Source organism: Sus scrofa, chromosome 3 (genome assembly GCF_000003025.6).
Source record: "Sus scrofa isolate TJ Tabasco breed Duroc chromosome 3, Sscrofa11.1, whole genome shotgun sequence".
In the NCBI taxonomy this organism is placed as follows: Eukaryota; Metazoa; Chordata; class Mammalia; order Artiodactyla; family Suidae; genus Sus; species Sus scrofa.
This window is the reverse complement of record NC_010445.4, coordinates 125,720,503-125,855,464: the sequence shown is the minus strand read 5'-3', so window position 1 is coordinate 125,855,464 and position 134,962 is coordinate 125,720,503. Positions and strand designations below refer to the sequence as shown.

Here is a 134,962-nt window from a genome sequence, read left to right as displayed (position 1 = left end):
GAGAAGGTAGTCTGAGCAGAAAGAAGGACCTTCTGGAGTTCCCACTGTGGCGCAGTGGGTGAAGAATCTCACTGCAGCGGCTTGCACCGCTATGGAGGTGCAGGTTCAATCCCCACCCAGGTGCAGGGGGGTTAAAGGATCTAGAGTTGCTGCAACTGTGGCTTGGGATTCAGTCCCGGCCCGGGGAACTTCCATATGCCATGGGTGTGGCCATAAAAAAAATAAAAAAGGATGTCCTTCCAAGTGGGGTGGCGGTGGGGTGCATGAAAAGTTAGCTATTTGGGGCTGTTCTTCCCTCACGACCGCTTCAGGGCTTCTCTGTGCTCAGCCCACCCTTCTTGGAGGGGAGGGGGGCAACACTGGCTGGTTAACAGGTGACAGCAAGAGCTGTCCCCTGATCCCTGGGGCTTTGGTTTAAAAAGATACACATGTACTTATACACACAGGGGTTTGGAAATCTGAGTTGGCTGGTCACTTGAGCATGTTACTGACGAGGGGGTATTGGGGTTATTTTCCGGTGGCACCAGCATGTCCCTAAAGCAGGTCTTTTGCTATATTAAAAAAAAATGTTTTTAAAGCAAAACAGAAGTTTAGATTTTAATCATATTTGTAGGGTTTCTAAGTCTTTGTTTTCCAGAATGGCTTGTTTGCTCCAGCCGTCTCCTTCCTCTCTGCTCTTGGGGGAAGTGGGTCTTGAAGAGAGGCCACACACTTGTAATTTTGTATTCTGGAGTCTATTCTCTTTGAGCATGAAGTACTCCCTTCCTTTGCTAAAATTCCTGAGGAGTTGGTTTTTTTTTTTTTTTTCCTTTTATGCTAAAACCCCCACCGTTGGTCCCTATATTTTCACTGCTGTTTCTGCCTGTTTTTGTGTTGGCTGCGGCAGGTGGGCTGTGGTTTTCTCTTAACTGCGACGACTTTTAATTGCCAGACTTCTGGTTGCCACATTCGGTGTGTTCAGAGTTAGATAACTCCTCATTGTACACAAACTGTGTTAACTGCCTGGAGCTGCTCTTATAAATCAACCTAACATTTAAAAATAAATAAATAAATACAAGAGCCCTTTTTTTTTTTTTTTTTTAAAGATTAAGCCAGCATTGAGTCTGTGATTTCTTTTCCATTTTCATGGCTGAACAGTATTCAATGCTCAAGAACACTGTCTATTATTGTAATGTTTTATGTACTTACCCATTTGTCCATAGATTTCCAAACTGCAAGATATCATATCAAATCCCCGATGCCTTGAAAGTAGAAAGTATCTCATCCTCAAAAAAAAAAGAAAAGAAAAAAAAAAAAAAGGGAGTTCCTGTTGTGGTGCAGGGAAATGAATCCGACTAGTATCCATGAGGATGTGGGTTCAATCCCTGGCGTCGCTCAGTGGGTTAAAGGATGCAGCATTTTCATGAGCTGTGGTGCAGGTCGCAGATGCGGCTTGCATCCCTCCTTGCCGTGGCTGTGGTGTAGGCCGGCAGCTGTAGCTCTGATTCAACGCCTCGCCTAGGAACTTCCCTATGTGCAGCTCTAAAAAGACAAAAAAAAAAAAGAAAGAAAGAAAGTATCTCATCCTATGTCAATGCTCCAGAAGTGTATGTTGGGAGAATTAGTAAAAACAAACCCACCAAAGTTCACTGAATGCACTGCAAGCATTCTAAGTTAAATTATTATTATTATTGTTATCATTATTATTGCTTTTTAGAGCTGCACCTGTGGCCTATGGAAGTTCCCAGGCTAGGGGTCAAATCAGAACTACAGCTGTCGGCCTACACCACAGCCACAGCAACTCGGGATCCGAGCCGCGTCTGCGACCTACACCACAGCTCATGGCAGCAATGGATCCTTAACCCACTGAGCGAGGCCAGGGATCGAACCCATGTCCTCATGGAGACTAGTCAGGTTTGTTACCACTGAGCCACAACGGGAACTCCCTCTAGGCTAAATTTTTTTCCATGCGTTACCCCTTTTAATCTTCACCAAAACTTTATGATGGAGTTAGTGTTAATTCATTAATTAATTCATTACAAATGAAGAAAATGAAACTTAGGGTCACAAAACAAGAAACTTGCAGAGATGTTAATAATTGTCCAATCTATGTAAGGGGCATGGGAGTTGTCGAAAATATAGGCCTCTCAACTTTTCTGTAGTTTCGAAAGTTTAAAAAGAAAAGCAAACAAATTTGTCCCAGGATGAGAGTTCCCATGGTGGCACAGCAGAGACGAATCTGACTAGTATCCCTATGGATCCCTGGCCTCGCTCTGTGGGTTTAGAATCCAGCGTTGTGGTGAGCTGTGTGTGGTGTAGGTTGCAAACCCGGCTCAGAGCCACCGTTGCTGTGGCTGTGGCGTAGGCCAGCAGCTACAGCTCTGACTTGACTCCCAGCCTGGAAACCTCCATATGCTGTGGGTTCCGCCCTAAAAAGACCAAAAAAAAAAAAAAAAAAAAAAAAAAAAAAAAAAAAAAAAATTTGCCCCAGGATGCATGAGAGGGGCAGGCTGCAAACCCTACCACTTCCTCTTACACCTCCTTCCCCCTCCCCTTTTCCCCTCCTCCTCTTCCCCCTCCTTCTCTCTCTCTCCCCCTCCTTCTGCCCCCTCCTCTCCCCCCACCCCAGTCTTCATCCCTTTGCCTTTTCCCTTGTTCTGTGGTTTCATCTCATGTCTGTCAGGGTTCTCAGTTGCAAACAACTGTCACAGATTTGCACCAATTTTTTTCTCTTTGGGGCTCACCCGTGGCACATGGAAGTTCCTGAGACTGAATCCCAGCCACAGCTGCAGCAACACCAGGTCGTTAACCCACTGCGCCAGGCTGGAGATCGAACCTGTGCCACTGCAGAGACAATGCCGCATCTTTGCTGCTCTACTCCCCACCCCCGCTAGGCCACAGCAGGAACACCAAAAAGAAAGGGAATTTATAGGGAGCAGTAGAGAGACACAGAGTCCTCTAGAACCAAGGAATCCAACCCAGAAACCACGCAGGAATAAGGGAAGCTGGACCTTCCCTCGTGAGGACACTGCTGTCATTGCCAGTGAAACTCCATAATGTGCACCCCCTGAAACCTCAACATTTCTGCTGCCACACAGCCACCAGCTCAAGGAGGGGTGCTGCCCTTCCTCCTCCTCCTCTTCCCTCTCCTCCTTCTTCCTCTTTTTCTTCTTTTAGATTTTAGGACCATACCCACGGCATATGGAAGTTCCCAGGCTAGGGGCTGAATAGGAGCTGCAGGGCCGGCTTACACCACAGCTCACAGCCAGGCTAGATCTTTAGTCCATGGAGCGAGGCCAGGGATCGAACCTGCATCTTCATGGATCCTAGTCGAGTTCTTACTGCGGAGCCACAACGGGAACTCCTCATTCTTTCGTCCTGACACCACTTCCTCCCATTTCAGACCCCATCTACATCTGACCAGAACACCTAGGTCCTGGTCCATGCTCAAGGTCAATGCGAGGCTGAAAGGAGATACCTCGTGTTCTCAGCTTCTGCACCAAGATGGATTCTGCTTACCTTGGAAGGTAGGTCAAATGCTGGGCAGTCAGTGATGACACGTGTCCATCACGCATGCATTCCAGGCCTCTGGTCAACGTGAATTCTCTTAACACCTTTCCCCTAGGTGAGTCCACTGTAGGCCCTCCTAGTTCAGCTAACCGACCTGGGGGCCCCTTGGCTGGGAGTCCATGGATGGGTTTCAGGGGTTCTAAGACCCCCAAACGGATGCAGAGAAGATCTGTAGGTGTGCGCTTCCCTATGGAACAGGCACGTCTCATCAGATTCCTAGAGGGCTTGGGCCTGAAGAAGGCTGGGAGCAGCTGTCCGGTCTGGGCCTTGAGAAGGACTCGCCAGAGCCGCACACCTGACCGATCGTGCTCTCCACAGGGAAGCCAGGTGTCCGGTGGCTCTGCTGCCAGGCCTCTGGAGGTCTCTGTTTCTTCTACAAGCTGCTTCCTTGTCTTCCTTCCATGAAGACTCACAGCAGGCTCGTGAATAGCCCCAGCTTCACCTGGAAAACCAGAACCCTTGACGCCCCTCACCCATAGCCACGCCCCTCTCAAGAACAGGCTTATAGGCACCAAATTGTTCACTCTCCAAATCAGAGCCACCAGAAAGTCCCATCTGCTTTGTCTCCAAAGAAGGTTTTTTGGATTTCTCCATTGCCACTGGTCACCCGCTGGCCCAAACCACTGCCACCTACTGCCTGGTTGCCCAGAGCCGTCGGTGGGTCTCGAAGCTCTCATCCCCCCCTGACCCTCAGCCCCAGAGCGATCTTTTGAAAGCAGTACATCTGATGGTTTCGCTCCCCTGCTCAGGACCCAGCGCACTCACGTCTTCCAAACTCCTTCCTGAGCCGACAAGATGCTCCAGCCTACCTCCCTCTCGCCAGTGACTTGAGCAACACTGTTTTCTGGGTTTTCTGGCCTCAGGCTCTTCGGACTCGCTGTGCTCTCTGTCCAGAATGTTCTGACCTCAGCATTGTCAGAGCTGGCTGCTTTGCACCGTCCAGGTCTCACTTGAAATGCCACCCCCACCCCCACCCCCACCTCCACCCCGATGGCTTCTCAGAGCCACAGCAGCCCCGCCCCCACCCGGCAGCCTCCATCGCATCCTTGGGCTTCCTTGTCTTTCTCGCATTTACGACCTCAAGTGACTTTGCTCTGTCACACTTCAAGTGTCCCCTCCTCTGGTTCCTCTGTGTGTGCCAGGATGCGAGCCCCGTGAGGACTATCAGTCTGACTGCTAGCGGTATATGGAATTATATGCAACACGGAGAACAGGGCAAATGTGAGTATTCGTTGCATGAGGGAAAGAGGAAGATGCTGCTGAAAGTGACGCCCAGAGATCAGGTTTCTGTCTTCCAGGCTTTTGCACACCTCGGGGTCTTCCTCTCGCCCGTCGGGCCCCACATTAGAACATCCAGATGCCTGTCAAGGAGCTGCTCCCTTTCCAGCCCAGGATACCAAGCCCACCCATTTCCACACGTCTCTGAATCATCGCTCGGGTTTCCCCGTAAAGTTTCTGCACCTTAAAAATGCGATAAACAACCAGATTAGTTTTCTTTTTCTATATAGCAAATTACCAGGCACTTCCTGGCTTAAGACAACGTAACTATTGGTTCTGCAGGTCAGAATTCGGGCATGGCATGGCTGGCTTCTCTGGCAGAAATCAAGGTGTCGTCGGGCAAGCTGGCTGCTCTGGAGGCTCTGGGGAGAGGTTTCCAGATCATTCTTGTCATCGGCAGAATTTCCAGTCTTCTGCAGTTGTTAGACTGAGATCCCTTGTTTCTTTGCTAGCTGTCACGTGGGGCCACTCCCAGCTCCTGAAACCATTCTCAGGTCCTTCCTTTGTGACCTCATGGAAAGCCCACAGCGTGGATGCCTGGGTCCTTTCAGGCCTGTCTGGGTGTGTGTCTCTGACTGCCCTTCTTTATCCAGCAGAGATTTTTTTTTTTAGGGCCACACCCACAGCCTATGGAAGTTCCCAGGCTAGGGGTTGAATTGCAGCTGCGGCTGCCAGCGTATGCCACAGCCACGGCAATGCCGGGTCCCAGCCACATCTGCAACCTGTACCACAGTTTATGGCAACATCAGATCCTGAACACATTGATCGAGGCCAGGGATCAAACCCACATTCTCGTGGGTGGATGACTTTGGAACCTCATAGTCAGGTTCTTAACTGCTGAGCCACAATGGGAAGCCCAGCAGGGAAGATTCTTCCAAAGGGTTCACGTGAGTAGGTGGACCTGACCTTGAGATCGAGTGGTTAGTAACCTTAATTATTATTACTATTATTATTATTATTTTGTCTTTTTAGGGCCACACCCTCAGCATATGGAGGTTCCTAGGCTAGGGGTCAAACCAGAGCTCTAGCCACTGGCCTACACCACAGCCGCACAATGCAGGATCCGAGCCACATCTGCAACCTACACCACAGCTCACGGCAACACAGATCCTTAACCCACTGAGCGAGGCCAGGGATCGAACCCGCATCCTTGTGGATCCTAGTCGGGGTCGTTAACCGCTGAGCCACGAAGGGAGCTCCTGTTTTGGAATATTTTAATACAGCTTTACTCTCACATGTCCTGTAACCATATCCATTCATACACTCAGTCCACGAATAGCTACTGAGTTACTACTGCAGGTAGTTCAGACATTTGCCAATATGTCTGCTTTAAGTTAAGTTTCTAGAAGGCAGGTTTCAAGTGAGATGACACGTAAAAAAAGCTTTGCAGATGACATTGTTGTAGAAAAATAAGACGTTACCTGGAAGTCTTTCTCTTGGGCTGAGCTGGCACACAGGTTGCAGAGCATATATTGGATAATTTTAACATTTGCAGGGATGCACCTGCAGTTTGCACACTGGTGCTGTCCTCTATTTTTTTTTTTAATTTTATGGCCACCCCTTAGCATATGGAGGTCACGGCCAGGGATCAGATTCAAGCCTGTTTCGACCTATGCCACAGCTGCGGCAATACTAGATCCTTTAAATCCTGGGCTGAGGACCAAAACCTGTGACCTGGAGCTGTTGATCCTGTTGTACCACAGCAGGAACTCCTGCCTTTTTTTCTTTTTCTTTTTTCTTTTTTTTTTTTTTGCTTTTTAGAGCTGTGGCTTATGGAATTTCCCAAGCTAAGTGTTGAATCAGAGCTACAGCAGCCGGCCTACACCACTGCTACAGCTGCTGTCCTACACCACAGCACAGCAAGGCCACATCGTCAACCTACACCACACCTTGGCAACAACAATCCTTAACCCACTGAGTGAGGCCAGGGATCAAACCCGCATCCTCATGGATACTAGTGGAGTTTGTTACCGCTCAGCCACAATAGGAACTCCCCCCTGCCCTCTCCTTTTGCATGGCCTTACGTTGTGCCTTTTGTCCATTTTATGTGACTTGGGTAAGAAAGAGAAAGAAATAGTTAATATTTTCACTGTTTACAAATGGCCAATAGCAAGATAAACTATAGAATTTTGGGGGGTGGGGAGGGTGGGGCCTGGCATGTAACAGCTTGATGTAGGATCTCTATTCCGAGACCAGGGATTGAATTCTGGCCACAGTGGTGAAAGCACAAAATCCTAACCACTAGGCCACCAGGGAACTCCCAACCATGGAATGCTTGGTTATAGAAATCTCTCCCTCATTACGATATATGATAGCACTCAGTGACTGTTGAATAAATAAATAAATGAATAATTAAATTAAAAATGATTAGGAGTTCCCATTGTGGCTCAGCGGGTTAAGAACATGATTAGTATCCATGAGGACGTGGGTTCAATCCCCGGCCTTGCTCAGTGGGTTAAGGATCCGGCATTGCTGTGAGCCGTTGTGCAGGTCACAAATGTGGCTCGGATCTGGCGTTGCTGTGGCTGTGGTGTATCCTGGCAGGTGCAGCTCCAATTCAACCCCTAGCCTAAGAACTTCCATATGCAGCAGATATAGCCCTAAAAAGCAAAAAAAAAAAAAAAAGCTATTTGTATGTTATTAAGAAAATAGCATTGCATCACTGTTACTGTGTTATTGATAGAAATTTATTATTGTTTTCATTAGTATTATTAATACGGGCATTTAACTGTTTTAAACAAACCAGAATGAGTTATCTATATTAGGGACAAAGTTAAGCTGAACTCCAGAAGAAGTAAGACTGGTTTGGTTTGCTTGCCTGTTCTAGGCTGCGGGGGGCGGGAGATAATATGAGTTATCTTAATTCCACAAAATAATATCATCCAACCCGGAAATTTCCCTTTGTTTCCTTCCCTCTTTTTTTCTCCCTTTGTCTTCCATTCATCAGCCAAACATTTATAGGACCTATCGCCAGACCTTGCCCATCTCAGGAATAAGGGCTACGGGGGAAGAATCCACACCGCCCAAGGGCTCCGGGGCCAGCGATCAAGCCAGGAGAGCTGACGGGAAGGCAGACTGCAAGGCTTCTTAGGCTTGACCGTGAAGGTCCCCAACCAGACCTGGGTCCCAAGCCAGATCACATTCAAGACCCCACACCTTCTCCAGGCAGTGCGACCCTGCACTATTCCCCCTGTAATCACATACTTACATACACACCGTATAAATAACACCAAAGACACCTGGGCATGCATTTCTGGTCTATTCGAAGGAGCTATTCTGTAGCGTTTAATGCATGGAATCATTTGAATAAGAACAGCAGTTCACCGAGAATGACCACAGGCTAATTATACCCCCCAGAAACTGGGGACTCCCTTGCTGGGAAGCTTATCACCACCTCCGTCTTTGCAATGGGATTGCGGGCTGACCTGTGCACCCCAAGCAAGTTCATTCCATCAGAGCTTGTCACACCCTGATCACCGTGAGCCTCCCTGAATGTCAGCGTTTAGTGACTCCGTTTTCAGAACTGAGCAGCTGGACTGTAGCAGGGGTCAATGTGCTACCTTCTAAGAGCTTTTTCAGAAGGATCAGGTTACAACAAAAGACAAAAGCCATCGATTTTGGAAGAAAGCAACTCACTTCATGGATGTCTGGCGTGGGCCCTTCAAAACGCCGGGGCTTCCTGCTCCGTGGAAACAGGGACAGTGACAAGTGCGGGGTGTGCAAAGGCAGCCACACAGGGTCTCGTGCACAGAAGACCCACACACCTGCTTCACGAATCTGCGGGTACCACCTTGACATTCTTTTGGGGGGGGGAGGGCTGGACCTGAGGCAGGTGGAAGTTCCCAGGCCAGGGATCCAACCTGTGCCACAGGAGCGATCAGAGCCACAGCAGTAACAATGCTGGACTCTTAACCTGCTGGGCCACAAGGGAGCTCCACTAGCTTGACATTCTTAATCATTTTTGAGCAAAGGCCCCTGCGTTAGGTACCCAGTCCTGTGTACAGGGCCTGATGGGTGCGTCTAGGTGGGGCTTCAACTCATGGAGGAAGGAGGGAGGCTTTCAGAAAGAAGAAGGGATAGCAAATGACAGGAAGCCCAGCTGAAAAGGCGAGAAGGACAGATCATGCACTGGCGCATTTCAAGTTCAGGCCTCTGGACTTCATCCTGGAGCTCACAGGGTTCCAGCCAGGGTGGCAAAGTCAGATTTGCAAAAGCGTTCTTTCTTAGGCTGATCTATATTTTCAGGGTCCAGCTGGTGAAGTAGCAATGGCCATTTTCCAGGTGATGGCTGAGGACGGCCTGCACTAGCATGGTAGGACTGGAGACAAGGAGGAGAAAATTCAGCAGGCCTTAATGATTGCTCTGAGGGCTAAGGGAGAGGGCAGAGGGAAGGGCGCCCCCCAGCTTCGGGGTCGGGCATGACAGCAGATAGCCTAGGAGCAGGTCTTGGAGGGGGAGGGGGAGGGGAAGAATGGGGCGATAAAGACGTAATGCAACGAGTTCCCGTTGTGGCTCAGGGGAAACGCATCTGACTAGGATCCATGAGGACGCAGGTCCATCCCTGGCCTCATCAGTGGGTTAAGGATCCGGTGTTGCCGTGAGCTGTGGTGTAGGTCACAGATGTGGCTTGGATCCATGTTGCCGTGGCTGTGGCGTAGGCCGGCTGCTGTAGCTCTGATTGGACCCCTAGCCTGGGAACCTCCATATGCTGCAGGTGCAGCCCTAAAAAGACAAAAAAAAAAAAGAAAACCCCCCAAACCAAAAAAAAAAAAAAGCACCATGAGCTGTCCTTATGCAAATCTACGTGGCAAAACTTAAAAATTCTGACAACAGCAAGTGTTGAGGAGGATGGGAAAGGCAGGAACGTTGGCACATTGCTGGTGGGGGTGTGACTCATGCCACCTCTTTGGAAAACTACAATTATCTACATAAGGTAAATATATGAAAGTCCCAGGCCCCAGCAATTTCCCTCCTAGATACAGAGTCAACAGCAGTGTGTACCACATGTTCACCCAAAGACACATGCCAGGATGTTCGCAGCAGCGTTATCCCTAAAAACGCCCAAATTGAAACCGAAGTCCACCAAACTACCCTGGGGTATGCACACCAATTAGAATGAACGAATCATCGCTACGCCCCAGAATCTGGACGCTCACGAGCATAACGCAGGACCTGAGACGCCAGACCTGAAGCGTAGGTAGCGTGATTCTATTAACAGCAGGAAAAGCTCGTCACTGGTGCTGGAGGGGAGGCTGGTAGTTTCATTTGGGAAGGGGAGGGATCCCGAATGGAGAGGGCAAAGGGGGCTTTCTGGTACAGTTCTTTCCTTTCCTTTTCTTTTTTCTTTTTCTTTCTTTTTTTAGGGCCGCACCTGCGGCATGTGGAGGTTCCCAGACTAGGGGTCGAATCAGAGCTACAGCTGCCGGCCTCCGCCAAAGCCACAGCATCGCAGGATCCGAGCCACGTCTGCGACCTACAGCACAGCTCACAGCAACTTCAGATCCCCGACCCAGGGATCAAACCTGCATCCTCATGGATACTCGTCGGATTCGTTTCTGCTGCGCCACAACAGGAACTCCCGTTTGGCACCTTCTAATAATCCCTTGGAATCACCCAGCATCTTTCTCCAACAGCCCAAAGTACTTTGACCATAAGGACAGTGTCCTGATAATGGTCATTTTTTGCTTTTTTTTGTTTGTTTGTTTGTTTGTTTTTTGAGAAAATAAGGCCGGGGTATTCTCAAAATTCATTCGCTCAAGTTTACAGAGATGAGAAGTCTTCTCTGTTCATTTCATGTAACAAGTTCATGTGTGAGGGGGGTGAGTTCCCGGGTGGTCTAATGGTTAGGACTTCGCACTTTCACCACTGAGGCCTGGGGGTCAATCCCTGGTCTGGGAACTGACATTCCATGTCACAGATCAGAAAAAAAAAAAAAAAAGCTGGTGTTTGTTTTTTTGTTTTTTTCCAGTATCTGCAAGGCACTATGAGGTTTGCAAAAATAAATCAGTTTTCAGACCCGTGGTAGAGCCAAGCAAGCACTGTAAACAGAATTTTGAGAAGGCCTAATGCCCTAAGGTACCAATACAAAACAATGAGCAGGAAGTGATTCCTGCATAAACATGAGCTATGAACATTCAAGAAATGCCATGATCCTCATTTCACAGATGAGGAAACAGGCCCGAGGAGATTAAGGGAGCTGATCAAGAGCAAAGTGAATGGTAGGCCTGGGGTTTGAACTTCATTCTTCTGCATATTGCACAACAATATCTAACCCACTCTTCTGCCACCGGGTCCAAAGAACCAGCTACCAGCCCATGATCTGCTGAAATTCCTGGCTCTTCCACCCATTAGCAGAACTCACCCAGTTACTTCTTGAGTTCAGCAGGTTTTAACATGGGGAAGATAACAGTTCCTGTCTTAGAAGGTTTTTCTGGACATTTAATGATATGACCCGGCGACTGGTCCCTATAAGTCATCAGTCAAGGTCTGCTCTGAGTATCAGCCACCTTAGAAACGCTCCATTCCTCTCTTGTTTTTCTCCTTTGGTCCCTCATGTCCAAGTTCATTTCCCCTCCCAGGATTCTTCTGGAAGATACTGATTCTGCCCTGTTATAAAACATGACCTGTCCGTCACTCATGCGTTCAGTCTCTTCAAACTTGTCTTTGACATAGCTCACCTGGGAGGAAGGAGAGGGCAATGACACTTGGAGGAGAGTCTTTGGGCTCCAGCAAGACCCCCACAGGGAGGTCCCATCATGGCTCAGCACTAAGAAACCCGACTAGGATCCATGAGGATGCAGGTTCAATTTCTGGCCTCGCTCAGTGGGTTAAGGATCCAGCCTTGCCCTGAGCTGTGCTGTAGGTCACAGATGTGGCTCAGATCCCATGTTGCTGTGGCTGTGGTGTAGACCCGTTGTGGCTCAGCTCTGATTTCACCCCTCACCTGGGAACCTCCCTGGACTCTGGATGTGACCCTAAAAAGCAAAAAAAAAAAAAAAAAAAAAAAAACCACAAAAATTTAGATATTGAGTTAAGCAAATATTTGCTGCAATCAAAAAGGGCTCTCGTAGCTTTATCACACTCCGTCAAGAGCGTGGAGTAGAAGGTTCCCTGTGTCCCTCCTGTTCTTCAGTCCTTCGTCGCAGTAGCTTCCTGGTAGCCCATCCGGAGTATATGCCCCACAGATTCTTCCCACAGAGGGTATTTTGAACCTGCCCCCTCTTCCTTTTTTCGTTTTCTCTTATGACCACCTCGCTACCAGTGATTAGATCCGGGCTGCAGTTGCCAAGTGCTGGATCCTTGAACCCACGGAGCCAGGCCCGGGGCTGGAGTCTGTGAACCGACCCTGCAGAGATGCTGCACATCCCCTCGCGCCACAGCAGGGACTCCGCTTCTTTCTTTTGACTCTTCTAAGCTATTATCTTCGTTCCTCTCATCTCCTGTGGTGAATGGAATAGTGTTTTCCTGGGGTCGATCCAGGACCCCGAACAGACCTTATTTGGAAGAAGGGTCTTTGCAGCTATAGTTAGCCAAGGGTGCTGAGGTCTTGTCACACTGGATTTATCAGGAGAGGAGAAGTGACAGAGACACACGTGACGATCAGGTGGAGACAGGCAGAGACGGAGCCATGCAGCTGCAAGACGAGACACGTGGAGGATGCTGGGAGCCATGGCAAGCGAGGAGGAGGCCAGGAAGGATTCCTTGCTAGAACTTTCTGGGGCGCGTGGCCCCGCTGATACCTTGCTTTTGAACTTCTAGGTTCCAGAGCTGTGAGAGAGCAGACCCAGGTGGAAGCCTCCCAGTCTGTGCAGCTGACGAACGCAGCCCTTGATGTGACACGGAGGTCGCTGCTCCACCTCAGACCCTGCAGGCCCTTCCCACTGCTCTTAACAGAAGCCCCAAAGCCCACATCCTGGCCTGCAGATGGCTGCGACGGGTCCTAACTTCAATCAGCTCAGGCACCCCCCCCCCCACTGCCCTGCTCTTTAGAGTGACCTACAGACCCCGAGCCACACCCTCTCATTCCTCAAAGGGGTTTTTTGGTGTGTTTTTGTTTGTTTGTTTCAGAGCTGCCCCTGTGGCATACGGAAGTTCCCAGGTTAGGGGTTAAATCAGAGCCATGGCTGCCAGCCAGAGCCACAGCCACAGCAGTGCCAGATCCCTAACCCAATGAAGCGGGGCTAGGGATTGAACCCACATCCTCATGGGTACTAGTCAGGTTCGTTACCACCGAGCCACAACGGGAGCTCGATCGCAGAGGTTTTAGTTCCTCACTCACTCACTGTCACTCTCTCCATCCTTACTCATGACTTTTTTCTTGTTTTGGCTGCACCTGCAGCCTATGGAAGTTCCGGAGCCAGGGACTGAACCCGAGCTACAGCTGATACCCAAGACGATGCAGTGACAACATCAGATCTTTAACCCACAGCACTGCAAGACAACTCCCTATTCGTGTCCTAATGCTTGGCGACACTGCCATCTACCAAAATGATTCTGGCCACCCACTGGGCTCTCGTTTCCTGGAACCCTTCTTCTCTGGTGATGGTGTCCATCTGCCCTTTACTCCCCGGTCTCACCTGGACCCTGCCGTGACCGCTGACTGTGACCCCTCGCTGGTCCCAACGCCCTGCAGCCCACCCTTGGACCACTGTAAGGGTAAATGATAAAAAGATTTGGAGTTCCCGTTGTGGCTCGGGGTTATGAATCCAACTGGTATCCATGTGGACACAGGTTCAGTCCCTGGCCTCGCTCAGTGTGGGTTAAGGATCCGGTGTTGCCGTGAGCTGTGGTGTAGGTCGCAGATGCAGCTCAGATCCTGCATTGCTGTGGCTGGAGGGTAGGCCAGCAGCTGCAGCTCCAAATCGACCCCTAGCTTGGGAACTTCCATATGCCACGGGTGTGGCCCTAAAAAGACAAATAATAATAAAAAGATTGAACTTTTCCTGTTGCCCAAAGAGAAAAAGACCTTTCTCTCCTTCCTTTTCTTTTGTATTTTTGTTTGTTTGTTTGTTTGTTTTCATTTGGAGGTTCTTAGGCTAGGGGGCTAATTGAAGCTACAGCTGCCGTCCTACACCACAGCCATAGCCACTCGGGATCCGAGCTGCATCTGCAGGCTCCATCACAGCTTGTGGCAACGCCAGATCCTTAAGCCACTGAGCGAGGCCAGGGATCAAACCCGCGTTCTCATGGATACTAGTCGGTTCATTAAGCACTGAGCCATGGCGGGAACTCTGCTCCCTTCCCTTTTATTAGAGCATTTGCTAGAGAGAAGAATACGTGTAAACCCTACTTCTGTCCCTCTGATACGCAAGTAAATCTTTTAAAGAGCTCTGGCCAACATTACAAGCTGGAGATGTTTTTCTTAAAGGCCTAGGAGCCTTTGAAATGTAAACTTCGAGGAAGGTGCCTTCCTGTTACTACTCGTCATAGATATTTGAGCGGTTTTCTTTTTTCCTCTCGATAAAGGCAGGTTACCAGCACAGGAGCCTACCCCAATGTCTAGGTGAATTATTTTTCCCCAACATGGCCACTCCCATTTCTCCACCTTATTTCCCTGGTCCCCACCTGTCTACACCACCAGGACCAAAATCCACTGATCCTGCCAGTGTCTGTCTGGCCGTCACCCTGCTGTGCCCTCACTTCTCTCCTTAAACACCATGGCCAGTCATTCTGTCCACTTCTTTGCCCGGTTTGGACCTCTGGTCCTTTCCTTGCTTCCTTTTATTTATTTTTTATTTTTTATTCTTTGTCTTTTTGCCATTTCTAGGGCCGCTCCTGCAGCATATGGAGGTTCCCAGGCTAGGGGTCCAATCGGAGCTGTAGCCACCAGCCTACGCCAGAGCCACAGCAACTCGGGATCGGAGCCGCGTCTGCAACCTACACCACAGCTCACGGCCACGCTGGATCGTTAACCCACTGAGCAAGGGCAGGGACCAAACCCGCAACCTCATGGTTCCTAGTCGGATTCATTAACCACTGCGCCACGACGGGAACTCCTATACTGATTATTTTGGGCTTGTTTTCATTTTTAAAATCTGATGGAAGGATAGCTGACTTACAGTATCGTGATCACTGCTGCTGTGCAGCAGAGGGATGCAGTGATACGTGTGCACACATCCGTCCTCTTTCAGATGCTTTGCCCACGTAGGTTTATCAGAGAACTTTGGGCAGAGTCCTCTGTGCTCTACAGCAGGTCCCCGTGGACCATCCATTCCGTGTACAAGAGTGTGCCTTTGCAATCCCCAACCCCCAATCCATCTCTCCCTGCCAGCTTTGTTGTTTGCTTGGGGTTTTTACGTCTTTGCCTTTTTTTTTTTTTTTAAGGGCCACACCCACAGCATATGGAGGTTCCCAAGCTAGGGGGTGAATCGGAGCTAGGGCTCCAATATGTATACATTTGTCTTTTAAGGGCCACACCTGTGGCATATGGACGTTCCCAGGCTTGGGTTCAAATTGGAGCCGTAGCCGCCGGCCTACACCACAGCCACTGCAACTCAGGATCCAAGTCGCCTCTGCAACCTACATGGCGTCTCAGCAATGCTGGATCCTTAACCCACTGAGTGGGGCCAGGGATGGAACCTGAATCCTCATGGATACTAGTCAGGTTCATTACCACCAAGCCACAACGGGAACTCCCACCAGTATCATTTTTTCGGATTCCACCTATAAGAGATATCACATGATGTTTGTCTTTATCTGCCTTCCTTCACCTAGTATGAGGCTCTCCAGGCCCATGCATGCCGCGGCAGAAGGCATTCATTCATCCTTCTTTAAGGCTGAGGGACATGGGTCATTGGAATGACAGACACTCAAGGAAGATCAGCAGCAAGAAGGACACTGACTCCGTTTTTCTTCCTGAAAGCAGATGAAGCTGCCCTGTGAAAGCTGCCCTCCCTGTACCGGGAGGAAGGAAGACCCTTCCTCACCAGCGACGGGGGCAGGGGGCTGAGAAATCTGAACCCACAGCCTCATTAAACTAACCCCTGTCTTCCCAGTTATTTTGTCACCATTTACTACCCTTCTTCCAAACCCCTTTGTCTTGTCAATTCATCACACATTTACTGTGCATCTTTATGTGGAAGATATAAAGCCTTCCTGCTCTGGTCAAAAAACCGTATGCTTTTCTCCTGTCCTTTGTCACTTTATTATCTTTTTTCTTTTTAGGGCCGCACCTGTGTCATATGGAGGTTCCCAGGCTAGGGGTCCAATTGGAGCTGCAGCTGCCGGCCTCCACCACAGCCACAACAACATGGGATCCGAGCCACAACTTTGACCTACACCACAGCTCATGGCAGTACTGGATCCTTAACCCACTGAGAGAGGCCAGGGATGGAACCTGTATCCTCATGGATACTAGACGGGTTTGTTACCACTGAGCCACCACAGGAACTCCTGTCGGTTTAACTCTTAGGCCCAGCTAGACACAGAAATAGCGTGGGAGTTCCCGTCATGGGCGTGGTGCAGTGGTTAACGAATCCGACTAGAAACCATGAGGCTGCAGGTTCGATCCCTGGCCTTGCTCAGTGAGTTAAGGATCTGGCATTGCCATGAGCATGTGGTGTAGGTCACAAGCTTGGCTCGGATCCTGCATTGCTGTGGCTGTGGTGTAGGCCGGCGGCTACAGCTCCGATTTGACCCCTAGCCTGGGAATCTCCATATGCTTCAGGTGCTGCCCTACAAAAGGCAAAAAGACAAAAAAAGAAAAAAGAAAAAGAAATAGTGCGAAGAAGAGCGGTTCCTCTGCTATGACTTCGCTTTAAATTTGTGACCAGGAACCTAAGCCAAGCCCCGATACAATACAGTAATTTACTTTCTTTCCCGAATCCGTTCTCTGTTCTGCTCTCCCAGACAATGGTTTCAAATGCTCGGCTCTCCTTGAATGTCTCTTTCTTCTTGTTCCATCTCCATCCTCAGCAAAAGACTTACTAATTGTCTGAGAAAACGAAAACAAACAAAACCCACCCTAAGCCCCCATCGTCATATACAAAAAATAACTTAAAATGGATTATAGACTTCAATAAAAGAGGCCCAACTATAAAATCCTTAGAAGAAAACCGGAGTTCCCATTGTGGTGCAGTGGAAACGAATCCGGCTAGTACCATGAGGACGTGGGTTCAATCCCTGGCCCTGCTCAGTGGGTTAAAGACACAGCGTTATCTTAAGCTGCAGCATAGGTCACAGATTCGGCTTGGATCCTGAGTTGCTATAGCTGTGGCTGGGTAGGCTGGCAGCTGCAGCTCCGATTCAACCCCTAGCCTGGGAACTTCCACATGCTGCAAGTGTAGCTGCAAAAAAAGCAAAAATAAATAAATAAATAAATTTTTAAAAAGAGTCCATGGGTTACTATGGAGGCACAGGTTCGATCCCCTGATCCTCATGTTGGGTTAAAGGATCTGGCATTACTACAGCTGCAGCTCAGATTTGATCCCTGGCCTGGGAATTAGTGCAAGTGCTGCCATTAGGCCATTAAAAAAAAAAAAAAAGAGGTATTGATACATACAATGTTGATGAATCTCAAGAAAGAAAGAGATAAATACCATATGATATCACTTATATGTGGACTCCCAAATATGGCACAGGAGTTCCCTTGTGGCTCAGCAGGTTAAGGATCTGGGATTATCGCTGCTACGGCTCAGGTTGATGCTGGGCCAGGAACTTCCTTCTGCTAAATAAATAAATAAAATATGGCACAAATGAACATGCATCTACAAAACAGAAACAGACTCACAGACAGACAGAGAACTGGCTTGTGGTTGCCGAGGGGCAGTGGGGTGTGGGGTGTGGGGTGGACGGGGAGTTTGGGGTTAGCAGATGCAAATGATTGTACTTAGAATGGACTCGCCGTGAGCTCCTCCTGTACAGCACAGGGGCCCATATCCAGCCTCTCAGGATAGACCATGAGGGAAGATAATATAAGAAAAAGAATGTAAATGTATGTATGACTGAGTCACTTTGCTGGACAGCCGAAATTGACACAATATTGTAAATCAACTAGACTTTAATTAAAAAATGAAAAAAAAAGTCATAAAAAATCACGTTGTCAAGAAAGGAAGGAAGAAAGGGAGGGCGGAAGAAAAAAGGAAGGAAGAACAAAAATATACGCTACCTTAGAAACAGACCACGTTACTCCCAAGCTTGTCGCTCTAGGGGAATCGGCTGAACAAGCCTCCGATTTTTTGGTATGTGTTGGCAGCCACTTGGACTTTGTATCAAAGTGCCGTAAGAGTCATGAGATAAAGTTAAGAAATGGTTCATTTGCAAACAGAGATGAAAGGAAATACAGCTCTAATAATGGAGAGTCTTGCTGCCCTTGACCTGTCCTTTCATGGATTAAAATGCCATTAATTTGGGACTCTACAGGGTTGGAAAAGTCACCTGCTGCTATTCCACAAAGAGCATGAGATAGAATTTTCATCAGAGCCAGCCAACGGGAAAAGATTGGTTTCAGCCTATTAGCTTCGCAATCAACTTGCCAAGACCCTGGTTTCAGATGCCGTCAGCGTGGCTGACAGTAAGCGGGGCAGAGCTGAGAGAGCAGCGGAGACAGCAAATTAAAGAGAAGTGTCTACAGGCTCTACGCAACTTGGTCCAAGAGGTGTCTTTGGGTGTGGCTGTTCCACCTGGAACTGCCTAGAAACAAACAGACAAAAACCCTGCTAACGTTTCTGGGTTTTTGGTTCCAGTTTTCTTGAGATACGACTGACATACATGACTGTATAAGTTTAAGGTGCACAGCCGCATGGGTTCACTGACAGATACTGGGAAATCTTTACTGCAGTGCTTAGCACCCATCACCTCATGTAGTTTCAATAAAAAGAGAGAGCACGTGTTCCCACCCTGGTGCAGCGGTAGAGAACTCGACTTAGTGTCCATGAGGGTGCGGGTTCGATCCCTGGCCTCGCTCAGTGGGTTAAGGGTCTGGCATTGCCCTGAGCTGTGGTGTAGGTTGCAGATGTGACTGGGATCCCCAGTTGCTGTGGCTGTGGTGTAGACTGGCAGCTGTAGCTCTGATTCGACGCCTAGCCTGGGAACCTCCATATGCCTTGGGTGTGACCCTCAAAAACCAAAATCAAAAACAAAACAAAACAGAGCAAGAGAGAGAGAGAGCGAGAGAGCGCAAAAAGAAGAAAGAAAGAAAGAAAAGAAAAGCCCTCCATCACAGCTCTCAGTGGGAGGCTGCGGTCGGCCTGTCCTCACACAGGTCCGGGAGCCACGAGAGGGCAAGAGTCCTACCTCACTCCTCCCTGCACTGCCAGCGCCCAGCACGCACCTGGCACAAAGTAGGCTGCCAGTAAATGTTGGTTTAATAAGTAAATTATTGTAATTACCTTGACGAACATGGTGACATTTAATAAACATATCAATCAGACATGGAATTATTCGATAAATAAATACTGTTCATGGCCACAAACCCTTGATTCATCAACATCTGATACCACAGCCGAAACTAAGATTCTGAGAACCACGCTGTGCTCAGTAACCTCAGCGGTATTAAGTTAGAATCTGACATCAAGAATGCCAGCTTCTCCGAATGCTTGACCTCCATTCTGATCCCAGCACTGCGCAGCCAGCATTTTGGGGAACAGGCCCCTCCGTGGGTGGCTGGAGTGGCCAGGCTTTACCCTGAACCCCCCAGCTCAGGTGCGCACCCACCCCACACCAGCTAAGCCTGCAGTCGGCTCTGGAGATGATCCGGGTCCCTAGAACCTGTGCCTTTTCTTTTTTTTTTTTCTTTTTCTTTTTTTTTAAGGGCCGCACCTGTGGCATACAGAAGTGCCCAGGCTAGGGGCCGAATGGGAGCTGGAGCTGCCGGCCTACACCACAGCCACAGGAACCCCAGATCCGAGCTGCACCTGTGACCTACGCCACAGCTCATGGCAACGCCGGATCCTGAACCCACTGAAGCTGCATCCTCATGGATGCTAGTCAGATTCATTATGGAGCCGCAACGGGAACTCCCTCGAGACCTTGTTTCTGAGCCATCTCTGTGGGTCCGCAGGCAAGCGTGTGCTCTGGAATGTTCCTTCCTCAGCCTGATCCTGAGGGCCTGCAAATAGCTGGCAGCCCTAGGGTAGACATTTGCAGGCAGAGGCAGAAAAGCGCAGGTGACAGCGTGGAGGAAGTGGCTGGTCATGTCATCCTGTCCTTTCACTCCACTGAGAGCCTGCAGCCAGCGGAGGGAGCATCCACGCCCCTTGGCCACTGCACACAGCGGGAGGGACAGAGGTGTCTCCCTACACTGCAAATGAGGCTCCTGCACAGCATTTTCTTAAGGAGGTTTTTAAGGTCCTTTTTGTTTTTTATTTTATTTTATTTTATTTTATTTTATTTTATTTTATTTTATTTTATTTTATTTTATTTTAATTTAATTTTTATTTTGGCTGCTCCTGTGGCATGCGAAGTTTCCTGGGCCAGGGATCGAACCTACGCCACCAGCAGCCACCCCAGCCGCTGGATGGACCATGCTGGATCCTTAACCCACTACACCTCAAGGGGACTCCTAAAGGTCCCTTTTAGAAGGGCAGGTAGGTAGCACGGTAGCAAATGGACTGATCTGTTCAAGCTGCTTCTCTCTCGGTGGATTCCTTTGGCAAGAGGGACGCAGTGATGGTGCCCACGTGGAGGCTGGGCATGCCATCCGAGATCCTAGGGAATTTCAAGGAATGTTATAGGAGTGCCCGTGGTGGCTCAGGGGTTACAAACCCAACTAGTATCCATGAGGACTCGGGTTCCATCCCTGGCCCCGCTCAGTGAGTTAAGGAGCTGGAGTGGCTGTGGCTGTGGCTGTGGTGTAGGCCAGCAGCTGCAGCTCGGATTCGACCCCTAGCCTGGGAACCTCCGTGTGCCGCAGGTGTGGCCCTAAAAAGACAAAAACGAACAAGCAAACAAAAAAAACAAAGTGGGGCTTTCCAGCCAGCCCAGCCCAGCCCACACGGCGCTCTCCCTCCTCTTCTGGGCCCCGGTCTCCCTCACGCCTCTTCTTCCAGGGAGCTCTGGTTCTCCCCACCCCCGACCCCAGAGCCTCAGGGCTCCCTGGAGCCAACATCGAGGGCAAACTTGCTCCCTGGGGTCACCTTCCTTCTTCCTGCCCAGCCCTCCACTGAGAACATCCGAGGGGAAGCCTGGGTACCAGACCAGATGCTTCCATGTAGTGGTGAAGCCCCTGCCCCCGAGGCTCCAGCAGACCCCTGCCCAAGCCCCTCCTGGGCAGAGACACCGGAAAGCAGAGACCGACAGGCGTGGTGACAGGTCCTTAGGGGTGTCAGAGCCCCTCAGGGAAAGACCCCCATGGCCAGTTCACGGGGAAGGCGGAGCAAATCAGTGATAGGTATTCCCGGGATGAATGGAGATGCGAGAGGGAAATTCCTCGTCTGGTCCCTCCCCTTCCTGCTGAGGACTCCTACGTCCGGCTTCGCTGCAGTGTTTTTCCCCAGCCCGAACGGGGTGGCCCGAGTGTCCCCATGGGCAGCGTCCATCCCTGGCCACAAGGCTCCTCCGCTCCAAGGACCTTCCCTTCTGTCCTTGCAGCCGCCCACTCCTGTGGCCGCACCCTGCATCTTGTCATCACCTGAAACCGCCCCACCTCTGACAGCTTAACTGCCAGTATCCCATGCCCAACTCCCACGGCACTGCACACGTGGACACACACACCCACACACACACACACACACACACACACTCACACCTCTGCTTTCCCAGCTGTTGCCTCCCCCCACCTGGCCTCTTCACCTGCAGGCCCGACTGCCTGAACTTCTGTCCGTCAGCACCTTGGCTTCTCCTGCCCGACTCTTTCCTTAAATCGTCCCCGCCTCATTCCTGCGCAGCCCTGGCTGCCCCCAGCTTGATGCTGAGTCGTCCCCACCTACCTCTGGTTCTCGGCAGGGCTGAGAGGGCCCCGCAGTGCCGCCCACTGGCTGCCCCCTTCCCTCCCGTCCCTCACCCGCTCGGGCGCGTGCTTTCAACACCCATGCACTGAGCCCCAAGCCTGGGCCAAGACTGCTCCCAGCACTGGGGACAGAGGAGTCGAAGCCAGCCCCGGCCCCTGCTCTCAGAGGCCTTCCTCACTAGCGGGGGATGCAGTACATACGGATAAACAGTCACCGCGGTGGGTTTGCACCTGCTCTTCTGTTGGAGCTTCCTCCTGGGCCTGGCAGTCTTCAGTCTGAACATGCATGACCTTGCCTCCGACCTCAAGGAAAGCTACCTTCGGATGTCATGTGGCTTCTAATTCTGCCAGTTGGTGAATTGACCCCCCTACGCACCCCTCACCCCCTACCTCCTTGTTCTTCCTGGTCGGAGGAGAAGGAGGTGATGTGTCCTGTTTGAGGCCAGCCCACCCCCTGTGCTCACCCGAGACCTCCCTATGTCCCCCACGCGTTATCTCCAGGCTTTTTGTCTTGGTAAAAATTTTTAAAATAATAATAAAATTAAACTTTAAAAAATTTTAAGAAGACATATATATACATATATATATATATGTATATATATATATATATGCTGGAATTTGTGTGTGCTCGCATCAAGAAGCCCCAGAAATTTATCCAAGCAACTCTTACAAGTAGCTTCCTAAGTGGGGTTGGGGAGGGGGTTGACTGGGGGAGCAAAAGGGGAGACTTCTCCATGTACAGCCTTTGATGTTGTTTTTATCTGTGATGCATGGGAATATATTACCTGCCCAGGAAAAAAAAAAAAATTTGTTATAAGCTTTTTTTTTTTATCAGATCCGAACCTGCGGCATATGGAAGTTTCCAGGCTAGCAGTCGAATCAGAGCTACAGCTGGCAGCATACGGCCACGGCCACAGCAACACCAGATCAGAGCTGCACCTGTGACCTAAGCCACAGCTCACGGCAACGCCGGATCCTTAACCCACTGAGGGATGGAACCCATGTCCTCTTGAACGCTAGTCGGATTCTTTTTGTTGTTGTTGTTCTTTTATCTTTATTTGCAAAAGGAAATAAGCAGTCTTCTCAGCCATCTTAAAGGAATATAGAAATTCACAGTACAAGTGTTATAAGCCAATGACAGGCACAAATGCTATTCTATGGTGTTCTTTGGTGTGCGTCTCCCAAGAGCAGAGCTGATAGACCCAATCTTTGTACTACATTTGCTTTTTAATTTTATAATGATTTTTATTTTTTCCATCATAGCTGGTTTACAGTGTTCTGTCAATTTTGTACTATACAGCCAGGTGAGCCAGTCACACATGCATATATGCCTTCTTTTTGTCACATGATCAGGCTCCATCATAGGTGACTAGACATAGCTCCCAAGGCTACACAGCAGGATCTCTTTGCTTACCCACTCCAAAGACAATAGTTGGCATCTATTAGCCCCAAGTCCCCAGTCCATCCCACTCCCTCCCTGCCCCTTGGCAATCACACGTCTGCTCTCCATGTCCATGAGTTTCTGTTCTGTGGAAAGGTTCATTTGTGCTGTATGTTAGATTCCAGATCGAAGTGAAATCATACGGTATTTGTCTTTCTCTTTCTGACTTATTTATTTTTTACTTTTTTGTCTTTTTGCCTTTTTCTAGGGCCACACCTGTGGCATATGGACATTCCCAGGCTAGGGGTCGAATCGGAGCTGTAGCCGCCAGCCTACACCACAGCCACAGCAATGGGGGATCCGAGCCACGTCTGTGACCCACACCACAGCTCATGGCAATGCCAGATCCTTAACCCACTGAACGAGGCCAGGGATGGAACCCGCAACCTCGTGGTTCCTAGTCGGATTCGTTAACCACTGCGCCACGACGGGAACTCCTCTTTCTGACTTATGTAACCCACAGAGCCACAAGGGGAATGCCTCTTCAGGCTTTTCCTTATCTTCGCACTGGCGCTCTGGGTCCTTCCCCTCAGCAGGCCAACAAGCCCCCATCACCTTCTATCCTTGGTTCTGAACCCAGCTCCACCCCCACCTCCCCGCCCCTCCCCTTCCTTCCAAACCCCCTGCGCTGTGTTCCCGTCCTGACCGTGTACACACGAGCTCCCCTGACCGTGGGGCACCCACCGTGTGCTTGAGCCTTGCTCATCTCAGGGGGTCACCACAGGCAAGGCCCCGGCCTCAGGCAGCTCTCCTTCTGGTGGGGAGGGCAGGTCATAGGCAAGGAAGCTGGTAAATAAGAATGAGAAATCCACATTTTTTTTTTTGTCTTTTTGCCTTTTCTAGGGCTTCTCCCCCAGCATACCGAGATTCCCAGGCTAGGGGTTCAATCAGAGCTGTAGCCGCTGGCCTACACCACAGCCGCAGCAACATGGGATACGAGCCGCGTCTGCAACCTACACCACAGTTCACGACAACGCCAGATCCTTAACCCACTGAGCGAGGCCAGGGATCGAACGCACAACCTCATGGTTCCTAGTCAGATTCATTTCCACTGAGCCACCACAGGAACTCTGAAATTCACATATGTTTAAAGTTCCATGAAGAAGGTAAGAAGGGGTCATGAGATTGAGAGTAACTGGGAAAACCCACTACAAGTAGGGTTCTCCCGGAGAAATGAGGGGCCTGAAATTTTAGCATCGCCCAGATTCCGGAGGACAGGAGGGAAGAGCTGGGGGTGGGGGGGACTCCGGCTTCGTCGGGCCCCGTGTGTGCAGGTGGGAGCAGTTGTCGCCTGAACCCACGGCCACCCGGCTGGTCCCTCACCTCTTCCTCCCAAATGGTCCCCCCCCCATAAGCCCAGGGGCTGCCTGCCCCAGGTAACCTCCTCAACGCTCTCCTCTGGAATCACCCCTTCTCGGGGCTTGCAGGACCCTCAATTCCAGGCTCCTTCCGCGGGTCCTTTCTCAGACCTCCCTTCTTTTTTGTTGTCTGCAAGACTCCATTCTGGGCCCGATCCTTCCTCGCCCTACACCGGAGGTTTATGACCTGGGACGGGGCTGGGGGAGCTGTCACAGGTCCCTTGGTTCTCTGTTGATTTCTCCTCCCAGAAAAAATACATGCACCTTACACGTAGGCAGGATTCTTTCTTTGCAAATAATACTATCAAGGGGCTTCTGAGTCCCCCCTGCTGCCAGAGACTCCAGATTAAGAAGCCTCATCTGGGAGTTCCCCTCGTGGCTCAGCAGAATCGAATCCGACCACCGTCCATGAGGACATGGATTCGATCCCTGGCCTTGCTCGGTGGGTTAAGAATCCAGTGATACCGTGAGCTGTGGTGTAGGTTGAAGACACACCTCGGATGGGGTGTTGCTGTGGTGTTGGCTGGTAGCTGCAGCTCCGATTCTTTCAACCCCTAGCCTGGGAACCTCCATGTGCCCCAGGCCCTAAAAAGGGCAAGAAAAGAAAAAAAAAAAAAAAGAAGGCTCATCTTTTTCTTTCTTTCCTTTTCTTTTTTTCTTTTCTTTTCTTTTTTTTTCTCGCAGCTGCGCCCATGGCATATGGAAGTACCCAGGCCAGGGACCCAACAACCCACACCGCACCAGTGATCCGAGCCACAGTCAGTGACAGTGCAGATTGGTAACCTGCTGAGCCACAAAGGAATTCAGGAATCGGTATAACACAATTATAATAATAGATACACATCAGTATATATTTCATCCATCCCTGTACTTAGGATACGCAATACCAAGGATGAGCCCCTAATGTAAACTGCGACCTCGGGTGACAATGATGTGTCAGTGCAGGTTCAGGGACAGTAACAAATACGGCCTCCTGGTGGGGGATGGGGATAATGGGGGGGCATGCACATGTGGAGGCAGGAGATATATGGGAATCCTGCACTTTCCTTTCAGTTTCGTTGTGAATCTAAAACTGCTCTAGGGAGTTCCCGTTGCGGCACAGTAGAAACAAATCCGACTAGGAACCATGAGGTTGCGGGTTCCATCCCTGGCCTCGCTCTGTGGGTTAAGGATCCACCGTGTCAGTGAGCTGTGGTATAGGTCACAGATGCGACTCAGATTCTGCGTTGCTGGGGCTGTGGTGTAGGCTGGCAACCGTAGCTCCAATTAGACCCCTAGCCTGGGAACCTCCACATGCTGCGGGTGTGGCCCTAAAAAGCAAATAAATAAATAAATGAAATAAAATGCAAAAAAAAAAAAAAAAAAAGAGGTGCAGAACATAACACATGAAACCCCAAAGACCAGCTAAGAAAGGGGGGTGGGGGCTGAAAGGAAGGCTGGCTGAGCAGTTCCTGGGTGTCTTTGGTGCCTCAGCTGCTATTCTCTCATCCTCAGAACACGCCTGAAAGGCACACAATTGCCCTCTTTTCTCCGGTGGGAACCCTGCAGCTCAGCGAGGCTAAGCAGCTTACCTGATTAATCGGATTCCAGAGCCTAATCCGTTTCTACAACACCACACTGACACTCAAGGGGCAATTCGGTTTACATTTTTCTCCGCCTGAGAGCTGTCCCTCTCACAAAACTTCCCTGGGTGTTTCTCAGCCGCGCCTAGAAAAATCCACCTGAGCCAACTGGAGGCGGAATTATGCGTCTTCTGGAAAGAGCATCTTTGGAAAGAGCTGTCTCCATGCAGGAAGAAAGAGACCCCAAAAGGGCACCGTCTGGGAGAGGCGGGGAGACAACAGACCAAAGAGGCCAGCCTTACCCTTCTGGTTCCCGAACCTGACGGGACTGTTCCGTTTTGCACAGACTTTGGCCCTGTGTATAACCAGTGCCGCTGCAGAAATATTTCTGGAATACTTAGCCAAAGCCAAATTCATAATCAGCTAGAGATGATTCAAGCCTGATGGCATTTCCTCCCCTGCCTCGATTCCCAGGAAGAGATTTGCATTATTCAGGCGCTAGGTTCTTTCAGGATTGTAGCTCTGAGCCCTTTTTCATTACCTGGGGGTATTTTAAAAGTGGTGGTGGTCAAGGCACTTAAACTTTCGGTCCTTCAGCTGCAGCTTTCAGAGAATTTGCAAATGGGGTGGGGGGTGGGGGGGGCGGGGGTGGAGAAATGGAATATGGGTGTTAAATGCTTTTTCAGGTTGATGATTGGTTTTCCTCTGAGATAGAGCAGGAATGCTGTTCTACATTCTCCTAGTACCCCAAGGATCGGGCTCCACAACTTTTAAAAAGTCTATATTTTCTTTTGCATTATTTTATTTTTGGCCACGCCTGGGCAGGCGGAAGTTCCCAGGCCAGGGCTTCAACGGCTCTACTGCAGGAACCCAAGACACAGCAGTGACAACGCTGGGTCCTTAACCCGCTGAGCCACCAGGGAACTCCATCCACAACTTTTGGTTGATGTTGCCCTGTTTCTCTGTGTTAAGAACTGATCTCCCTTTACAGGGAAACTTAGGAAATGACACGCGTTCATTCAAAACTGACAAGTATGCTCTCTTTGAAAACTGCAAATTAAAAAGCCCTTGGGCAAGACAGTGTTGTTTTTGCCTCTCCCTCCCTCCCTCTCTTTTTTTTTCAAGATGTAAGTTGTCCAACAAGATCTCTTTATTTGCCTTTGAAATCAAATGCAAAATCTGACTCAAGTTCTGAGCTGCAGTAAACTGGTAATGACATTTGGTTATCCTTTACTGGTAAGACAGAATGATCTTTTTTTTTTTAATCTTTAAAAAAACAATCTATGGAGTTCCCGTCGTGGCGCAGTGGGTAACGAATCCGACTAGGAACCATGAGGTTGCGGGTTTGATCCCTGCCCTTGCTCAGTGGGTTAACGATCTGGCGTGGCCGTGAGCTGTGGTGTAGCTTGCAGACGCAGCTCAGATCCCGCGTTGCTGTGGCTCTGGCGTAGGGCGTTGGCCACAGCTCCGATTCCACCCCTAGCCTGGGAACCTCCATATGCCACGGGAGCGGCCCAAGAAATAGCAAAAAGACAAAATAAATAAATAAATAAATAAATAAAAATAAAAAAACAATCCATGGAAGGATGCCAGACTTTAGGCATAACACGAAGTCTCAATCATGCCTTAGAGTCCAGATTTGTGTATATGAATATACATTTAGAAAAGGCAAAGAGAATTTGAATATTAACAGTGGTTATTTTCAGATCATGGAAATGCATGTGATTTTTTTTTACTTTTCTTTATACTTTTATCTGTTCCCCAAATTCTTTTTTTTTTTTTTCTTTTTCTTTTTATGGCCGCACCCACGGCATATGGAGGTTCCCAGGCTAGGGGTCTAATCGGAGCTGTAGCTGCCGGCCTACACCACAGCCATAGCAACGTCAGATCCAAGCCGTGTCTGCGATCTACACCACAGCTCACCACAACGCCAGATCGTTAACCCACTGAGTGAGGCCAGGGATTGAACCCACAACCTCATGGTTCCTAGTTGGGTTCGTTTCCACGGCGCCACGATGGGAACACCCCCAAATTCTTTATAAAAAATATAGTATTGCCTTTATAAGTGGGGAAAAAAATTTCTTTGAAAAAAAAGTCAAGCAACCCCTGAAGCAGTAGATACCAACTATTGTAAATTCCAGTCCTTAACCAGAAACTTAAGATGTGAAAAACCAGAAAGATTGTAGATTTCAAGTCAGACAAGGAACACGGAGTCCTCGTTCTTTTCTTCATCAGATGTTCAGGAGTTTTTTGGTGTTGGACTCTTATTTCATGAAATAAGCTTATCAGAGGAAACTAAAGAAAGAGGAAGGTCATAAGAGAAGTTGGGGGCGTTCCCGTTGTGGCTCAAGGGAAATAATTCGACTAGGAACCTTGAGGTTATGGGTTCGTCCCTGGCCTTGCTCAGTGGGTTAAGGATCCAGCATTACCGTGAGCTGTGGTGTAGGTCGCAGACACGGCTTGGATCTGGTGTGGCTGTGGCTGTGGCTGTGATGTTGGCCGGCAGCTTTAGCTCCAATTTACTCGCCCCCAAGCCTGGGAACCTCCATATACCATGGGTGCAGCCCTAAAAAAGGCAAAAAAAAAAAAAAAAAAAGGAAGAAAAAGAAGTGAAAAGCCAATCTCTGAAAAGCCAGGTCACCGCATGTGAATTCAGGTTCTGAATGTGGAAGGCTGGAAAAATGCGCACTGAAGCAGAAAGCATGGGCTCTCTCTCTCGAGGTAGGACCCAGGCCTGCAGGCTTGCTGGGAGCGGTGGGAAGGACATGGGGCTGGGATCAGAGGCCTGAGTTCCAAACATAGCTCTGCCTTTTATCACTTGCGTGTCGCCTGGCAATTCAGCCACATCCGAGGTCACGGCCATGCTGGTGCCTACGTGAGGTCCACTCCCAGCTCTAGGAGTCTATTTTTCCTGGCTGGGCAGAATGGCATTCCCAAGTAAAGTCCAACATCGGAGACCCTGCGTCAATGCCTGACCAGGCCACTCCTTCCCTGGAATTGCCACTTCATCTTCCTGGACACACCGGGTTTCCTCATGCCTGGGTTTCAGGTGTCCTCCCCCAGGAAGATGTTGCAAGGACTGACTAATGCACCCGAGTGTCCCAATCTCCATGATGTGCAGCGCAGGTGCGGGAAGTTCCAATCTGCCAACCCCAAATCCACAACTGGATTGCAGCGCCATCCTGCCGAGACCTTAAAAGTCACCTTTCCGGCCTGCATCTGGGGCTTTCCATCCCAGCACCTCACTCCTCTTCCGGAGGATTCTAAAGCCTTTCTCAACAGCAGGTGGCCAGTCTCGTTGGTTTCATAAAGGGGGAGACCAACTTCTTCTTCAATAACCCCCCCCCAAGAATAATTCTGAGAGTTTGATCTTTCCAGATAGTGCTGAAGCTATGTCCACGGAGAAGGCTGCATGGCAGTTTCCTCTTTGACTCCAGAGAGAAGGAATTTTTAGAGCTATCATTTTTAAAAAACACTCACACATCCGTGTCTGGGGTTTCCCTCTCTCTTTCAAACAGCAAGAATCCTGACCTCCCAGTGGTGCTGCTTAAATCCCTCCTGTACACAGGGCGTTTCGGCCCGGGGGTGGGAGGGGAGATGGGCGTGTCGGGCAGTGGGGCGTTTCCTTGGCAACCAAGGGCAAGCTCACGCCCACGTCGAAGATTTGTTCCTTTGCCCAGGTGTGTGTTCCAAAACATACGTGAACCTGTAGCGTCGCTTGCCAAAGGTTAGTTCTGTCGCTCGCTGATTCTCTGCGAGACCCTGTCCCCTGTCACTCTCTGGGATGGGGTGGGGGTGGAGAGACACGGGACGGCAGCCGCGGAGGGCGGATGCCCCAGTCCCCAGTGCTTCGCCGCACCTACGCCGGCACCTCTCTGATGTCCGCTCTGCTACCCGGTGAGGTTGGGGACCCCAGTCCGATGCTCCCCAGAACCCTGCCGGTACCCAGCCCGGCGGGTCGGGGCTCGGGGATCTTGGCGAGGACCCGAAGCGCTGGATCCGCCGCCCGCTCGCGCCGCGCGGTGGCCGCAGCGGCCCCGGGTCCCCGGCCCGGGGGCAGCAGGAGGCGGGGGGCCGGGCATGCAAATGTCCCGCGGGGCGGGGACGCCTCTCGCCGGGATAAAAGCTCGGAGCGGGGCGCCCCGCCGAAGCCGCTGCCTCCCGGGAGCCGGCCTGTGCGCTCCGGCCCCGAGCCCGCCCGCTCCTCGCGGGCTCCCGGTAAGGACGCGCGGCGGGTCGGGGACCCGAGGAGGCGGGGGGAGAGGGCGCGCGTCGCGATTCCGGGGCCAGTGCGAGCCGCCCGCGTCCCCTTGGTCCCCGCGTCGCCTCGGCCCACGGACGCCGTCCAGAGCCCACCACCTTTCTCCGTGGGAACCAGGGAACCAGAGCACCAGAGCCTCTGCTGTGCCCTCCCAGGGACCGGGCAGGTGGCATCTCCCCAGGTTGTGCCAGTTTGTCCCCAGGCCATCAGCCGACCAGAGCGAAAGGAAGTGCGTTCGTTCGGTGTGCCGGAGGTTAGGAGGGACTTAGATTGTCTTGGGGGTGGGGTCGACGGGGGTTAACAAGAAACGCTTGCACGAGGGTCTCTGGCTGTTATCCTAGTTTTTTCATAGCCTTCTGGAGACGCTTTGGGAGGGGGTGAAAGGGAGAAACAGGCCGAGGGGGAAAGGTGTGGGTGTGTACACGTTTGGATGAGCAGAACTAATCGATTTTAGAGGCGCAGGCGCTGGGCAGAAACTCCCAGCCAGACCCAGCGAGGGACCCACCTCTGCAGAGTAGACACTTAGTCGCCTGGAAAGACGACTTTACCAGCCTCCCTCTGCCCCACCCCCGCCTCCGACCTCCTCTCCTCTGAAGTCCTTTTTAAAGCTAGCACCAACCTCAGGGATGGCCCCTTAAGGTCTGGGTTTGCCAAGGACAACTCGTATGGACGTGCCTGGTTCTGCCCTCCCTTCCTGCATCCCAGCAGGTGCAGCAGGGAAGACGATCCAGAAGACTCCCAGGTCCAGCTTACCGTCCCCCCGTTTTATGGTGTCCTCGGTGGGGTTTGTGCTGGTGGAGAATAGGTCCTCCGCTGTGCAAAACCCGGCAGAACCGCCCCAGGGAAGGAGGATCCCTTGGGAATCACTTTGAAGACCCGAGGGCTTTCCAAGTGGAGATAAGGCAGATTGCCGTCCTTGGACCTACAGATCCTGAGCTGGACGGTGGAATGAGAAATGGGAAAAAAGGAGAGGATTCCTTCTGAGGGAAGGGAGTGGTGAAGAGATAAGAGACATTTGACACTTGTCTCCTCCTGTTTCTGTTGGGGTGTGTTGCTGGGGCTCTTCTGGTCAGTAACAGGATAAAAGAAGACTGGAAACATGTCGGAGTTTTGGTTAATTTCTGCCCCTGGCGATAAGGAAAATTTACAAGCGCTGGAGAGGATGCACACGGTCACCTCCAAGTCCAACCTGTCTTATAACACCAAATTCACCATTCCCGAATTCAAGGTAAAATTCCCGGGAAGGAGAAAGGAGGGGATGAGCTGGGGTGGGGCCAGTGTCATCTGGGAGGCCAAGGGGAAGAGCAGGTAGAGCTGCCGAGCATCAGCCCGGGAGTAAGCCTTCACCCATAGCCTCGCATTAACTGGGGTGCCTGTGACCTAGAGCCACAGGACAGAATGAGTGGGAGAGGAGGGTCTATCTGGCTAGCATTGTCTTCCAAAGGTGGAGGATTGGAGTGCCCGCTGTGGCTCAGTGGGTTAAGAACCAGACTAGTATCCATAAGGATGCTGTTCAGATCCCTGGCCTCGCTCAGTGGGTTAAGGATCCAGCATTACCGTGCGCTGTGGTGTAGGTCGCAGAGGCGGCTCGGATCTGGTGTGGCTGTGGCTGTGGCAGAGGCCAGCAGCTGCAGCTCTGATTTGACTCCTAGCCTGGCAACTTCCATTCGCAGCAGGTGCAGCCCTAAAAAGACCAGGAAAAAAAAAAAAAAAAAAGTAGGATCATCACACTTGGATCCTCGTAAATTGTTCTCCCAGATCCTCAGATTCTTCCTGTTTTGTCTTCAACATCTAAGAAGACTACAGCAATGGTTTGAATGTGTAGGCTTGGCGTTTCAAGCAGAGTGGAGAATTCAGCTGTAGCGGCGGGGGTCACTGTGGAGGCTCAGGTTCAATCCCCGTCCCAGGGCAGTGGGTTAAAGGATCCAGCGTTGCCTCAAGTGCTCGGATTCAGTCTCTGACTGGAGAATTTCCATATGCTGCAGGTGTGGCCATAATATATATATATATATATATATATATATATATATATATATATATATATATATATAAAGAAAAATGAAGAAGTAAATGTTCAGGCGTGGAGAGGTACAGACTTGATCGTGCTCTCGAGTGAGGAGCAGGGCAGGAAATCTGGCATCCCCCTGGTTCTGATAGAAAGGGGGGGGAGTGATAACTGGGCAGATGGCAGAGAGATTTTAAAATGAAACAAACATGAAAGAGGAGCAAGAGACCTACAGTCTTCTTATGTCAAAAAGAGTGGACTTTTTGCCGCGCTTCCCAGGGGAGGAAGCCTAAGGCAGTCTTTGTGCCCTACGGATACCCCATGGGTTCTGGAGGGTGCTGCTAGCTGCCCAGAGGTGGCTCTTGTCGTAAATGTATGTATAATAGAATCCTCTTTCAAACCCGTCTGGCAAACTGTCACTGCAAACTGCACCTGTCACTATCATAACTGTTGATTGAAGCGTCTACGATTGCTAGCATTTATGGAGCCCTATGCAGGGCCAGGCCCTTTAAGTGTGTTTTCTCGAATCTTCACAACTCCCACTCATAGATCAGGACAGACCGAGAAAGGAGACCAGGGTGGTAGAGCTGCTAAGTGGCCGTGCGGGGTTCTGAAGCCATATCTTGCTGGCTTTTCAAACGGCCGCTATTTTTCCAGGGTCAGATAATGTGGAGCTCAGTAAATTAAGCATCCATTTCTTACTTAGTATGTTTGAGGCGCTGTGCTGGATCCTCAGGTACAAAGATTAAAGTAAGACAGGACTCCTGCCAAAAGTCGCTTAAAATCAGGAGTTCCTGCTGTGGCGCAGTGGGATCAGAGTCTTCTTGGAAGTGCTGGGATGCAGATTCACTTCCTGGCCCAGCACAGTGGGTTAAGGATCCGATGTTGCCACAGCTATGGCTTAGGTTGCACCTGCAGCTTGGATCTGATCCCTGGCCTGGGAACTGCATATGCCGCCGGGTGGCCGAGAAGGGGGCAAAAAAGAAAGTTGCTTAAAATCAAGTTGCTCGAGAAAAAGAAACTACTTCACTTCCTAGAGATATCCAGTCTTCATAGTTTCCTAATTACTTTTCAACATCTGATGGGTGGTTGATCACGTGGTAACAAAACTTTCCCCTTCTGACTCTGCGAGGAGATCTTAAATACAGTTTTGCACACCAAGTAACTCGCACACCAAGAAACAGATTGTGATAGTAATTTGAAAAGAAAAAGACTTCCATGAATGGGAAGCGGAGGAAAAGCCCTACCAAGGTCATTGTTAATGACGGCGAAAGGTATCAGAGCAAGAATTGGTCGGCCCTTCTTGGAGAAGAAAGGCTTTCAGGAATGATCATTCCTTTAACTTGCTTTGTCACATCCTTCCTTGGTTGTGGAATGAATCCCCTGAAGAACAGACGGTCCTTTATTTTTTTCCTTCTTTTTAAGGCCTTACCTATTGCGTATGGACATTCCCAGTCTAGGGGTCGAATTGGAGCTGCCTCTGAGGCCTACACCACAGCCACGGCAACACGGGATCTGAGCTGCACATGTGACCTACACCACAGCTCATGGCAACACCGGATCCTTAACCCACTGAGCGAGGCCAGGGATCGAACCCATGTCCTCACAGGACACTATGTTGGGTTCTTAACCCATGGAGCCACAGATCCGAGCTATGCATGTGACCTACACCACAGCTCATGGCAACACCAAATCCTTAACCCACTGAGCGAGGCCGGGGATCGAACCCATGTCCTCACAGGACACTGTGGAGCCACAGTGGGAACTGCCATTTTTAGAGGAGGATGCACTGAGGGCAGACGGCAACACGTAGCCACACCTTCCTCTGGCAGAAATGACAGTGTGTCCTGTTCGCCAAAATAATAATAAGTAACAGTAATCCGACATCCACTGATTTCCCTTGAGAGCTCTTCCCAGTTTCCAGTGTGACCACTGAGCAGAGACCACGAAGTCAAGGTGAAAGTTACAGAATCCCCTGCACCGTCTTTGAAGTCCCCCGCCCCCTTCTCTGCTGCAAAGCACGAGCTTCTAACTTCTCTCTGATCTTTCTAGGTGGGGACCTTGGATTCCCTTGTTGGTCTCTCTGATGAGTTGGGGAAACTCGATGCCTTTGCTGAAAGGTAAAATATTCCTTATTTACTACACACAAGGGAGAATGTGACATTGTCGTCAGAGGACACAGGGCCCTGGCTTTGGCTGAGGCCATACTTGACTAAACGCAGTCCTCATGGGTCCCAGGATTCGCAGAAGAGCCAGGGCAGGTGTGCGCAAGGGTGCGGGGTCCACGGCAGCACCGGAGGTCCCTCGCCAGGTTTTGTTTGCTGAGCAGCCTTTGTTTAGGGGGTGCCTTCCAGGTGAAGACGACGAGGGCATAAGGTACTAAACACTTAGAAAAATAGTTGGTACAGCTTCTCCCCCGAGGCTTTTTCAGTGTTTTTTGTTTTGTTTTGTTTGTTTTGGTTTGGTTTGGTTTTTGTAATAACATATGCATGTAGTGAAAAATTCAGAGTACAAAGGAAGCCTGTCCAGTGGAAACTGTTTGCTTCTCACCTGTTTTCCAATTTCCTGTTCCCTCATGTCTCCTCTTTTAAGGCCATGCTATTATACTTTTTAGGAGAACCTTCCAGAGACAGCCTATGCATGTACGTACCCATAAGTATGAACACATTCTTAAGAATAATTTCATGCAAATGATAGCGTGTATTCTGCACCTTGCTTTTTTCACTTAATCACATTTCCTAGAGATACTTTCATGTCAGTCCATAATTGCATTTTAAAAAAACATACTGGCTGCATTACCTTGAATAAATATAACCTAATTCATTTGACTTTCCCTCCTGGGGGACATTTAAGCTTTCTAGTGGTTCACTGTCACAAACAAAACTGTACTTCTTTGTGTCCTTATAAGAGTGGGATAATTAAAAGTTGAAATGCTGGCTCAAGTTATACAGCTTGGCCCCTATCACCCCGCCAGGAAGTTGTTCCTACGCATACTCCCACCAAAGTGTATGAAGATATTTTAGAATATTAAAATCATTATTATTATTATTATTTTGGTCTTTTTGCCTTTTCTAGGGCCTCTCCCACGGCATATGGAGGTTCCCAGGCTAGGGGTCTAATTGGAGCTGTAGCCGCTGGCCTACGCCAGAGCCACAGCCACACGGGATCTTAGCCGCGTCTGCAACCTACACCACAGCTCATGGCAACGCCGGATCCTTCACCCACTGAGCAAGGCCAGGGATCGAACCTGCAACCTCATGGTTCCTAGTCGGATTCGTTAACCACTGAGCCATGACGGGAACTCTGTAAAATCATTAATTTTTTAAAAAAATTATTACGAACCTGGTACATAATCACTGGAAAAATATTTACACATCATAGAAAAGCATAAAAAAGGAATATATGGGGGTTCCCTGGCGGCTTAGCAGTTAAGAATTCAGCGTTGTCACTTCTGTGGCTCAGGTTCGATCCTTGGCAGAGGAGCTTCTGCATGCCATGGGCATGGCCAAAAAACCTCAAAACTGCAGAGCACTTATAAATATGCCAGAGATAAGCACTGTTATATTTGCATATGTACATCCAATTTTTTCTACATGTAAGTATTATTTATGCATGCATATATTAATACAGATAAACATATTACATATTTTGTAATTTGCTTTTTCCTTCATATCTTGTTCTTTTGTTCTCATCATTAACTAGTCCACTGTAATGTTATGTCATATGGATTTGCCGTAATTTACCTTTTACGTAGGCTTTCTTTTCTTTTCTTTTTTGCATTTACTTTTTGGCTGTGGTGTGCAGCAGCTTGATGTGGGAGCTCGGTTCCCCGACCAGGGATTGAACCCGGCTACAGCAGTGAAAGCACCAAATCCTAATTACTAGACCACCAGGGAGCTCCCCTGGGTAGATTTTATTTATTTATTTTTTTTTTTGTCTTTTTGCCTTTTCTAGGGCCACCCCCGAGGCATATGGAGGTTCCCAGGCTAGGGGTCGAATCGGAGCTGTAGCCACCGGCCTACACAACGCGGGATCCAACATACACCAGCTCACAGCAACGCCGGATCTTTAACACACTGAGCAAGGCCAGGGGTCGAACCCGCAACCTCATGGTTCCTAGTCAGATTCGTTAACCACTGAGCCACGATGGGAACTCCCATCCCCGAGGTAGATTTTAAATAATAATCATTCCTTGTCATGGTGAAGATGAAAGGCTATTGTTTAACAAGTGTTTTCACTTGGTTTTAAGAAACGTATAGATGAGCTAGATGAGGAAAGAGTCTTTCAGGGCCAGGGCATACATGGCCAGGAGAGACCAGGGTTTGATCCTCTGGAGAGGGTTTCAGATTTTCAGGGCTGTGGACAAGTGCTTTTGACCATCTCAGTGGAATGGTGCCCTTTCTGGAGTTCCCTTCGTGGTGTAGTAGAAACGAACCTGACTAGGAACCGTGAGGTTGTGGGTTTGATCCCTGGCCTCACTCAGTGGGTTAAGGATCCGGCGTTGCCGTGAGCTGCAGTGTAAGTTGCAGCCGTGACTTGGATCCTGAGTTGCTGTGGCTGTGGTGTAGGCCGGCAGCTGTAGCTCTGATTCGACTCCTAGCCCAGGAACCTCCATGTGCCATGGATGCGGCCCTAAAAATCAAAAAAAAAAAAAAAAAAGAATGATCAAATGCCAGGACATTGTCTGCGATAACCTAACATGCAAGAAAAAGTGGGTTGATTCCTAAATATCAGCTTCTTTCTTAGGCTGTACTGCCCCATGGGAAGGTGGGTCAGACAGGTGCAATGGAGGTCAGCCTACTGCCCTGGGCAGGCAATTGCCTTGTTTTCTTAGCAGCCCTGACAAACCACAGCACGAGGCTGGGCAGTGAGGTGCAGCAATGTTGGCTTAAGAAGTGTGACTTGTTTAAAAAAAGAGAGTGCGAATTGTTCTCAGGCCTGCTGTAGAAATGACAGCTAGTCAATATTTTTAACTTTCTAGAACTTTCTTTGCTATCGGTTCTTTCCTAGTGCAAGTCCTTAACCTCTTTCTTAGTTACCAAAGCCCCCTCTAGCTCTCAAATTCTGTGACTCTGAATTATTGCTTCAATTTAACTTGTTTGTTTGTTTGTTTCAGTAAGCATTAGTGTTTTGTCCTGCTCTTATTGGTTGTACGAGGTGCTTGTTTTTAAGAAATAACGTGAAAATGCGTGAGCAAGCTCAGGCTGTCACTCTGACACAGATACCCCCTGTATGAATTGAAGAGCTGTGTTTGTTTTGTTTTGTTTTTTAAGCAGGGCGCGGCGTGGTAAGAATGAAAACCACTGTGCATTGTTTTATTTTGTTCCTTGTGGATTTATATTCTCAAGAGCCTCCCAGTGGTGGGGAGGGGGGGGCGCAGGGGAAGAAAAGTGATGCGGTCTGAATATGCTCTGGAATTCTTTTTTCTAGCATTTATCTAGCTCAGCGGTCAGATAGCTTTTGTCTGTGGGTTAATACGGGAGCTTGCGATAAACTGGTGGGATATACTCATAAAATAGGGAGATCGGCTTTGGTCAAAAGTTCGCAAGTGTTATTAGATAAATAAATGCTAGCTGGGTACATCACCCAGGCAGCCTGAACCTGTCGGCTCTGCTTCTGGCCAGGAGAACAGAGACGGCACAGGAGTTTTCAAGGTGTATTGTTTCCACATCCTTTTATTATTTATTTACCCGGGGCACCAGAGTGTTTTTCCATGTAACTGGAAGGCAGCTTTTGCTCACTGGAGCCTCCTCTTTATTTTTGATTTCTTTTCCGCATGCTGCCTTGTTAGTTTACTCCTTCTTGGCACCATAATTCATGAACATTTGAGAAACCCAATGATTTTATCTTTAGAAGACTCCCCTCCTTCCTTTTTTCCACCAGCGTTCATGTGCCCTTTGCAGGAGCTGAGCCTGTCTTGCGGTGCTGGTAGAAATACTGCGTTTCACTGGCGTTTGGGCCTTCAGAGGCGCCTCCAGGGTTTCTCTGATGCTTGGGTGACTGCCACCTGCCCCTCTCCCCGCACCCCCCCTCCCCAGGACATTACCTGGCTTGTGGACTAGCTGGTGGCTTTTCTTCATCCACGTGGCTCGGTGAGGTTGACTGCGGCTTGGCTGATCAAAGGTTCCATATCCGAGTGTGGCTGTCTGCTTAGGGATGCAGATCTCAGGTGCCTCTAAGGGCTTTCTAAAGAGAAACGAGCTATAATTGTAGAAAAATTAGCCGAGCTTCTCTTCTCTTTGAGAAAATTGGGTTGGGGTGATCTGCAGGACACGGCTTGGATTCCCTGGATGTTTAGGCTGTGCGCTTTCTAGAGTCCTCAGACCTGCGTGGCCGTCCTACTGTGTGGATTCGAGCTCCTGCTCTCTGCAGCGACTGTTTCAGTGTCTGCTTCCCCACACCCACTCTCCCCCGTTATCACCTGCTCATTCTTGCATTTATTCATTTTTTGTATTTTTTTTTTTTTTGGAGCCACACCTGTGGCATATGGAAGTTCCCAGGCTAGGGTTCGAGTCAGACCTGCAGCTGCCAGCCCACGCTACAGCCAGAGCAGCACCGGAGCCCAGATGCATCTGTGACCTACGTCGCAGCTTGTGGCAACGCCGGATCCTTAACCCACTGAGTGAGGCTAGGGATTGAACCTGTGTCTGCACCGATGCTAGTCAGGTTTGTTACTGCTGAATGGGTTCCTGTTCAGCAGCGGGCACTCCCTCGCCTGCTCCTGCTGTTCAGCTCCCCCAGACTCTCCTCCCTCGCCCCTGCCTTCAGATTTGCTGATTGACCCTCTCCCAGTACACACCCCGCTCCGCTCCGCCCTCATAGCATCCTTCAAAGTGGCCTTGTACCGTTTCTTGTGGGATCCTTGGCTGACTGTCTTCTCACCTGGACCATAAGCTCCAGAAGACCCGCAGAATGAATGAACGGAAGAAAGAATCCTCAAAGAGTAGAGCTGAGCGCGTCCTTGGGGATCTAATCTGACTCCTGTACGTTCCAGATGAGGACACATGCCCAGGCAGAAGCCCCTAGAAAGAGCTGGGTGGGCTGGGGTGGCGGATTTACCAACTCACCCATTAGTGGTCTGTCTGCCTGTGCCTGTCCTGGCCCTAAGTGGTTCCCACCGGCCCCAGCAGGACTCGGTGCCCTGGGCGTTCGGTAGACTAACCCCAAAGGGCTACCTACCACCAACCATTGTTGTGTTTTATGACAACATTTAGTAGTAGTTTTTTTGTCTTTTTGGGGTCGCCCTGCAGCATATGGAAGCTCTCAGGCTAGGGGTCAAATTGGAGCTGCCGCTGCCGGCCTATATCATAGTTGTAGCAATGCAGGATCTGAGCTGCATCCTACACCACAGTTTGCAGAAATGCTGGATCCTAAACCCACCGAGTGAGGCCCGATATCGAACCCGAATCCTCATGGATACTAGTCAGGATTCTTTGTTGTTGTTGTTGTTGTTGTTGTTGTTGTTGTTGCTATTTCTTGGGCCGCTGTTGTTGTTGTTGTTGTTGTTGTTGTTGCTATTTCTTGGGCCGCTCCCGCGGCATATGGAGGTTCCCAGGCTAGGGGTTGAATCGGAGCTGTAGCCACCGGCCTACGCCAGAGCCACAGCAACGCGGGATCCGAGCCGCGTCTGCAACCTACACCACAGCCCACGGCAACGCTGGATGGTTAACCCACTGAGCAAGGGCAGGGACCGAACCCGCAACCTCATGGTTCCTAGTCGGATTCGTTAACCACGGCGCCACGACGGGAACTCCTAGTCAGGATTCTTAACCCACTGAGCCACAGTGAGAACTCCTAGCAGTATTTTTTTTAACACAGACATTGAGAAATGACTTACTTATGTCTTATTCATTGCTCGGATAATTATTGTTGACATTTTTTAAAAGTAATATATTTACACGTTTGAAAAAAATCAAATGGATTTGAGGCATTGTGGCTCAGCGGGTTAAGAAGCTGACTAGTATCCATGAGGATGGGGGCTCCATCCCTGGCCTCGCTCAGTGGGTTAAGGATCCTGCATTGCCGTGAGCTGTGTTGCAGGTTGTAGATGCGGCTCAGATCTGGCGTTGCTGTGGCTGTGGTGTAGGCCGGCAGCTGCAGCTCTGATACTACTCCTGGCCCAGGAACTCCCATATGCCACAGGTGCAGGCATAGCAAGAAAAATAAATACACAAATAAAAAATAAGAATCAAGGGAGTTCCCACTGTGGCTCAGCAGTGAGAAACCCAACTAGTATCCGTGAGGATGCAGGTTCAATCCCTGGCCTCGCTCAGTGGGTTAAGCATCCTGCATTGTGGCGAGCTGCCATGTAGGTCGTAGACGTGGCTCAGATCCTGTGTTGCTGTGGCTGTGGTGTAGGCCAGCAGCTGAGCTCCGATTCGACCCTTATCCTGGGAACTTCCATATTCTGAGGCTGCAGCCCTAAAAAAGCAAAAAAAAAAAAAAAAAAAAAAAAAATTTTTTTAATAAAATAAAAATTAAGATGGAGTCTATGCCAAACTCCACCTTAAAAAAAAAAAAAAGAAATGATATAAAAAGCTGCAAAAAGACAATCAACAGTTCCACTTTAATTCCAGTCTGTCTCCCTATAGGTAACCATTGTTGGGGTTTTCTATGGTTCCTTCCCCGGTGAAACAACACGAAATGAAACACACTCGCACACACACACACACACACACACACACACACACACACACACACACACATACATACTCATTCATGATCCAGGCCAAATATTTACAAATCTACTTTAGCACAAACAGATGTGCAAATATGGGAGTTCCTGTTACGGTGCAGGGGAAACGAACCTGACTCGTACCGATGAGGATGTGGGTTTGATCCCTGGCCTCCCTCAGTGGGTTAAGGATCTGATGTTGCCATGAGCTGTGGTATAGATTGCAGACGAGGCTCGGATCTGGTGTTGCTGTGGCTGTGACGTAGGCTGGCAGCTGTAGCTCCAATTTGACCCCTAGCCTGGGAACCTCCATGTCACGAGTGCAGCCCTTAAAAAAAAAAAAAAAAAAAAAAAAAAACAAATTTACAAATACGCTGTTGATCGTTCATTTGGGATTACACTGAAATTGGTGGAGATTAACATTCTTAAAACTTGTGTGTTTCCATGGGCACAGTCATCTTTCAATTGACTTAATTCTTTTCTTTGTTCCTCTGGTAAAGCTTTAATGTTTTATTCAAAAGCTCCTGTAAATTATTTTCCCCTGAGTGTTACAGCTTTTATTTTGTTGCTGTTGTAAGTAAGCTCTTTTCTCTAAATAGTTGTTTGCAAACAGAGATGTTCATGTATTAACTTAATGACCTGACAACTTACTGAATTCGTTGCTGTTTCTAATGATTTTTCAGCTTCTTTTCTTTCTTCTTCTTCTTTTTTTTTTTTGCTTTTTAGGGCCACACCCACAGCATATGGAGGTTCCCAGGCTAGGGGTCCAGTCAGAGCTGTAGCTGCCGGCCTACACCACAGCCACAGCAACTCAGGATCTGATCCACATCGGTGAGTTACGCCATAGTTCATTGCAACACCAGATCCTTAACCCACTGAGTGAGACCAGGGATCAAACCTGCGTCCTCAAGGATGCTAGTCAGATTCGTTAACCGCTGAGCCATGATGGGAACTCCTCTTTCTTTCTCTTTTTTTTTTAGTCTCTTAGGGCCACCCCCTTGGCACATGGAAGTTCCCAGGCTAGGGGTCAAATCGGAGCTACAGCTGCCAGCCTACACCACAGCCACAGCAATGTAGGATTCAAGCCATGTCTGCAACCTGCATCATAGCTCATGGCAGTGCCAGATCCTTAACCCACCGAGCGAGGCCAGGGTTCAAACCCACCTCCTCATGGATGGTAGTAGTGGTTGCTACCTCTGAGCCACGATGAGAGCTCCTCAGCTTATTTTCTAAAGCGCTTAGTCATGTAATCACATTGTCTGCTGGTATTTTTGTCCCCTGTTCTCTCCTTTCATTCTCTTGCTTAACTGAACAAAACTAGTACTAGTGGCTAGTATTCCAGAAAAATGTTTGTTGGTGCTGGTAAGGTAATCTTATTCTTGTTTCTGCCTTTAATTTGGGTAATTTTAGGGTCTCGCCATTAAGTATCATTGAGCTCTTGTTTTGAAACATGTTGTCATGCTACGGAAGTATCTTTCCGTTTCATTCAGAGTTTATCTGGAATGCGTATTGTAATTTTTGTCACATTCCTTGGAGAAACCCTCCTCGGAATATGGAATTCTGTTTGCTAATATCGTAAGATTTTTGCATCAGAGTGTTGTATGCATGGATGCCTAGGATGGGTGGGGTCTCTTGTTTTCTTGGTATGAGTTGATGTATGTCTCCTGGCGCGACGGCATCCGTGAATTTCACATCGGCTCTGTCCGTGTTTCCGTACGAGATGGACTTTTCTGCTCTTACGGCTGGATCCTAAAGGTCTATAGTGGGAGTTCCCATTGCGGCTCTGTGGGTTAAGAACCTGACTTGTATCCCTGAGGATGCAGGTTCGATCCCTGGCCTCCCTCCGTGGGTTAAGGATCCAGCATTGATGCAAGGTTGCAGATGTGGCTTGGATCCAGTGTTGCTGTAGCTGTGGTGCAGGCTGGCAGCTGCATCTCTGATTCCGCCCCTAGCCTAGGAACTCCCATATGCCGTAGGTGCGGCCCTAACATTTTTTTTTTTTTAAATCCTAAAGCTCTGTGACAGTTATCACTGCACTGAAGGAGGCCCTTTGATGGTCCCTATTGTCTCTGGTATATTGTTCCCTGTCTTGTTTTTCGTTTGTTTGTTTGCTCGTTTTCTTTTTTGGCTACCCTGTGGCACACGGCGGTGCAATTTCGACCTTTGGCACAGCTGCAGCAATGCCGGATCCTTAAGCCACTTAAGCCCAGGCTGGGGATCGAACCAGCATCCCAATGCTCCAGAAATGCTGCCCGTTCCTTTGCACCACAGCAGGAACCCCTAGTGCTCCCTGTCTTGAGTCCACACCACCTGCTGGTTGTCCCTTGCGAGCATCAGTGCTCTACTCCAGCCCCGCGAACTGGGTGAAAATCCCCACATTCTAGGCGAGAGCATCCGTGTCCTCCGAGTTAAGTTGCTGTGCAAAGCCACGTCGCTGCTGAGTGTCTTCACCTGGTCTACCCGCTTCTCTCCCTTCCTGGCAGGTGGCAGGTAGCTTCTCCCCCGCCTACCCTGTCTTTGTGACTTTCTTCAGGTCCTGCTGGGATCGGCTCTGCTTTGCCTTAGTTGACTCCATACCTGACCGGCCTCCTAATTAGCTCTCCCCAAACCAGAAGTGCATCCAGCAGGGAAGGTGGAAGATGCTGGGTGCCGTGCAGAATGTGCGGGGCAGGGGCCCGCCTGCGGCAACGTGGTGAAACTCACAATGTGATTCTTTGGAGGTTGTTCAGTATCCGGTGCTTCCTTTTTAGACCTGAGCCAGCTCCTGGGAGCCAGAGCTCCACCGTGCTCCCGATCTCAGCCCAGTCGTGTCTACACAGCAGTTTTCATGCCTTCCAGAGATTGCAGCCACTTAGACATTTTCAGGAGCTTAAAGGGCAGCGTTAAATGGTGCTTGTTTGGAGGTGGCTTTATGTCCGAAGCTAGTATCATTCCCAATGGACAACTTACGTGTATGCTCCTCTTCTGGGCTCTTTTGCATCTCAGTCAAAGTCTCCCAGGGCCCAGGCACCTCCTTCCTGATCACCCATTTGAGACTCCAGGGAGGACTGAGCCCCGGGGCCTCCACCTCCTAAACCTGCCCCAGAGCTGTCCACTCCTCTGCCTTCATCCAGGCCACCGTCACCTTGTTCTGTATTCCCCCAACCAACTCCCTTCCCTCCTCCTGCTCCCCTCTCATCACGCTCCACACAGCAGCTCCAGTTATCATTTAAAAACACATGATCACATGACTTTTCTTGCTAGAAGCCCTTCCGTGATTTTCCAGGGCTCTCAGTAGAAAATGCATAAACTTTGGGAGTTCCTGTTGTGGTTCAGCAGGTTAAGAACCTGACTAGTCTCCATGAGAACGCGGGTACAATCCCTGGCCTCGCTCGGTGGGTTAAGGCTCCGGTGTTGCCATGAGCTGTGGTGCGTAGCTCGCAGACTTGACTTGGGTCTGGCATGACTCTGGCTGTGGCATGGGCCAGCTGGAGCTCCCATTCGATGCCTAGGCTGGGGACCTCCATGTGCCACAGGTGCGGCCCTAAAGAGCAAAAAAAGCAAAAAGGAAGACAATGCGTACACTTGACTCTGGCTCCCAGGTCCCTAACCAGGGGCCCCAGGGGTCCCCTTAGGGCCCACTGGCCCAATCACCTCCCACTGCACTGGAGCCATCCAGGTCCTGCATCCAGGTCCTCCTCCCCCAGCTGGGAGGCCCCCACCCCGCCCCGCTACCTTCGCAGGGTGGGCCAGGAGTCACGCCATCTCAGTTTTGTGCGTCTCCTCCTCCAGAGCCCTTCTCCAGACCAGCAGCCAGCCTGGTTCCTCTAGGTCAGCCTGTTTTAATGCTCTGCATTCCACACACGGCTGTTTAACACTTGCCTTGTTTGTCTTCGTGTGTCTCTTATGGGGTATAAGCCCCAGAAAGCAGGGGCAGTCTTTCTGAGCTCAGCTCCTAGAGCAGTGCCTGGCTCGGAGTGGGTGCTGAACAAATATTTTCTCAGTACATGTCCGTCCTCTCTGAGTTGTGGGCCTTCTCTCTAGCACCTGTGCCATCTCCTGGGGAACCAAAAAAAAAACCAAAAAACAAAAAAAACATGCAGGTCCTGGGGCACCACCTCTAGGGATGCTGATTGGGTATGTTGGGGCAGGGCCTCGGCATCTTCATTTTTCAGTATTCATTCATTCATTCATCAACATTCTTTTTATGGCCGTACCTGCAGCATGTGGAAGTTCCTAGGCCAGAGGTTGAGTCAGAGCTGCAGCTGTGGCATATGCCACAGCCACAGCAACACTGGATCCTTAACCCACTGAGCGAGGCCAGGGATCAAACCCTCAGCCTCATGGATGCGAGTCGGGTTCGTTTCCTCCGAGCCACAATGGGAACTTCCAGAACATGCATTTTAAGGTCTTTTTTTTTTTCTTTTTGTCTTTTTAGCGCTTCACCTGTGGCATATAGAGTTTCCCAGGCTAGGGGTCACATCAGAACTGCAGCCTCCGGCCTACACCACAGCCACAGCAATGCCAGATCCAAGCCATGTCTGTGACCTACACCACAGCTCACGGCAACACCAGATCCTTAACTCACTGAGCGAGGCCAAGGATCAAACCCAAGTCCTCATGGATACTAGTCGGGTTTGTTACTGCTGAGCCACGATGGGCACTCCAGAATTTGTATTTTAAACCAAGGCAGGTGAGCTTCAGACTTTGAGGACTTTGCTATAATTCAGTAACTCTTACACAGCCAATATCCTATTGGATCCTAGCATACTTCTGGGAAGGGATTCTAAATTTATTTTACAAAGTTTAGAACAATTTTTTTTTCCGGAACAGGTAACACATTCCCATGCATCACAGATAAAAAACAGCATCAAAGGCTGTATGTGGAGAAGTCTCCCCTTTTGCTCCCCCAGCCAACCCCCTCCCCAACCCTACTTAGGAAGCTACTTGTATGAGTTGCTTGGATAAATTTCTGGGGCTTCTTGATGCGAGCACACGCAAATTCCAGCATCTATTTTTATTTCTTCACTTTTCAAATACAAAGTAGTCAGCCACATGTGTCGAATCTGGCTTCTTTCTTCACCCAGCAATATATCCTGGGAGATTTCTGCCATCAGTAAATACATAGAGAGCTTTCTCACTTCGAAGCGACCTTGTACTCCACGTGGGGCAGGGGCCGTCTTTTATTAACCAGCCCCAGAGATAGATCCTTAGCTTATTTGCTTTTATGGGGAAGCGGGCTGTTGCTGGTAGTGCCACAGGGTGGACTCTTGCTTCTGCATCTCTCCTTTGCCCATATCAATGAGCCGGTGTATCCGCAGGTTGAATCTTGGAAGCAAATTCCTGGGCCCTTGGGTTCTATGCCTTTTGTAATTTTGATGAATGTCGTCACATGTCTCTGATCGCTTTGCATTTTTACCAGCAATGAAATGAAAGAGTCTCCATTCTCCTGTTCTCTTTCTGGTGTGCTGCGAAATTTGGGGATATTTGTGAACTTGCTAGGTAAGAGATACGACCTCAATGTAGTGTCGGCTTTTTTTTTACGGCTTTATTTAGACATAAATGATGTGCCACAAGTGACGAGTTTTTACAGTGTACAATTGGAATAATGGGTTTGACACAGGTGCGTTAGTGAAACCATCACCATTGTCAAGATAGCAAACACCTGCTACTCCCAGAAGTTTCCGCATAGCATCTTCTTCAACGCTAATCTTCTGTCACTGTAAGATTGTGTGCGTGTTTCCAAATCTTTACAGACATGGAATGGTAGAATATGTACTCTTTTTTGCTCACTTTTGGTTTGTTTTCACATTCTGTATCATTGAGAGTCATCCATATTGTGGTGTGTATATTAATAGCCGCTTTTTCTTTTACTGCTGCGTATTCCCTTTTATGGGTCAGCCACAATTTGTTTACCCGTTCACCCATCAGAGGACAGTTAGATGGCTTCCAGTTGCAGACTATTAAAAATAAAGCTATTGGAGGAGTTCCCGTCGTGGCTCAGTGGTTAGCGAATCCGACTAGGAACCATGAGGTTGCGGGTTCGGTCCCTGGCCTCGGTCAGTGGGTTGAGGATCCGGCGTTGCCGTGAGCTGTGGGGTAGGTCGGTGGCTACAGCTCCGATTTGACCCCTAGCCTGGGAACCTCCATATGCCACAGGAGCGGCTCAAGAAAAGGCAAAAAGAAAAAAAAAAAAAAGGCTATTGGAGTTCCTGTTGTGGTGCAGCAGAAGTAAATCCAACGTGTATCCATGAGGATTCGGGTTCCATCCCTGGCCTCGCTCAGTGGGTTAAGGATCCAGTGGTGTAGCTTGCAGTCGTGGCTCAGATCCTGCATTGCTGCGGCTGGGGTGTAGGCCAGCAGCTGCACTTCAGATTCGACCCCTAGCCTGGGAACTTCCATATGCTGCACCTGCAGCCTTGAAAAGCAAAAAAAAAAAAAAAATTGTTACAGTCTTTGTATTGACATGGTTTCATTTCTCTTGGGTAAATACCTACCCCTTGAGGTAGCTAGGATCCTGGTACCCGAAGTGTGAGTGTGTACATCCCTTTTGACCTTCAAACCTTTGCATTGCTTCCTGACTCTGTGGGGTGGGATATGGCTTAGAGAAAGGCCAGGTCAGGACCTTCTAAAGCACAGGGTCCCAGGCCCTGGTGTCCTTGGCATGGACTGAGCTTGATATTGCAGCTGCACTGAGTGTTGCTCTTTTGTAGACATAAGGAGTGGCTTTTTTTTTCTTTCTTTCTTTTTAGGACCTCTCCTGGGGCATATAAGTTCCTGGGTTAGGGGTCCAGTCGGAGCTGCAGCTGCTGGCCTATGCCACCGCCACAGCAACGCGGGACCTGAGCTGCCTCTTCAACCTATACCACAGCTCATGGCAACATCAGATCTTTAACCCAGTGATGGGGCCCCGGGGACAAACCCACATCCTCATGAATAGTTGTTGGGTTCTTACCTCCGCTGAGCCGCAGCAGGAACTCCCCTCCCCACCTTTTTTAATGCAATGCCTATTCTTAGAACAGTTCACGGTCTGGGAGATTAGGTCGAAGAATAAAGGGAACATCTGGAACCTGGGTAGCACGTGAGTGATGCAGGAATGGCCGGGGACCGCAGTGACTCTGCGGAGCATGGGCTGACGTCCTGCTTCACGTCCTAAGGTCTTATCCAGCCCGCTGGCCAGGATTTGCTGAGTGTCCGTGTGTTTTCTAGGAGCCATTGTATGTTTGCAAGAACTGATGATCGTACAATGGATGTGTCACCAGCCATCTGTTTGTCGAGTGGGGTATCAGATGAGGAAACCGGTGCTTATGCGGCGGGATCATTTATATGGCGGAGGGAGGTGCCTGGTGTGGGCCCCATGAGGGCAGCAGCTGTTCCTTTTATTCATTGCTGTTTCCCGTAAGGGGGCCTGGTACAAAATGGACCCAGTATATTTTGGCTGAGTTGGGTGGGGGGATCTTCCAACATGGTGTTGTATTTGTTAGGGGTGACTTGCCTTGAGGAGGGGGCCCTTGGGCTGTTGGGCTGTTACAAAGCTTGCGTAGCATCCAGGTGGCTCAAGATATTCCAGGTGGCTCCAGAAGGCTGGCTTGGGAAGGGCAAGGGTGGGGAAGGGTGTGGAGAAAGAGGAGGCGGGACAGGGAGGGACAGGGAGGGACGTGTCCTTCTCTGCTAAGGAGTTCGAACGTCAATATTTGAACTTCTTGGGAAACCACTGATAGCGATGAAGCAATGCAGAGGCAGGCTAAGGTGTGTATTTTTAGAGATCCCTCTGCCTGCCCAGGGAGGGATGGGCAGGAGGAGGCTGGAGGGGCAGGAAGAGCAGAGAGGAAGCTGCTGGAGGAAAGCTGGGCAAAAGTGGCACAGTGACCCAGGGCAGGGCTTGGACAGGTTTGCGGTAACTGGGGGAAAGAAGGAGCTGGAGCCAAGGAACTTTAAAGAAGGTGATGGCATCCGGTGTGAAGGATCAGACCAGACCTTGACATTCACCAGGCTGGTCTCCACCCTCAAAGCCAAGAAAAGGGTCGACCCTTTCTCTTTTTTTGTCTTTTCTAGGGCCACACCCATGGTATATGGAGGTTCCCAGGTTAGGGGTCTAATCGGAGCTGTAGCTGCCAGCCTACGCCAGAGCCACAGCAACGCAGGATCTGAGCCACGTCTGCGACCTACACCACAGCTCACGGCAACGCCGGATCCTTAACCCACTGAGTAAGGCCACGGATCGAACCCGCAACCTCATGGTTCCTAGGCGGATTCGTGAACCACTTCGCCACAACGGGAATGCCTAGACTTTTTTTTTAATTGACATACAGTTCGCACACTAATATTCACAGTTCCTTGTCTCTAGTCTGTTTTCACGGTAGTGTAGCAGTTGCCACCATCAAATATTGTCATCGTCCACAAAGGAAACCCTGTGCCCATTAGCAGTCCCCTCCCAGGGAGCAGCGAGCTGTTCCCGAGGCCTTGTGTTTGTCCTGGTCAGCTACCGAGGAGCTGTGGGACCTCAAGCACGTCCCCACCTCCCCTTAATCCCTAAAGGCCCTTCCAGCTGTGACCCCATGCGATAATTCTGAGTGGGCAAGTTATGTTATGGTCACATTTCCATAATCCCAGAGTAAAGTTAAGCGTTTTTTTTTTTTTTTTTTTTTTTTTTTAGGACTGCACCTGTGGCATCTGTAAGTCCCCGGGCTAGGGGTCCAATTGGAGCTACAGCTGCCGGCCTACAACACAGCCACAGTAACATAGGATCTGAGCCGTATCTGCAACCCACACCACAGCTTAAGGCAATGCCGGATCCTTAACCCACTGCACAGGGCCAGGGATTGAACCCGCATCCCCTTGGATACTAGTCGGCTTCATTACCGCTCAGCCACAGTGGGAACTCCAAGTTAAGGATTTTTTAAGGGGGGCAGAGCTTGTTTCATTTTATTTCTTTTTTTCTTTTTACCACTGTACCTGGCATATGGAAGTTCCCAGGCTTGGGGTTGAATCGGAGCTGCAGCTGCCGGCCTACCCCACAGCCCCAGCAACACAGGATCCCAGCCGCATCTGCAACCTATGCTGCAGTTGGTGGCAACACGGGATCCTTAACCCACTGAGCGAGGTCAGGGGTCAAAGCTGCATCCTCACAGACACTATGTTGGGTTCTTAACCTGCTGAGCCACGATGATAATAAAACAGACAAGTCATTCTGCAGTAATTAACGCCCTGATTTGCGTCTTTATGTAAATCATTCGTTTTGGGTTTCCTCCTCAAGGTACACTTCCCAAAGTGGAATTACTGGTTCACAGACATATTTAAAGTTGTTCATACCTATTGCTAAATTGTTTTCCAATGAGGTTGCAGGCACGTGGTGTTTCATCAGACCCTTGCCAATTTAGTGCCTTTAAATAACTTGGTTCAGGAGTTCCCGTCGTGGCGCAGTGGTTAACGAATCCAACTAGGAACCATGAGGTTGTGGGTTCAATCCCTGGCCTCGCTCAGTGGGTTAAGGATCCGGTGTTGCCGTGAGCTGTGGTGTGGGTCGCAGACGTGGCTCGGATCCCGTGTGGCTGTGGCTGTGGCTGTGGTGTAGGCCGGCGGCTACAGCTCCAATTAGATCTCTAGCCTGGGATCCTACATGTGCCGCAGGAGCGGCTCAAGACAAAGGCAAAAAGACAAAAACAAAAACCAAACTTGGTTCATTTCCCTGGCAACATGAACATGATGGGTGATCATTTGAATGTGGATTTCTCAGATCACCAGCATGAGTAAGCCCATTTCCAGGTGTGTCTCGGTCACCTGTCTTCCCATTTTGTGGTCTGCCACCTCTGGCCTCGGCCCTTCCCTCTCCTGGGAGGGCGGAGGTTGCCAGACTCTGGTCTGCTCTTCAGCCAGGAGCACCGAGGCCCAGCTCCAGGGCGTGGGGCCCCGCAGCCGGGCGGGGTGCCCAGGCTGCGTGGTGGATTGACTTCTGGCACATCCTTCAGAACTCAGATAAGTGTGTGCTGATGCTTAGGGGAAGGTCTGGTTGTGCCTGAAAGACCCCAGAGCATTTCGGCCTCGTTTCAGAACAAGGAGCCTGCTTCGTCCGTGGCCCGCTAGGGGGCAGATTTTCTCTTAGGGCAGGTCGGCTTCTGGAAGAGGACCAGGAGTTGCTCTATTCGGTGATGTGGGGGAGTCCAGCCGCGCGAAGATGTCTCTCCTGAGGGACTCTGCCGAGTGGAATTCCTCTAAAGCTGGAAATATTTGTCCGTTATGGAAACTCCGAGGTTCTGAGAATCCAGGACAGAATTCCATGGACAGGTGTACATGGGGCCAGAGTCCCCAGAGCCAGGACCTCCCAGAGGCCTCGTGGGATCTTGTTTGCATAAAAAGAACGTCACTCTGTTACTCTCCTCACATTTGCCTGATGACATGCTCCAGGGCATGTCCTCGGTGGAGGAGGAAGCAGGGAGTCAAAGGAGGAGTAAGGCGCCCAGGGGCTCATAAGTCACCAGGGACCATGCTCCCCACCGGTGAGGATGCTTCTGGGACTCACCTGTCAGGGCCGCTGTGTGGCTGGGGAGGGAGGCTGGGCCTGTGATGGTCCCTTTGTCTTGACACTGAGGCCAGTTAACACTGTGGGGGGGTAGTCAGGGTATGGGGGTTGGGGTCCCCAGAGAGGGACACATCAGCTCCTGTGTCCTGCAAGCAGCTGGTGTGGGGGATAGAGGCTTGCTTTAAGGCAGGGCTACAGCATTGGTACCGGCCACCAGCAAAGGCATCGGGGCAAGTTTCTTGGCCCCTGAGCCTGTTTCCTTGGCTCCTGGGGCCTTTGCCTCATTGGTCCTGTGGATTCTATGTCTATGCTAGTACCACAGAGTTTGTTTGTTTGTTAGTTTTTGTTTGTTTTATGGCTGCACCAATGATATAGAGAAGTTCCTGGGGCAGGGATTGAGTCCAAGCCACAGCTGTGGCAACACTGGATCCTTTAACCCAGTCTACTGGGGCAGGGGTTGAACCTGTGCCTCTCGAGCTGGTGCAGTCAGATTCTTAACCCACTGCACCACAGTGGGAACTCCAGTACCACACTGTTTTGATTATTGTAGATTTGTAGTAAGTTTTGAAATCAAGAAGTGTGAGTCCCTCAGCTTTGTCTTTTTTCTTCAAATATTCTATCTGCTCTTTTCTCTCCCTTCTTTTTCTGGGATTGCCACCTGCATATGTTGGTCCACATGACGGTGTCCTTCAGGATCCTTAGGCTCTGTTGACACTTCTATTTTTTCTTTCTGTTCCCCAGACTCAATACCTCCTAATGTCCTGTCTTCAAGTTCTCTGAGTCTTTCTTCTTCCTGCTCAGCTCTGCCTTTGAAATTCCCTCCAGTGTATTTTTCACTTCATGTATTGTATTTTCCAACTCTTCCAGTTTCTCTTTAGGTTTTCTCTCTCTTTATTGATATTTCCATTTTGTTCATACTTTGTTTTCTTAAATTCACATTTTCTTTTAGTTCTTTGGGCATCCCTAAGGCAATTGTTTCAAAGTCTTTGTCTAGTAGATCTTCATCTTTTTCAGGGACAGTTTATGTTGATTTATATTTTTCCTTTGAATGGACCTAATTTTCCTGTTTCTTTCTTTGTTTTGTGATTATTTTATTGAGCACTGAACATTCAAATCTAATAATGTGGTAACTCTGGAAATCATATCCTCCTAGGATTTGCTGTGGGTTTGGGTTATTTTTTGCTTATTTATTTATTATTTTTTTTTTTTTTAGGGCTGCACTCACAGCATATATAGGTTCCCGGGCTAGGGGTCGAATTGGAGCTGTAGCTGCCAGCCTGCATCACAGCCACAGCAATGCAGGTTCTGAGCCGGGTCTGTGACCTACACCACAGCTCATGGCAACACCAGATCCTTAACCCACTGAGTAAGGCCAGGGATCAAACCTGCATCTTCATGGATGCTAGTCAGATTTGTTAACTGCTGAGCCACAATGGGAATTCCTTGCTTATTATTTAAAAAAAAATTATTGTTATGGGCTGTCTCTGTGCCAAGGACTGGCCTGAGGTGTAAACCTAAAGTCCCTTAGGTCTTTTCTGAGGCTTTCCTTGCACATGCACAGTCATTTTCTAATTTTCTACTCATTCACAGTTGTTTTTAAATGTCTTAGTCCTAATGTCTGGCTCCAAAAGTGGGGAAAAGAGAGAAATGAAGGGAGGGTAAAAGGGCACTGATCTTTTAAATCTTTTGGGAGTCACTTTAGCTGAGGGAGGAGAGGCTTGAAACAACGTGGGGAGAAATGGCTGCTCACCTCTTCATCTGCACCTCTGGGATCAGAAGCAGCAGTCAGAACACAGACTCTCTAATATATGAAGGACAGAGTCCTTTGCCCATGCTGGCTCCTTAAAACTGCAAGCTCCTCCAGGAAGACACAGCTGCCTGCCAGTGAGGTGGGGAGGGGTTGCTGCTACTGTGCTAAGAGCTGAAATTGACCCAAATTAACTGCATTTTGTGGTTCAAGCCTTCCCCTGAAACTTGCAAGTCTTCAATAGACTCCAAAGTTCCAAAATAGTTAGATAAGAGAGACTCCATTAGGAGTTCCCGTTGTGGCTCAGTGGTTAACGAATCCCACTGGGAACCCTGAAGTTGTGGATTCAACACCTGGCCTTGCTCAGTGGGTTAAGGATCCAGCATTGCCGTGAGCTGTGGTGCAGGATGCAGATGTGGTTTGGATCCCACGCTGCTGTGGCTGTGGTGTAGGCCAGCAGCTACAGCTCCAATTAGACCCCTAGCCTGGAAACCTCCATATGCCATGGGTGCAGCCCTAGAAAAAGACAGAAAAAGAAGAAGAAAAAAAGATGAACTCTGCTAATGCCATTATTTGTCTAGATGGGGAGACAGATTCTTGGTGTTTCTGACTCCACCATCTTGCTAGAATTCTCTTCTATTTATCACCATTTTAACCATTTTTAAAGTAGTTTGCTGGCATTGAGTACATTCACATTGGTGCCTAATCATCATTTAATTGGGATAAATGGTTACTTCTGTAAGTATAAGATAAAAGAAACAAAGTAAATAATAAAATACAATAAATAATAATTAAATAATGAATAAAAGTAGGAGTTCCCTTTGTGGCTCAGCGGGTTGAGAACCCAGCGTAGTGTCTGTGAGGATGTGGGTGTGATCCCTGTGATGCTGAGTGTAGTTCCCAGTGCCATAGGGTAGGCCCTTGTTTTTCCATGTACATAGAGCAGAGTGTGCATGTTAATCCCAAACTCCTAATTTCTCTCTCTTCTTCTTCCTCTACCTGTTATCCCCTTTGGTAACCAAAACTTTGTTTTTCACATCTATGAATCTGTTTTGTAAATAATTTCATTTTATTTATTTTTTTTCAAAATTTAAACTTTAAAGTTCTTTTGGCTGCACCCATGGCATGTGGAAGTTTCCAGGCCAGGGATCAAACCCCCACTGCCGTTTCGACCTGTGCCACAGCTATGTCAGTGCTGGATCCTTAAGCCGCTGTGCCACATGGGAACTTCCTAAGTTCATTTTTTTTTTTTCAGATTCCACATGTAAGTGACATCCTATGGTACTTGTCTTTCTCTTTTTGGTTTACTTCACTTAGTATGATCATCTCAAGGTCCATCCATGTTGGTGCAAATGGCTTTATTTCATTCTGGTTTTGGTGTAGGTACCACATCTTCTTTATCCATTCCTCTATAATGGACATTTAGGTTGCTTGCATGTCTTGGCTGTTATACGTAGTGCTGCTATATGAACATTGGGGTACATGTATCTTTGTTTGTCTTTTGTCTTTTGAGGGCTGCACCCACGGCATACGGAGGTTCCCAGGCTAGGGGTCAAATCATAGCTGCAGCTTCCAGCCTACATCACAGCCACAACCATGCCAGATCCAAGCAGTGTCTGCAACCTACACCACAGCTCACGGCAACGCCAGATCCTTAACCCACTGAGCAAGGCCAGGGATTGGACCCGCAACCTCATGGTTCCTAGTTGGATTCGTTTCTGCTGAGCCGTGACGGGAACTCCTGGGGTACATGTATCTTTATGAATTAGAGTTTTCTCCAGATATATGCCCCAGAGTGGGATCACAGGATCATATGGTAATTCTGTTTTTAGGATTTTCTTGGCCGCCCTGCGGCAGATGGAGTTCCCAGGTCAGCGATGAGATTTGAGCTGCAGTTGTGACCTAGCTGCGGCAACACTGGATTCTTTAACCCACTGTGCCCGGCTGATGGTGGAACCTGCATCTTGATGCAGCAGAGACACTGCTGATCCTGTTGCACCATTAGTGGGAACTCCTAATTTTAGGTTTTTTTAAGGACCCTCCATGCTGTTTTTCACCCACAATGTAGGAGGGTTCCTTTTTCTCTGCATCCTCTTCAGCGTTTGTTATCTGTGATTTTTTTTTTTTTTTGTCTTTTGTCTTTTTTGTTGTTGTTTTGTTGTTGTTGTTGTTGCTATTTCTTGGGCCGCTCCCGCGGCATATGGAGGTTCCCAGGCTAGGGGTTGAATCGGAGCTGTAGCTGCCAGCCTACACCACAGTCATGGCAAGTGGATCCGAGTTGCCAAATCTATGACCTACACTGCCGCGTGCGGCAATGCTGGATCCTTAACCCACTGTTTGCTCAGTGTTTTAGAGGAAGGAGCCAGGGTTTAGTTTAGACTCGAATTGAAGAGCATGGCTTTGGAGTCCTGTGGATTTGAGATCAGTTTCTACTCTGATACTTATTAGCCAGTGTAGAGTGACTTTTAGCTCTCTTAAATCTTAATTTTTCATCTTTAAAATAGTGACGTTACTTAGCTCAAAACAGAGTCTGAAGAATTGAGTCCTCCAAACACCTAAGAACCCTTAAAAATAATTTTTTAAGGTTTGTTTATTTGTTTGTTTGTTTGTTTTTGCCACATTCATGATATGTGGAGGTTTCCAGGCAAGGGATCGACCCCACACCACAGCAGTGACCCAGGCTGCTGCAGTGACACACCAGATCCTTAACCCTCTCGGCCATAAGAGAACTCCAAAAATCATTTTTTTTTTTTTAAATGAAGAAGCCAGTAGTGAAGCCAACAAAAGACTGGAACATGCTAATTTCCAGAAGAAAATAGCTATTTGTAGAGTCAATAAATCGATCAAAAGATGTCCAGCTTCCCTGATGATCAAAGAGATGCAAGTCAGAGCGACAGTGGGATAGAATTTTTCAGCTATCAGATCGGCAGGGATTACAAAGATCCATGATCCCTCCTGTTGGCGAGGGCTTAAGCACGCAGGCACTCTCATCCATTGCTGGTGGGAGGTGCATTGGCTCTAGATGTTGGAGGCTAGTTGGACGTTATTTGTTAATTGTGTAAATGCCCACACCCTGTATTCCAGGAGACGTTTAGCAATTTATTCTACATATGCGCCTACACAAACGGACAATGTATGTGTTTTGTTGCAAACTCCATCAACTGTTCAATACAGATAATTAGTTATGATACAACCTTGCAAGGAAATGCTATGCAGTCGGTGAAAGGAATGAGGAAGCTCTCCTGTGACCCGTAGAGGTTTTCACAATGAACCATGGAGTGAAAAAAGTGAAACAGCGTATAGACTCTTAGATTCCTGTCAATGAGAAAAAGTTTCTGATTTAGTAATGTCACAGTTCACTCATGACTATAATTAATGATCGCAGCTAAATAGGGGACGTTTTTGTTATGTGCAATGGTGAATTTTTCCAGCAGGTAAGCTTTGTCAGACCATGTTATTCTGAGCTGTTCCGTGGTGGTGTGCACGCCTAGGAGCAGGTGTGTGCCCATACTTGCTACAGTTAAGAACTTCATGGAAGCTAGAATTGGAAACAGCAGGGAGTCATTGACAAAATAACAAGCGAGTTTTCCTTTTCCGTCTGTTAAGAAGGAAAGGTGTTATTTAGTGCTGTGAATTGCAAGAGTTTGTTTATTTATTCAGCAAACAGGTGAAGAGGTGGTGTCATTCTCCTAGGCTGCAGGCGATGAGAGGACATAGGTCTGGAACTGGAAAGGAACCAGATGTCCTCTCTCCCCCTCCACTTTTCCTATGGAATCTACTGGGGAGCCAGAGGGAAGAGAGCCTGCATGCCTCCATCAGGCTGCTCAGAACACATCTTGAGTTACCTGCCACCAACTCCCAGGAAGCTTTTTTTTTTTTTTTTAAGGGCCGCACCTGCAGCATATGGAAGTTCCTAGGCTAGGGGTCAAATCCGAGCTGCAACCGCCACAGCCACAGCAACGCCCGATCCCAGCCATGTCTGCGACCTACCCTGAAGCTCATGGCAATGCTGGATCCTTAGCACACTGAGCGGGGCCAGCGATCAAACTGGCATCCTCATGGATACGAGTTGAGTTCCTTACTGCTAAGCCACAACGGGAACTCCCTTGCTATATTAATATTTATAATAATCCTACCAAATGAGTATCATCCACATTTTACAGAGCAAAGAACTGAGGCTCAAAGAGATTAAACGAGTTTGGCCAAAAACATACATTTGAGCCCACAGCCAAGGTGAACCCTTTTGCCTCCAGCTCTCATACTCTCCTTTCCTTTCTCAGACTTTCTGAAGCCTCCAGTGTGTTTTCTGAAGACTTCAAAAGTTTTAATTTTTTAATTATCAAAGCAATACTGGAATAACATAGGAAATAAGGAAAAGAGGAAGAATGCTGTCCCATAGCTGCAGCCACACTGCCTGTTCACGTTTTTATCTTGGTTTTTTCCCATATATTATAACACACGCCTTGTCCCACGGTATTAGAAATTCCTTGTAAGCCTGATTTTCAGCGGCTGCCTAATCATTCCTCAGCTTGGTTTACCATCATTTACTTAAACAATCCTCTATTGTCCAGCCTTCCAGTGGCTTCCAGTTTTTCCACTGTCAACAACATTGCTGGGAAGAAACCCTTTTCTTCAGAAAGCTTCTTCTGTTTGTCCTATTTCCTTAAGAGAGTTTCCCAGAAGTGGAATTACTGGTGTGCATTTGAAGTCTCTTCATACGTATTGCCAGATTCTTCTCCCAAAGTGTGGCTCCTCCATTCATTCCTTTGCCCCCCCCCCAGCGTTCGAGGGTATTCCGAAGGCAGTTTCCTACGCTATAACCAGCTGTTTGTTCTTTCCCCCAAGCCTCATAAAGAGAATGGCCCAGAGCGTGGTGGAAGTGATGGAAGATGCGAAGGGGAAGGTCCAGGAGAACCTTCTGGCCAACGGAGGTAGGTCCCTGGAGTGTCCCTACCCGTGTTTTCCCAGCTCATTCATCATCATCCATCAATGGCCCCAGCCGTGGCCGAGCAGTGTCGGCAGATGTGAAACTGCGCCACTTAGAGCTTGGTGGCACCACTGCTTGGAAGACAGGGCCCTTTACAAGTTTATAATCCCGCTGTCTCATTTCTGAAGCCTCTGGCCATTCTTACCTGTAGCTGAACTCCGCAGTGAAATCCGAAATGAAAGTGGGTTCGAGGGGGTTTCATGGCTGGTTGGCCCACCCACCTTCTCTCTCAGCCTCTGGTCTCTACCACATGGAATATTCCATCTCTGCCCACAAATGAGGTTAAAAAAAAATGCCTTCATTGCTGGGAATGCCTCAAAATGAACTCTTTAGTTGTTTCCAGTAAGTTAGACCCAAACCACTTGGTGTAGCGTGTTTGCCTTCGGAAGTTCTGTCTCCCCTATGCGGGTGGGATAAATCTTTAGATTCGAAGGATGTTGAGGTGCCTTAATAAAGTACATACAATCTGAGTGCACTTAAAATGTGCAGAACAGGAGTTCCCATCGTGGCTCAGCAGTTATTGAACCCGACCCGTATCCATGAGGACGCAGGTTCAATCCCCTCCCTCAGTGGGTTAAGGATCCGGCATTGCTGTGAGCTGCAGTGTAGGTTGCAGATTCGGCTCAGATCCCAAGTTGCTGTGGCTGTGGTGTAGGCCAGCAGCTGCAGCTCTGATTAGACCCCTAGCCTGGGAACCTCCATATCCTAAAAAGACAAAACAAACAAACAAACCAAAACACCGAAACAACTTTGAGTCTTTGGAAACCTTCGAATTTAGGTGTTTAAATATCTGTAGAGATAATTAAACCTGTGACTATCCTTCAGCACGAGTATACTGAAAATGAAGGCATATATTCCATATTTAGTATTTATATCACTGGGAGTTCCCTGGTGGTCTAGGCGTCAGGATTTGGTGCTCTCACTGCTGTGGCCTGGGTTCAGTCCCTGGTCTGGGAACTGAGATTCCCACATCAAGCTGCTGCACACTGCGGCCAAAAAAAAAAAAGAGTATCGTTTACTATATATAAACTCATGTTCTTTCCCTCCTGGGAACATTTGAAAGGCTTTTATTTGCTTGTTTAAATTATCAATGGAAATGTTCATTTTCCTAAACCTGAACTTGGCTTTGGATGTCCATGCGGTCTAATAACGCCACCTTATTACATTGCAGGTTTGAAGGAAAAAATGAAATATTTAAAGAGTACGTTGTGCATTGTTTGCCGTGTGTGTGGTCAGTGTGGCGCCCGCATGTCCCCGGGAAGGTGGAATCTCAGTCTGGTTGTAGGGATCCAGTGATCAGGTTACGATGGATTTCTCAAGTGGCAACCTCGTAGCTTGCTCACCAAATCCCTATAACACGGAGAGCGGCTCTTTCTCCCTGCCCCTTTCTTGCATCTCCCTTGCCTCCCCCAGCCGCGCTGCACGCCTCCTGGCGTGGGGGATGCTTTGACCCGGAGAGCAAGATGGACTTTGCATCTTTGGGCTTGCGGTTTGCTCACCTTGATGGCTGTCCCAGTGTCCTTCTGCCTGTGCCTGGAGGTTAGCTGTTTGGTAGACCAGGCTTTGCGTGGCTCTGTGGGTTCATTCATTCAGGGAGTCCCAGGAAGGTCCCTCTGCCCAAACAAGCCACTCCTGGGTTCTGCTTCAGAAAAGTACCATTTGCTTTGGTTTTTCTCCTGCCTGCTCGGACTGGTGGAACCAAAGCCAGCAGCACATCCTTTTAGGATGGAGTACAAATCTTACGGATTAGGAGTCAATGAAATGACTTCCCAAATGCAATCTGTTAGTTACACTGAGATTTCCTGCCGGTGCTAATCAAAAAAAAAAAAAAAAAAAATTATTTGGGGAGTTCTTGTTGGGGCTCAGCGGGTGAAGAACCCAATGTACTGTCTGTGAGGATACAGGTTCGATCCCAGGCCTCGCTGAGCAGGGTTAAGGATCCAGCGTTGCCACAGCTGTGGCAGAGGTCGCAGATGTGGCTTGGATCTGGTGTTGGCGGTGGCTGTGGCTGTGGTGTTGGCTGGCAGCTTCAGCTCTGATTTGACCCTGGTCAGGGAACTTCCGAATGCCACACGTGTGGCTAGAAAAAGAAAAATGTAAAAAAGAAAAGAAAAAAAATGGAGTTCCCTTCATGGCTCAGTGGAAAGGAATCTGACGAGCAGCCGTGAGGATGCAGGTTCGATCCCTGGCCTCACTCAGTGGGTTAAGGTTCTGGCATTGCTGTGGCTGTGACGTAGGCCAACAGCTACAGCTCTAATTCGACCTGTAGCCTGGGAACCTCCATGTGTCGTGGGTGTGGCCCTAAAAGGAGAAAAAAATAATTTTAAAAAGAAAAGAAAATTGATAGATTTGCTCATAAAAAGAGAACAGCTTTACCTCCCAAACTATTCATCAATATAGCCAAAGCCAATCAACAGCTTTGGAAAATACGGTTATCAGGTTTATGGCAAATAAGAGTTTCAATAGGAGTTCCCGCTGTGGTGCACCGGCTTGAGAATCTGGCATTGTCGCAGCTGTGGTATTGGTCACAGCTGTGGCATAGGTCATAGCCGTGGCTTGGATTTGATCCCTGGCCTGGGAAATTCCATCTGCTGAAGATGTGGCCAAATGAAAAAAGAGAGAGAGAGACAGAAAGCTTTTCAAAAACGAAAAAGAAATTATTTTGTTCAATAGATCAGCAGATCTTACTTCCCAGCACGTAACCCACAGGGCCCTAAACAGAAGAGCCTACTTAGCATTAGAGAGCTACTGTTCTGCATAAAAACGCAGTCTTGAGGATTTGAGCTTACATTAAAATAATGATCAAAATGCTTGCATTCTACTTAAAATTCATGAGAATTAAAATTCAATGTTCTGGAGTTCCCATTGTGGCACAGCGGAAACGAATCCGTGTAGGAACCATGAGGTTGGGGTTCGATCCTTGGCCTCACTCAGTGGGTTAAGGATCTGACGTTGCTGTGAGCTGTGGTGTAGGTCGCAGACGTGGCTGGGATCCCGTGTTGCTGTGGCTGTGGTGTCGGCCAGCAGCTGTAGCTCTGATTTGACCCCTAGCCTGGGAACCTCCATATGCCGCAGGTGCGGCCTTAAAAAGAAAAAAAAAGAAGAAGAAATTCAGTGTTACTATCACATAGTATCCATCCCCAGCCCAAATGCCTCTAAGAGCCAGAGTTGCCTCTTTTCTCAGGAGGAGGAAATTCAGCTTTATTTGTTTGTCTGTGTTTCCTTATCTCAAAGGCCTCCAGGGAGTTGGGGCCCCATGACCTTCAAGGTCAGAGCTTCCCGGGCTTGTTCTGCACACCAGCCCTGTGCAAAAAAGGATGCTAGGGCAGGGCTCATGGCCGGCTCCTGAGCATTCGTGATGTATCTTTGCCTAGTAAAGGCTCTGAAAAGTACTGCAGTGAAGAGACCGCTCAGGGGGTCCTGACACGATTGGGGGCGACGGGAAACCTCTGCCTTGTGCAGAGCACCTGCGCCGCTAGGGACCGAGGGCATTAACTGGAGGGGCTCACTGTTGCCCCCAGCAGGTGGGATTTTAATCTGACCTCCCCCAAGCTACACCCAGGAGCACTGGCCTCAGAGCAGTCAGGCCTGGTCCTTGGTCACCTTGGCAGGTCACCTCCCAGGGTCAGTTTTCTCCCCCATCAATGGACTTAATCCCTTTACGGACTCTTTGCTTCAGCGCCTTTTGTTTTTGTGGGTCGTGGGCCTCTTGCTGCGCTTTGCTTCGTGCAGGGAAGGGCACTTTCACGTTTGATCGCAGCAGAGTCTGAGCCAACAGGCCGAGGTCTGGCCGGGGCCCTAGAACGTGCACCGAGCCGTGACCTCCCAAAGGCCCGGCTGCTCACGCTGCCGCCGGGAAGGCCTTGTTTGGGTTCTTGGGTGAGGTCAATTGTTGCTCCAGGGCAGCCGCCTGTGTACAGTGTGTTTTGATTCGGGGTGAGCCTGCCTGGGACAGGCCTTCGCTCCAAGCCCCTGGAGACTAGGCCTGACCCCGGCCAGGGGAGGGGAGCAGATAGGGCTGGGAGCGCAGGAAGGCCCGGGGGCTGCCGCTCTCTTAGGTGGACCACTGTCCTCAGACCACATGGTCACCAAGGGGGGGGTGTGCACTCGGCCGCCTTGGAGCTGGTGTTCCCGATGACCCGGGAGCGGAGGGGTCAGAGGAGGAGGGAGCCAGAGTCCTTGCCAGAGGCTCTGCAAGGAGCCTCCTCCTCCATCAGCCCCTGTGCCAGTCCCGGGCGCTGTGCGGGGTGCTGGCCGTTCAGAGCTGCTTCACCTCCACGGGCTAGAGGCCTGGGGGACAGACCCACAGCCTTCCAGGCTGTGACAGGAGTGCAAACCACGGGCGTGCTGTGCTCTGACTGCCCAAAGGCCTTGGATTTGGCAAAAATGCCTGGAGATAAGAGCTCATCTGAAATGTAGCTGCTCCAAGCAGCCCCACAAGAGCCAAAGTTACTAGGAAGATGCTTCTGTGAAGCACCTGCTCCCCGTGGGCACTGTCCCTGGCTCTGAGGACACAGAGAGAGTCATCAGCCCTCAAGGAGGCTGAAAGAATGAGAGAATCAAAGGTGGCTTGATTAGTGTGAGGGGCCCAGGCCAGCGAGAAGTGGGGGACAAGGCTTCCAGGAGCAGCTCAGCTTCAGCCTGATGTTTTGCACAAGCGCAGTCGAGAGAGAGGGAGAGAAGGGCTGAGAGGTTGTGCTGGCAGGGTCTGGAGGTTGGGGGGGGAGTGGGAGGAGTCTCCCACACCTGCCGGGCATCTGCCTGAGGCAGGCTGGTCCCGGGCCTGTGGGGTGGGCAGCCTGTGGCTGGCATGGGACGTGGGTGCCCGCCGTGCTTGCCCAGGGCCTGGCCCACGGTGTAGGGTTCAGTAGGGGGATGGGGGAGCCAACGGCCACGGAGAGCCTTTTGTGACCTTCAGGGCCTCTGAGGCCACACCTGCTCTCACCTAGGCCTTCCTTCAGTTCCTCCCAGGCCTGGATCCTTCCCAGGACGTGACTTCCCTGCACTAGTGTGGCAGTCCCCAAACCCACATTCAAACCAAACGAATACAAACACCTGTAGGAGTCAGCTGGGCTGACACATCAACATACCACGGACGGGAGGCTTAAACCCTGGACCTTTATCTCACAGCTCTGGAGGCTGCAGGTCCGAGGCCAAGGCTGGGTGCCTGGTGGGCACCTGCTTCCTTTGCTGTGCGCCCACAGGGCCTCTCCTTGCTGTGAGCATGGGGCGGGGGTGGGGTGGGGTGGGGGGCTGTGGTGTCTCCTTAAAGGACCCGGGTCCACCTGCGTCGGGGGGGCCCCCCCCTTGGCGTCTCAGAGGCGCTCTCGTCAATCCCGACACCGCTGGAATCTGAAGGACCCCTCTGGGGTCTTGGAGTTGGCTCCTTGTGAAGGGCCGAGGGACCGTGGCTTCCCTGTCCCCCTGCAGCAGGGCTGTGCATGAGGACGTGGCAGGGAAGGAGCGGGTGCTGCCGGCTCCCCGCGTTCCTTGTCTCCTTTTCTGGTGGAGGTTATGTGACTTACCCTGTGCCAGCGTTTCTTCCTCTGACGTGGCGATAATGATGATGACAATACCCAACAGGGCTGGAGTGTAAATTAGATGAAACACTGCGGTGACCTGCCCAGTCTAAACCGCGGTTAGACGTCGGCTGAATCGGTCGTCATTAGTCGTCATCATTAGCATTTCAAAGACACCTCTGGCCTCCCGCAGGCGGGTTCCCCACCCTGAGCCCCAAGGCATTTCCAGCTTGTCTACGTGAATATCAAACTCGGCCCGAGCTGTCTGAGTTGGAGTGTGGGCACGGGGGAGCACCTGTTAGGGCGCCCCTGCACGGTGGCCGGCTTTTCCGAGGGTCTTGGGGACTGGCCGGGGTGCTGGCTGGTGGCTGGCTCAGCCCTCTGCTCCCACGGGACATGCCTGTGCTCCCAGGAGCCCCGGGTCGGGGAGTCCGTCCTTCTGTTGCTCTGAGTGCTTCCTTGCTTGAAGTGGGGATGCTTGGCCAAGGTGTGGCCGCCTGGGTCTCGGGACACGTGGGAAGACCGCTCGTCCGCTGAGACGTGCCCCTCTTCTTCCAGCTGACTTAACATCCTTCGTGACCCACTTCGAGTGGGACATGGCCAAGTATCCTGTCAAGCAGCCGCTGGTGAGCGTGGTGGACACTCTGGCAAAGGTAAGAGAGAGGCCCTTGCTCGGGGGACAAACTTCTGAGACTGGGGACATAAACAATCGACACGTGTTTGGACCCTGGAGAGGCAGGGAGGGTCTTTCCAGGAGATGGGACGCTGGGTGGGGTGCTTGCCTCATGACCTTGGGCGCGGTCCCTCCCCATTGGCCTCCGGCCAGCCCTGCCCGGCCCAGTGGGTCTGAGGTGTAGCCGTGCATGCCCCGGGCAAGGTCAGAGACCCCCAGGTCTCAGGGCAGCCCTGGGACCGGGCTGGTGACCACCTGCCCTCACTACACCTCTTCCAAGCCTGTTACTCGGCAGGACGGCTGCGTCTTCCAGGACCCTCTCCCCTGGCTGCTCTGAGCCCCCAGGGTTCTGACTCCAGACCCAGTCCCTGTTCACTCCCCGCCCCCCCTTTTTAGGGCCTCACCTGCGGCATATGGAGGTTCCCAGGCTAGGAGTCGAATTGGAGCTGTAGCCGCCAGCCTACACCACAGCCACAGCAATGCCAGAGCTGAGCTGTGTCTGTGACCTACATCACTGCTCACAGCAACACCGGATCCTTAACCCACTGAGCGAGGCCAGGGATCGAACCTACCACCTCACAGTTCCTAGTGGGATTCGTTTCCGATGTGCCACGATGGGAACTCCACAGTCGGGTCCTTAACCTGCTGAGCCACAGCGGGAACTCCACTGTGGTTCCCTTTGAAAGAAGCAGCCCCACCCTGATACCTCACCCCTCCCCGAAAGGTGATTGTTTACTTAGCCAAAACTGCTTGGGGGGGGAGGGAAAGTTTGGCTTAGGAGCCCTAACTCCTGGGAGGTGTCCCACTACTGGTGGCAATAGCAAGGCCAGCGCCTGCTGCCCGTGGGGGTGCCATTTCTGAGCTGCGACCTCCAGCTCCTGCTTCCGGAATAAAAGCTCCGAGGCAGATCCCTCTGGGGACATTGTGGGCGTCTTGCCACTTGTGGAGTCCTGCTGCTTTCCCCGAGGGTGGGCGCTGATGGGGATTCTGAAGTTGAGGCTGATGGTTTGTGAACACTGTCCCCTCTCCCTTCAAGATACGCCGGGCCCCAGAAATGCCAGCTCTCCTGGCTGGGTGGCTGGGCGCACATCTCGGCCAGCCCAGGAACAGAGCCTTTCTGTTGTCCCAGGGCAGCCGAGTCACCCAGGTGTGGCCAGGCGGGTTGGGCCAAGGAGAAGGGCCGCTGCGACCCAGCCCGTGCAGTCCCTCGGGTCCCCTGCCGGCAGGGCCCTGGGAATGCGGGGGAGCCCAGGTACGGCTCACTGGGCACCCCTTGCATCACAGAGATCCCAGCTCCTCCTGGGACAATTGGCCAGTGATTCCAGAAGGCCCCGAGAGGAGGGACTCCCAGAGCACCTGTGCCAGGTGTGGCATCCAGGAGGGCGTTGCTCACCTCCACCCCCAACCTGGAGCACGTGGTGGCATGTGGGCCGGCTGCACCTGCCTGCACGTGCCAGGCCAGGCCGAGCCAGGCCAGGTGGTCAGGGCTGTGCTCTGCGTCCCCTGGGGACACCCGTGCCCCCCACGCCCCCAGCATGGCTGTTCTGAGGATGCAGGCAGTGATGAGGGCTCTGGAGCAAAGGGGGGAGCCGAGCAGTGGGAGAGGACAGAACCTGGTTTCTCTCCAGTCCGGGGACCCGGAGAGTGGCTTTGGCAGAAAGCAGGGTGGGAGAGGCGGGCAGTGGTTTGGAAGGCGGTGTCCGTGTGCCTGGAATGACCCCCATGGGACGGGAGGCTGCTGAGAGGTTGGGCGGCATCCTCCCGCCCTGCAGGCGATGAAGCATGACACTGCCATGGGATGCGGGTCCTGGTTGTCCTGTGTGGCTGGCACCGCTTCTGAGGAAGCCCAGGCCTGGCTCCAGCACCAGGAACCAGCTCTCTGAGGCCAGTGGGGCAGGGTATTGACCCCTCGCCCTGTCCCGCAGCAGGAGCGCTCAGTGACGCCCACGGCACTGGCTCAGGCCTGTTCCCCCAATGCGACGTCTGAGTCTGTTAACTAGAGACTTAACTAGTCTGAGGACTGCCCTTCACCAAATGTGACCTTAGCAGGTGTCCCCACCTGGGAGGTGCCCCTTGCTGATACGGCAGGGCTGGGCCTGGACCCTCGCAACAGCTGGGAATCAAGCCCACCTGCCTCCCTTAAGGCAGAGGTGCGAGGATGGGGGGGCGCTGTCTCCACGGGTGGGTCACGCTGTAGTTTCTAGAAGGCCCCCAAATCTCCTGGTGTAACATAGCAAGCGGTGTCTTGTCTCCACCACACGCATGTCCACGGTGGCCGCTGGGGGCCTGCTCCGTGCCGACCCCCTCGGGGCCCCGGCTGCTGGTGTCTGCACCTCCTGAAGCATCTCCGGGTGCTGTGCAGAGGGTGCGTGGGGTCTCAGGACTCAGTGATGGGACTGCCTGCCGGCCACGTGCCAGAAGGAGCAGGGCTGGGGGGTTTGGTTCTGGACACGTTCTCAAAGCACTGCCTGGGGCCGGCCGCTCTGCCGGGAATTGCAGCGATGGCCCGGACCCAGGCGGCCTTTGAGGGGCTCCATCTGGTGGAGGAAAGGACTTGCCTTTCTGGATGACCTGCTTCGTGGACTGTATTAGCTCCTGGTACTTCTGGGGCACTCGGCTCAGAGAGGTTCAGGAGCTGACACTACGTCACACAGCCAGAGTTGGGACCGGCTTTCGAATTCAGCCGAGTGGCTCCAAAGCCCTAGCTTCTTTCACTGTTTTTCGGTTTCTAAACACCCCCTCTGTAGTTGTTCATTGGCTTGTGGTAAAATCAGAATAAGGACATGGTGGAATTTTTTACTTGTTGGATTTTTTTTTTTTGAAAAAATAGAAATTTTATTTTAAAAATCACGACCTGTGGCTTGTTCCCATGTCGATTTCCTAGGTACGGTATTATCCTGTTAGATGAGACGCTGGCAGTGGGTGGAGCGGGGTTGTGGGCCCTCTGTGCACTGCTTTTGTAATTTCCTCCAAATTTAAAGCAAGAGGGTTCTAAACATTAAAAAAAGTTATAAATCTTATTTTAAAAATCAAACATGGAGTTCCCGTCATGGTGCAGTGGTTAACGAATCCGACGAGGAACCATGAGGTTGCGGGTTCGATCCCTGGCCTTGCTCAGTGGGTTAAGGATCCAGCGTTGCCATGAGCTGTGGTGTAGGTCGCAGATGCGGCTCAGATCCTGTGTTGCTGTGGCTCTGGTGTAGGCCAGCGGCTACAACTCCGATTAGACCCCTAGCCTGGGAACTCCATATGCGGCGGGAGCCGCCCTAGAAAAAGCAAAAAGACAAAAAAAAAAAAAAAAAAAAAAAAAAAAAAAATCAAACATAATCAGGGAGTTCCCGCTGCGGTGCAGTGGTCTAAGAACCTGACTGCAGCAGCTCGGATTGAGGCAGAGGCGCAGGTTCAATCCCCCGCCGGGTGCAGTGGGTTTAAGGGATCCAGTGTTGCTGCAGCTGAGGCTTGGATTCAATCCCTGGCCAGGCTGCACCCGTGGCCATTAAAAAAAAAAAAAAAAAAAGTATAATCAAAATGGAAAAATTAAAAACATTAAAGGCCTCCCCAGGCATCACCTACCACCCCCACTTCTGTTCCTTTTAATCTCCCTAAAGGTAGCCAGGGTTTAAACGTCCAAAGTGGCTCCTCCCAGCTATAGAAAGGACCCAAGTGCAAGCCAGCAGGGAGGTGCCCCTGAACTTGGGGTTGAGGAGGGCACAGGGAGGAGATGAGCACGTCTCCCAGGAGTCCCAAGGACCAGCTTGCGGCCACTGTGTGTCATGGCACAGTGCTCCATGGCGTGGGTGCCGGGCGTTGAACCAGCTCTGTGGCTGTGGCCTCTGCTGTTGAAGTGTGAGCCCTGGGGACGGGGCCGGTGGGTCTGTAAAGCTTTCCCGCAGCTCCATGTGTAAGAAGGACTCCGTGTGCCGAGCTGCTGGCTTCAGGGACCTCGAGACCGTCGTTGGCCGTGATGGTCGTAACCGCTGCTGGGTTTTGAGGGCATCCCTTGGGCTGGGCCTGGTGGGCATTTTCCTTTCACTGTTATCGCCCCTGGCCAGGCAGGTGGGGCCCCTGGGGCCAGGCGTCCGGAGAGACGGCCCTGCCTCTGGTTGTCTCGTTTCCCTGCCCACTGCAGGAGGGCATTGGAGACAGGCTCCTGAAACTTCCAGAATGTGGGAGGATTCTTCATGGCAGGTCGGGGACCTGCTTCCACACTGAAAAGAGCCTTCTTACCTTCTCAGGACGGAAGGGGTTGCTGCGGGCGCAGCTGAGCCAGGACGCTGGGCCGTGGCCAGTGCCCGGGGAGGCCAGAGGCGGTCAGCACGAGCTGGCTTCCGGCAGAGCCTGAGAGCGGGTGGAGGGGGGGGCCGTGGGGGCCCTGACAGTTTGAGATGGGCTTGAGAGCAGGACAGGATTCAGCGGGCCGAGCCAACCTGGAAAAAGGCATTTATGTCTCGAGCCTCATATCTGCAAAAGGGGGGTATCGATCCCTTCCTGCCTCCCGGGAGCTCACTGTGGGCTCGCAGGGGACCAAAGGCTGGAAGACCTGGGAGAGCAGAGGAAACAAACCTAAGCCATCCTGGCAACGAGGCAGGAAGGAGGCAGGGCTCTTTCTTAAGTGCACCAGGAGCAAATTGGCAGCAATTTTAAAAAGTTTAACCAAATCTTTAAACGCTTGCTTTTCCAAACAGCAACTGGCACAGATTGAGACGGACCTCAAGTCCCGAACCGCCGCCTACAACACTCTGAAGACAAACCTGGAGAATCTGGAGAAGAAGTCCATGTGAGTGGGGGTGTTCCACGCTCCTCCGGGCCTCGAGCCTGGCGGGGCAGGGCGGCGGCCCGGCTCGCGCTTTCAGATCACTGGGTGAGCCGGCGTCTGTGCCAGCCAGCCAGACACAGGGCAGCTGCCTGTGTCTGAGAGGGAGGGAACATGGGGACTGCTCCCTGCCTGTGCCCAGAGAGGAACGCGATGCCACAAGGTGTCTCCCTGTGTCTCCCAGCCTCTCTCAGCTCCTCGAGGTCCCCTGAGGTGTCCCCCACACTGGGCAGGAAGAGGCTGTGAGGGGGCGTGGACACAACAGTCCCCGAAATGTGGGGTTGGTATCCAGAGAAAAAGCCTAAACCCAGGGTCATGCTAGGACTGGCGTGGGAGGTAGTGAGCGCCTTGTTGTGGGAGGTATGTAAGGAGAAGCCAGGTGAGCTCCTGCTAGGGAGGCTGGAGCGTGCTCCTGAACAGGGCTGCAGTGGCGTGCAGGGTCCTCCCCGTCTCCCCAGACTCTGGATCTGATTCTGCTGGCAGGGAAGGGAGCTTTGGGCAGAAAGCCTTCATCGCGGCAGGCTGCAGAGCCTCTGTGGGACGGCTTTGTTTTTCCTCTCGGGGTGCAGTGGCCGGATGGGGGATCTCAGCTCCCAGACCCAGCTGAGGCCAAGGGCATGCGAGCTCTCTCCTGGGGACGCGGCGAGCACTGATGGGTTCGTTTACCTCGTGGTCCGCGTGCTGACGCTGCGGGCCGTCTCGGTAGCCGTGTTTTGGCCCATTTGCTGATGCAACAGCCTGGATCGCTGTACTAAAAATACCATGACCTGGGCAAGCCCGGGTTCCACTGGACACATACACAGCGACTTCAGGTGAATGTCCCCTGGCTGCTGGACCCGTAAGGCGTGTAAAGTGAGACGGAGCCTTCTCTGGGCCTGTTGCTGCCCAGCCTGGCCCAGGCGGCATCGGGAGCTGGCCGCCGCGTTGCCACTTGAGTAACCAAAGCTGCCTGCCACCAGCGAGCCCCTCCCAACAGCGGGCCGCTTGTGTCGGGGCAGCACGGGTGACCGAGGTGTCAGATTCAGCGCCGGTGGCTGGTGGTAGCATCTGAGGCCGCCCAGACACAGAGCTGGGGGCTGGGAAGGGGAGCCCTTGGCTCAGGGCCCCCGCCCCTCCCCGGGGAGCATCCTGAACCTTCCCGTCTCCTGCTGCCCCCGCGGTCCCAGCACCTGCGTGCCGTGGGTGTGCCTTTCTGCTGATCACACCCTTTGTCCCACGTGGATTCAGGGGAAACCTCTTCACTCGGACGCTGAGCGACATTGTGAGCAAAGACGACTTCGTGTTGGATTCGGAGTATCTGATCACACTGCTGGTCATTGTCCCCAAGTAAGCGGGCCAGGAAGGGTGGCGGTTTGGGTTCTTAGCCTGGGTTGGTGATCGCAGGAGGAAACCCACCCTGCCCGGCCCAGAGGAAGCAGGGGGATCAGGGCCGTGAATGGTAGCTACGGGGGTAATGGAGGCAGGTGACAGTGCTGGTGGCAGTCATAGGGACAGAAGCAGCCATTTTTGAGCATCCGCTGTGTGCCAGATGCCAGAGCTCAACCAGCCTGGGGTCGGGGGGCTGTTATTATTCCCTTGTCCGGAGTCCAGAGAGGCCCGTGGGCGTGCCCACGGTCACCCAGGTATCTCTGGCTGCGTCCTCCCTGCAGGCCCCTCGTGGTGCCTGGGGTCTCATGGGGAGGCTGGGCCTGGGATGGGGGTGGGGGAGGCCCCAGGGTCCTTGCAGAGCCTCGGGGGATGCTTGGGACTCTCTGGTCCCCAGTCCTGCTCCCCTCCGTCCCTCAGGAAAAGATACGTGCCACTTATGCCCCCCCTTTTTTTTCCTTTTACAGCCACGCCCAAGGCACATGGAAGTTGCCAGGGTAAGGGTCCAATCGGAGCCACATCTGCGACTTACACTGCAGCCACAGCAACACTGGATCCTTAACCCACTGATTAAGGCCAGGGATCGAACTCGCATCCTCATGGACACTATGTCGGGTTCTTAACCATATGAGCCACAATGGGAACTCTGCTGCTTCCCCTTTTTTGGCTGCAACATGTAGAAGTTCCTGGGCCAGGGATCAAACCCATGCCACAGCAGCAACCCAGGCTGTTGCAGTGACAGTGTCAGATCCCTAACCCACCGTGCCACAAGGAAACTCTCTCATGGATGCCCACAACCTTGATTCTCTACTCTTGCAGACCGAGCTACTCACAATGGCAAAAAACCTACGAATCCCTCTCGGACATGGTAGTCCCTCGGTCAACCAAGTAAGTAAGACCCCAGGGCCTGGGTTGAGGTGCACATGTGTGGGTGCTTCAGGGCGCCTGACCGCTAAACATGCCTCCAGAGTCCTCAGCCCTCCTCCCTTGTGCCTCGGCCTGGAGCTCCTTCACTGCCACACCTTCAGGCACGTGCCAGCCTCCTTCCAACTTTAAGAAATCTGCTCCCCTGCCCCCTCCTCCAGGAAGCCCCCGCAGACTACCTTCTGGCTCTCGGTGCGTGCAGGGCCTGTGCTGCGCTCTGCTGCCCATTCTCAGCCTTGACCCCCGTGAGGGTCAAGTAAAGGCTGGGCTGTGATGGTCGCAGAGCTCCAGCAGGGGACGAAAAGAGTCCTAGCGTGTGGCCTGCTGGGGCCAGAGCAGGAGCGGCCAGTGAGGGTTGGGAGAGTGACAGCAGAAGGGATAAAAGAGCCAGTTGAAGCCTTGCTGGGGAACCCAACGATTTCGAGGTGCAGGCAGGCAGGGGGAACCCTCAGCCTGTGATGCTACACGCAAGGCAAGTTGCAGCTAGGAACACACAGCACGAAGCCATTTCCTTAAGATCTAAAAGTGGGAAACGAGAGTTCCCGCTGTGGCTCAGCAGGTTAGGAACTTGACCAATATCCATGAGGATGCAGGTTCAATCCCTGGCCTCGCTCCATGGCTTAAGGATCCTGTGTTGCCATGAGCTGCGGTGTAGGTCACAGACACGGCTCAGATCTGGCCTTGCGGTGGCTGTGGTGTAGGCCGGCAGCTCTAGTTCTCATTGGACCCCTAGCCTGGGAACCTCCATATGCCGCACCTGTGGCCCTAAAAAGACGAAAAAAGAAGAGTGGGAAGCTAAGCTGCATGTGACTTGAGAAAGGCAGGCGCACAGAATTACGGGGTGTTTGAGACTGAGAAACAGCCAAACTTAGCACGGCAGTGCCCTCGGGGCGGAAGCAGCTGGGGAGGGCAGTTGAGGCATCTACCGTATGAAAATTGTTTTACGTCTCACCCAGGCTGAGGGGGGCACATGGGCATTGGTGATTCTCTAGGCCTTTTCCTGAGTCTCAAAGATCTTGGCACTTTAAATGATCTCACAGTGAGTCTCGGGCCACCGTGCTGTTTGTCCGCCTCCAGCACGTGGAGCTCAGCCTGAGGGCAACCCTGCCCACTCCCAGCCCAGCTTGAAGGTGTCTGGCCTGGGGCACCTGCCGCAAGGCTGTGTCTCCCAGGGTCACAGCCTCAGAGATAGCAATCAGGGCTGAAGTGAGGGGTGCCGGGAGCAGGACAGTCACAGCCTGTGACTGGGGAGCTGGAGCAGTGAGCCAGCAGGGGCAGCCGAATCTGCGGAGGAGAAGGGCACACCAGCAGAGGAGCTGGCCCTCAAAGCTGGCCTGCTTGGCAGGTGCGTTCCCGGCTCTCCGGTGCTGGCTCTCCACAGCCAAGTGCTGGAAACCCCTGTCCAGAGAGGCTTGTTCAGGAAGTGGCTTGGCTTCTCAGACTAGAACCCCCTGGCCCTTCATGATTAGAGGGCATCTGAGAGTCTGCAGAGATTATTCTGGAAAGGTGTCTGGAGCCTGGGCTCAGCAGCCCCTATAGGTGTGGGCTCTGAGAAGCAGGAAAGGTGACCTGGCCGCCACGCCCACGAGCCCCTGGCCGGCAGGACCCAAAGACGCTTAGACGGCTGGCCCCATATCGGGATGGCAGCCAGGGTGGTCCTGCATCAAGGTGGTCCCGGGAGGACGTGGCTAGTTAAACATGGTGACCTTGAACGTGAGTTGCCCATCGTGGGAGGGCTTCCACCAGCGGGACCCCTGCCCGGCCTCATCACGAGCTCAGCATATCAGAGGCGGGGCGCCCTGCTCCGCCCACGACGCAATGAAGATCCGGGAGCTGCTTGCTCTGGGCCTTTCCCGACCGGGAGCCAGACCCCAGATCTGGGCACGTCTTCAGTTTTTCCTCACCTCGGGGGTCTGCGCTTAGATCCCCTGCAGGCCCCTGAGCCCAGAGGGTGCGTGGGAGGAACAGGAGACGGGAAAGGGGGACGCAGGCCGCCAACACCACACAGCCGGGAGTTAGGAAATGGGAAGAAGGGCGGATGCCCGGCCTCGGCCCTGCTGGGGCCCCAGCACCCGGGCCACCAGGCGGATGGGACGCGGGCTCCCCGCTGCAGCCCCGGGTGAAAACAGGCTCCTCCTGGCCCCGCTCCGGGGCCTGGTGGTGCATCCGCTGGACAAACGCTTCTCCCCGCAGACTGATTGCGGAGGACAACGAGGGCGGCCTCTTCACCGTGACTCTGTTTCGAAAAGTGATTGATGATTTCAAAACCAAAGCCAAAGAGAACAAGTAAGGGCCGGCCTGGCTGGGTCTCTCCGGGCTGGGCTGGTCTCCACCCCAGGGGGTCTCTGCTCCGACTGGAAGCTTCTGAGCCAAAGCCTCCCCTTTGTGTCTCTTAAGATTCACTGTCCGTGAATTTTACTATGACGAAAACGAAGTTAAAAGGGAGAGAGAAGAGATGACGAGATTGCTGTCGGATAAGAAGCAACAATATGTGAGTATCGGGTTCGGGCTGGGAGGATTTGCACACAAGGTGTGTGTGTGGGGGTCTCCCACCTGCACCAACGGGCCCTTCCTGCCTGGTCCCCACCTCCCCGCCCCCGCTGTCCCCACCTCCAGGAATACGTGTGCTCCTGGGGCTGCCAGAGCAGGGTCTGGGGGAGGGTGACAAGCACCGGTAACGGAGAGGCAACACCTGAGCCAAGAGCCAGCGCCAGGCACCTGCTGGATGGGCGAGATGCCCCTGAGCCCGGCTCTGCCCTCCAGCGGGGCACTGAGCTCACTCTGGGGGTGAGGAGGTGAGGCTCTGAGAGGGGAAGGAGCCCTGGCCCCGGGAGAGGACCTCGCCTGTCCCCTGAGGTGGCAGGAGTACCTGCTGCGAGTAGGCAGGGCGGCCACCTTGGAGAGAGCGGCCAGGAGTCGCCTCATCGGTGTGATTCCCAGGCGTGATGTGACATCCCCTGTCACCAGCGCCTGTGTTGACCTCCCCTAGGCTTTCAGCCGAGAGCGGGGGCTTTTCCTAGAGTCTCCCGACCACAGCCGCTCACAGCCTCTCGCAGGCGTGGGGGCAGCGGGGCTCAAGAGGGAGCCAAGCAGGACTTCCTTTTTGGAACGTGAGCCGTGTAGCCCTGACTCTGTGAAATGGGCACGTTCCGGACCTGGCGTCCTCCAGCTCGGAGCGGGGCTCGGCCACGTGGTCCCGTCTGGGCGGGATGTTTTCAGGTCCCCTCCCTGCCAGCCGCACTGGAAAGGGGTTTCAGAGGTTCCAGTTCGACCTCCGGGGTGTAGCAAGGCAGGGCAGGCGGAGGAAGCCGGCGTGTGAGCACGAGGCTGGGAGCGGGGGTTTGGATGAAAAGCAAGGGTTCCCGGGGGGCCGAGGGTTTGCCACGGGTCTGGTGCGACCTCGGGCGGGGGGATTCTGCACGTCCCGCCTGACCTCTCTGGGTCGGGGGCCTTTGCACAGGACTCCAGAGAAGTCACCCCCTCAGGCGTGGGAACCAGCGGGGCGCGGGGGGAGCTGAAATGGGGTCCTCGGAGGCGCGCCCCCCTTTGAGGAGGCAGCGGGAACTGATCATATAAAGGTGCCTGTGGGGGATTTCAGCCCTCCTTCTCGCCAGCAGAAAGGCACACGTGTACACACACACACACACACACACACACACACGTGTGGACACGCATGTGCACAGCAAGGGAACATATACTTAGATCCACAACCTGTGGGGCTCAGGCTGAGGCTCCGGGGCCTGGCACCCCCCCTCCTGAGTTTACCAAGGGCGGGAGCCCCTCGCCTGAGGCTGGCTGGACGCCCCTGGCCAGGAGGGATGCTCAACAAGAGCGGAGACCCGGAGGCTCTCCTCCCTCACCTCTGTTCACCCCGCACCAACAGCCCAGGAATGTTCCAGCCTCCTCTTCCGCTGCGCTTTCCCCCCCATGCTTGGTCCCAGCCCGCGCTGCCCTCATGTCTCTGGAGGGGGCCAGAGAGTGGCCGCTTCCACAAGCGTCCAGGGCGGGCCTTTGGCACCACCTCCGAGCTGGCCGCCGGCACAGACCCCCTGGGGATCGAGGTGACAGACCTGAGCCTGCCGCCCGCGCCTGGGTCTCAGGTTGCCCACTGGCGCTCTTTCCCTGTGGTGTAGACTTCCACACTGCTGGCTGCCCTGGGGACCCTGCCCGGCCTCCGTGGAGGGGCAGTGGGGCTCTGAAGGAGACACTAACTCGGAAACCGGTCTTTGCAAGGCTCCTGTGGTGCACGGGCGAGCAGGGCCCAGCTGGGACAGCGAAGACTCTCTTTCCCCTTTGCCCTTGTGGAGGTGGTAGGACCAGTGCCCTGCGTCCCTTTGTTACTTGGCAACCAGAGCAGACGAGCTAGGTCCCGGCTTTCAGTTGCCTTTGAGAATCCCAGGATGGGATTCTCCCGTGCTTTGCAGGGACAGATGATGAAGGCGGCATGTCCCCACGGCACAGCTGACCGGTGCACTGTGGGCCGGGCGTGGGGGTGACACGGCCGACAGTCTGGCTGGTGGGGCTGGGTCCACGGATGCCTCCCGGCCTACGTCTGCCAAGGCGGGGGCGCTCCTGGCCGAGGCCAGGCCAGGCCAGGCCAGGGAGGGGCTGTGGGCTCTGCCCTGGAACCCGGAACCCGAGGACTTTAACACCTGTCTCCCCTGGGGCCACTGGCTTCATCACACCTCCGGCCCGTGTGGCACCCAAGTCCCGAGGGCCGGTGGTCCCGAGCCAGCCCTCACGGGCTTTGCAGGCTGTGAACTCAATTTCTGTTTGTTTGTGCTGCGCGTTTGCTGAAAGATTAATAAATCATTTCTGTGCCTTTAGCAAACTTCCTGTGTTGCTCTTAAAAAGGGATCCTCCACCTTCCCGGACCACAGGGTCAAGGTAACCCCGCTAGGTAACCCCGATAGGCCCGCTGCGGGGCAGACGGACAGAGAGAGAGAGAGTGAGGGCGAGGGTGAGGTAAGCAACCCCCCCGGGAGCCCCGGGTCCCTGGCTGCATGTCCTCGCCCGCACAGGCAGCTTTGGAGAAAGCCAATCTCGCATTTCCTGTTATCTCGTGTGGCTTTTGAGGTCTTAAATTTCAGGACCCCAGAATCACGCCTTCCTCCTTCTAAGCCGCAGGGGCCTCTTTGGAGCGGGCCTCCCCTCCTCCCCCAGCAATGATTGGTGCTTGCTGGTCAGGCTGCCTTTGTCCTGGCTGGAGGTGGCTGGGGCTGGTGATGGGGCAGGTCCTGGCTTGGGGGGCGGTGGTGGGTGCCCTGGCTGGACCCACCCCTGACCTTTGTGGGCAGTTGGAGGCCACGAGGGGGCAGCTCAGAGCCTCTGCTCCAAGACTCTGAGCATCCCCAGAGGACCAGCCACACCAGCAGTAGTGACAGCTGCTGTGACCCTGAGGGGCTGTGGCCACATGAAGGGGGGCTGTGACAATCCCCCTGGCAACTGGTGGATGACGGCAGGACTTGGGGTGGAGCCTTCCAGAAGGGGGCTCCTTGGCAGCGCAGTGCCCCACAGCCTGCTAGCTGCCTGCTGAAAGCCCGGAGGTCAGGGGCTGCCTAGCCCCTCAGCCCGGTCGGTGGTGGCCCCATGCGTGTGAGAACTCGGGTCTGGGCCCCTGCCCTGGCCTTGCCCAGCCAACTCGCTGCTTCTGCTGGTCCCTGGGCGTTTCTTCTCGGCTCAGGGCTCCCTCTGTCAAAACCCGCATCCTTTGGTGGCCTGGCCTGGGGCAGAATGGCCAGAAAGGGTCACCTGCTCTCCTGTCCCTGCAGGGCCCTCTGCTCCGATGGCTCAAGGTGAATTTCAGCGAAGCCTTTATCGCCTGGATCCACATCAAGGGCCTGAGAGTGTTTGTGGAGTCTGTGCTCAGGTGTGTGGAGGAGATGCCCTCCCCGGGCTCTCCTGCTGTTGGGGGGTGGGAGGACCCCGCGCTGGGCCACCCTGGCTCTGTCCCCACCTTCCCACCCCTCCAGCCTCTTCTAGGACACCTCTGGCTCTCCTGCCCTCTTCTTCTGCAGCTCCTGGCTCTTGGCAACAGGCTTAGGGGTTTCTGAGTCAAATGCCCCTTCCTCGGCCCTGAGGCCCCCGCTGTCCAGTGCTGTCCCTTTCCTGCCATGGGGCTGGTGTCCTGCTCCCCTCACCCCTCTGTGCAGCCAGCCAGGGCCCAGGGGCCCCTGGAAGAAACACCAGCACCGTCTCTGTCCTTGACCTTTAAGGCCCAATCGCCAAGGCCGCAGGAAAAACTAAAACCCCAACCAAACAGAACCATCATCACCAAACTTATTCTACCTTTTCTTTCCTCCTTCTCTTCCTTCCTTCCTTCCTTCTACAAACGCAAAATAGGTTCACTATATTTGGAAATTTTAGAAACTATGGATAAGCATAAAGAATGAAAAAAATCACCTGCAGTTTTAACACCAAGAGAAAAGGCTACTAACTTGCTGGTGTTTAGCATCCTTCCTAGGCTTTGTTGTTTTTGTTTTTGTTTTTTTTTTTTTAATTTTTAGAATTTATTCTCTTTTTACGGCTGCACCTGAGGTAGATAGAATTTCCTACGCCACAGCCACAGCAATGCAGGATCCAAGTCACATCTGTGGCCTACACTGCAGCAACACCAGCTTCTTAATCCACTGAATGAAGAGGCCAGGGATTGAATCCCCAAGGATGCTATGTTGGATTCTTAACTCCTTGAGCCACAACGGGAACTCCTGGTTTGGTTTTGTTAATTTGTAGATATGCATAATTTTGACAAAAACAGACTCGGAATATTTGTTGAAGCCTGCTTTCTGTGTTTGAACACGTCCTGTGTTTTGAACTCGGGGGCTCTTGGCAGCACCGCACACTGGCTGCCCCCTTCTGCCAGAGCTTGGCCTGCTCTGGCCTGCGAGCCCCAGCGCCCCTCGGCTCTAGGCACCTCACCCTTCCCCCCCAGCCCCGGGGGTGTCCTCAGGCCCCCTCCCACCACCCACCCACCCGACCGCCCTGCTCTCCTGCCCCAGCTTCCGTGTCTCCCTACCATAGTCACACACAGGGAGGTCTCCGGCTAGGGGTCGAGTTGGAGGTGCAGCTGCCTGTCTATACCACAGCCACAGCAACGCTAGATCTGAGCCTCGTCTGTGACCTACACCACAGTGGGTCCTTAACCCACTTAGCGGAGCCAGGGATCAAACCTGCATCTTCATGGATACCAGCTGGCTTTGTTACCGATGGGCCACAGTGGGAGCTCCGCCCCTGCCCTTCATTCCCGACAGGCCTCACCTGGCTCCCTGGCCCCCCTCTCCTCGCAGTCCCCTGCTCCCTATCTGCCTCCTGCCAGCCGCCTCTGGTCCCTCCTCAAACCTCAGGGCTGCCTGGACGCCTCTGCGCCCTCATGCTCACGTCCCTTCCCTCCCCCCACCCCGCGCCTGCATCCCGCCCCCCCCACTGGTTGCCAAGGGCAACACCCCCTTCCTTGGTCCTCACCTCCAGCTCATCCTCCATGTGGCTGCCAGTGTGCTTTTGTGCAAACACAGACCAGGTCTGCCTGAGGCGCCCATCCTCTCGCCATCATCGCAGACACCTGCGATGGCGAGGACTGTGCCACTGGGCTGGAAGGCACGGGTCAGGTAACCCGGAGTGGGGTTCCCCTGTGGCACAGCGCAGATGAACCCAACTAGTATCCACGAGGATGCGGGTTCGATCCCTGGCCTCGATCAGCGGGTTAAGGATCCGGCAGTGCCATGAGCTGTGGTGTAGGCTGGCAGCTGTGGCTCCAATTTGACCCCTAGCCCGGGGACCTCCCTATGCCACGGGTGCGGCCCAAAAAAAGCAGAAATAAAAAAACAAAAAATCTTGATCCACCAGATTTGTGTGGTGTTTGCATTGTCCTTTTAATGGAGAAAAATGACTCGCTTTGGAGGCAGACTCTTAGTCCCACGGCCTCCCTCTGAGCCCCACACACACCTGGGAAGACCTCTTGGCCTCGTGGTCAAAAGGTGGCACTATGAGCAGTGGGTTGGCACGTTCTAAAGACTTGTCCACACAGGGAGATCCAGTCATTTGTCTCGCTTCTGATATTCCTCTCAACTAAGTTTTCCTTTCCTAGGCTATGACTGCTCGGGAAATGCTTTGTCATTCTTCCTAGAATTTACTCCTAGGTTACTTTGCCCGTATTTGCGGTAACTCCTCCGCACACTTTGAACAGGTATGGACTGCCGGTGAACTTCCAGGCAGTTCTCCTGCAGCCTCATAAGAAGTCATCCACCAAACGTCTAAGAGAGGTTCTGAACTCCGTCTTCAGACACCTGGATCAGGTCGCAGCTGCGAGTATACTGGATGTGAGTATCTCATTCAGAAAAAGCTGCCTTTTGCGGCAGGGCCGAGCTCTCCACGTGGGAGCTGCTTTCCAAAAATGGTACCGGCCAGGCTGTTAGGAGAACCTACGCGTCACGAGTGCTGCACGTTTCAGCAAGGGGGTGTGTCTGAATGGGGGGTGGAGGGGAGCAGAAAGTACCAGAAAGGTTAAGCCGGGAAACGGGCTTAGGCAGGTGGCTCAGGCCCGTGCCCTCTGTCGCAGGCGTCCGTGGAGATCCCTGGCTTGCAGCTCAGCAACCAAGACTACTTTCCTTACGTCTATTTCCACATCGACCTGAGCCTCTTCGACTAGGACGGCGACGAGCTGGCACCGCTACCCCCGCACCTTCCCGCGGTCCCCGGGCGCCTCCTTCCTTCTGCCAGAGAACAGTCTAAGCAGCCTACAGAACTGAGATGTCGAGAGAAACTGCTCACGAAAATCAGTTACAGTCGTATTTATTTTTTTTAAGTTAACAATAAAGAGGTGTTCTCAGTCCTTTGAGTTGTCTCGTCACTTAAGAGTCTAACGTAATTCAAACCTTCGAGTTCCTGAATGTTTTGCACAAATGGGGACTTCCTAGAAATCGGTTACGTGCTGCTGAATCTCACACCTTCGTGGACATGTCACGAGGGTCTAGGAGCAACGTGAAAAGCCTCGGGCTGACCGTGTGACCTGCTACCTTCCTACGGGTCACCGGTGATGCCCTGAGACCCCGCGCTGGGCGACGAAGGCAGTTCTCACTCGACAATCCACCGATTTTCATCCTTCGCTAACCCCCCTCCGCGTTTCCCGCTCACGGCTGGAACGCAGCCTCTCGGGACCCGGGTGAGATGCGTGTGGGGCAGGCATCCAGCTAGTGTCCTGAGACCACAGGCCGATCCACGGGAGGAGAGACGGCCAGCTCGTCCCTTCCTAACTGGCGACACACTGGACTCCGCGTTTAGGATGTGGACACTAATTTCATACGTTTATTGGCATTGTCCAAAATACCGTTTTATTCTTTAATGGAAAAAAGCCATTAATATTCAAATGAAAGGATCACATTAAAAAACTTGGATGTAGGAAACAGCCTCCGCGAACACTCAAGCAGCAGTCAGAGGAGGGAGGGAAAGGTTTCAACAGCCCATCCGCTTTCTTCAAAATAGTGACAGAATACAACCCAATTCACTGGCTACGACAATTCATAGAATGTCGCATCATTTTCTTGAGACGCACACGTTCCCTGCCGCAGTGTTTTCAAATGACGGATCGAGTGCTACTTCTTGGTTAAAAAGGCCACTGGTAGAGTCATCTGTTTGTGAAGCGTGTTCCTTCACTGCTGGAAAATCTGCTCCCAAGAAAAGAGAACTGAAGTCTGGGCCGAGCGCCTCACAACTCATCCTTCTCCAGGTCGTCCAGCTCCACGTCGCTCAGGTCGATGTCGTCTTCCACGGGAAGCTGAAAAGCAGAGAGAGCCCCGTGAGGCCCTGCAGGGAGGGTGAGCGCGGACGCAGGGGCGGGCGACCCTGAACGCGGGCCCTGGTCTCGGTTCACGGCGGGCGGCCCGGGGGAGCTGGATCCCAGCAGCTTCTCCCCGACCCAGCTCCTGCTCCTGCTTCTAACTTCGCCCATCATCACGGGGACAAACCCCCGGAGCTACTGAAGTCGGCCTTTCGAGCCCGCTGGGAAGGGTTCTGGAATCCAGGCTGACTTCGAAGTGGCCCCGCTGCGCTTCTCTCCAGGTTGAGAAGCGCTCAGCTTGGGGCGAATGGCCCGGCGAGCACGACCCAGGCGCCTTGGCCTGCGGCGTCGCAGGAGGCAGCGGGGCCGAGGAACTTGAGAGGAGGAGCCCCCGAGGCCCGGGAGGGGCGACGGCAGGTCCTGCTCGAGGCGCAGCTCTGATGCAAAGGCCCGGTTCGCAGCCAGCCTCGGGGCCGAGCGAGGCTAAGAAGCTGAGCCAGAGCCGGGAGGCGTCCTGCCCGCGCGGCTCGGCCGGACTTGCCTCACCATCCTTGCCGTCCCCAGGCTCCCTGGTGGCAGGACTCGCCTGGCCATCCTTGCCGTCCCAAGGCTCCCTGGTGGCCGGACTCGCCTGGCCATCCTTGCCGTCCCCAGGCTCCCTGGTGGCTGGACTCACCTCGCCATCCTTGCCGTCCCAAGGCTCCCTGGTGCTGATGGCCGGGAACGCCCCGCCTCCCACGGGCGCCGTGGACCCGCGCCCGAAAGACAGCTCCCTGCGGAAGGAGCAGCGGGCACGTTAGCAGAGGGCGGAAAGGACTTTTTAAAAACAACCATGAGTCTCCGTGTTTGCATGAAAGCAGGTCCCACCTCCCGCCTGAAACATACTTCAGGAAATGGCATTATCTTTTCTTTCTTTCTTTGGCCTTCTTAGGGCTGTGCCTGCGGCATATGGAGGTTCCCAGGCCAGGGGTCGAATCAGAGCAGTAGCCACTGGCCTACACCCCAGCCGCAGCCACGCCAGATCCGAGCCACATCTGCGACCCACACCACAGCTCACGGCAATGCCGGATCCTTAACCCATGGAGAGAGGCCAGGGATGGAACCCACATCCTCATGCATGCTGGTCAGGTCGGTTAACCGCTGAGCCACAAAGGAAACTCCCAGGATTATCTTTTCAATCAGGGGCAACAATAAAACCCTATGACAACGTAATAAAACTCCTGACTACAGCCTTGGCAGCAAATAAAGCCAGCTACTACCAATAATTTCAGAAAACAGCAGACCTATTTTGCGAGTATTAGCAAACTATCCAAGCTGATCCAGAACATGGGGCAAGGCCCACACTAACACCCGGTTAACCAAGGTGCACACTAACTCAAGCCCCCAGAAAGGCTTTTTCAAAGAGCGTATCCTAAAACGGAAACCTCTTCCTCGGATCTCTGACAGTAAAGCAGAAGCACCTGGAACCGGCCCACGGGTCCCAGAGGCCCCCTCAAGGATCTACAGGGGGCAATTCCTCACAGGTCAGGCTCTAAGATCCACACGCACTGGAAGGCTATAGAGAAAATGACTAGACTGTGCACAAGGCTTCTTTACAAAGGTGCCTGCAGATCCCCTGCTGCAGGGCGCTTAGAATATGGGTGAACATCGGGGGCTTGGGACTCGCACACTCACTCACACACTCACACACAACAGGGAGGCAGCAAGGACCTGCTGCACAGCACAGGGCACACTCCACTCACCATCTCCTGATAACCTCCAATGGACAGAAGCTGTAAAAGCGCACACGCGAGCACACACACACACACACAACTAGTCATGGGAAACTCACGTAACACTGTCAACTAACGAAAAGAATATGGGTAAAAGAACAAACAAAAACAGGGTATCAAGTTTCTTGTATGTTATCTGACAACGGTCACGTTGCATGGAGGGAAAACTGGGCAGTTTTATCCACTGCTTTTGGCGACGCTGCAAATTTTCAATGTGTATCCGTGGTTCTTAAACCTCCATGTCTAGTGACATTTTTGATTGTTCCAACTGTGCATGTGCACGCACACACACTGCTGGCATCCAGGGGGTAGAGGCCGGGCACTGCTGAACATCTCATAACGAACAGGAGGAAGAACTACCCGGCCCACAGCGGGGAGTGTGCCACCGTGGAGAAACCCTGCTACACACACAGCAGTTACACTCAGAAAACAGGATTACAAATGTGCAGAAAGCCAGTTCAGGGAGTTCCCGTCATGGCTCAGAGGTAAAGAACCCGACTAGCACCATGAGGACTCGGTTCGCTCCCTGGCCTCGCTCAGTGGGTTAAGGATCTGGCATGGCTGTGGCTGTGGCAGAGGCTGGCAGCTGCAGCTCCGATTCGACCCCTAGCCTGGGAACTTCCATATGCTGAAGGGGCAGCTCTAAAAAGACAAACAAACAAACAAAGACAAACCCAGTTTACCACCATTCCCTGAACTGCGGCCCGGGCAGAAGAGAGGCCCGAAGTGCCGTGAGGCAGACCTGCATCTCCACCGGCACAGCTCAGGGAAGGAGGTGAAGGCCCAGGCCAACCCGGCTGCGTCTTAGGTGGGAAACACAACTGCGCCCGAGGCATAGAAATCCAGCCGTTCTACTTCTTACTAGTTTTGCATCCTTAATCAGGCTATTTGTCCTCTCTGGACACTGGCCTCTGAATTGATAAAAGGCCAAGATCTATCTGCTACTGGACATCTGGAAGCCGAGGCTGGCACTCAATAAGGGGGGGAACCCCCCTTGCTTCCCTCTTAATGGCAGCAACACAAGCAAACAGAAAGACTACAGGCAAGATGTGAAACCTTTAAAAAGGTACATCATCCTGAGGGCAGAGTTCCACCAGTTTTCTTTTTTTAAAAAGGGTTTTTTTTTTTTTTTTTTTTTTTTTTTTTTTTTAAATCGCTTGTTTATGCGCCTGCCCTCTGCCACTCTCTTCTTTTTGGGCTAAATGCTGACAGAGCTGGCTTCTGCGCACGCCTGTAGAAACAGGGCCCCTGCTCTCAAACAAGCGAACAGCCACGAAGGCACATACGGCTCGAGCCTTTTCCTCACTTCTGGGGGTACAGGGCACAGTTACACACTTCTCTGGCTGCTTTTCCAAGCCAACGTAACATGACTCTTTTTTGACTGGGGTGCGGGGCGGCTTTTGATGCGGGATATCTGTTCCCAGACCTAGGACTGAACCTGAGTGGCCGCGGTGAAAGCGCCAAGTCCCCCCCAGGGAGCTCCCTGTAACATCTTTCTCAGGAAAAGATGCAGGCATCACAACCATCATTTCGGGGTGACCGCCGTGCTCAGGGGCTGCTCCCACGTTTAGACAGTGTCAGTTCAGCCTCCTTATGATGGTCAGCTTCATGGGTTTTTGTCGACCGGCGTGTTCCAAGTACCCCTCGCCCCCAAGTCACTAAGTACATACACCTAACCGCCTTCTAGAGCCCATGCCCAGAACGGGAAACCCTCTCACCTGAAGTCGGCGGTACAAAGGCTGCCAGGGTGGGTGAGGTGGGGCGCCTCTAGCCCACATGGGACCTTTATGAGAACGAGGACAAGCCCAGGGCCACGTGCCCAGAATGGCAAGGTGGCCGAGAGGAAGAGGGCGCCCGCATCGTTCACCACATGGACCGCTTCCCGGGCACAGGAAGAGCACCTATGGGCCTGACTCCTCCAACACGCCACATACGAGACCACCTCATCCACGCCCGGTCTACAGAAACCGAGTCTGGAACCCATTACCGCAGGAGAACCAAGCAAAGGGACAAAACAACGCGTCACCTGAGAAACTCGTTAATGCCTTGCTCACTGAAAGATCCTTTTAGCAGAGCAAACTTCATCTTGCGGGCGTTGATGGCAGCCATGGCAGGGTAGCCAAAGCCTCCGATGCCCAGCGCGTGCTCCAGTTCGGTCTGGGCTCCGGCCTCTGTCCACAGCCACCTAGAAAAGCAGGCCGGCTTTGAGGGCAAGGATCCCTTCGGAATTCGTCAGAACCCAGCCAGGGGATCTTAAAGAACAAAAGATGGCACATCACACATTTTATGGAATGGAATGGGTGTAGAAACGAAAGAAGAACTAAAGGTAAGTTTTAAAACAACGTCTTCTATACAAGTTTCTAAGCAGCTTCTCTTACGCCCTAAACCCTCACTCCTCCAGCCCCCGGTCTGTCTCTAGGACAGCTGCCCGCCCCCCACTGATGAATCAATAAACATGAAGAATCTTCTGTTGCCTGAAATCCTACCAATATCATTCGGGTTATCATGCGTGTTCTTCAGAAGCCTAACAGCTTCTTTCTAAAAGGCACAGCGATGCCTGCCATTACTTCATACACACAAAAATGTGTGACCAGTCCCTGCCCTCGACAAGGTACCTGGGACAGCGGCAGACAGAGCCAAAGAGAAAGAGAAACGAAGCACAGGCAGGCGTGCTCACATCCAGCCTCACGCAGAAGAGGCAGGAAACACACCTCTACTGCCGTTTTTCTCGAGCCTTCGAGGCTGTGCTAGAATCCAGCTATGCGACTAAGTCAGTTTTTGTCTGTTAGCCCAGGACCCCAACCCCCGTTAACATTGACTCCAGGAAGAAAAAGCACGCTGCATACAACTGAGGTGTTATAAATGAGAGGCGGCGGCCTTTGCTTCCTCCTCGGAGGTAATTACTTTACGCTGGAAATCAAACAAACAAACAAACAAACATGCGAAGTCGGCGGAGGAACACATCCTACAGAAAACAGAGGGAACCAGACCCTTCCAGGAGCCCCATGTGCTCCCACGCAACCGGAGACTCAGACCATCGGGCCAATGACTTACCCCCACATTTTCTTTTTGTACTTGTCTGCCAGCTTCAGAAGAACTTCCAAGTAAGAATTTCTGCCTGCAGCTCCTGATTTAAAGAGACACAATGTTTTAAAGGTGAGGACAGTGGAGGTGGCACAGGCAGTCCATTTACCAGGTGTTCGCAGAGCAGGGAGCACAGACGGCGAACAGAAGCCAGGCCCTGCTCCTCGTACCCGTGTCGAGAATATGCGGCAGCACGGCCACCACGCAGAGCTGGTGCTCCTCGCACGACTTCTTGGCGACGTCCTCGCTGATGATCTGTGGGACCCAGACGACAAGGGCTGTTGAGAGGTCTCATGACGCAAACCCAAACTCAAAGGCTAAGTCTGAAAACAAAGACTCGTCACTCTCATTCAAGAACAGAGTCCTTCAAGAGCCACAGAGGGCTCTTCCCAAACGATACCTCCCGCGTTTGGGGCAGAAACACCAACGAGATACTTGGTGAAGATTCCCGTTTGTATCCCTTGGCCATCTGTCTTTCAGGAGCAGTGGTAAGGCACCTGTTTATACACACACGGTCTCTGAGACCAGAAGGCTTGGGCTTAGCCTGGCTCTGCCATTAAGTGGTTTAGAAAGATAAGAAAGACACTACGTGTATGTTTACATAAATGTGAGGCTCTCTGCACCTGTTTCCCCATGTGTAAAATTGAGATAGAGGAGTTTCCATTGTGGCTGAGCAGGTTAGGGACCTGACACAGTATCCATGAGGATGGGGGTGTGATCCCTGGCCTCGCTCAGTGGGTTAAGGATCTGGCATTGCCGCGAGGTGCTGTCTAGGTCACAGATGCAGCTTTGATCCTACACTGCTGTGACGTAGGCCTCAGCTACAACTCTGATTTGACCCCTAGCCTGGGAATTTTCATGTCTCAGGTGCGGCAGTAAAAAGAAAAAAAAGAAAAAAGAGAGAGAGATAAAAACAGTATCTACCTCTAAGCGGATTCACGTGAGAATTAAATGAGACAAATCTATGTAAAAGCACCAGAGCAGTGCTTGTCACATGGTTAGATGCTCAATAAATGTTAGCTGTTCTTCTGAGAATGCTAAATGAAAGACAGATGCATTCTAAAGAACGAATAAAGCTTTTGCTCACGGTGCAACCACTCTAGTACTGCAAATTACAAAAAGCAGCAGTTTATCAGCCAAGTTTTCCCCTTCGAAAGTCCCAAAACACTCGAAAGAGAGCATTTTAAAAGAGGAGAAAGCTAATTTGAAAAGACGGTGTCATTACTCTTTTTTTTTTAAGGCACCCGTCGTATATGGACATCTCCAGAACTGCTCATTCCTGCTCTCATATCCACCACTGTCAGACTGGGGAACATTCCTCATTACAGGCGATGGACGAGGTTTACCTCGAGCAGCTCAGGGGGCGGGGCGTTATCCGAAAACAGATCAAGAGCCCGGGTAACGATGTCGGACCGCGTCCGCCCCCCGTCGTAATCCACGGGGGACTCGCCCTTCTGAAAGATCTTGATGGTAGGAAATCCTCTGATCTATTCACAGCAAAAGATGAGAGTAAGCACCCAGCCGACCTTTCAGGACAGGACAACCCGTGTGCTTTCTAAAGCCTTACAGGTAATTAAATTTCATGCAACCAAAGCGTCCCTGACCCCTCCCCAGCGTCCAAGGGGGCTCCACCCGTCTCACCACCAGGCTCGGCCCCATCTCGCTCAAACCCCAGAAGAGACCCTTGAGAAACCCCCACGGTGCCGGGACCCAGATGTCCCAGGGACGACAGTAAAATGACTGCCTTTCTTCTTGACGAAACGGCTGACTTTCTCCTACCTCCTGGAGAGGCTGAGCGCCCGGGACGAAGTCACGGCTGAACACAGCGTGTGTCACCCAGGAAACCGCCCTGCAGGGAAAGCTCGCTCACCCCGTACCGGCTGGCGAGGACCTGGTTCACGGTGGCGTCCACGGCCGCGAGCTTCACCTTGCCCTTGGTCTGCTCCTTCACCTCCGTGGCTGCCGCGGCCCACTCTGGCTCTAGACTGCGGGCAGAAGGCTGCACTTTACAAGCCGATTCTGACCCCGAGCACAGATGCTCTGACTCCTGCGTGCACAGCGGCCCGATCTGGCTCAGTCGCTCAGTCCCCCCGGGGTGGCGTCCTGCCGGCGGCTTTAGGAAGGGAACGAGGCTGCCCCGTCCCGGTCACTCCTGGTCCTTCATCAGTCACCCCCCGCCCCAGGCCCCATCTGGACGCCAGGTCCCCGTTCATCTCTGAAAAGATGACAGAGGCGACCCACGCGGATCCTTCACGCAGAGCCGGGGCGTCTGTGGGGAGACCCGGGCTCATCTGCGCCCCAGCCGGCGCTTCAAAGCCAGCAGGTGAACGCTCACTCGCGGCACATCGCCCTGAAAGCACACGCTCCAAAGCACTTACTTTTTGCAGTGTCCACACCAAGGAGCATAGAACTCAACCATCCAAACATCTTCGCTGTCGAGAACGTTCTTATCAAAGGTGTCGTCCGTCAGCTCAATCACGTCCTTCTTACCCGAACCTTCGCTTCTACCCTGTCATTTGCGACATTAAACGTTAATTATGACCGGGTCCAAAAGAACCCTGGGCCCATTCCAAACACACAGAAAGCGAAAATCATGTCTACTTCTTAAAAAAGTTTTGAGTTTTTCCTTCAAGTGAACACTGTTTTACTCAGATGGGGGATGCTCTTGAATACACTATTTTTACTCGGCAAACAGTATTTACTCTCCAACCATCACCAGCACGTTCAGAATTAACACGTGACGTGTATCTGAGCACACTTTTTTGCTGTTTTCATTAAGCGAAGCCTTACATTCTTCTAATTCAGCCTCAAGCTTGGTGCTCATTCACCCCAGGAATTATTTTATTTTATTTAATTTTTTTATGGCTGCACCCGAGGAATATGGAAATTCCCAGGCTGGGGATTGAACCTGCACCTCCACAGCCACCTGAGCCACTGAAGTTAGGTTCTGAACCCACCGTGCCCCAGTGGGAACTCCACTCCACAACCTTAAAACTTAACTACAGTTACTACCTTGTTTTTTTGTTTGTTTTTTGTCTTTTTGCCTTTTCTGGGGCTGCTCCTGCAGCATATGGAGGTTCCCAGGCTAGGGGTCTAATTGGAGCTGTAGCGACCGGCCTACGCCAGAGCCACAGCTATGCAGGATCCGAGCCGAGTCTGCGACCTACACCACAGCTCACGGCAACACTGGATCCTTAACCCACTAAGCAAGGCCAGGGATCGAACCCGCAACCTCATGCATGGTTCCTAGTCAGATTTGCTAACCATTGCACCATGACGGGAACTCCTATAGTTACGACCTTGTTAATAAAGTCCCTACCATTCAAGAAAGCTGAAAACATTTAATCCTTTTATCTTCGCAAAGAATTTTCTTCAGTACTAAACCTTCGAAGCAGCGTGGCTATAATGCTGTCTGCTGCCTGGGCCAAAAGCCACGGGAGCGGTGGAGACCACTGTGCTCCCTGAATGTCAAAGTCTCAATTCCCAGGCAGGAGCACAGCTCTGATGAGCCCCGAGTCTGTATCAGGAAGCTAGTTTGGCTGGTCTCCGAAGAGAGGGAAGGGCCGTCTTTACCTACCCGGGCGGACCTTGACGCCACGGTGGGTTCGGTTCCAGAGCACCGCAATAAAGCAAGCCTGGCAGTAAAGCCACTCGCACAAAGCGTTTGGTTTCCTGGCGCATGTGCAAGTCATGTGCACGCTGTACGGCCGTCTAGTGCGTGTGCCCCAGCGCCGTATCGAAAGGGCAACACGCGTCTCTTCATTAACACACTGTGGCGCTGAAACACGCGGGCCCTCCTCGGAGCCTTTGGCTAGTCGTCGTCTTCTCCCAGTGGTAACATCACAGATCACTGCTTGCACACGCATAGGGGAACCCGTGAAACACCACGCGGATTACCAACATGCATTGGGAGCAGACGCTGCTGGAGAAATGGCGCTGACAGGCTGGCTTGAGGCAGGGTTGCCACAAGGCCTCAATTTGTGAAAAATGCATCATCTGCAAAGTGCAGCAGAATGAGCTGTGCCCGTACAAACAGGCAAGAATTCAACGTCTCCTCACAGGAACACAGTACATAAAGGCCGAATTTCACTTCTTTTGATTTTTTTTGGTGCTGCAGCTTATGGCCTACACCGAAGCCACGGCAATGTGGGATCCGAGCCGCGTCTGCAACCTACACCACAGCTCACAGCAACTCTGGATCCTTAACCTACTGAGTGAGGCCAGGGATTGAACCTGCATCCTCATGGATCCTAGTCGGGGGTTCTTAACCCACTGAGCCACAGCGGGAACTCCCCATACAAGGGAATCTAAACACCCAATCCACAAACAGGAATCTTCCTCCCTACCCATTGCAAAATGTCCAGGGATTTCAGCCTGACTGCCATGGATACAGGCCAAGAGATGAGCCAAATTCCACCTGTGTCTGCCCAGAGCTGACCTGGAGGGAGCTGGTCTCCCCGCTCCACCCTAGAACCACCAAGGCCATGGAGGCCAGAGTCCAGGGCCCGTGGCCAGGAGCTCTTTCCCCCGCCACCGTCGTTCAAGCTCTTTTACCTCTGCCCTGGGCCAGGGAAGCCTATCTCAGGGTCTAGTTCTTGGCAGGGAGACCGGCTATATCGACAGTGACTCTGAGGAGGCCGAACAAGCAGGCTGAGTGGCTGACTCAATCTGCAGTCACTTGACTCAACGTCCTAGGATTTTTTTTTTTTTAAGTGAAAGTACACTAATTAAAAAAAAATTTTTTTTTGGCCATGCCTGCAGCATGTAGTAGTAGTTCCTGGGCCAGGGGTCGAACTTGGGCTGAGCAGTGACCACACCAGATCCTTAACCCCCCTGCTGCATTACAAGGGAATTCCAAATTTAAAATATTTTTTTTTAAAAAATTATCTTCTGGAGTTCCCATCGTGGTGCAGTGGAAACAAATCTGGAGGAACCATGAGGTTGTGGGTTCAACCCTTGGCCTCACTCAGTTGGTCAAGGACCCGCTGTTGCCATGAGCTGTGGTGCAGGTCGCAGATGTGGCTCGGATCCCGCGCTGCTGTGGCTGTGGCATAGGCTGGCCGCTGCAGCTCCGATTCGACCCCTAGCCTGGGACCCTCCATGTGCTGAGGGTTTGGCCCTAAAAAGAACAAAAAAAAAAAAAAAAAAAAAAAAAAAAATCTTCTACATGGTGTTTACATTCAGGCTTCAAAATCGTGACACATGTTAAAAACGGACATTATACACAGCCTTACTTGTTTTCCAGAACTATAGCCACCCCCGCGGCCCCCCAGGCGATCCTTCACGAGCTGGCGCAGAGCGCTGAGAGCGGCGTCCACGATGGCTTCACCCGTCCTGCCACCTACGGGAAGACAAGGCCAGCAGGTGAACGGGGTGGCTGGGCTGCATGTGACACCAACATCTGTCAGCTTCACCTGAAATTCAAACAGGCCTAACAAGCCACATGCTCCTCAGATAGAGCCAATTTCTCTCCAGAGCGCACGTCCTGCTAGCCTTTAAAACGCATTTCTCTTCTCTGGTTCCAGGTGATTCGTGTGAACGAGAACATTCTGGCCGCCCCCAAACACCATCCACCCCTGAGGACAGCTCACTAATGTTTACTGAACGTATAACATGCACACAGACAAAAAAAAAAAAAAAAAAAAAAAAAAAAAAAAAGAGTATCTAGTTAAGAAAGCAGGGGAGATTTGTAAAGAGAGGGGACCAAAGGAGCAAAATGGAAAGACCATCTCTGCGAGATAATGGACGGAAGGACTGTGCACAAAGTAGGAGACAAGTGTCTGAAGCTAAGTGACCGGAGGCCAGGCCAGGCCTGGCTTCAAACACGGTCATGTGGGGTTTTGAGGTTCTCTCGCTGACCCTGCTCCTGAGAGAAAAGAAGTAAGAAGCCCTGCTGCAGTAAAACTCAAGTGGCGACAGACTTGGGGAGTTTACCAACAAAACAAGCGCGTGCTGCACAAAGACTCAGGAGATGGGGGCCTGACCCGGAAGCAGAGGGGTAACATGTGCCTTGACACCAGCTTCAGAGTTCAAAGGCAAAACTAACAAAACCTCTTTAGAAAGGGTCTTAAAAGGAAAAAAAAAAATCTTTCTAATTGAACTGCCCAGGGAGAAAACCTTCTGAGAAGCCTTCAGACCTGACACCAAAAAGAAAACACTGCACAGGAGGCCCCAGAGGGTGCTCCCACCACCCCGTCCTGCGCCCTAGCGGCCACCAATGCGTCCCTTCCCGAGAAAGGCAAGACCCGGCCCAGAAGCGGACCCGATCCGCATCCACAGCAGCCCCCTCGACCGACCTTCCGAGCCCGTGCCTCTGCCCCAGGCTCGACCTGGAAAGACTCCCGATCGAGACTCTCCCGGGGGAAAAGACAGGGGGCCTTCCCACGCGGGACCAGGGCGGAACAGACGGTTCCTGCGCAAGACCGAGCAGGGATCACTTCCGGGCCCACAGGCCCCGCTGCCGCAGCTCCTCGGTGCTGCTCTTTCAGCGGGAAAGCAGCCACAGACGATGCGGATGAACGCGGAGGGCTGTGTTCGGAAAAACCGTTTTCCAATTTGGCCGTGCCCGTGGCACCAGAGGATCCTGGGCCAGGGACGGACCCGACACCACACCAATGACCGGAGCCACAGCAGTGACAGGGCCCCATCCTTAGCTGCTAGGCCACCAGCGAGCTCCTTGAAAATTATTTACAAAAACAAGGAGCCAGCCCAACTCCTGCTCTCGGCATTCAATTTTTCTTCCCGAGCAGATGTTTATGCAGAAAAATGCAAGTGCTCATCTTACGGGACTTTCGAGCAGGGCGTCTCGCTGAGAGCACGTGGCTGAGGCCTCATCTCCAAGGATTCGGACCCGTTTGGTGAGGCACCAACTCCACGGACATTGACGGAGTCACACGCTCTCCACGCGCCCTTTCCGGGAACCGTGCAGGAGCCAAAGACAGGCTTTCATGCCTGCTGTGCAGCCGCCAGGCAGGCTGGGCAGCCCGCCAGGCATCCAACCGGGCCGGGCTCTCCGGGCTCCCTCTGCGGATGCCCCGCGCCTCCTCTCCGTCTGCCGGACACGAGGCCAGACGCCGAGTGGTGAGAACACCCCCTCCGTCTCCACCGCGGGGCGGGCGCGCCTCCCCCTCCAGCCCTGAACACGGGTGCGTCTCACAGAAAGCCAAACCTGCGATGCGACGCCGTGCTCGGTCCCTTACCTGCCCCCGTCACAAAACCCTCTGAAAAAGGACCGCATGAGCCGCAATTCACACTTTAAATACATCACGCCCTATGGGGCGTCTGCGTGGGGCTCAACTTAGTGGTTGTGACTGCCTCAGAGAGGATGGCCTCTTGCGACGCCTTACGTAGCAGGCGACGCTACAGGGGAACAAGGTGACTCGAGGAAGACTCAGTCCTGCAAGGCCGGAGCCAGAGCTCCCCCTGCAGCTGCCTGGGGGACGCACAGCCGATCCTCTGTTTACGCCGCTACGAAACGGACAACCTGCAGGGCTGGCTGCCCTACCACCCACAGGCAAAGAGGCCACACGACAGCGTCGCCATGCAAACAGGATACGTGTTTACGAAGCACCAAGATTCACAGGCAAAACTCTCCATCTCATTTACAGGACTGTCTCTCCCACTCTGATGCGGTAGGTCCTCTTCCGGCGACGGGACGAACGACCAGAGCAAGAAAACCTTGCGCATCTTTTCACACAGACAATAATTACAGAACCTTCCTAACCATTAAGTGAATATAAAGTAGTAGTATTAATACAAATAAAAATAAAACACTGTATTTTAAAAAGACAGTAAGGAGAAAGACAGAAGCACAAAACATGACTATCGTTGCCAAGGCCGTGCGGGTATAGAGCATAATAAAGAGTCCACACGGCCGACACATTTAATCTTTGGAACGACTCGGAAGAGGCAGGACTCACTGTGCAGCATTTTACGGATAAGGAAATTCAGGCCGGAAGAGGGTGAGACACTCGCGGGGAGCGGGGCGCACAGGTTACAGAACCCCAGGCTCTTTCCTCTCTTGGACGCACCTGCTGAAACGAAAAGCCCCGCCAGGGCAGTGAGGCCCCGGGGGCGGCCTTACCCTGATAATCTTCGGGTCTGTTTTTGTTGGAGCCGAAGATCTTGATGGTGGGAAAGCCCTGCACGCCGTACTGCCCGCCCAGGGACTGATGCTTGTCTGCGTCGACCGCGCCAACCTTCACCACATCCTGCGGGAACGGGAGAGAAATTACTCTTTCCCCTTCGACTGGAACAGATTCTGCAAGCACTGGCTGGGTGAGGACGCGGCCGTGGGCGAGGGGGGCGCAGGGGCGGTGGGGTCCATTCACCAACAGAATGACCGAGCCTCTGGCCTGGGGGTCCACTCGGCCAGTCCAGAGTGCAAGGCTGGGGGGCGGCAGGTGCCGCTCCAAAGCAGCAGAGCGAAGCATAACCATCCCATTTAACTGGGAAAGAGAATTAACCCAGAGAGACAAGAAAAAAATCCCAAGGTCCATGCTCCCTTTCCTCTCTACCTAATTTTCGCCCCAGACCAAGAATGTCTGGGCTTCAACAGGCGAATCGACTGCCAGTTGCACATGCAGCCCATGTGCCTGAACCCACTGACTCTGCCACACACGGCTGCGCGCGGCCTCTCGGATACTCACTTTTAATGCAGTTGCTACCTTCTTCCACTCCGGTGTCAACCTTTGGCAGTGGCCACACCTTTTAGGGGAGGAAAACACAAACAAGGCAGCCGTGAAATCTTTGATTCCCGCTTCAAGAAACCACCACCAGGGCTCCCCGCGCGACGGGCCCTGGGGGTGGGGGGCCGCGGGGAGCAGAGCGCTGCGGCAACACCGCCAGGGGCCCGCAGGAGCTCGCTGGTCCCATTTCTCTACGATCTTCTTTCCTATCACCGTAAAAAAGCTTCCAAATGACCGCTCAATTAAACTGCCTTTAAAAAGTTTACACCACGTCCCCAGCGGGAACTGCAGTGTTTCTCTGGTCAAACCTGGCTCAAGTGTGGTCCGAGTTGTTTTTCGTAAGTTCTCCTAGGGATTCTTCAACCCATTAAGGTTTGCTAGTCCCTGATCCAGCCCGACCTTTCCGTTTCTAGAACTGTTCTAGAGCCAGGTCTCCTGTGCCTAAAGCTCCACGTCTGCTGGCTCCCACGAGCGGAGTTAAGCGTGCCCATCTAAGCCCAATGCAGCGAGGGCAGCACGAGCAAAGCACTTGGTGCCACGTGGTGGTGACCCAGAGCAAGAAAGAGGGAGAGAAACCCAGACCCAGGAAAAAGTCTTCCAGGTGCCAGCACTTGAAAAAAGCTGTGACATACAACACGTAGAAAAAGGTGCTTTTAAAAATTATCTGTACAGGAACCTACTGTTTACAGCAGTCATCGAGGCTGTAGGGAGCTGTTATTTTCATTGTGTTTAACACCTACTGTATGTAGACAGCAGAGCTGGCTCATCTACAGGTGATTTGGATTGGTTTTTGTTTTTTATTTGCTCTCTGAAAATAACTTTATTTTGGGAGTTCTATAAGTACTGGGAACAGACATAAAATGACACACCACCGGTGACAATGAAAAAAAACAACAACAACAGCATTTGATCATTTTGTTTGTCTTTTAAACAAAGTAAATTTTCTTCTACTCAGGTCTCTAGGGACTTAAAGAACAAACGCCCGGTGCCAGCACTGTGATGCTCGCTCCTTTCCTGGAGGACTTCACTTACCCAGCACAACAGCCCAGCAGGCAGGCTTTGCTGTCATTTTCATTTTACAGATGATGAACCAGAGCCTGAGACGTTAAGAAACCCGCCCAGCTTCACCCAGTGGCAGAGCTGCCCACCGGGGCGTCCTGGTCCAGAACCACATTCTTATTCACTAGGTGACATCACCTTCCAGGGGTCCTCAGCTTAATCCACTATTTTATAAGGCAGGAGCTTTCAGCAAATGTCTTGAAATGCTGTTTCTACATACTTACATATAGTAAGTATGTCCAGGTGAGCTACTCCCAAGTCCTGGAGTCAAAATTTACAGAATTTCGTGCCTCCTTAATTTCGAATTATTCTAATGAAAGGAGGACTCGGAGACTGTCAAGGGTATATACCTCCTTCAGTTTCAATGGGAAGCGATGTAAAACAGATCGAGAGGTCACATGAATGTAAACCCAGCAGTGGACCCTCAACCCAGGGGTTCTTCACCTGGTGTCCACAGATCCCCAAAGGACTGGGGATAAAAATGTAGGGGCTCTGGAAACTCTGCTGGGGGAGAAACCCTCTATTTTCATTAACCCGTAACTGAAATTTAGGCGTTCCCTCGATTATAAACATTAACAGCACACCCTGGGGACTCTGTCCCAAATAAAAGAATCACCGCCAATTTCTTGTCACCACCACAGCTGCTGCAGGTGTGTTTAAACATCATCTGTGTTCATCGCGGCTGCAGCGCTACGGGAGCCAGCGGTCAGACCCCAGCAAGGGAGTCCTATAGAAATCCTATCAAGAGCTGATATTTTAATACTATTATCCCAATAATTTAGGTTTTCTTTGTGAGCCTACAGCTCTTACTTTATACACATAAAACCTTTACTCTAAGGAGGAATTCAAAGCCGTCGCTAAGCCACCAAAGTCCCAGCACAACAAAGAGGTAAAAACACCCTCTCTGATTAGACACTCACCCGGGCTGCTATGAAGCAAGACCCCGCCGGCAGCGCAGAATTAACTACCAGATCCAGATCCCACCTTCTCAATTACGGGGGTGCTGTAGTTTTGGAATGAGGTGTTATCACACACTGTAGGTGCCCCAAACAAGCTAAATTACTCACATGCCGTAAGGGACCGAAACGGTCACATGTGCACAAGCTGCCCACAAAGGCACTCAACACGCCCGTATCCTCACCCCTGCACGTTTCCTAATGCGCACGGAGGAACCCAGACAGAACTCTGCCGTGGATTTAACAAACACAGCGCAAATAGGAGTGTGTCTGTTTATATTTTCATAATAAAAGTATTAGGATGAATAGGACTCACAATGAGACAGCATAAACTTTCCTTTTTTTTTTTGGTCTTTTTTCCATTTCTAGGGCCGCTCCCGCGGCATACGGAAGTTCCCAGGCTAGGGGTCCAATCCGAGCCACGTCTGCGACCTACACCACAGCTCACGGCAACACTGGATCCTTCATCCACTGAGCAAGGCCAGGGATCGAACCCGAAACCTCACGATTCCTAGTTGGATTCGTTAACCACTGCGCCACGATGGGAACTCCGAGACAGCAGAAACTTTTCAAGTAGAGGGTTTTACCTTAATTTGCTGCACTAAACTGGCAGTGAGTTTCCAAAACTCGGTTTTCTTCTTCCAAAGAAACAATTACAAAGCAATAAAGGACAACCTTTCATCAGGCACACCCTGAAAAGTACTGACTCAGGGAATCTTTTGTGTTTAAGAATTTCCTCTACTACCCCCTGGATGGACTTACAGGGCCCAGGGCCCTCTGGACCTCAGATGGCCACGCAGCTCACCTGCAGCAACAGCTGGCAGACCCTCCTCTGCAGGTGCTCGTCGCCTGCACACGTTGCACCGATTCCATTCACCTGTTTCTACGGGCCTATCTGCTGTTGCTGTTGTTGTTCTCAATTAAATGTTTTCACTACCTAAACGACTGGTGCAATACCGTATTCTGACTGCACCAGTGACCCCTGAACAACACGGAGCTTGGGGATGCTGACCCTCTGCAGTCAAAAACCCGCACAGAACACGTCACGGTCAGCCCCTCTCTCCCCGAGGACCCAACTGCCACGGGTGATGGGATACCGCAGCACGAATTTCTTGGGGAAAAACAAACCCATGTAAGTGGACACAGGGCAGTTCGCACCTGTGCTGCTCAAGAGTCAACTGTATATAACTGTGCACCATTAACTTCCATGGCAGTTACAGCTTCACGTCCCCCAGAAACAGATGTAAGGCAAGAGAAGAATTCTGAAATCGAACCAGATATTTATTTATCTTTTCCACTTTTTAGGGCTGCACCTGCAGCATACGGAGGTTCCCAGGCCAGGGGTTGAATCAGAGCTACAGCGGCCGGCCTACTCCACAGCCACGGCAAGGCAGGATCTGAGCCACGTCTGCCACCTACACCACAGCTCATGGCAACGCCGGAGCCTTAACCCACCGAGCGAGGCCAGGGATGGAACCCGCAACCTCATGGTTCCCAGTCGGATTCGTTTCCGCTGCGCCATGATGGGAACTCCAGGAGACCCATTTTTATCAGGATGACATGGATGTGTCCTCTACCTCTTTTAGAAGATGAGTAAAATAAACGAGATGGCTGAATAAAATCACATTTTTATATAGTGTTTTTCCTAGGTTTATAAAGTATCATAAATACTTGACAATCATTTTATAGTACTTACCAAGGAGCATAGAATTCTACGAGCCACAAACTATCACTTTGGATGACTTCTCGGTTGAAATTTGACGGCGTTAATTCGATGACATCGTCACTAGATGAATAGAGACCATTAACTGCTACGAAGAGGGTACAGCTCATCAGACCTGGAGCAGCAACAAAGAGCACACCGTCAACAGCCGGGTCAGGCTCAGACAGGACAGGTGGCAACCAGCGTCTCCAAGGGACCATGGCCTGGGTCAGCTCTCTCCTAACCCCCGTGCCCCGTCCCTGGCCTGGGTGCTGCTGGAAGCCCCTGGAATTCTTCCCCCCCAGTGCAGTGCCGAGCAAGGAGGGGACGGCCCCCACTCTCGTTTCTCGAGCTGCACTGGAACAGATTTAAATCCTGATCTTAGCCCTTGTCCTACACCAACACCGCCACCCGGAACCACCACCCTCTGAGGCAGTACTAGTGTCGCCATTTGATGGTCAAGGGCAGTGAAAAATAGGGAGGTTACAGCTCGTGGACGCTACGACCTCAGATAATCCACACGGTATTTCTGGCGTTATTCAGTTCCATTGTTCGCATGCTGTCTTTATTAGAGCTTTTGTGATGGGAAACATAATTATTGGCCTCCCCTACCAGACTGTGACTCTCTCAAGGTTTTATAAAAACTTTTATTCCTGCCAACACGCCCCATGGCCTAGGAGCAGGCTCGGAGTTGCTGGTTGAGCTCCAAGGAATGTTCACATATACAGTGTTACAAAGGGGAGGCGAGAGAAGCTACTGTTCATAGGAGAATCGAGCCACTCTGTGGACCAAGTGTAATTTTGTTGGCTACTCTGGGAACGTAAAAGTAGTTTATAATAATTACATAGAAAAATAAGTTCTGAACTAATATGTAAAAAACCTAAGTTTTTTGAATTGGTAATATTATCAAAATTTCACCCCCTCACATATACCTACACACACACACAGAAATTATATGTTATATCTATGTACACACATAAAATTTCTTGGTATTTTCTAATCGCATTGGCTTATACCTCTAAAATAATACCAAAAAGCAAAATGTTTTGACTTCAGCAGGTATGGTTCCCCATTTCCCAGCTTCTGGGTTGAAATAAACTTTACGTTAAAGAAATTTCTATTACTTTCGTTTCAGCCTCTATGAAGAGAATCATGTGTCCTTCCTTTCATCTCTTGAGGTTACAAATTTTAAGTTAACACGGTAACTTTTCAAACAGGATTGCTACTCGGCAGGAGATAGCAAAAGCACACGCAGGGGAGGGGAAGGTTTCTTTTTCAGGATGGGCGTGTGTGTGGGTGTGCATGTGGGCGTGCACGTGGGCGTGCGCAGAGGGAATCGGTGCGATGGGAGGGGCTGGGGGACAGGGACTAGGGGAACAAAACGCCTGCATCGGGGAGAAGAGGGAACCCCGAATCAGGGAGGGGGGCCTGCAGCTGCGTGACCTCCTCTTCCGTTTCAAGAGGTGGGACACAGTGAACGTGGCCGGAGGTCAAGCCGACCACCGCCAGGCTCCCTCGAGGCTCCCTCAACGCCGGCTGTCGGAGGAGCAGCCGCCAGCTGCCCGGGCCCCAAAAGGCGGCGAGCTCTGGGCGTAAAACACACACTGACCCTCAGAGAGGAAAACCGGGCACGATCTCATCGATATTTCTGATATACCGGATACATAGATGTCTACAAAATGAATCTCACCTATTTCTTTCTGCCTTTTTAAATGTGAAAACTTTAGAAAACTTTAAATCACGTATCAGCTGGAATTACACGTCCATCGGCTGGTGCTGCTCAAGCATCCTTCCGTTGCCACAGGTACGATTAAGTAGAGCCGGACATCATTTAACCAAGCGAGTCAATCAAGACTCTGAGCAAAGACAGGCCTAATTCTGAGAAGCTTGGAAGGCTGGTCTTAGAAAATCCTCTATGGAGTTTCTACCACTACTTGTAAAGACATTTATCTTAAACAAAACAAAACCAAAAACTCTATGAATTGATACTTGTTCAATATACTGCACTCCTTGGGAAATTTTCAAAAACTAGGGGGAAAAAAGGCCAAGCTATCAACAGTCCCACTAGAATGAACGACTGGTACGCTGGTGGGTCTTCTTACTGACCTCTCTCTGTACCACGCGGAGCTCTAAACTCTGTGTAAATAAACGGGACCTCACTGGACATCCTGACACTCGCTTCCGAATCCTTTCTTCACTCATAAGAAGTTACGGATTCTACCTAAGTAACTACGGTATCGAGTCCCCCCACGTAACCATTTGCAATGGCGGTATCACGTTGCCAATCCGCTCCTGACATAATTTGATGGTTTCCAATTCTGCATTATTACCAGGCCAATGCTAAAAATTCCAATACTTTTCCCCTCCTCAAATAAATATGATTTCCTTAAGAGAAACTCTCGCAAGGGGGACTGGGGTACGGCTGACATTTTGCTATCTGTCTGTGTATCCAACGACCCTCCCGAAACTGCCACCCTAGCTCAGCCTAACACTTAGATGACTAGGTACCACTTAGTCACTCACGCTAAGGGGTCTGCGTCCCCTTGCCCACCTTAGCCCGGGAAACGGAGACAGTGAACGGGTCATTGGCCTAAGGCCACACAGTCAGAAAGTACATGGTTATTCAACCCCACATTTTAACCAAAGGACCGGAGCTCGCAGGAGTGCACCCCAAGGACAGGCACCCGCAGACGGCGGCGTGTCCTCTCCCCTTCAGACTTTCAAGCAGGCTGGAGTCATCAAAGGACAGGGCGGGACTTTCTACCTCAGGAACGTACTTCCTTCCCATTCAGATGGTCCTGACTGCTGACACTCAGTATAACACGGACAGGAGCCCCCGGGAGCCCCCCCGCAATGGCGCTGGACTTTTGTTACTCATCTTTAAAGTGGCCTGCTTCCCACAAGCACCTCCCCTGCTTAGGAATGGCTATCCATGGAAATGTCTTGATAATAAAGGTTCAAGACCTAATTCCCTTAAAGGGCAGTAAGATGTGGCAGGGTTAGAAGGAAATCAAATATGATGCTCAGAAAAGCACTAAAAGGTGTACAAACTCCAGCGTTCCCGTTGTGGCGCAGCAGAAACGAATCTGACTAGTAACCACAAGATTTCAAGCTCGATCCCTGGCCTTGCTCGGTGGGTTAAGGATCCGCCGTTGCTGTGGCTGTGGCGTAGGTCAGCAGCTGTAGCTCTGATTGGACCCCTAGCCTGGGAACCTCCAATATGCCGCAAGTGCGGCCCTAAAAACCAAAAAAAAGAAAAAAAAGGATGTACAAATTCTGACTGCATAATAGTCGGTAATTACCCTCTTCAAAAACCCCTCAAGAAAACAAAAAACCCTGAGCCCACTTAAGATGCTAAAGTAGGTTAATGCTGACCAGTAATGTTCTCTTTCTAAATTTCACATGGTCCTTCCACTCACTGATAATGAGCACAAATGGAACATTCGAGTGTCTGGAGTCTATGCGAGCAGATGGTTTTGCCATCTGTGGCCTCCCGTTATTCCTCCACTGCGGATAAGGATGCTATAAATCCGCGTCAGTAACATTTCTGTCCCACACCTGTTAGCAAGACTACATGTCTCAAAGCAGGAATCTAGAAACCAAGAGGACTCCCCCAAAGGCTGATTACATGTATTAAAATAATGAGCTAACTGAATGAATCACAGAGTCATTTGGAGACTTGTCTGAATTCACTTGCAGGCAACCAAAGAGAAGTAAGTTCCTTCTCCCTCCTCTATTCTTTCTGCACTAATACAGCAAATATTTCCATCTTTTTTTAACTCTCTTTGGACATATACAATCTCACTGATCCTGAGAACAACTCTGTGGAGTACTAGCCCGGAGCAGTTAAGTAACTGGCTCCCACTCACACAACTCGTAGATTCGGGGACGGAGGCCTGGGACTCAAACCTTGCTCAAACCGTGGGTCCAGAGTATTCACACAACCACCGTCAGAGCGCCTTGCCTGAGCCCAGGGAGAGCCCTGAGACGGGACGGATCCACAACCCCACTCACTGCGGTCTCTAAGACATTTACTAAGTCAGGAAAGTCGGCCTTGAATTTAGTTTTTAAAAGTTCAATCACATTTCAAGTGCTCTTGCATCCTAAGACCCGCTTTAGGGAGGTACTAGTCCCTTTTTAATGAAACTATCCGGACAAGGTTTATGATGGTTCAATTTTTGGGGGGAGAGGGGAGTGAGAATTCCATAAAACAGGTGGTGAGGACAAGACCCTCCCGGTACACGCTCGAGGCCCAGAACCCGCCCAAACTCAATATCCGCCAGGGATCAGCCAGAGCTGGTCCCAGCGGCTCAAACGCAGCTCCGGGCCTTAGCTCACGCCCCGGCCTCCAGTCGCCGCCCCTTCACCGGAGCCCGGCACCGGGCACTCGTACCCGGGAGCGGGGCTGTCCCGGCGCCCTGGGTTCGAGCCCAGCCCCAGGGCTCCTCCTCCCCGCCGCGCTCGCGCACACGCTCCCGCCGGGTGGGATACGGCCGCCCCCAAGGGCGCCCTCACCTCCGCACGCGCCCTGCTCGTCTGCCCTAGATCCCGCTCGGGGGGGCTCCGGCCCAGGGCAGCCGGCGCCCCCGCTCCCCCACCCCCACCCCAAGGCCGCGGAGCTCCCTTACCGCCCCGCGGCTTCCCCTACTGCGTCCCCCGCGTGGGCCGGGCCCGCGATCCCCCACTTCTGCGCGGGCCGGATCGAGGCCACGCGCCCGCCCGCTCCCCGGGTCACGGCCCGCCGTGGGGGTTCCGAGCTCTCCCGCTGCCCCCTGGACGGGGGAGCCCGCGCTTACCGAGGACCAGGCGAGCCATGCCGAGCACCTCCGCCGTCGTGCAGTCCAGCCACCACCTCACTTCTGCCGCGCCGCGCCCCCGCCGCCCCGCGTCCCGCCCTCGGCCCTCAAGGCAGCCGCTGGGCGGTGCGGCGGGGGCGGGCCGGAAGACGCTCGCCAAGCCGTGGCCGCGGCTTATTGGTCCCGGCAGACTTCGCTCATTTGCATGGCCAATGAGAGGCGGCCGGGTAGAGGTTACGCGTTTGGGTTTGGCGGGGGCGGGGCGAGCGGCGGAAGGAGGGACTTGCTTGGGGGCGGGGTTGGCCAGCCGCTCCTTCTCCCTCTCGCTCGCCGCTCCTGGGCTTGCTGTACTTTTCTGACTACAGTGATTGTTTTCTCTCTCCGATCCTTGGGACTCTCTCTTTCCTCGCTTGACTCTAACGAGCCCTTTTCCAGCCCTCACTCGCCCCTTGCTTCCCTCCACTCCCCACCCCTTACCGTCTTTGTCCACAGGGAGGATAAGTTTCTTGGGGCCCGCGATGCATCTACGACCTTATTAAAATGACATATTAATTTTCCTCGTGCCCGGACAAGTATTCAGTCATAAGGCACCTACAAAGCACATACTGTATATAACACAATTCAACAAGTATTTTGGCGAATTACTTTAAAAGTTCCGCTAACCAAGGCCCAGGACTGCTTAGCTTTTCAGAGGGGCCCTCATTCTCAGTAGAAACCCCGTGGGGCTTAAGCTTCAGGACTTCTCTCTTGTGCGGTTTACTTCTCCTCCCCAAGGGGCCCTAGCAGTGAGTTCAAATGGCCATGTGTTTTGTAAAATTTGCAAAAGTGAAATATTTTAAGCGTAACAGGCTCAGATGGCAGTATCTTTCCGCTCTGATTTCCTCTTTTCTGTTTAGAATGGACTCAAGCATTTTGGGTTTTGTATTACCAATGGTTTATTTCTCCGTAGTGCTTAATGCACAGAGTAGCTCAGATTCCCGCCAAAGCGTTTATGGGCACCCCGAGGTCCGGGAATGGTGAAGGCATATAGGGCTTCCTGGAAGAAGGGGCACTAGAGCTGAGTCTGGAAGATGTGCCAGGCAAACAGGAGAAAGTCCATTCTGGACACAGGGAGCAAGGGGAGTGAGGAGGGCACAGGAGAGGGAACTGAGGCCATGAAGAGGAAGCTGGCAGCAGGTGCTAGATGATGGGGTGGTGCTGAGGGCTGTGTGACATGGTGGGACATTAAGATCAGACGTAGACTGAGCCATGTAGATGTCTGATTTTTGATTCTGTAAGATTTCTTGGGGTTTATTGATGCTGTTGTAAACTCTTGATGATCAGGGTAAATTTTTAGGGACAACCCTAAAATCTCAGTGGCTTATTCTGTAATCGCTTTGTTCCCACTCTCATTGGGGAGCAGCTTTCCATGTGGTGACACAGGGACCCTGGGGCCTCCCATCTTACAAAGCCACCATCCTCTAAAACATGCACTTTCAACATGGGAAATATTGCTTCCAAGGTTCTTGGGGCAGAAAAATGCAAAAATCTTAGATGTTACAAGGGCCTAACTACATAAACAGATATACACTGTATCTGTGTTTTTCAAATTTCAGGGAGAGAAGAAACGTCTAAAAGTCTCCTTAGAGGGGTGATAATAAAAAACAAATCTGACAAGCATTGTCCTAGAACAGAGCTGTCCAGTGGAAATATAACCTGAGCTGTGACCACACATGGAATTTAAAAATTTCCAGTAGCCACATTAAAAAAGTAAAGAGATTAATTTTAATAATATAGTTTACTCCCAGATACCCAAACATTATCACTTCCTCATGTAATCATGTTAAAAATGATTAATGATGGAGTTCCCGTTGTGGCTCAGCGGTAACAAACCCCACTAGTATCCATGAGAATGTGGGTCTGATCCCTAGCCTCGCTCAGTGGGTTATAGATCTGGCATTGTGGTGGGCTGCAGTGTAGGTCACAGACAGAGCTCCAATCCTGTGTGGCTGTGGTGTAGGCGGGCAGCTGTAGCTCTGATTGAACCCCTAGCCTGGGAACTTCCATATGCCGCAGGTGGGGCCCTAAAATAAAAATAAAATTAAAAAAAAGAACCAAAAAAAAGATTAATGAGCTATTTATATTCCTTTTTTTCATACCAAGTCTTTGAAACTCAGCATACATTTTATGCTTACAGCATGGCTAAAATTAGGTTGGCCATATATCTATTTTTTCTTTTTGGCTGCCCCACTGCATATGGGGTTCCTGGGCCGGGGATCAGATCTGAGCTGCACGTGTGACCTATACCGCAGCTGTGGCAACGCCGGATTATTTAACCCACTGTTTCGGGCCAGGGATCAAACCTGCGTCCAGGTGTTGCAGAGATGCTGAAGCTCCTATTGTGTCACAGCGGAACGCCACACTGGCCACATTTCAAGTGACATGTACCTTGCGCAATGCGGGAGGCAGGTCAGTAAAAAGCGACCGGGAAGGCATATATTGAAAGTGCTCTGGGATCACCGAATAAACCAGCAGTTTGCTCTGCCTGAGGGAGTCTGATGCGGAAGAAGGTTCCCAGTGGGGCAAGGAGATGCGCCTGGCGAGGACGGGGCTCATGCGCATGCGCCATGCGTGCAGAGTCCTGACCAGCCCTCCTAGCAGGTGGACAAGGACCTGTCTCCACAGCGACACCTTTTTTTTTTTTTTTTTTCTTGTCTTTTTGCTATTTCTTGGGCCGCTCCCGTGGCATATGGAGGTTCCCAGGCTAGGGGTTGAATCCGAGCTGTAGCCAGCGGCCTACACCACAGCCACAGCAATGCCGGATCCTTAATCCTCTGAGCGAGGCCAGGGATCGAACTCGCACCCTCATGGTTCCTAGTCGGATTCGTTAACCACTGTGCCACGACGGGAACTCCGCTACACCTGTCTTTTATCAACACTGTGAGTTTTAAGAATAAATGATTAAAACATTTTTACATAACTAAATTTCCATTGGGCCCTCTTTCAGCATGGCTCTTTGGGAGCTCAGTAAATAAGAATGCAGTGTTCCAGCATTGGGCGACCGAGATTGGAGACAATTTTAAAAAGTCCTGCTGGCTTTGGCTGGAAGCTGAGATGATCAAACGCCAGCTCTGGGCCATTGTTCTCAGAAAAGGCAGAAAGGACAGCGCTAATATTTTCTGACGTACAGCAGGCTCCTCATCTTGTTCTGCCCTCAAAGGCTTGATCGCCAACCAGAAAAGAATAAAACAAATGCTTTAAAGGGCAAGAAAGGACTGTTCAGAATGCCTGATTTTCTTCTAGGACAGGGAGCAGAGTTAGTAACTCAAATTCCCACCACCCTTCCTATGGTTCGTAATAATTACTATAATAATAAATAAGTAATAGATGCTAGCTTTGAATGCGCTTTCTCCAGAAATTGTTGTTTGTTTGTTTGTTGTCTTTTTTAGGGCCACACCTGAGGTGTATGGAAGTTCCCAGGCTAGGGGTTCAATCGGAGCTGCCGCTGCCGGCCTGCACCACAGCCACAGCAACACCAGATCTGAGCCGTGTCTGCAGCCTACACTGCAGCGGGAGGCAGCACCAGATCTCTTAACCCGCTGAGAAAGGCCAGGAATCTAACCTGCATCCTCATGGATACTAGTTGGATTCTTAACCCATTGAGCCACAATGGGAACTCCCTCCCCAGAAATTTTTAAAGTGGAGGTGGGGATGGTGATGAATAAACTTTCCTTCGCTTATCATTTCCGGCCCCCACCCCCACAAGGCTCTTCCTGGGATTTGCTGCTTGTCCGCCCTTGTCTGTCATCCCCAAGTTCCTGTAAGCACTTCTTCCATCCTAAAAGGAGAGGAAAGGAAGGCTATGGCTGGGAGAGAATAAGTACCTCCAGGGAAGAGTCTCCTGTGTGTTACACCTGCTTAGAAGTGGATGATATGAAAGCCAGAGGGAGGAACTGACTTTGGCAAAGTCAGCTGACTTTGCCTCCTCCCACACAGGGGAGGGTTTTTTCCTTCCTTTCTTTCTTCTTCCTTCCTTCCTTTCTTTCTCCATCCACTTACAATGCTGTGCTAGTTTCTGATTTCAGTTATACACATATATACCAGTGGGGGGGCTTACCAGTCAGGGAAAAGGGAGAAATGTGTTCCAGGCAGAGGGCATGGCATGTGCAAAGGCACCGGGGTAGGAATCAGCCGTTGCTGATTTTTTTCTGAAAACTGTACACACATGTCCTATAATCACAGTCAGTGCACTTTGGCTGCTTCCCAGGGATCACACGTGAGGCTAAGCTCACCAACATCATTCACTTATGCAGTCAGTGCTCTACCCCTGAGCTATAGCTCGACCTCTATTAACTTATGAAAACTGTCCCAAACCCCTCTTCCTCCCTTTGCATCCTTTGTGGATCTGCTTCCATTTAAGTCTTCGGAGGCCTTTCCTGAGCACACCTTCTAAAGCTGGCATCCTCTTCCATCTGCAAAGCCAGTGTCAGGCTGAGTCTTGCTCACGTCACCTTCTCTGTTCTCTTCTGTCCCCATCATCCACTTTCAGGGAGCCTGGTGATTACAAGGCCATCCAGGTTACCCAGGACAACCTCCCTATTTGAAGGTCAGCTGATCAGCAATGCTCAGTTCCAGCAGCAAACTGAATGTCCCTTTGCCGGGTAGCACATTCGCCGGTTCTGAAGGTTGGGACGTAGACATCCTAGGGTAATAGTGTTGATCACAATGGGTAATTATTTATTTGGTCCCTTCCTTTTGTCTTATGTGTGAAGTCCATGAGGGCAGGCTCTGCATCTTTGCTGTTTCCGCTGACCTGGACCATGCGCTGGACCAGGGCTGGCCCAGTGCGGACACTCAGCAGGTCCTCAGTGACCACGTGCTGAGAGAGGGGATGACGCTCCTGCGAGGCGGGCATTCTCCTGCCTCTTTTAGACACATGAAGATGGTCAGGGAGGTGAAAAAGTGCACCCAGGCTCTCGAGCCCTGTATCTTAGAGTCTACAATAGTCAGGTTGAGTTAGGTGATGCCGCAGTAACAAACTACCCTCATGAAAGGAGTAGAGATTTGCTCACACATCCTACCTGTCTATCATGGGTTGTCTACACCTCTGCTCTGCATCAGTTTCACTCTGGGGCCCAGGTGATGGAGCGGCCTCTTCCAGGTAGCTGAGGTCAAAGGAGCCCCTGGCACAACCACACACGGGCTCTTTAATCTTCTGTTGGGAAGTGACACACCTTACCGACTCCCACACACATCGATTGGACCAAGCAGGACACATGAGTCTAACCAGTGGGGACTGCATTGGTTTGCTAGGGCTGCCATGACAAAATACTATGGGTCGGGATGGCTTAGACAACAGAAATTCATGGTGTCACAGTTCTGGAGGCTGGAAGGTCAAGATCAAGGTGCTACTGAGTTGGTTCTCATGAGGCCTCTCTCCTTGGCTTGTAGACAGGCCACCTTCTCACTGTGCCCTCACGTGGCCCTTCCTCGTGTGTCACTCCCTCTCATAAGGACACCGGTCCTAGAGGATTAGGACTCCACCCTTATAACCTCATTGACCCTTAAGGGCCTCCTTAAGGGCCCCGTCTCCAAAGACAGTCGCCCTGGGGGGTAGGGCTTCAACATAGGAAATGTGAGGGGACACCGACCAGTGGGTGACAAAGAGGTATCATTTTTCCCATAGAGAATAACATCCTGGGGAGGGTAAGTGAAACATTTGGCAGAAAATTTACATAATCCGTCTGGATTGGCCTGGCTTCTGGCTCAGAGCCTCCCGCAAGGGGTCATGAGCCAACCGAGGAGGGAGGCTTCATCTTCCTCCCTCCTCCGTGTGGCCTGGCTCCTGGCTGACACCGTGTCATGCTCAGTGTCTTCTTCAAGGGCATGTCCCACCCTCGTTTTTCCCTGGGGGATGATAAGCATCCTTGACAACGATGCCTGATACCCACGGAGTGCGCCTCCCGGGGCCGATGCATTGTGCAGGGTTTTACACGGATGGCCTCAGTTCAGCTTGGTGGCCATTCTGTGACGAAGCCCCTTTGTGTTTCTGTTTTCCAGGGGGAGACGGAAGTCGGGGAGGTCGCCTAAGGCACCTGAGGACCCACAGGGGAGGAGAGGCGGGAGGGTCGGGCCAAGCTCAGCTGTCCCCAGGCCACACCCTCCTCTCCACGTCATCCTGGGGCCCCTGCTGCTCCAGGGAGCCTCTCATCACCTGGACCAGGCCCTCAAGCCCTCTGCCTCTGCAATTTTTCTTTCTCTTTTTTCTTTCTTTCTTTCTTTCTTTCTTTCTTTCTTTCTTTCTTTCTTTCTTTCTTTCTTTCTTTCTTTCTTTCTTTCTTTCTTTCTTTCTTTTTTGTCGTCTTAGGGCCACACCAGCGGCACATAGAGGTTCCCAGGCTAGGGGTCAGGTGGGAGCTACAGCTGCCAGTCTATACCACAGCTACAGCAACACAGGATCCAAGCTGCGTCTTTGACCTACACCACAGCTCACGGCAACGCTGGATCCTTAACCCACTGAGCAAGGCCAGGGATCAAACCTGAAACCTCATGGTTCCTAGTTGGATTCCTTTCCGCTGTGCTGCAATGGGAACTCCTGCCTCTGCTTTGTCTCTGGAGCCCCCCATGCCTGGTTTCCCCAGCCATGGGCTCTACTTTCAGCTCCCGGAAGCCGCACGCTGTCCTGACCTGGAAGGTGCTGCTGGCCCTGCAGGGGGCGCCCTCCCCCTCCCTGTTGCTTGACTTGTTCCAAACTCAGCCCAGACCTATTCTTCACTTCACACTCATATGTGTGGCTACGGTTATGTTCTGTTTTCTTTTCTTTTCAGGGCCACGCCCTCGGCACATGGAAGTTCCCAGGCTAGGAGTCGAATTGGATCTGCAGCTGCCGGCCTACACCACAGTCACAGCAACACGGGACCCCATCAGGGTTTTCAACCTGCACCACAGCTCACTGCAACGCTGGGTCCTTAACCCACTGAGTGAGGCCAGGGATCGAACCCACATCCTCACAGACGCTATGTCTGGTTCTTAACCCGCTGAGCCACAAAGGGAACTCCAGGACGGCTATTGTGGAGAAAAAAAACAAGGAAAATAACATGTTGGCAAAACTCTGGAGAAATTGGAATCCTTTTGCCCTTCTGGCGAGGACATAAAATGGTGAAGCTGTTGTGGAAAACTATACAATTTCCTCAAAAAGTTAAACGTGGAGTTTCCATATGATCCAGCAATTCCACTCCTCGGTATATACCCCACAGAGCTGAAAACAGAGACGTAGATACACCACTGCTCCCAAACCGTGTCTGCCAGTGTTCACTACAGCATTATTCTCAGTTATCAAAAGGCTGAAATAGGAGTTCCCGTCGTGGCTCAGTGGTTAACAAATCTGACTAGGAAACATGAGGTTGCAGGTTCGATCCCTGGCCTTGCTCAGGGGGTGAAGGATTCGGCGTTGCCGTGAGCTGTGGTGTAGGTTGCTGCCGTGGCTCAGATCCCACGTGGCTGTGGCTCTGGCGTAGGCTGGCAGCTGTAGCTCCAATTGGACCCCTAGCCTGGGAACCTCCACATGCCGCGGGAGCGGCCCTAGAAAAGGCAAAAAGACAAAAAAAAAAGGCTGAAATGACCCAAGTGTCCACGAATGGTTGAATGAAGACCTTGCATGGTATACCCATGCAATGGAGTATTATTCAGACTTGTAAATGAATAAAATGTAGTTCCCATTGTAGCACAGTGGGTTAGGAATCCGACTAGTGTCCATGAGAATGTGGGTTCGATCCTTGGCCTCGCTCGGTTGATTAAGGAACCAGCAGTGGTGTAGGTTGCAGACATGGCTTGAATCCCATGTTGCTGTGGCTCTGGTGTAGGCCAGAACCTGCATCTCTGATTTGACTCCTAGGCCTGGGAACTCTCATACACTGGGGGAGCAGTCCTTAAAAAAAGGGGGGGGGATAAAATTCTGATACACACCACGATATGTATGACTCTTGAATGTGTATATGCTAACATCCTTATAATAAGTTATGTGTATTAAATAAGCCAGACACAAAAAAACAAATGCTATGACTCCATGTATATGAAGTACCTAAATTAGTCAAATCCATAAAGATAAAAAGTAGACAGGAGTTCCCTGGTGGCCTAGTGGTTAAGGACTTGGTGTTGTCACTGCTGTGGTTCAATTCAGTCCCTGGCCCAGGGACTTCTGCATGCTGCAGGTGCAGCAAAAAAGTAAAAGAGAGGTTCCCAGAGGCTGGAGGAGGGAGTAAAGGGGGTGCGGAGTTTCCGTCTGGGGAGGTGATGAAGTCCTGGAGACGATGGTGGTGTTGGCGGCACAACGTGAATGTCCTTAATGCCGCTGAACTGTGTACTTAAAACGCTGACTTTTATCTTCAGTGTATTTCACCACCTTAATCAAACAAACACCCAGAGGGCCATCCTGCTGGGCTCCCGCTGTGTCAGAGGCGTCTCTGCGTCAGAACAGTGTCCTGTGCCATTTTCTTTGCTGGCCAAGTCCTCCTGGGGGCCACTGACTGCACCTGGGACGATACCTGGCGTAATTAGGTCTCTAATATATATTTTATTTTAATAAGGAAAGAAACAAGTGCCCCTTATCCCCAGGGCATTTGGATGGGGGTGGGGGGATGTCTGTGGGGAGCCGTGCACTCGTTCCACAGCTCCGGGGAACAGCCCGTGTCCTGCAGTATTTAGCAGGGAGTGATGATCTTGCCTCTGTTTCCCCCGGAGGAACAGGCAAACTGGGGCAGAGACCACGTGGATCATGGCGGGGGGGGGGGGGGGTGGCGCTTTCTTAAAAGGCCCGTCTCGGCAGGATTGCCACCAGGACACATGGGGCCTGGAGAGGCCCTGCCATCATCCTTTCCTTGTGGAAGCTGTGATGTGCAGGTGCTCCCAGGGGGCAAGAAGGGCAGTGCCCTTGAACTTGGAGAGGAGGGAAATGAGCGCGCCCTCTGCAGGTGAGAGTAATGAATTTCCTAGGTCTTGGGAGGAAAAGAATGACTTTCTAGGCCTGGAGGAAAAGGACCTCAAGCTAATTCGTTTGGTCATGGCAGCATATTTAAGGGGAAAATGTGTAAAGAAAAAAAATTTTTTTTTGTCTTTTTAGGACTGTGCCTGCAGCATGTGGAGGTTCCCAGCTAGGGGTCAAATCGGAGCTCCAGCTGCTGGCCTACACCACAGCCACAGCAAAGCCAGATCCTTAACCTACTGAGCAAGGCCAGGGATCGAACCCGCGTCCTCACGGATACTAGTTGGATTTGTTAACCACTGAGCCATGACAGGAACTCTGAGAAAAAATGTTTAAAGAAAAATGTGTATGGGAGTTCCTATTGTGGCTCAGTAGGTTTAGGAGGCCACGTGGTCTGTGAGGATGGGGTTTGATCCCTGGCCTCCCTCAGCATGTAAAGGCTCTGGCATTGTCACAAGCTGCCGTGTAGGTGGCAGATATGGCTGGGATCCGGAGCTGCTGTGGCTGCGGCTTAGGCTGCAGCTCCAGCTCCAATTCCACCCCTGGCCCAGGAACTTCTCTATGCCACAGATGCGACTGTGAAAAAAAAAAAAAAAAGTGTATAAAGTCCAGGAGTATACGTGCTTCAATAACACAATTTTTTTTTTTTTTTTTTTTTTTTTGCCGCAGCCTCAGCATGGAGAAGTTCCTGAACAGAGATGGAACCCGCATCACAGCCGCAATCAGCGCCTCTGCAGTGAAGTGACTGTGTCCTTAACCTGCTGGCCCACAAGGGAACTCCACTGACGTCATTTTTGGTGGTCTGCCTAATAGCCTTTCTTACAAAAGTACCCCCATTTATCCAGCTGGTTCTCTGTCGCCAGCCGTTCCGTTGCCCACCCCCTTACCTTTCCGCTTTGCTATTATAATTTGGACTGCAGTGACCTACTCGCTCGTACAACTTGGTTACAAGCAACATGGGATCCAGCAGCTTAAATAGAGTCAGGACACTGTAAGCGGAGGGTCTCGCAGAGGCCGGGGCAGGACGTAGCTGGTCCTCGGGAAGAGACAGGAGGAGATGCTGGCTGACTCCTCCCCCATCTCCTAGTGTCTCTGTTTCCTTCTTCTGTTTGGTTCACGTGGCGGAAGACGGCCACCGCGCTCGTCTCCGAGGGCTGCTGGGGAACACATACCCCAAAGTTCAGGCAAGAGCCATTTATCCTTGCATCGGTCCGAGGCTCCAAGTCCAAGATCAAGGGAGTCAGCAGGGCAGTGAGACCCGCAGGGAAACCCCTCTTCACCTTGTCTCGTTCTGACAGTTTTCTGGCAATCCTTGCTGTCCGCAGGCTGGGAGAGGCATTGCTCGCATCTCTGCCTCCATCATCACGTGACCTTCCCCCAGTGTGTCTGTTCTTCTTCTTCTTTTTTTTTTTTTTTTGCCATGTCCGCTGCATGCAGAAGTTCCCCTGGGCCAGGGATCAAACCCCTGCCCCGCCACAGCAGCAACCCAAGCCACTGCAGTGACAACATCAAATCCTTAACCCACTGAGCCACCAGGGAACTCTTCTCTTCTTTAAAGGACGCCAGTCATGTTGGATTAAGAGTCCACTGGACCCCAGTATGACCTTACTTTAACTAATTACATCTGCGAAGACCCTATTTCCAAATAAAAGCACTTTCTGAGGCACTCGGTTTGAGGTTCGATGTGTTTTGGAAGGATATGATTCAACCCATAGCAACCACAGCGCGGCTCTTAAGTATTGACGTTTTTCCCATTTAATGGATCAGCCAAGAATGAACACAAATTTATAAGCCAAATGCCAACTTCCTGGAGACATAATCGTGATGGGCATGGGGTATACGCAGTGCCCAGGGGATGGAGCGTGGCCCGCTCTCCTGACTGAGAAAGGAGGGGGATCCAGCGAGAGAGAGATCCCTGGTGTTGATCCCGAAGATTCTGGAATATAAGCATTTACACTGCATTTCTTTTTTCATTTTTCTTTTTAGGGCCATGTGCTCAGCATAAGGAAGTTCCCAGGCTAGGGGGTCGAATAGAATCTGCAGCTGCCGGCTTACGCCACAGCCACAGCAACACCAGATCCGAGCCGTGTCTGCAACCTACACCACAGCTCACGGCAACGCCAGATCCTTAACCCGCTGAGTGAGACCAGGGATCAAACTCGTGTCCTCATGGATACTAGACAGGTTCGTTACTGCTGAGCCATGATGGGAACTCCTAAATTACGCTTCCTATTTCCTCAGACACTACTCTTTTTTAAAATTTTATTTCATTTTTTTACTTAATAGTTTGAGTTTTTAAAATGAGAGTTCACTTACAATGATGTGCCATATATTTTTATTTTAAAGTTTTATGGAAGTCTAGTTGATTTACAATGTTGTGATAATTTCTAGACTTCACTCTGAATGAACCCTGGCCCTTCCATTGTCCCATGTTTTATTCTTGACAATTTCAAACATATAGAAATGTCAAAAGAATTTTCCAGAGAGCACTCACATAGCCACCCAAGTTCTGCAGTACTATTCTACTGTGTTTGCTCCATCTCACAGCTCTTCGCCCATCCAGGATCATTTTTAAGGCTCTTGATTTATATTGGCCAATTACCTTCTAGATGTAGCATTTCGCAGTTCTGTTCGCAGTATTTGAAAGAGCTTGCAACAGCTCATTTCGAAGTTGGCAAAGGAATGTATTTCCAAGTGTGGGAGTTTATCACACTGAGCAGGATTGGGGCAGACCTTCAGGACTGAGAAAGAAATTGTAAAATAACTTCTTATTTGGAAACAAAGTCAAACTCAAGGACAAGTTGCAAGAATAAAAATGATACAAGGAGCTCCCATGTACCCCTTTCCCAGAGTCACTTGTTATTAACCTTTCATCCAATGTGCTTCATAGTTGCTCTCTTCCTGTGTGTGTGTGTCTGTGTGTGTGTGTGTGTGTGTTTATTCTCTTACATAGGCGAACTACAGATACCAACTTCAGACAATGTAACACTGATACAATACTGCTTTTAAACTTCCTCTGCATACCATTTTGTTGGTTGGCCCATGAATGACGCTCTCTCTCTCTCTTTTTAAAGCATCCTGCTCCCCTTCCATGGGATCCAGTCCAGAGTCAGGTGTTTAATTACGGTGTGATGTCTCTTGAACAGCTTTATTTATTTATTTATTTTAGTCTTTTTGTCTTTTTTAGGGCCACATCTGTGGCATATGGAGGTTGCCAGGCTAGGGGTCCAATCGGAGCCGTAAATGCCAGCCTATGCCAGAGCCACAGCAATGCCAGATCCGAGCTGTGTCTGTGACCTATACTGCAGCTCATGGCAATGCTGGATCCTTAACCCACTGAGCGAGGCCAGGGATCGAACCTGCATCCTCATGGATGCTAGTTGGGTTCGTTAACTGCTGAGCCACGATGGGAATTCTTGAACAGCTTTATTTTTATTTTTACTTTATTTTTTTGCTTTTTAGGGCCTAACCTGTGGCATATGGAAGCTCCCAGGCCAGGGGTCCAATTGGAGCCACAGCTGCCGGCCTACACCACAGCCACAGCAATGCAGGATCCAAGCCACGTCTGCAACCTACACCACAGCTCACGGCAGCACTGGATCCTTAACCCACTGAATGAGGCCAGGAATTGAACCCACGTCCTCACGGATCCTGATGGGGTTTGTTAAACACTGAGCCATGACGGGAGCTCCCTCTTGAACATCTTTTCACCTGGAATATGGCCATGGTTTTGCTTTGCCTTTTATGGCATCGACATTTTGAAAGAATACAATCCCTCTGACCCACTTTGCTTCGATGGAGCCGTCCCCATTTGTGCTTATCTGTTTTTTCTTGTGATTAGATTCAAGCGGCATTCTTGGCAGGACAACTGTGTCAGTGACAGAGGCTTTTTCTCTGTGAATTCTTCTTCTTGTCCCATTTATTTTGCTCCCCAAGATCACAGAGGGCCAGGTTTTACCTCCCAGAATCAGATACCATGGAGCTAAGCAAGCCTTCTGGGGATATTGAGTCCAACCTTCTATTTCATGGGGGCGGGGCTGGAAGGGACCCAGGGGAGAGATGTCATGTGATCTGCCCAAGGACACTCCTGGGCATGCGTTCTGCCCATTCCAGGCTTTCGGGAGCCGTGCTCATTCAACTCGTAGAACCCACGGTCCTTGAGTCTCCAGTTTGTGGTCTTTCCTCTCTAACTTGCTGTCTATTCTTGGACTTCTTTGCCTTTCCAGCCCCTCAGGCTGGGAGTTCCCTGCTGAGGTTCATGGGAGTAAAACTCACCTGTGCAAACGCACGTCAGGCAGCTTCAGGATGCTGGCATCACTCTGCTTTTTCCTCCCACTCAGGAAGCCCAAGTGACAATGATGCCACTAGAAGGCTAACCTCTTATTCTCTCGACAAAATCGTAAATGGTTCAAAGACTTGAGCACTTTATCGTTAGCAACTAGTCCCTTGTCTCATCCTTAACAGCAGACTGCGACACTGCTGTGACAGAGTGGATAGAGTTCTGGCTGCCAACCTCCTTCATCTGGGGACCTGGGTCTCCAGGCACCAATTCTGAGTTCTAGCCATTCTTGTCATCCTTCTGGGTTGGAGCAAAGAGCTCTCGTCAAGTACCCATGTTGGGGGTGACTCTTGTTTGAGAGTCACTGTAGGCAGAGGTGCTAGTTGAGCCCCCAGATCTGTACGCATCACAGAACGGAAGCCAGGTACGTGGCTGCCCAGCCACACAGCACTCCCCAGCTGCCCTGCACCTGCCCGAGACCTTGCCAAAGGGACGAGAGAGCCGGGGATGTCTCAGCAACTGAGCCTGAGCCTGCCTTCCCTCTTCTCCAGCTGCCACTTAGACATGGGAACCTCCCCTTCCACCAGGCAGACCCACGGGACCCCGGGGGTGTGGACAGTGACTGGAAGAAACTGAGTCCAGTATGACCATGAAGGTCATTGCTGTCCCAGCTGTTACTTTATTTACTTTTTTATTTTTTTATTAAAAAAATTTTTTTGGCTTTATTAGAGCCATACCTGCCGCATATGGATGTTCCCAGGCTACATGTTGAATCAGAGCTGCAGCTGCCAGCCTACGCCACAGCCACAGCAACGCAGGATCCGAGCCGCATCTGTGACCTACACCGCAGCTCACACCAATGCCAGATCTGAGCTGCGTCTGTGACCTACACCACAGCTCATGGCAACGCTGGATCTTTAACCCACTGAGTGAGTTCAGGGATCGAATCCTTGTCTTCATGGATACTAGTCAGGCTGATAACCCACTGAACCACAACGGGAACTCCCCAGGTGTTACTTTAGAGACAAAGACAGTCTTATAGCTTTAAGCCGTTGTGTTTTGAAATAATTTGTCACAACAGTTCAGCTCTGCTTTGACTAAGCCAGGGCTTAATGTTCTCGTTGCGGAGACATGGGGCTGATGCAGGAACAGAGGGGAGCAAGCAGACCCCCCCAGGGGACCCTACCTCTTCCTCGGGCTGCTCCTCTCTGGATTTCCTGTTCATCCTGAGGCTTGAGATGCAGCTGAGCAGGGTCTTGCTCTCAGTAAGGATGACCGTGGGGGGGGGGGAGCTTTTTAAAAATTGTAGTAAAATACACACAACAGAAATTTACCATGTTAAGCATTTTTACCTGTATGGTTCAGTTGTGAAAAAACATCCATATGGTTCTACTGTCACCACCATCCATCTCCAGAACGTTGTCCTCTTCCCAAACTGAAATGCTGTGCCCTTTAAATACTAAATCGCATCCTTCCTCCCCCAGCGCCTGGGTGGTTACCCTTCTACTTTCTGTCCTCTGAGTCTGATTACTCTGGGTACCTCATGGAAGGGGAATCATATCGTATTTCTGTTTTCACATCTGGCTGATTTCACTGAACATCACGTCCTCAAGTTCCATCCATGCCGTAGCCTGTGTTGGGATTTCTGTCCTTTTCAAGGCTGAGTAGTATTCCATTGCACATATAGACCACAGTTTGTCCATTCATCCATCTGTGGCACTGGAACTACTTCCAACTTCGGGCTATTGTGAATCAGCTAGAGGCTCTCCCCCTGGGGTTGGGGCTGGGAACTCAGCATTCGTACCCAGAGGCCCTCGGACCAAGATGGTGGAGGTTTGCACCCAGAGGCTGGGGCCTCCGAGCACCTGCAGGCTCGCTCCCTGAGTGTTGGGACCTTGATGCTGGCTGCTGGCTGGGGCCTCAGCTGGGTTCTTGGTGAGAACACCTGACCAGGCTCTCACCCTGGGGGGTTCCTCTGCTTATCTGGATGCTCTGGCTGTGGTGGGGGACGAGAACCTACGAGACTCTTCCTTGCCAGGGACTGGGCCCGAGAAGCAGCGTAGCCTGCAAGTGAGAGAGCAGAGGAGGTAAGTGAGGTGGGGAAACGGGGAAACTCTTACTGAACATTTACTAGAGGTGAGCGCCGTGCCCGGTGTTCACACACGGGACCCGGTAAAAATGGGTTAATCAACAGAAGGACACGGTGCCGGAAAACCTCGTTCCCTAAAGACACCGACTAGCAGCAGCTTGGCTGTTTGGGATCACGGCAGCAAATGGGGACCGTCCCTGTCTGGCCTGGAGGGCCTGAGTCACTTTGACACTGAGAAGCAGCCTTGATGTCCAACCCAGCACTTTCTGGGCCCAAGTGGATACATTTATCTCAACTTCGTAGTTTCCAGGGAAATAGAACTTTGCGCTCACTCTGTAGCCCTCATCTGCCGATTTGCTCTGAGCCCATTGAATCAGGCTCGCTTACATTTTACCTAAACTCTATGCTTCTCCAAAATCCTATAGGAGTCCCATTCACCCTTTGTGTTTTTCTTTTTAGGGCCGCATCCGTGACCTACGGAGGTTCCCAGGCTATGGGTTGAATCAGAGCTGCAGCGGCCAGCCTATACCACAGCCACGCCAGATCCAAGCCGCATCTGTGACCTGCACCACAGCTCAAGGCAAGGCCAGATCCTTAACCCACTGAGCAAGGCCAGGGAACAAACCCGCATCTTCATGGATACGAATCAGATTCTCAACCTGCTGGACCACAATGGGAACTCCTCATTTTTTCCTCGGACGAGAGTTTTTCCGGAGTCTCTGAGGTGCCCCCACCCCATCAGTGCAGGAAGCCACTGAGCTTATCTTTGTTGACCCGTGGGTCTGTCCCCGATGCTCTTTATCAGAGGGCGCACGCCACCTATTTTGTTCCATCCAATCCTCACACAACCCCTGCGCACTGGGTATCACTGTGCTTCCTCTACAGAAGATGCTGGAGGCCAATTCTTTGCACGGTGGCAGCCGGGGTGCCTCGGGGGCTGGGGGCCGGGAGCACCCGCAGGTCCATTCACTCAGTGCTGGGATCTTGATGCTGGCTGTTGGCCGGGACCTTCTAGGTCAGAACACCTACAAGTGCCGTCCCCATGTCTCTTCACCTGGGCTTGTTGAAGGTTCCTTTCCACTCTGGAAGCTGGGTTCAACAGCAAAGCATCTTAAGAGTTAGGAAGAGGAAGCTGCCAGTTTAAGGCCTGGCCGGGGAAACTGACACGAGTTGAACAGTCTTAGCCGAGATTCAAGGGGAGGGGACCAGACCCACCTCTCAACGAGAGACCTGTCCAAGAATTTTATGGCCATGTTTTAAAAGACCTTTTAACCCATCACACCACAGTGGAAACTCCTCCAGATTTATCGTATTGAGAGTCGGAAATTTTTTCGCAGATCGGAATTCTTTTTCTTCACCTTTCTGCAGGTAAAAATCTTGCGCATCCTTTGCAGTCCTGCAAAATCTGCCTACCTTCCCGGTTGCCTCTCCCTTGGAGGTAATCATGGCCTCATCAGCCTGCCCGCAGCTCCCCTCCTCTTGCTTCCTCCATCTCTTCTGTTCCCCCGAAAGAAGTGAGGGGCAAGATTTAGTCAATCAATTGTCATTCCTGGTGGGGCCAGAGTACCCCCTTCCAAGCAGGTACCCAGTGGATGACTGTCGAATAAGCGGGTGAGAACTGGGAAGCCAAAGGGGCCCAGAGAAGAGAAAGAGGGAAGCCCAGGTCCCCAGCACATGCCCCCCCCCCTCCAACCCGGCAATATCTAAATTGCTGTTAAGTGAACATCCAGAAAGCGGAAGCATTGCGGGAGGACACAGCGCTCTTCCCTCTGCTGCCTTGGAACTGTTTCTGTGGCTGTGACCCCAGCCAAGGGCAGTCATAAAGGATTTTCAAGGCGATTCAGCAAACAGAGATCCCTGGGTGTCCGGAGTCTTACCTATAAGGACGCCTTTCCCCAAACAATAGCTCTACCCTCTGTGGCCCCTGGCAAGTCAAACAGGAGGCTTAGCTATCCATCCAGGGGCATTTGGCTGATATTCTGGCTTGTCTTTACCTTCCCAAACAATTTGCAAGGCTTCTGGGCAAAGCGAAAACCAAAAAGGATGGCGGCGACTCCAGCGTTTGCCTCTGTTATCAGACACCGCTGCTCTGCAAGGCTCAGGAGAGCAGCAGAGGACAAAGCTTCTTGACGTTGGGCCAGGCCACCCGTGGAATCTCCTCGATGGCCAGTCTCCAGCCGGATCTTTGGTACTGGCTGTGGAAAGGCTTTATACGCTGGGTCTCCAGGGCTCGCGTGGGGCTTTGCAGAGCCAGGATCTTGGCTTCATCTGTACCGATGGAGGCTGGGACTCAGCTGCGATGGATAATATGCCGTGACTCATTTCTCCAGAAGTAGGCATGGTCTGGGCAAAGCACCTTGCTCATTGTTGTGTGTGGTTCAGAGGTTAATGGGCTGGTCCCGAAGAATCCCAGGGGCCAAACCCAACAGTTTAGTCCAATCAGCCAAATAACCAGTCACCAAATGATCACTCCCCTTCTTCACCTCCACCGCCTTTGTTAGCTTTGCTATGGACCACCTGGGCTACAGCAGTGCCTTCCTGATTCTTCCTTTTTTTTGGCTTTTTAGGGCCGCACCTGTGGCATATGGAGATTCCCAGGCTAGGGGTCCAATCGGAGCTGTAGCTGCCGGCCTACACCACGGCCACAGCCATGCCAGATCCCAGCTGTGTCTGCAACCTACACCACAGCTCACGGCAATGCCAGATCCTTCACCTACCGAGTGAGGCCAGGGATCAAATCCTTGTCCTCATGGATACTAGTCAGATTTGTTACTGCTGAGCCAAAATGGAAACCCTGGTTGCCTTCCTAATTTTTCTCATGCTTCTAGTCTCTCACTGCCTCTAGTTCATGGTCTTCAAGGACGTTATTTTTATTTTTATTTTTTTTTAAGGCTGCACCTGTGGCGTATGGATGTTCCAGGGCCAAAGCTCAAACTGGAGCTGCAGCTGGGACCCAGGCTATAGCGACAGAAATGCCAGATCCTTAACCCACTGAGCGAAGCCAGGGATTGAACCCACATCCTCAGGGAGACTGTGTCGGGTTCTTAACCCACTGAGCCACAATGGGAACTCCCAGGATATTACTGCTAAAGCTCGTGTTGTATCCTTCCTTTCAACCCTGTTAACTTATCAAACCCTGCATGATCTTCAGAATAAAGCGGGAAAAGGTTCAGAAGAAGGAAACAAACCTTTGTTCATTACTGACGTGCCCATCAGATAGTTCCCGCCCGTGCAAATGGTACCACTATCCAACCCGCTGCTCAAGTCAAAAATCGACTGGGCCCCTCTTTACATCACCGACTGCCACTGTCCATCTGCAAATTCTGATAACTCGAGCACCAAAGTATATTAAAAATATGTGGCCATTTCCCCCGTTTTCACACAACTACCACCTCCCAGGTTCTAGTGCATACCTGGACCTGTGCAGTAGCCTCTTAGAGGAGACACTGTGGCTTCCAGCTGTGGTGGCTGCTGTGCTGTGCGACCCAGGTCCCCCCGATGGACCGGAGACTCATCCCTCTGGTTGCTGGGAGTGTTGCCACCCAGCTGTGTCCCTCCCTTGGCTGAAGAGAGCCGCCTTGCCCGAGGTACAGGCTACAGCACAGATCAGCCTTGAAAACAAAATGCTAGGAAAGAAACCAAAGATGACGCAGTCTGTGACTACCTCATGTCCAAGTCCAGCGTAAGGAAATACAGAGACAGAAAGTCCATTAAGGGTTACTCAGGGCAGGGGAGCTGGGAGGGTGGAGAAAATACCTAAGGGGGAAGGGGTTTCCTTTGAGGTGAGGAAAGCATTCCGAAATTGCCGCGGTGATGGCTGCACATTTCCGTGAAAAGACTAACAACCATAGAATTGTACCCTTCCCCTGGGTGAGCTGCAGGACATACTGAATGATATTTGGATCAAGCTGTTTAAAAAAAAAAAAACCTCAACAACTCTGCAGAGTCTTCGCATAAAACAGAAGAAAAATCCACCCTGTGGCCAGAGCTGCGAGGTCCCACCTCGGACACTGTCGGAAGCGTCTCTCCTTCCCCAAGTCCTCAGCCGCCCTGACCGTCTTTGCTTCCCGGAGTAGTGCAGGCTGGTCCGTGCCTCAGGGCCTTTGCACCACCTGCTCCTGCGTCTCACTCCAGCCTCAGCTTGTGTGTCGTGTCTTCAGGCTCTTCTTGGATCACCTAATCGAAAGCGAGAATGGCTCCAGCCCTTGATCAAATCCTGTGTTTATTTTCTCCATAGAAATTATCACAATTTGGAATTACCTCAATTATTTACATATTTATGTGTATATTTTCTGTCCACTAAGCTTCCCAGGGAAGGAGCCAGGCCTTTGAACTCAGTCTGGGACAAGGCCATGCACACACTAAGTGCATTTTTTTGTTTTGTTTTGTTTTGTTTTTGTCTTTTTGCCTTTTCTAGGGCCACACTCGCGGCATATGGAGGTTCCCAGGCTAGGGGTCTAATCGGAGCTGTAGCCGCCAACCCACACCAGAGCCACAGCAACGCAGGATCCGAGCTGTGTCTTCGACCTATACTACAGCTCATGGCAACGCTGGATCTTTAACCCACTGAGCAATGGCAGGGATCGAACCCGCAACCTCATGGTTCCTAGTAGGATTCATTAACCACTGAGCCACGACGGGAACTCCGCTAAGTGCGTTTTTGTTATTGGCTGAATTTTTTATGAAAGGATAGACTTTAAAGCATTACAGAAAAATTTTATTTTTTGGAATTCATTTTCTTGTAATTTTTAATTTTTTAATTTTTTTTTTTTTGGTCTTTTTGCCATTTCTTGGGCCGCACCCACGGCATATGGAGTTTCCCAGGCTAGGGGTCGAATTGGAGTTGTAGCCACCGGCCTATGCCACAGCCACAGCAACGCAGGATCCGAGCCATGTCTGCAACCTACACCACAGCTCATGGCAACGCCGGATAGTCAACCCACTGAGCAATGGCAGGGATCGAACCCGAAACCTCATGGTTCCTAGTCGGATTCGTTAACCACTGTGCCATGACGGGAACTCCTTCTTGTAATTTTTTAGATCCAGAGTAAAAAAGAATGTTTCTGAAAATCCAATCTTTTTACTTTATTTTTAAATTTTTCCTGCAATTAAGAAGAATTACTAGGCGCTGATGTGGCTCGGGTTCGATCCCTGCCCTGGGCGCGGCTGAAGAAGGACGAAAAGAATGAACAGACCTAGTTTGTCTTTGGATCCGTTCTAGGTTCACGGCAAAGTCGGGTGTAAGGCACAGAGCGTTCCCACACCCCCGGCTCCCCACACCCTCAGCCTCCCCCACCATCAACTCCCTGCCATCAAAATGGTACATTTGTTACAAGCAGGCCTACATCAAGGCATCGCCGTCAGAATTCCCTGGTGACTCAGTGGGTTGAGGATCCGGCATTGTCACTGCTGTGGCTCGGGTTCGATTCCCCAGCCCAGGAAGTTTCACGGACATAGCCCCCAAATGAAAAAATACCCAAACCCTCCCAAATCATCGTTACCCAAAACCCATCGTGATATCTGGATTCATTCTTGACCTTGGACTTTCTGTAGCTTTGGACAAATGCGTCAGGACGTGGGTCCACCCTTGGGGTGTCAGACAGAAAACTTTCACCGCCTGGGAATCCTCTGTGCACTGCCTATTCATCCCCTTTCTCTGCCTAATTTGTTTTTATGTTAATTTTCTATGAACAAGAGTATCAGAAATCTACTGGACCAGGAAGCGTCGTGGAGGAGGAGGGGGCGGGAACAAGCCAGCTCCGGTTTGTCAGGGCCGGAGACTCAAGGCCACAGCCAGGCGCTTGAAGACCCAGTTCCAGCAGGTGCCCCCCCCCCACCCCTCCACCCCCAGCCGATAACACTGTGGCTCTGTCTCCCTCCTCCCCAAGTGTACAGAATACAGGAGGCTCCCGTACATCCAGATGGCACGCGGGGAGGAGAGGGCACAGGCCAAAGGCCACGTCCACGCTTGGTCACTCCTGGGTAGGGAGATGACCCAGCATGGCCCAGGCTTTTGTCTGTGTCTCCCCTGGTCTGAGTTCTTCAAGGACAAGGACCACTGAGAACTGGGGTCACAGCAAAGCTCCTAGGAAACCCCTCCTCGGGGGAGGAGCAAAGGCAGAAGGACCTCTGGCTCGGGCTCCCTGGGGAAGTTCTCAGCTCTGCTCTGGGCCCCCGGTGCCCTGATCTGGGAGATGGAGCTCAGTCCTCTACGCCTGTTAGCAGGGTAACTCCATTCATAATGGGGAGTTTCCATTATGGCTCAGCCGGTTAAGAACCTGACTGCTATCCACGAGGATGTGGGTTCGATCCCTGGCTTTATTCAGTGGGTTAAGGCTCCAGTGTTGCCATGAGCTGTGGTGTAGGTCGCAGATGCTGCTTGGATCTGGCATTGCTGTGCCTGTGGCGTAGGCCAGCAGCTGTAGCTCTGATTCGACCGCTAACCTGGGAAGCTCCATATGCTGCAGGCGCGGCCCTAAAAAAAAAGCAAAAAACACCCCTCAAAACCCCACAGCTTGCAGCCATCTGGGACGTTTGATTGTATCACCTCCTCTTCCAGAATTTGGCCTTCAGGGGCCAGGGTATCAGAGGCAGAAACTGGGGGTTCACTGTGGTTGCCTCCCTCCCCTCCCTGGGCCTGGGTCCCCGAGCCATTTCCGGTGCGGTGCTGAGCTCAGCAGGCCTGCACATGCTCTTGGCTCCTCAACTGACTGAGCCGCATCTCTGCAGGGGTCTCCTGGGCCATCCGGTACCCCGAGCCCTGTCCCATGGAGACCCTCCCTGGGAGACCCCAGGACCGCCGGCTCCTGCGGCCTCTGCAGCGCTGTGTTTCAGGTTCCCGCCGCCCTTCATGGTGAGCAGTTTGGCTCCGTCCTGTTCCTTCAGGCTCTCATTCAGCACTTCCCCTGCCTGAGAGCGCCGGTAACTTTGCCAAAAGCCATGTTGCCAGGGATGTGGACTTTCTGCTCTCCAAACAGAAGGTCCTGTGCTTACCAGCAGGATCCACCCTCCTTAGCAGGCCTAGAAACGAACTTTTTCCTTTTACAGACCCCATCACCAAACCCTAAGCCGCATTTCTCCTCTCCATCGGCATGGCCCCTGGCCTCACTCTGGTTCCAGCATCTCAGGCCTCAACTATTACAAGTGCCTCCTTGCTTCACTTCTGGTTCTCTTCTATTCTGCCTTTTCCAGAACTTTCCAGAGCTCCCCAGAGCTCCAGAGGTTGACAGAGGCCCAGGCCCTTCATTTATTTTATTTTTTCTTTTACGCGCTGAACACAAAAGACATGTCAAAGTTGGATTACAAGGCGGAGATGGATTTTACATCTTTACTTTTAAAGAATTAGTGCTTTATTATCTTTATTTTTATTTTTTCTTTTTGTCTCTTTTAGGGCTGCACCTGTAGCATATGGAGGTTCTCGGGCTAGGGGTCCAATCAGAGCTACAGCCGCTGGCCTACACCACAGCCCCAGCAATGCCAGATCCTTAACCCACTGAGTGAGGCCAAGGATCAAACCTGCATCCTCATGGACCCTCGTCAGGTTCGTTAACCCCTGAGCCATGAAGGAAACTCAGAATTCATGCTTGAAATTTTGAGTGTAATGCTACCCAGTTGTGCTAGTCACGAGATACTTGCAGAGATAAAAAAAATAATAATAATACTCCGTAGTGCCTCCCAAGGAATGTGACAGGGTCACAGGACCTTAGTCCAAAATGAATTTAATGAACGCTTCCTTTTTTTCGACCCTGTCCGTACATCCTTGTACCTAAATGTTGGATCTCATTTGGAGAGAACCTCGAAGGTCTGACTGCGGATTCGTTTGAGAATTAGAGGCCAGCAAAAGGGTCCCTCCGGCCACCTAGGGCGGCACAAATCGCACTTCAGGGGCCAGGTGGCTCCCCGGTCTGGTCCCGACGCCGCCCCCGAATGGCCACCAGGTGGCGCTACGTCCCCGCGCGGTTCCGTGCGATCCCTTTTTCTTCTTTGCAGACCCAGGGAGCACATTCTGAGACTGTAGATTATTCCAGAGTGTTTTCTGGAAGGAGTTTCCAGGAGTTCCCACTGAAATCTCAAGTCCAGCCCATGGAGGCAAGGAAATTTTGTGAACGTCAGTTAAATGAAGAAAACAGTCCAGGTGAAAACACAGGCTGTCGCCTCACCTTAGACCTCACAGAACAGACCAGAGCTCGGGTCCACTGCCCAGGGTCACCTCCGTGGCTGGTTGTCCGAGAGGCACAGGGGGTGCTGGTGTGGCCTCCTCTGGGCACCGACCTCTCAGAGCAGCTCTTCTGGCAACTGTCTCATTCCACCTCCAGCGAACTTCTCAGCCCCCTCCGCCCGGTCACTAAGGCCTCTCGCTGTCCCTGAGCCATGAAGTGGCCCCTGCCACCTGTCCCACTTCCCCTTGGGGGAGTGTGGGAACCACCACTCTGCTCCAAGCTGCTGCTGAAACAATCCTACCACCAACTTCTTTCTTTCTGGATTCCTTTCGCTTGCAGTTCGCTTGGGTTAGTTTCTTTTTTTCTTTCTTTCTTTTCGGCTTTTTAAGGCTGCACCCATGTCATATGGAGGTTCCAGCCTACACCACAGCCACAGCCATGCAGGGTTTGAGCCACATCTCTGACCTACACCACAGCTCACGGCAACGCCAGATCCTTAACCCACTGAGTGACGCCAGGGATTGAACCTGCGTCCTCATGGATCCTAGTTGGGTTTGTTAACCGTTGAGCCACGATGGGAACTCCCACTTGGGTCAGTTTCGACTTAGCCCTTGGAAGCCTAGGTGAATTCACTGCTATAAAGAGCCACGAGGAGCTCACACAGAGGCCTCAAGTCGATCGGCTCACCCCCACGCCCCCCTTGGCTTCCCTCGCCCCCCGTGGCTGGGGCCTTGGGTCTGCCCAGTTCCAGGGACCCCCTTTATATTGTAGTCGATGAAGGGGGTGGCAGCTTATGGAACCCCTGGCCTGGCTGATCCACAAAGGCTCTCCCAGGGTGCCAGGAACACATGGCACCGGTCACAGCGCCTGGGGAGAAGGGTCACCTTTGGGTCACTGAAAGCCTCTTCTGGCAGGGTGGCCACAGCCTCTCGGCTCCCAGCTGCAAGTACTGTGTACCATGTGACAGCCCCGTACACAAGGCAGGGTGGATCCTTGCCAGCCCTCTCCGTACCCCAGACAGAATGTGTCACCAGCCACTGATCCAGGTTCACTAAAGAGCCTTCCCATCACACCCGAGGCTGCCACCCAGCCAGCCCCAGTGTCAGGCCAGCTTTGCAGCAGGGTGGGTGGCCGTTTGGCGTCCAGACCCAGTGTGGCCCAGGCTGCTTCCTGCCTGAGGGACCTTCGGGGTCTCCCCCCTTTACCACGCAGGCTCTCCCCCCCTCACCCTGTCCATGCAGCTGCCACCTCCTCCTGCTGTGCAATTCCTGGGATCAGGGTGGCCGGAAGCAGGTTCTTGGGCTTCTTGCTGCTATTTCTCCAAGCTTGCATGTGCACCCTTGCACTGAGAGTTTTCAATCAGTCCTACGGGTGTGTAATAAATGCCATCAGTCCTATAGGTGTGCAATAAATGCCAAGCTTGCATGTGCACCCTTGCCCTGGGAGTTTTCAATCAGTCCTACGGGTGTGTAATAAATGCCATCAGTCCTATAGGTGTGCAATAAATGCCAAGCTTGCATGTGCACCCTTGCACTGGGAGTTTTCAGTCAGTCCCGGGACCTCACAAGCCTTCAGAGGACTCATTCCCTGACTTGTGCCAGGTAAATGGGGGCTTCAGTCTGCTCAGAACATTCCTGAGCCCCTTCTCAGAAGTTTCCTGAATGCCTGTGGATTGGGCGTAGATCCCTGGATAGTGATGCATCCTTCTCGTGGTGACAGCAGTTTGGAGCCACTGCAGGGTAGGGCAGGCATTTAGGCTGAAGCATATTCTTGGGGTAAATACCAGCGCACAGCAGGCTCTCCAGTATAATAAGTGGATGTGGAAATTGAGGCTGGAAAGCTTAAATGATGTTCTCCTGGGCTAGAAGCTACACAGTGTCTTCTTTATTCTGGTTGTGCCCACCGCATGTGGAAGTTCCCCCGCCAGAGATCGAACCCGAGCCACAGCTGGGACCTGAGCCACAGCCGAGGGCTTAACCACTAGGTCATCAGGGAACTCGCGGCTACAAAGTGTCTTGAAGGGGAACTCTGGGTCCTGGGCGGACTCCCGGGGCAGCGGCCAGCATCTGGTTCTCAGAAGCCGCAGGCATTCATGGGAGTTTCCTTTCTCCCAGCCTGAGCCAGTGCTTCTCTGTATTTTGCTTATCTTTTGATGATGCCACAGAGAAATGGAATTCAAAAATACATTCTTCTTCCTCCCCCAACCCCTGAACTTCTGAAGAAGATTTCAACCTGACAAACTTGGCATTGTGAGTTTTCTAAATACTGTTGCAAAATCCCAAAGGCTTATACAGTAAGCACCATGCAGATCTGAAGAAAAATCCCCAGTGCATTTTTATCTTTTCTCTGGCAGTGGCAGCTGCATAATTTTAAAAGGAGGCAGCAATTCAGTCTCCTTTCTGGCTCCACTTCTGAGCAAAGATTAAAAAGCTGAAAATCTCGAACTGGATCAAAGAGAAGCTCTAGTTCTATGTGGGCTGTGGAGGCTGCCTGCAGCAGTGGGCTTTGGAGAGAAAAAGCCTCTCAGTGGAAAGAGAACATTCTGGAAACTTCTAGATTTGTTTGCCTCCTTCTCTGAAAGGCCACTCTATGGTACTGCCCCACACAGCCGCTGGCCCTTGGCCCCTTCAGACTGACTCTGAGGGGTGGGGTCCTGGTTGGGCCTGGACCATCCAGGTGTTCAGTGAACAGGTGTTGGTTGGATGAAGGACAAGGCCTCCCTGGCCTAGGGGAGTCTGCTGGAGCCCCCCCCCCCCCCCCCCCCCGTTATAAACCCAGAGCTAGGCGCTTCCCTTTTCTTGGGGCATGGAGCATCTGACACAAGGCGGCCATTCAGAAAATGTTTGTTGAATGAATGAATTTTATAGCATGTGTTTATGAAATTAGCAATACTTCTGGGATTCCTGAGCACTTGTTCTGGGTCAGCTGCCACTTCACATTTTACCCATTCGCTCTGCAGGCCTCACCAGCAGCCTGTGAGCTGAGAAGCATTACTTTTGTCTTAGCCGTGAGATGGCAAGAATGGTTCAGGGTCATCCAGCTGGCAGGTGAAGGAGGCGGGCGACACACCCAAATCCGGGGACTCTAGGGCCCGTGTTCCTGACGGTCCTGGCCCTCAGTGAGTCACTGCGATTGCACGTTCCCACCTGTCACCATCTGGGCCCATTACTGGGCTGGATTCTTTCGCATCCCCGCGCGCGCGCCCAGATGCCAGAGACTCAGCCCAAGGGTGGGCGCGGAGCCGCGCGGCCGGCCTCGCCCAGCAGGTGGCGCTGCGGGGGCGCTGGATCCCGCGCGGGGGCCTGGGGGTCAGGCGGCCGGCGGGGGACCGGATGGGGGGCTCCCAAGGGCGGGCGCTTCCATTTCTGCGTGAGCCAAATCGAGCCGATGTTTTCGTGAACTAAACATTTCGTTTCGGACGAAACACAGTTTGACTCATGAGGACGCGGGTGCCGAGCGCAGGCCTGAGTTCCATCCGTAAGGGTCACCTTTTCCCCGGGGACCGCAGCCTCCCCCCCTAAGAAAGGACTACGGCCCACGCTTGGAAACTGTAAAGTGCTGCTGGAGCCGATTAACCCAGGGGAGGGAAGCGTGTCACTTGATCCCTGGCCGGTTTCCTCCTGTTTGGGCTGAGTCTCTGTGACAGGACTCCTTAGAGCTCAGCCTCAAATGACCGTGGCTGTGTATGGACAGTGACAGCAGCGGATGAAACAAAATCTTGCTTCCTGCCTTACCTGGTCTAATTCTCACACCCCGTTAGGGCAAAATCAAGAAGCAGCATCTAAAACCTGGCCCTGGGAGGGCGTTCCATCGTGGCTCAGTGGTCAGGAACCCAACTAGGATCCATGAGAACCCCGGTTCGATCCCTGGCCTCGCTCAGTGGGTTAAGGATCCGGCGTTGCCGTGAGCTGTGGTGTAGGTCGCAGACGCGGTTCAGATCTGGGATCTGGTGTGGCCGTGGTGTAGACTGGCAGCTGTAGCTCTGATGCGACCCCCTAGCCTGGGAATCTCCATGTGCCATTGGTGTGGCCCTAAAAAAAAAAAAAAAAAAAAAAAAGGCATGACAGGTGACAGCTGTCCTGATAAAGAGGGACCCTCAGAAGGAACCAACTTGCCAACACCCTGATCCTGGACGTTCCGCCTCCAGATGCGTGACCCTGTCAACCTCTGTCGTTGAAGCCCCTCCGTCTGAGGCACTTTGTTGGGCAGCCCGGGACCTAACTTATGAGGAGAGCCGTCCACCAGGAGGCTTGAGATGTGGTGGCGTTTGTAACACTTGGCCTCTCCCCTTGGTGGGCACATCTCCCGTCCCAGGAGTGACATTCTCACAAGGACATCCTAAATATCGCCCCGCCCCCTGGGGGGGGGTGACAGGGAGAGGAAAAGAGAGCATATTTTATTAACTTATCCCCTGCTTATAAAGATGATTCTATATGACAAGATTTAAAAAAAGCAAGGTAATCAGAGAGAAATAAAAATGAGAGGAAGAAAAAAAAATCAGATGATGCCAGGGCGAGGCTGGCATGGAAAGCACAGACGATGATTTAAGGAGCGCTTGGCAGTGTCTTACAAATATAGACTCTTATCCTGCCGACAACCTGGCGAGGCAGGTACTATTATTATCCCCGTCTTACAGGCACAGGAAGGTTATGTAACTTGCCCCGGGGACACCCAGCTACTGGGTGGTGGGCCTGGGATTTGAACCAGGCACCTTGCTGCACGGGTTCCTGCAGCCCCTGCTGCTTCTGAGGTCACGGTCACGCACAGGTGTGTGCGTGGCCACTGGGGCTGGAGCAGAACAAACAAGCAATAATTTTGACGTCTTGCATTTTTGTCTCAGAAAGCATGGCCCTTTTGCCTTTCATCTCGTATTTCTGAATCTGTGTAACAGATGTTGAAAATTAGACTTTTGTTCTGCCTGAGTTTCGCCTGAGACCCTGCTGGCCCAAGGGCGAGGGGGCGGTGGGCCGTCGCTGCAGGGAGCCCAGGCCAACCGACTCCACCTGCACCTGCCTCATCACCTCCAGGGGTTTGGGGAGGCGGAGACCGAGCAGGGGCTTCTCTGGAGAGGGTAAGGGGACCGCCGGGTAGACGGGCATGGGTCTTTGGATGGAGGAGCCCGGGACTGAGATCTGAGTCCCCCCAGAACATTCTGGAGGTGAGAGGCGTGTTCGCTGATGGTGATTAGTGTTGCAAGCTTGTCATTCACTCGCATGTTCATGTCACAGACGTCCCTGGCGGTCCCCGTGTGTGCCAGCTCACGCTGGGTGCTAGAGACAGCTGGGAACGAGACCCACGGCTCTGCCGACCCTGTATTCCAGGAATGGGGCTGTGGCCTCCGTCCCTCCCCTTCCCATGCCCTAAAGATAGTGAACTCTGAGCACGGTTTCTGGTACCCGCTCTGGTGCCCGTTTGGTGCCGGCACTGAGCCTCCTCCCTCTGCTCCTGGAGGGCAGGGGTTATAACCGCCCTTCACAGAGGGAAAACAGAGGCGCCGAAAGAGCACGGGCCGCTGGGTGCCGAGGCCTCCCAGGGCCCTGTTGCCCAGAGCTGGCCTCTCTCCTGCCACCCGAATGCGCTTCTCTTGTTTCCCAAAGTGGAGGGGGGAGGGGTGGAGTCTCCCTGGGGTCCAGCTTTGCGGGGATCTGACCCACACGGCGAGTGTGAATCCTCCCAGGAGCTCCTTCCGGAGACCTCTCAGGCTGATCTGGGGGGAGCCCCCCACCCCGGGGAAGGAGGCTCTAAGCAACTTGCTTTAATCATTGATAGGTTTTTGTCTCGTGAACTGTTCCTGGGAGTTTAAGCAAGTGCTAATTCCATCAGGCTTGTTCTCCCAACGATGATATTGGTTTGTATGAAGAAAAGGCCTAACAGGCAGCCGATTTATCCCAGCCGGACACCCACGGTAACAGGTGCTGTCTCAGCAGGCAGGGCTCATTTCCCTCAGGCAAGGTCTTGGGGAGAAAGGACTCATTTCCAGCAGGAGACCTCTGACGGATGGGGTGGAAGGTGCGGCCCAAGGAGGGAGGAGGTGACGAATTGGGAAACGAAGCCCTGAAGTGCCCCACTGTCCATCTGCTCTATACTTGAAAGCGCTGCCCCTCAGAAACCAGAACCCACACCCAGAGAACCTTCCAGTTGCTGGCTCTGCTTCTGGACAGGGCAGTGTGGCACTTCAGCTTGGCAGGATTGGCCTTGTCCATTCTGGAAGTCACGCAGGGTCACTGACAGTCACTCTGCGGAACAGGACCTTGGCCACCGGCAGGCCTGGCCCTATGGCATTTTCCGGAACACAGAGAGAACAAAAGTGCCGCATTTTGAGAGAAAACCCACAAAATGCAAGGTGTCTTTCAGGTCGTTAGTATTTTGAAAAGTCTGAGTTTTAAAAAACATATTCTTCAGACCCTGAGTCTAATCAACTCTGAACTGCCCATGCCCGTTATCAGGTATTTACTGAGCACCTACTAAGCGCCAGGCCCAGTTCTTGGTGCTGGAGTCTGTAGGCAAGGACAGCGCCAGAGTCCTTGTCCCGGGGCTAACATTTTACAGACAAAGGACAAACAAACACAGTGATCGTAGGTACAGATACATGTGGGGGACATGAGCCGCTGGGGCCCCGTGGCAGAGGGTGACCAGGGGGACAGTCTGGCGGGTCAGAGAGGGCCTCTCCTCGGAGCAGAGGCTGAGCAGAGGCTGAACGACCAGGAGGCAGCAGACAGACAGCTTGGGCAGGGGTTGCCGCCGGCCCGGCTGAAGGGGCAGCACAGCTAAGACCCTGAGAAGGGAATGGCCTTTGGGGGGGGGGTTCAAGGCGTGAAACTGGGTCAGTGGGCTTGGAGCTTAGGACCAAGCAAGGCGCTGTAGGCACAGGGTAAGCGAGGGCAGCAGAACCTGGACCTGACCCTGGCTGGGAAGCCTCGGGAGGGTTTTAAGCCGCAAGATGACATGGTCTACTCCACTGCCTTGAGGATGCGGCTGCAGCCAGGTGAGCAGGAAGGCAGGGAGTGGGGTCAGGGGCTTCTGGAGAGGAAGGGTGGTGAGTTACAGTGACTTGAACGAGTCTGGAGGCAGAGACCACATCCGCAATTTGCCCGGGGAGGAAATGTAAAAAGAACAATCGGCTTGGAGTTCCTGTTGTGGCGCAGCGGAAACGAATATAACGAGGATCGTGAGGATGCAGGTTCGATCCCTGGTCTCGCTCAGTGGGTTAAGGATCTGGCGTGGCTGTGAGCTGTGGCTTAGGTACCCGTTGGTTGTGGCAGCCCCAGGACACTAATATACGGGGGCTTACCTGTGACCAGGTTGGGTCTCTAAGACACCCACGCAGGTGCGGGGTAATGCGGAGTAAACGAAGAAGGGACTATGGACAGAGGCGGAGTCCCCAGAGATGAGACTCAGACCGTTCCGTGGGGGCGTGTCCCTGCAAGAGCCCAAAACCTGCCAGAAGGAGGCCAGAGACCTTTCTGGAATGGGGGCCAGGGTGGTCTCACGGCCAGCCTGATGGGCGGAGGGCAGTCTGGAGCTAGTCCGCGGCGGTGAAAGCGGCTTGCTGGCTGGTGGGGAGGGTTGCTGGAGAAAGAGGGACGCCCCCGCTCCTGCACACCCATCCTGTTGGTGGCTGTGCCACTGAGCCCCGGATGAAGGAAGAAAAGCCCTTTCCTTAGGGTGGCCTCGCGGGGTCCCTCTGGCGCCCTCTAGGGACAGAGCCTGGAACTGCACCAGCTGGCCGAGGGACACGGTTCCAGCTCCAGCTCCAGGATCCCAGAGGCGGGCAAACAGGTGCACTTGGAGCTGAGAGACAATAAGCTGACAATTGGTACAGTCAGGAGCCAGAAAGATGGGGGGGGGGGTTGTATGAGGGGTAAGAGTGTGTCTGCTTCGCAGTTTTTCTTTATCTTTTTTTCTTTAGGGCTGCACCCGTGGCATATGGAAGTTCCCAGGCTAGGGGTTGAATTGGAGCTGTGACCACTGGCTACACCACAGCTACAGCAACACCAGAGCCAGATCTGAGCCGCTTCTGTGACCTACACCACAGCGCACGGCAACGCTGGATCCTTAACCCATGGAGGCAGGTCAGGGATCGAACCTGTGTCCTCGTGGATGCTAGTC

General features: G+C 51.8%; 2 protein-coding genes and 1 long non-coding RNA gene across 10 annotated transcripts; 2 read left to right on the top strand and 1 right to left on the bottom strand.

Annotated features, from left to right (window-relative positions):
• Positions 29,713 to 81,206, top strand: ATP6V1C2 (ATPase H+ transporting V1 subunit C2). Of its 8 annotated transcripts, XM_021087843.1 has the most exons (16): positions 29,782 to 29,800; positions 30,452 to 30,587; positions 31,408 to 31,562; positions 34,392 to 34,459; positions 58,104 to 58,189; positions 59,417 to 59,446; positions 64,323 to 64,417; positions 69,123 to 69,214; positions 70,478 to 70,576; positions 71,435 to 71,503; positions 73,733 to 73,825; positions 73,937 to 74,030; positions 76,367 to 76,504; positions 77,311 to 77,408; positions 79,722 to 79,854; positions 80,094 to 81,206. In XM_021087843.1, exons 3-16 carry the CDS (start codon positions 31,434 to 31,436, stop codon positions 80,181 to 80,183), a joined length of 1,314 nt encoding a protein of 437 aa, XP_020943502.1. In that variant the 5' UTR covers positions 29,782 to 29,800; positions 30,452 to 30,587; positions 31,408 to 31,433; the 3' UTR covers positions 80,184 to 81,206. The 8 variants fall into 8 exon arrangements, with proteins under 8 accessions (XP_020943504.1, XP_020943502.1, XP_020943501.1 ...); XM_021087845.1 differs by lacking the exon at positions 30,452 to 30,587 and having other exon boundaries at positions 29,713 to 29,800; XM_021087842.1 differs by lacking the exons at positions 29,782 to 29,800; positions 30,452 to 30,587 and adding an exon at positions 30,199 to 30,291.
• On the bottom strand, positions 81,240 to 103,386 carry PDIA6 (protein disulfide isomerase family A member 6). The gene is given in 13 exon segments (NM_001195119.1): positions 81,240 to 81,308; positions 81,988 to 82,084; positions 85,110 to 85,268; positions 86,138 to 86,210; positions 86,338 to 86,422; positions 87,514 to 87,654; positions 88,038 to 88,152; positions 88,546 to 88,676; positions 91,402 to 91,508; positions 94,251 to 94,377; positions 94,816 to 94,873; positions 98,566 to 98,707; positions 103,368 to 103,386. Coding segments are annotated over 13 exon segments (1,323 nt in total).
• Positions 91,436 to 91,827, top strand: LOC110260057. Its single transcript, XR_002342864.1, has 2 exons — positions 91,436 to 91,531; positions 91,693 to 91,827. It is a non-coding gene; the product is annotated as an uncharacterized LOC110260057 (long non-coding RNA).

Coding starts and splice junctions, on each gene's coding strand:
- ATP6V1C2 (XM_021087845.1), top strand. CDS start 31,434: ATGTCGGAGTTTTGGTTAATTTCTGCCCCTGGCGATAAGGAAAATTTA. Junction 73,826..73,936: donor ACCAAAGCCAAAGAGAACAA/GTAAGGGCCGGC, acceptor GTGTCTCTTAAG/ATTCACTGTCCGTGAATTTT. Junction 77,409..79,721: donor TTTGTGGAGTCTGTGCTCAG/GTGTGTGGAGGA, acceptor CACTTTGAACAG/GTATGGACTGCCGGTGAACT.